The sequence below is a fragment of the Thunnus thynnus genome, chromosome 21 (assembly GCF_963924715.1).
Source record: "Thunnus thynnus chromosome 21, fThuThy2.1, whole genome shotgun sequence".
NCBI classification, from domain to species: Eukaryota; Metazoa; Chordata; class Actinopteri; order Scombriformes; family Scombridae; genus Thunnus; species Thunnus thynnus.
Genome location: NC_089537.1, coordinates 14095843 through 14239533, shown reverse-complemented (window position 1 = coordinate 14239533; position 143691 = coordinate 14095843). Strand labels below are relative to the sequence as shown.

At 40.4% G+C, this 143691-nt stretch overlaps 6 protein-coding genes, 1 long non-coding RNA gene and 3 other non-coding genes across 12 annotated transcripts; 6 read left to right on the top strand and 4 right to left on the bottom strand.

Annotated features, from left to right (window-relative positions):
- Positions 1-1656: 1656 nt before the first annotated feature.
- rdh10a (retinol dehydrogenase 10a) lies at positions 1657-13626 on the bottom strand. Its single transcript, XM_067577569.1, has 6 exons — positions 11985-13626; positions 11283-11518; positions 5033-5131; positions 3771-3916; positions 3039-3170; positions 1657-2909 (listed from the first exon to the last, which is right to left on the bottom strand). The coding sequence occupies exons 1-6, from the start codon at positions 12271-12273 to the stop codon at positions 2786-2788; spliced, it is 1026 nt and encodes a 341-aa protein (XP_067433670.1). The 5' UTR covers positions 12274-13626; the 3' UTR covers positions 1657-2785.
- A 1084-nt stretch (positions 13627-14710) lies between these two features.
- On the top strand, positions 14711-19651 carry rpl7 (ribosomal protein L7). Of its 2 annotated transcripts, none has more exons than XM_067577572.1 (7): positions 14711-14813; positions 15293-15392; positions 15500-15666; positions 16597-16734; positions 18090-18199; positions 18920-19135; positions 19600-19651. In XM_067577572.1, exons 1-6 carry the CDS (start codon positions 14800-14802, stop codon positions 19126-19128), a joined length of 738 nt encoding a protein of 245 aa, XP_067433673.1. In that variant the 5' UTR covers positions 14711-14799; the 3' UTR covers positions 19129-19135; positions 19600-19651. The 2 variants fall into 2 exon arrangements, with proteins under 2 accessions (XP_067433673.1, XP_067433672.1); XM_067577571.1 differs by lacking the exon at positions 14711-14813 and adding an exon at positions 15160-15206.
- On the top strand, positions 16940-17031 carry LOC137173831 (small nucleolar SNORD12/SNORD106). The gene has a single exon (XR_010925247.1). It is a non-coding gene; the product is annotated as a small nucleolar SNORD12/SNORD106 (small nucleolar RNA).
- LOC137173833 (small nucleolar SNORD12/SNORD106) lies at positions 18437-18526 on the top strand. Its single transcript, XR_010925249.1, has one exon. It is a non-coding gene; the product is annotated as a small nucleolar SNORD12/SNORD106 (small nucleolar RNA).
- LOC137173832 (small nucleolar SNORD12/SNORD106) lies at positions 19178-19270 on the top strand. Its single transcript, XR_010925248.1, has one exon. It is a non-coding gene; the product is annotated as a small nucleolar SNORD12/SNORD106 (small nucleolar RNA).
- Positions 19652-19793: 142 nt separating the features above from the next.
- On the top strand, positions 19794-23964 carry si:ch211-171b20.3 (uncharacterized). The gene is made up of 7 exons (XM_067577570.1): positions 19794-20386; positions 20490-20535; positions 20912-21006; positions 21535-21673; positions 22199-22306; positions 22410-22465; positions 23222-23964. The coding sequence occupies exons 1-7, from the start codon at positions 20176-20178 to the stop codon at positions 23359-23361; spliced, it is 795 nt and encodes a 264-aa protein (XP_067433671.1). The 5' UTR covers positions 19794-20175; the 3' UTR covers positions 23362-23964.
- Positions 23965-31143: 7179 nt separating this feature from the next.
- On the top strand, positions 31144-36201 carry LOC137173233 (somatomedin-B and thrombospondin type-1 domain-containing protein). The gene is made up of 5 exons (XM_067577960.1): positions 31144-31830; positions 32646-32840; positions 32933-33011; positions 33563-33739; positions 34126-36201. The coding sequence occupies exons 1-5, from the start codon at positions 31605-31607 to the stop codon at positions 34241-34243; spliced, it is 795 nt and encodes a 264-aa protein (XP_067434061.1). The 5' UTR covers positions 31144-31604; the 3' UTR covers positions 34244-36201.
- Positions 34569-40185, bottom strand: terf1 (telomeric repeat binding factor (NIMA-interacting) 1). Its single transcript, XM_067577959.1, has 10 exons — positions 39959-40185; positions 38648-38743; positions 38105-38232; positions 37751-37837; positions 37501-37650; positions 36198-36310; positions 36082-36108; positions 35804-35901; positions 35536-35615; positions 34569-35422 (listed from the first exon to the last, which is right to left on the bottom strand). Exons 1-10 carry the CDS (start codon positions 40164-40166, stop codon positions 35264-35266), a joined length of 1146 nt encoding a protein of 381 aa, XP_067434060.1. The 5' UTR covers positions 40167-40185; the 3' UTR covers positions 34569-35263.
- Positions 40186-42183: 1998 nt separating this feature from the next.
- On the bottom strand, positions 42184-47368 carry LOC137173141 (uncharacterized). 2 transcript variants are annotated; one of them, XR_010925110.1, is made up of 5 exons: positions 46824-47368; positions 46628-46694; positions 44538-44655; positions 44168-44320; positions 42184-42554 (listed from the first exon to the last, which is right to left on the bottom strand). It is a non-coding gene; the product is annotated as an uncharacterized lncRNA (long non-coding RNA). The 2 variants fall into 2 exon arrangements; XR_010925109.1 differs by having other exon boundaries at positions 44580-44655; positions 46824-47357.
- A 6985-nt stretch (positions 47369-54353) lies between these two features.
- kcnb2b (potassium voltage-gated channel subfamily B member 2b) lies at positions 54354-138707 on the bottom strand. The gene is made up of 3 exons (XM_067578090.1): positions 138324-138707; positions 136504-137218; positions 54354-61179 (listed from the first exon to the last, which is right to left on the bottom strand). Exons 2-3 carry the CDS (start codon positions 137086-137088, stop codon positions 59188-59190), a joined length of 2577 nt encoding a protein of 858 aa, XP_067434191.1. The 5' UTR covers positions 137089-137218; positions 138324-138707; the 3' UTR covers positions 54354-59187.
- Positions 138708-143691: the final 4984 nt, after the last annotated feature.

Sequence of the window (143691 nt, the reverse complement as noted above, 5' to 3'; positions counted from 1 at the left end):
TCTTGTGTCCTGTACTCATTTTTAAAACAAACTAACTAACAAACAAAAAACATAAATCTTTGCATATTCATATATTATGGATTTTTCAATGAAGGATAAGGAGTAAATGTAATTTTAAGAATTTTAAACTAGGTCACTGAACTTTTTGGTGGAAAAAACAAATTATTATCCAAAGCAGAGTATTTTTATATGTCTTAAAGGATACAGAGTCTAAAATGTTCTAAAATGTTTCTTTTAAAAAGGATTACATGCTCCTCTACGGATTGAGAAAACCCACAGAAATGTGTCCAAAAGATTTTTTCCAAAATTGACATTTGCAGTAAATACCCAACAGCAGCCATGTCTAACTTTCAGTTGTACAAAAAACACTTAGGTTACTAAAAATCCCCCAATTTTCTGAAAAATACCAAGGACGTGACCTCAAAAGCAACCACAGCCCTACACAGTGTACAAACAACTCAGCAGTTAGAACATGTGAGTCCAAATCTAGCTCATGACATCTTAATGTGATACTTAGCTGACACCAATTAGGAAATTTTGCTTTTTCCTCACTTTCCTTTAGGGAAGTAAAAGGTCAGGGTGAGCTTCATAACAGCTCCAGCAGGAATGGTGGGAATTCATTCTTCTGCTCCCAGTCACTCGTCTCAGCAAGGAGACAGCTGTCAGAACTGGTTTTAACTGAAGCAGCACCATTAAATGCTAGTAGCCACCCAATAATTTTTATTCTGTATGAAGCTGACTTAGAAAAATATCATTGTGACCCACTGCTAACCTTTCTGTAATTCACGGTATGACTATTTTTTTTGCATCCTCTTTCCCTTTTAATGGTTTTATAGTGTGACTTGTCACTTTTCCTGACTCATGGGTTAAGACCTTTTTAAATGTCACATGTCTGATGCTGAAACTATACTATATTTACTACAGAAGGCAAATGCCTCTTGCCTTCTTTAGCCAACACCCATATCTAAAGGCTGCCTGACTCACAGTGTGGCACAATGTGGGAGGACAGTGTTACTGATACTAGTCAAAAGAGCAGTCCTTAAGAGGAGAAGAGGGCTGGGCGGGTGTCGTGTCAACAATGGAAATAGAGTCCAAAAAGTTCATCAGCACTGCAGAAGATCCTCTTTCCTGTCACTCACTAGTGATTCATAGGATTCTGAATATCAAATACAAAGACAAAATGTTCAGGATACAGTCACAGATGTTTTGTTTGTTCTGTTGAGTAGTTGTTTCATTTCAGTTTGGAGAAGTAATACCAACACACCATTTAATAATCTAAATCACTTTATTAATTTAAGTTAGGTAGAGACACTAAACATTGGAACCACATTTGCTCTGCTATAGAGCAGTCTTCAGAAAATTACAAAAAAAAAAAAAAAAAAAAAAAAGAGGCTTATGTCATACTGTCAAAAAAAAAATGGCAAAAATTAAGAGGTAGAGAATTTAGGCTCATCACTGTGACTGAAGGAATGATGCCTATTGGAATGTAGTTGAAATTCAAAAACTCTTGTCGTCCCAAAGGTATATAAAATATTCATACATCAAATATGGTGGAGACAGTCATTTTGGGATACTGGGGTATTCACAACAGTTACATTTAAACATTTACATTTCACTTTAACTGGACAAGGTGGACAATGGACAGAAGAGTTAGTGTTATTTTGGAAAAAAAAAAAAAAAAAAAAAAAAATACGGAAAGCTAGTGTCTTTAATAGATTTCCCTCAACTATCAGTGTTGGGCCAGCGGTTCGCCTGGACTTACAGCCTATGTTGGATTATTTTTTTTAAACAAAAAAATATTGATAACAAATTTACAATATAAACACCACAGATCTCAAAAATAAAGACAAATGAGAGAAAATAAAAATGTATTTCCTCTCAGTTTCTCCCAGTACATTCTGAATGTGTCACACATGCTAGTTCAACCCAGGACACTGACTCCCTTGTGCACTTTAATTTGAGAGGTTAGTCAATACAGACCTGAAATAACAGGACCATTAAAAAAAAAAAAAAAGGACTCAGTTGAGTCTCATTAAACTGGAGTCAGCCACAGTCTGGCCATTAAATGTCCCATTTGGAATGCATGGACTTGATTTTCAACATATATGCAACATGTCTGTATCTCAACGTATTCACTGAATAAGGTAAACTTAATTGTGAAATATTTGTCTTGGTTTATTTTAAATGGCACAAGCTTTAATCAGTACTGTATGTTGCAAACAGATTGACTGATAAAGAGCCTCTGTGTGGGGAGAGGTTGGGTAGTTTGAAATGCTGTGTTGAATCTTCCTATACAGAGAATGCTGGCAGTGTGGAGAAAAATCAGAAAATTACAGTGCATGTCTACAAAAAAAATAAAAAAAAGTGAAAAAAAAAAGATTTTTACTGTTTGTACAGTAACATACTGTATATTTCCACAATAACACTAGATAAGGCTGGTGACTACATTACGTAAATAGTTAATTATTGGATACCTTTTCTGTATGATTTCAAAAACTAGTGACACAGTATATAGATGTTGGTTTCTTTAAACAAACTTTAAAAAAAAATAAAAAAAAAAGACAAAAAAAAAAAAAAAGTAAAATAAATCCTTTGTGTAGTACACAGCTTTCTTTGTTCCAGAGGAACAATATGGTAAACCTTTGCATTTGCTCAATGCAAGTGCACCAGTCTAGATTCAGTCTTTTCTTCTTTCCTTCCGTCTTCCCCATTTTTCATCCTCAGTGGTTGTTTCCTCATGCTTGCAGGTTTATGTGCCCCCTGTTCGTGTTGCAAACAGCACCCCCTAGATCCCATTCTTGGCCTCATTGTTGTTCATGGCCTCCTTTCTTTGAGCTAGGAAGGGGTACATACATTTGTCTGCACCTAGGAACCGGTACATGCACACAATGGCTTCGAAGGGCAGGATGCTGCGGAGACAGGACAGAGATAAGATTAGTGTCACATGATCCTCCTGTACAGTTTATGGTGAGTTGATGGAGATATGTGGGGTGAGAGGGAAGTAATGAGGATCTGTACAAATGAAGGAGGCAACTCACCTTTTCATGAAGTTGACCATATAGACGATGCGAGGTGTACAGATCATGGGCTGGTCAGTGAGGATGGCCCTCATGGCCTGTTTCACACAAAACTCTGGCTTCAAGGGAGGCAGAAATGGCTCAATCTCCTTCCTAAGTGGACAGAAAAATATCAATTTGTTATTTACAGGCCCAAAATTCAGGGAAACTTAACCAGTTTTAGTAAAATTTTATTTTAAGAATTTCAGTCTGTAGGCAAGGCCAATTATCTTTGATTTAAATAATTCAGAGCTGCAGCAATAAATGGCTTTTTCAACTGGTTATTGATGGTTGACTGTCTTCCATTCTTTATGTATAGTCACACAGTTTGTTCCAAAGCCCTGAGACAGTAAAGAAAAGGAACATTCCATCTGCTGATTGTAACCATCAAACAAAGCGGGGACTATTACTTTGGCTGGGGGGAGAGGGAGGGGGAGGTTAGCCCAGGTGCACCTGTTGGTGAGATTTTCTCCTGGGAAAGCCACCCTCTTTGTTTAAGCACAGAGCAGACCAATGGCATTAAAGTGACTTTATTTTGTCTCTCACACAACACAAACCATCGTCTGCTGCTTTGAAGATCAGATGGTGTTTGTGAGGCAATTTTATATGGTGAAAATTAGAGATGACAAACTCATCCCAGGTGCAAGAAACTCTTTAAAAAGAGAACTGTGCACACAAACATTATTACACTGGCCAGTGTGTATTGAAGCTTACCTTATCCTGCAGCCTTTGAACATTCCCGTGTCGACCAGGTAAGGGCACACCAGAGTCATATTGATGCCATCCTTCTCCGAAGCCTTCAGTTCATGGCTCAGTGACTCGTGGAACCCAATGGCACCAAATTTACTGGCACAGTAATCCTGAGGGAATAAAGAGAGAACAGGTTAGCCCTGTAAAGCTCTGCCCCTGCCCGCACCCAGGGACCACAGAGAACATTATCAAACATGCCCCTTGGGCACAGAGGTCTCTCCTTGCTGTTAATGATACAGCCACAAAAACCAGAGCAAGCCTGTCCGCTGTTCTACGGTTTCATTAGCATTCTTCTCCAGTGCATCAGGAGAATGCTTGGCGGGAAGGTTTTGATGTGGTTCACCGTGGAAATAATCTTTTAAAAAAGGGCTTGGGCAAACACAGATGCATGTCGATGAACATGGGGAGGATAAAGAGATTTGACTGTGCCCACATGATAGACGAGGGCTTTGGTTCCTTGAAATTAATGTGTACGTTTGAAATCACATTGGAGGCATTTCCAGGAAGTATAATAGGTTAACAAAAACTGACTGCACTTCAGCTCCTTTGAAGGGGGACTTAATCATTATGGATGAATGCTTGTACAACAAAAGCAAATGTACAGCTATAAAAACAAAGGCAAATGGTCTAGTAGTCCCTATAGAACATCTGAAAATGACACCATTCTCAGCAGAGGGGATAAATGAGAACGCTGTTCTCTAAAAATATTAAAACAAACCTTCTAGGAGGGCTACCAATTTACTCCCGCTGTGGTTATGGAGATAAATGACCCCACTAAATATTTTAATATGCATTAAAATAACAAAAAGAATCTGGACTGTGGTAGAAAAAAAAAAAAAAAAAAAAAAAAACTATAGGAAGGAAAATCAAAACCTTATCCATGGAAAGCTGCTGTGACCTGAATACTGAGTGAGCACAAAGTTGTTCACAAAGCAGTGATGAAGATGTCTCTGTCCCTTGGGGAGCTGTCAGTTCATTCTGGCCCTGGGGCCAGAGCCCAATAGGGGCCCCACACCCCCACTGCTGCAGATAGAGGAATCTATAAGAGGCTCCCCAATGCTCATCTGTGTCCCTTAATTTAACGGGTGGAGGGACAACTAGAGAAAGGGGGCCTAACCTCCCCCGGCTCAGTGTGCTAGCTGGCACAGTGAGGGATTTTGAGAAAAGCACTGGTTTTGGATGGTGGGAACGATGGATGTGTATGTGTTGTTGTGTATGATACTAACCTCCACTCCAGCTGTGCTGAATAAACCCAGGGAGCTGGCAACCGTCACAATGTGACCATGATTCAGCTCCAGCATCTTGGGGAGAAACGCCTTGGTGGTCTGGGGGAAGGACAGAAGAGACAGAAGGGCAAAGAAAAAAAAAGGAGGAAGGTTAGTTCACTTGTGCAGTTTGTCTGTGCCAAAGCCCTTTGATCCCCTCTGCCTCCCTCTCACTCCCCCTCTCTATCTGTTTCTCCGTCTTCTCCATGGTGATGCAGAGAGAGGCGTCTGAATGAGAATTCATAACAGGCACAAAAACAAAAGTCAGACTGAGCACTGGAGGTGCAGCATTTGAATGTACAAAAATAAAAAAAAGCTATGTTGAAAGTTTTTTTTCTTTGTGGCAGGCGTGAATTGGATGTTGAGGATAGAAGAGGATGAAGGTTTTCCCCATCCTCAGGTATCGCCTGAACAAGCAGGTATGTGGTGTGTGTGCTGCTGTACAATCTGTTCTTTTCCCACACAGATCTAGTGCCCATCGTTGGGCCCGGCTCTAAAGAGGTGGTGACAACACCAATCGCAGGCCTCCGTTCACTCAACACTTCTAACAATACAATTCAGCCTCTGGTCTATCCGCACAGCCTTGCGCCCAGTCTGCAGAACAATTGGTTGCGAGATGAGCACTGAGATTAAAGAGTTTCACCAGAGTGCCACGTGAGAGTCTGAGCGGTTCTATTGACTGATCCAATGGGAGTCAGTGAGGTGGTAAGACGAGCAACACCGGGGAGGAGACTCAGAGAGAGAGAAAATGAGCAGTTACTCTTGATTAACCTATGGATCCTTTCCTCATTCTGTCCGTCTGCTGACTTTGGAGCTGCCCTGGACACAGCATGAGCCAATCAGCAGGTGTGACATGTGAAGGCAATGATAGGAACTGACCAATCACTCTCCCACTAGGAGGTCTACAAACAACCAGCAGGCCTTTTGTTGGAAGCAGTGCTAGATCTATTCAAGTCTGATATGCGCTGCCATAGTGAAGAACAATGAATGTAGCCTACTCTTTTCTTTTAAAATGTCACCAAGGTTACAAACATAACACTGAGGGCACTTGCATCACAAAAACACACAAGATTCCCAATAGTTATAAAATAATTAGTCGATAAGATTTTAGTAAGTAGGCAGAAAGTTAATCAAGGGCAATTTTAACAAGAACACCCAACATTTGTTGGAATATAAAATGTAAAATGTAGTACCTCTGGGTTTTTTGACAGTTTTACAGATAAAGTAAGATGTTTAAAACATCACTTTGGGTCCTGGAGAATTGAGGTGTGCCTTTGTAATTTACTTTTGACATTTTTATTCCTAGCTTCCAATTATTATGTGGTCATATAAATGAAAGGTAAAGTTTCATTGGTTGGTACAGTATGAAAGCCTTGCCAGAGAAATGATTCAGCCTCTTTTGTAAACATTTGCTAGAGGGGAGCAGGGAGCCAGAGAGAGCATGGTACCAGGTAGTACAGCCATGAAACCACTGGCAGGAGAGGAGAAGCCTCATTAAAACTGCACCCAGAGATTAACTGCATCAGACCTTCTAAACTTCTAGTGCAATTTCTGATAGGCTTTGCATCAGTATTTGGACATCTTTCTCCGTGTTATGCCAGGTAAATAAAACTGGAAGCAATAAATCAAATCTAGGCTGAGAAAGGCTGGTGTAAGGAAGATGACTTCACCGTTTTGGAGTCAATTCTATAGGCAGGTATAACTGATCTGAATCAGCTCCAAACATCTGCGCTTTCCCAGGAAATAAATTTTCATGTTGCTGCAATATTCAGTTCATCAAATGATGGGGCTCAAAGAGAGGGAAGAGTGAGAGCATGAGGCTTGGGCAAAAAACTGAGAGAGGCCTCTGTGAGCCAGAATGGCAGTGGATAAGGGAGGGAGCTGAAATGAAGCATTAACTTAAGATATGCCCATACCTGACTTGAGCCAAAGTTTCCCACTCCCACAGCAACTTTCAGAGAGCAGAGAATGACTTGACCTGGCACAACACTCTACGACTAAAGCCAACACTTAGATACAACTGGACAATTTTGCTGAGTGGTTTGAAAATGACTGGAGCTGATGAAGGAAAGGCTGATTCCCTCAGACTGGAGGACGGGGCTAAACGTGACCAAACGTCTCGTCTCTCTCACACCCTCCCATTATGTCCTGCTTCTCATGGCAGCTCTGGCATGTGGGTATGACCCCCACTGACCTCTCAGACACAAAATGTGTGAAGGCAACCAGGGGCTCGTGTCTTACATCAGAGCTGCCGTAATTGGGTCTCAACGCTCCCTTGTTCCACTAAATTACCCGCTGACACAGCCGGGCCTCCTTGGCCTATGTGGGGGTGCCCTGCCCGCTTGCACCCCCTAATTGGTGCGTGCCCCCAGGAGCATTTAAGCCACACAAAGCTTCTTGCAGCTGGGGTGTCAGGCTGCATTAGTGCTAGCGCCTGACCAACAGGAATATGAACAAAATATTGGCCTTTGCGTAGGACCAGATGGCCATTTAATTGGGCTGACTTCTCCCTGGACGAGAGAATGAAGCAGAGAGGGAGAGAAAAACGCCGGAGCTCGAGTCACCACAAAGAGCTCATCTGATCCTACAACAGATCCTGGAATTTGTGTGGGTTGAGTTTAGTGGTCACCAGGGATGGTGGATGCAGATTGGTCATATTGAGGTGGCCATGCTAGTCAATCAGCCTCTGCTAGCCTCTCTGCTGGTTGTACAACAGGAATCCAATTTACCTGAAAAGCAACAGCAATAGAATAGGGAGGACGTGGTGTCAATACACCAAGAGGCGAGGAGCTCAACAAAATGTGTCGCCAGCAATTCTAAACCACCTTAGTTTTACATTTGGTCACCTGCTAGACCAATTTTAATAACAAATTGAGGTTCTCTGGCAATCAGACAGCCATTAGAACTTGTGAATGTTTACCTGAAGACATTATGCTAGCTAAGGTTGGTATTATTTTAAGTCATTTCTTAAGACATTTTTATATAAGTTTTCAATATTGAAGTGTTTTTGTCTGAAAAAATACAAGACTTTTGGTCCTAAATGCTAACTCCTTCCTTTAATCTCATCCCTTAAATCTTGAACAGGTACATGCTTAAGGAGAGAACCAACACAGGAGTAGTCATGGCTGGCTCCACTGAGGGTACAGGTGCACCAGGCTTGAGGAGGGGCCCGTATAAAGCCAGTCAAGTAGGACCCTTCTGCCTGGCTGCCTCCTTTCTCTGACTACAGCAGGAATGCGGCCTGCGGAACTTGGCTCCTGTCGCCTGGCATCTTGTCAAGCTGATCCACAGACAAGAAACCAATTGTCAGATAAAGTGGGTCAGCAGCAGCTTACCATTACCCTCTTGCCTCGCCTGTGGATGGGACGGCACTGCCTTCCTTCCTCTTTTCTTTCCTCTGCTCTTTTCCCGCCATGTCACTCGCGAGTGCTCTGCGCTTTCATGTCAGCGCACAAGAGCGATAGGATTTCCACGCGAAGGCGAATCACTGCTTATTGTTCATAAACCACCTGTTGTATAACCAGCTCAAGATGCTGAAGATGATTTCCTTTCATGTCAGTCCACTAAACACAGTAACTCTGGTGACACTGGGTGGAATACGTGCACAGTCTGTTTCCGGCATGACTAAAAACTGGCTCAAACATCACAAATGGCCAGCTGGACTAATCAAAGCATCATCAGACAAATTGAATGTGATGACCCCCTGCCTCATAAAAAAAAATCCAGAAGGGAACAAGAGACTGAATCATAGCTGTTTGTCCATGTGTGTGTCTGTGTGTGTGGCAGAGCCGGATGAACAGAGCTGGCCTCCATGACTCCCATGCAGCTGCACCCACTGCCTCCAAATCAGGTTGGGAGGAGTCTGAGGGGCCTGTGGAAGGAGGATGGAAGTGTGGGGTCTGAGCTGGGTTGGTCTGGCAGACACCCACACACTACGATTACCATCAGTTTCCTGCTCATGCCTCAATCCCTGCCTTATTCCCACCACACAGTCCAACAAATGAGAATTCACACATAAAATAAAAATCTTTTCTCTTCATGTCTGGACTCTCGCCTTTGCTTTGCTCATTTCTTTTACTCAGTGGTGCATTTCAGATGTAGAGACAGCTATGAACCTGCTGTCATGTTGCTCTGGAGAAAATGGGTGCTGGAAAATATCAATAAATGGCTGGGATTAAGATGGTGAAGAAGTTTTGGTATAGCGTCATTATATATTTGCAGAATAATGACTCTGGACAAGCTGAGTAAGATGAACATACTGCAAGAAGAATGTACTGCGGCTATTTATGTCCACTGCTGACGCATTAAAAGAAACTACAATGGTGGAACGAGCAAACCTCTGTGCTTCTGTAAATTAGAACGACAGGAGCTGAATGACTCTTCAAGTTAATCCCTAATTCCAGTCTTCAAAAGAAAAAAACTCCTCTTTTGAAATATCTCTTTAGTGTCATCATTCTATAAAAAGCCTTGAAATCAAATACCTCAGAGAGGGTTTCAAATACACGTACAACTAATGTGAGTCATAAACTGTAAGTCATTTAAAAAAAAAACCTGTTGTTCAAAAGTGGAAAAAAAAAAAAAAAAAAAAGATCAAAGGTTTGTGTATTGTACCACCTGCATGCAGAGAGCAACTGTATCATGTTTGTGTAAGAGAGGAAAGTGGACAGGTCCCTGTTAGTCTAAGCTCTATTCATCTAGCTTGTGTCTTTAATGAACCACATCCTCCATTCTGGCTGTCGCCATTCATTAAGTCCTTCTTTCATCTGCCCCCCCACCCCACCCCTAAAGAAACCACGCTCTCCACAGAATATGGGAGAACACAAACACAGACCTCTATTAAGAATCCCAAATCTGCCACCCAACCAGTGGATCCTGACTCCAAATCTTGGATGTAAGAGAACATGGAGATAGCCAGCAGAGAGGCACATGAATAGTTGAATGGAGCATCCATTAAGGAGGAAATACACAACCTGTCTGACTGACAACACAAGAGATTTTCATGCTCAATTAGGGAGCTTCAAATCACTGCGGTTTCATGGTATCATTGAGAATGCAGATCTCCGGAAAAAGAAGAGCCTGCGGCCAAAGTCTCAAAATGAACAACGCCCGCTTCACTAGACACATTGCTTAATATATCGTGACAAATACAATCACAGATGAAATGGTCAATTCAGAGCCATGCCACTAGGCAAAGGGCTATTCCAAATTCTTGCAGTTTACTCTACAGCCGGCCTGTAAACCAATTTGTGCACAATCACTGCAATTGTCCCACACAGGTGGCTGTAGCCAAGCTGTGCAATCAATTCCCTTCCAATTACTGGTTTATTGGTGATTGGATAAGCCTGAGAGGGGTTTGAATGCAAAACACCCCAACCACCCAATCAGTAAGGTTGCCCTTCTCAATGGATTTTTTAATTGCTGTGGCAAAGCTGCAAAGATTGTCTTTCCACACTCCCAAAACACACAAGCAAAAGAAGCTGTGATAGCACCTGGCCCTGTTCAACGCTGCAGCTTGTGCTTATCTAGTGTAACATATTCCCTCCATCAGGTCCACCTATTACTTTCAGATAAGCATTCACACTGAAAGGCCAGAGAAACAGAGCCAGAGTAAAATCTAACACACAACAAAATGCTGCCTGCCAACAAAATGTGGCGAGCTGATCTGAGACAGATCCAACCCACGTACAGAACCCCCTGCTTCCATCACGCAAGTCAGATTTGTGCAGATCTGCGCGGCAAAGCAGAGGAGAAGGAAGGGCTGACATAACAGAGATCCTCATTGACTGGTGCTGCCAAAGAGCAGCGAAGGAAAGACATGAAAAACCAAACCCGTGACTTTCCTCTGGCATAATCAAACTAAACGGGGCTGAAATCTGAAGATGCGAGGCATTATATGGTCATACTTTCTCATTCTTGACACAAACACACACTGGGAGGCAGGCAAGCACACGCACTTCCACAAACCCCTGATTCTTGAGTCTGGCACACAGTAGAATAAGATTATGAATAGACATGCATGTCAGAATGGAAACATTCCTGTGAACCTGGCATCACAGTAAACACATTTGATAACATTGTGCTCATGGAAACTGAGGCAGATGTCATGTGGGAATGATACCATCACACTTGAAGTCCTAACACTGTCCACATGCTGCTAAAACTATTCTTTTCTGCCATGATGGCATCCTTAATCGCCTGTGCATCAACTCACCCAAAAGTGTGCGTGGCAGTTGACCACCATGGTGCGCTCAATCAGCTCATCGGGGCACTCTAGAAGGTGATGGCCAGAGACGACACCGGCATTGTTGATCAGTATGTCCACCTCTCCCACCTCCCGACGCACCTTCTCAGCTGTTGAATACACACTCTCCCGCTTTCCCACATCACACACATAGGTGTAGACCTGCGGCTGGAAAGGAGGGACTTCCTCGACCCCTCCAACAGGTCCTAAAGAGGAGGGAAAGATATGATAAAGGGGATCAGTTGAACAAGTTTGGTGTTAAAGTTTGCCAATATTAAAAATTATTAAATGAAACTGCATGACTTTTTTAAAAATACTGCTTGTTATCCACAGCTTGAATCATTCAGCAGTTGTTTTGAGTCAGTTTTAAATATATTTATAGAGTTCACCTTTCAGCCAGTTGTTACACCCTTTTGGAAATAACAATCTGAACAAGTATTCCAAAGTCTGACTGGTTATATTTCAAAATATGTAACTGTGTGCAGCGATACAACCACATGTGAAACATTTCAGTGCATTCATTGTAACACAGCTTACGATACTACGGCAGCTTGTATCCTTGAAATACGCTTTGCCAGACAAGAATACCACCTAAGACGCCAAGCGTTTTGCTGACCGTGCGTAAAAATTAAACTCATGACATCCTAATTGCTGCAAGGAAAGAAGACTTACCGTCTTTAGCTATGGGAGTGTCGAGTTCATGGTATATCTGCCGCACCATCTCTGCTGTTTCTTCGTTGCTTTGGCTATTTATGTCCCATAGCACCAGTATCGCTCGTCTCCGGGCGAACTCCTTGGCGAAGAACCGCCCGAGGCCGCTTCCAGCCCCGGTGATCACGCACACCTGTCCCGCCACGCTCTTCTCCTTGGGCCGCACAACCCACTTAGCCCCGGCCGTTACAAAAGCCCAGAGCACCTTCAAAATGACCATGAAGAACTCCGCAATAATTATCATCATCATCTTGACTCAAGGTTTCAATCAATTCTAGTTGAACAGCGGCAGAAGCGCAGGGAAGGTTTCCCCCTCTTGCAACCTGTTAACAGCGGGTAAGAAGGTAAGGGTGACGCCGAACAAGACTGGATCACAGTGCAGGCAGGAAACGCGAACAACGCTCATACACAAAAAAGTGGCGGAAAAAAGGCGAAAACGAGACCACAACTTGCGTGTGCAATGAGAGTTAAAGATGCTGCTCAGTCAGTCAGGGTCCAGTTGCAGCTACAGCGCGCTGTTGCAGTGAGTTACGAGCAGCTACTATGAACTGTGTGCCTCCCACTTCCTCTGCTGCTCCTCTACTCATCTCATCCTCAACTGCATCTCACTCGCTATTTATTCAGTCCACCCATCAATGCAATTGACTGAGGACCAATAGGACTGAGACTTGAGCGCCTGTCAGGATGAAGCGCCAGGTCTATACAGTACACTCAGCGGTGATGTAACCTCAAATATTTTACTTAACACTAATCTGCTGCGATTTGTTTCCAATTCAATATCCCAAAGGAAGATCAGAGATCCGGCTGTCCTGTTCTTTAAAAGCCACTGCTTCTTTCTGTTTGGGCTTTTAATATCTTTAAAACAAAGCTATTTGTTATGAGAAAAATATGTCTTAGTTACACAACCAGTTACACAAACAGGACTGTCTGACTAAATATCCGATTTGTTTTGATTTATTTAATAAGTGAGCTTGTCTTAATCCTTATTTTGGATTAAGGTTGTGATTGGGATTTTATGAGCACTGGATATAATTAGATATGAACGGATACAGAGGGTTTCCAACACGAAATGCAAATTTAAAACATCAGTCATGCCATAGTCTGCAAGTCCAGGTCAATGTCCGCCCATACATGGAACAAGCAAAATCCTTGTTATTCCTTAAAGAATATCCCGACTTTATGTCATCTGAATTATATTTGAACACAATACTGAATTTAATTCAGAAGCAGTCTAAGACAATACAGCTGTATTGTCTGACAATAATCCATTCAGATCTGCGCATTGCGGAAGGTGAAAGAGAATCGATAAAATACGCACCCAGACAGACTTGGGTAATATACATCCGTATGTTTCAATCTATATGTGATCTATATGTGCATAAATGGTTTTTCTGTCTAACCTGAAGGTGATTATGATAGCCAATAAACTTAATGGCCTAGACACACAGACAAGACTTCCACGGACTCACCTGGGGTGCGTTCAATGTGCAGACCTTTTTCACCGGTTTGCAAGGGGTTTTTTTTTCTTTATTTAACTCACGTTTTCGACGTTGTGCAACGCTCTGCAGGACGCTTGCTGCTGGTTAGTGGGCGTGCCAGGGGGCCAAAGCAGTGGTAGAAGAAATTTCAGATCCTTTACTAATGTAATACCAGAATGTGATTATTGCATTCAGCGAAAGTCACATTTAAAATCTTGCTTCAGCAAAACTGCCTATGTATTAACAGAAACATGTGGTATTAAAAGCCAAAGTGTGCCTGTTTATTCTAAATGTTCCTAACAGACCATTCAATTTTTGAAGGATAAAGTACTGTTAATTGTGTGTATATGTTAATGTTAATGTTGATGTTAATATAGTATATATTCATATTGTTAATATACTGTAGCTCTTCATTCTATTTAGGACTATCAGCTAATATGTTAAATATTTTGCAAAAAGATTTTGCTTCTAAAATATTTGCATTATATTTTTGCTGAGAAGAGAAAGATAAGTCATACAAAAATGGAAATACGCAGAGAGTGTGTCAAATCTATATTTGGACCATAGGAGTAGACTACTTTCATTCATTTGAATCAATTAAATATGCATCTTGAATAGATGTGCATGACCTTTAAAGTCAATCTGGAATATGTGTATTCATTCATAAACCTGCATCACACTACCGGTTTTACATCCTGGAATAGACGAGGTTGTCTTTTTTTCCAAATGGGATCCAGTGGAAAGGTTCAGCAAAGGAAACTTTCCCACCTCCAGACGCGCTTTGATACCGGTCTGCAAAATGAAGTGTTTGCTCCCTCTGCCGGTCAGTACGTGCATAACATCACATGTGGTATTACCAACATCCATGGGTATTGACTTACCCCATGGAAGGTATAGTGTGCCATCCATGGTCTCATCATGAGACCACCTTATTTCATAACAATGACAAAATGTGCCAAAAAATGTTCTTGGGTTACCGAATAAACATTTTAAAATTAGTGTTAGCTTTCCAGAATTCGTTGCTGAACTTTCTAAATGAAACAAAATCAAAATGTAGCTGTAAATTTAGGGGCCATTCAACCAACAGCATTACAAAAGAAAAATTAAACAATTAATGCCATATTTTTTAAAATTAAAAAAAATGCCATCATATTAATGTAGTTTTAGAATATTTTGTTAGGCTTTCGCTTAATAGAGTAAATGACAAAGTCAGGCAGCTAGACGGACAGACCGTAGAGGTCCTCATTCCTTTAACGCGGACATGCGCAAAAGAAAATTTCTCTTTCTCGGTGGGCGCAATGGCGGACGCAGAGTGAGTGTTTACCGCTGTAGTGAAATCTGAACACATCCAGTGTTTAAACAGTTATCTTTGTTCATTTTCCACCCTGGATAGATTGTCTAGTGTCCACACATCATAATCCTACTAGTATTGTTGAGAATAGTGATTATTAATTGTTATGATCACTTTATGGAGACTGTGTGTAGCCTCATAGCCGAGTACATCATGGCTGCCTCTGTAGCGCCCATGCACTCGTCTTATATCATGTTTCTGTGACAAAAAAAGGAAGTAGGGATTAACTGTTAAAGATGTCGACTTTAATGCTGCTTTTAACGCTTCAGAGACACTTGGTGTGGTGTTTTAAAGAGTACTTACTCTGTACGGAAGCCGGCTAATGATAGGATGGGAAGCTAGCAACCACCAGCGGTATATTTCACCTTAACTAGTCAGTTATGTGAGAACAATCGTTATTGTCCACGTGTTTTAAACTGAATTATCTTTTTCTTCATCAGAAAAAAAGTTCCGGCTGTCCCTGAGAGCCTTTTGAAAAGGCGAAAGGCCTTCGCCACCATGAAGGCCATGCGCGTCAAGAAGATGCTGGCTGAGAAGAAGGTACTTAACTTACATACCTGCATGTTGGCCGGTTCAAGGAACTGATTCCTGTTGATTGGTTTTGTCATTCTTGCACAAACTGAACATATGTTCTGATGTGTTTATAGGCCCGCAAAGTGACCAGGAAACTGATCTACAAGAGGGCTGAGAAGTACCACAAGGAGTACAGGCAGATGTACAGGCGTGAAATTCGCTTGGGACGCAGTGCTCGTAAAGTGGGAAACTACTATGTGCCAGCTGAGCCCAAACTGGCCTTTGTCATCAGAATCAGAGGGTGAGTGGTGTCCACTATCTGGCAACAAAACTTTTCTTGTTGGTTACATCCTTGTCAGTAATATTTGCATGGATTGCAAGACCTCAAAGTAGACCTTATATGCTCTACTGTGTCAAGTCAGTTTTAGTAGTATAGCCCAATATCATAAATTTGCCTCAGAGGGCTTTACAGTCAGTACAGCAATACAGCATCCTGTATCCTTTGACCCTTGACTTAATAAGGAAAAACTACTAAAAAAACCCTTTTAATGGGGAGAAAAATGGAAGGAACATCAGGAATAGCAGCAGAGGAGGGATCCCTCTTCCAGGACAGACAGATGTGCAATAGATGTTGTGTGAACAGAATAGAACAAGAAAGCAGAAAGATAGCAGAAATACAGCATGGAACAAGATAACAAAATTTTAATGAATTTATAATGTATGGCTGTGTTGCTGACTGAAGGTGCCCTGTCCACATTTCATTAGGATTCCTTCAGTATTCAGTTTTATTTCTAAATCTGCTATTGTGACTGTACCTTGTGTGCATGATCTGCTTAAACGTTGTAAGCTGTTCTGTATGTAGTGGCTTATGACAGTGCTTTGATCTGTTGTCAAGCAGTGTACTGACTTTAGTAAATCAATGTGATAACAAGTTTGCAGTCAGTAAAGTTAAGTGTTTGGATTCAGAGGCTGCTAAGAACAGTAATTCCTAAATTGGGTTAATACAGCAATCCATGTAAATGTTGCACTTCAACATGTGTAGATTTGCTTGGTCTGTAAATGCTGTCATGTGGTTAATGATGCACGCTCTTTCCCCGACTGATCGACTCTGGTGATACAGATTTGTACAAACATAAGCCAATTATTGTCTGAAACCACAATCAATACTGTAACTTGTATAAGCTGTATCCTTTGATTATGAGGATGCTAATCATAAACATTTGTTTTCCAGTATCAACGGTGTCAGCCCCAAGGTCCGCAAAGTTCTGCAGCTGCTCCGTCTGCGCCAGATCTTCAACGGTGTGTTCGTCAAATTGAACAAGGCTTCAATTAATATGCTCAGGATTGCCGAACCTTACATCGCTTGGGGGTAAGGCTGTTATCATGTTATCATTGTTACTGTAATTAGCTGTGGAGGCAACCCATAAACACTTTAAAAATAAAAAAGTAGAAATATATTCCCTTTGTGAGCCATGCTGAATGTTATCCTAATTTATAAATGGGAAGCTCATTGTATGGCATGGTGTACTGATATCAACACTGTTACTAGTGACTATAGATGTTTTTATATCTGGGATGTGGTTAATGATGCTGAACTTTTTTCCCCATCATATCGACCATGGTGAATACTGACTGAAACTAAGCCAGTTTTGTCTGAAACCACATTCCATGAAAGTTTTAGTAATTTGAGGTTATTGGTCTGGATTAATATAAGAACATCTAATGTGAATTTCTTGATTGAGAGGAAGGCAGTTTTTACAAAAAACTGTTCTCAATGTATCTTTATTTTAAGACAAGCCTCAATGATTAGACTCCACATGTTCTCCTTTATATTGTTGTCCTGCTGTAAAGAAGTCTGATTGAAAACCCCCAGAGAAAATGTTAGCTGGCTATTGTGAGCATAAAAAGTACTCAATGCTTAATTGGTTTTTAAAGAAACAAAGCTCAACAGATGTGCACATTTTGTACAAGAATACCTTACAGTCACAGTAAATGACCAGTGTCCCCTGTCCTTTTGTGTAACCTTAAAGTTCTAAACTCCTCTGATATTTCAGTATATAATAGAAAAATATTTCACTGCATTATGTGGTGAAACAGTTAAGAGTCCGACTGGTTGGACTTGCTCCCCATACCGTTGTTGGAAAGTTGATCAGGTTTGTCTAACTGTCCATAGTACATGGCTGGTCAGTGTCACTTCTATCTACCAGTGAGATGAAAAAACTCAGTAGTCGCTCATCTACTGTAGTTTGAATATGTAGGTTTCAGTGTTAAAATGTTATAGCATGTCACACCTCTGGTCACAACCTAATCAGTGATGTTGGAGCAGGTGTTTTGCCTTTGACTGTTTTGAAACACCTCTGACACTTCTAATTAGGGCATGGCCCAAGTGTCACATGCTTGAGGCTATGAGATGAGCCCCTGCAGAGAGCTGGAAGTTTTGTTTTTTAAACTTAAACTGAATTGGGTTGAAGGACAAACAATTAATGTTGTTTCAACCTTCAGCAACCATCAAATTTTAAGTTTAGGTGACATCTGTTAGGAAGCTATAATGATAAAGTGAAATGAATGTAAAAAATAAGGAAGCAAACAGTTCTAAGAGGCAAACTGCTTGCACTGTGAATGATCTAGTAATGCCTTTTAGGATGTAACCCATATGCAACATCTGCATTGCTCAGAGCTGATTTGAGCTAATTTTATAACTTGAAACCTGGTGTTTCCCCTCAGATACCCCAACCTGAAGTCTGTGCGTGAGCTCATCTACAAACGTGGCCATGGCAGGATGAGGAAACAACGCATTGCCCTCACAGACAACGCTTTGGTGGAGAAGGCCCTTGGTATGCACATGTTGCACTGTCTTAAACTAGAGGTTTCTAAACGGCACACTCCTAAGAGGGAAGAATAATTTGTAAGCTTTCCGTATGAGCCAAAACAGTTTAGATAAGTAAAGGTTATATTTGGTGCTATTAATTGCTGCTGCAAATCAGTGCAGGAACAGCAGAATCTTAACTTTAATATTGTACTGTAAGATGAAGGCAGCGATGAGTATTAAATTATTCTGACAGGGTGACCGCAATGTGGTTAATGATGTACACTTTTTTCCCCGTCTTATCGACTATGGTGAAAAAACGAAAAACTAAGCCAGTTGTGTCTGAAACCACAAGCGAGCAAAACCATGACTATCTCCATTTGGAGATATTATTTTAGTTGTGTGCTAATAACAGATGTGGATCCTTCCTGATAAAACTTTAATTAACCCTTCCTGGAAGTTCTTGTCTCAAGATAAAATGTTGCATGTCTAGCTTTTTGGGAAATTCTTGTGAACTTGCATGATGACTTGGCATTCGCTCAAAAGATGAGACAATAAATTAATTCAGCCTGAGTTCAAATAAAAGATCAATAACTTTTCTAATCAGTGAATCCAAAGTTGTCCAAAGGGACAGTTGGTATTCATTCACATTTGATTTCTCAAATCTTTTATTTTTCTGCAGAAGTAGTCAAGAGTTTACGAGGTCTGGTGTGGTTTAACTTTAAACATATTGCATTTACATCTGCAGGCAAATATGGCATCATCTGTGTTGAGGATCTCATCCATGAGATTTTCACAGTTGGAAAGAACTTCAAGCCGGCCAACAACTTCCTGTGGCCCTTCAAGCTGTCGTCACCCCGCGGTGGTATGAACAAGAAGACCACACACTTTGTGGAGGGAGGAGATGCTGGCAACAGGGAGGACCAGATCAACAGAATGATCAGGAGGATGAACTAAAGTTATGGTGAGCTGTAGGAACACTTTTAGCTTTTAAAATAGCTCATTAGAAGTGGTTGATGATGCATCATCTTTTTTCCCCATCTTATCGACTATGGTGAAAACTAGCTGAAAATAAGCCAACTATTTCTGAAACCACATCTTAGCCATTGATCTAGTATCTTCTGTTGGAGACAGTGGAGAAGTAATGAGGGCATATTTGCTCAAACGATTGGAAAGGCAGATTGGATGTATTTTAAGCAAACGTGGCAATGATTTCATTCCAAAAGTGCAATTGGTACCAATATAAAAGTTGTTGCAAATACAATTTTGGAATATTGGACTGATGCCTGTCTCTAATACCTCCCTATGGGGTGTAAAGGCACATTATAACATGTGTTACTATAGAAGAAAGTTTTGTTTAGTAGTTTATAAATTGTTGTGTATCTATTTTTAAGTGGAAATTTAACAATGTATGTTTTCCTCTTTCAGGTTTTTCAAGGGACTGGATGTAGTCTTCAATAAAAAAAAAATGGAAAAAACCCTTTCTTGGTCTTGTCATTGTTTTGTGCCATTTCATGCATGTAATGCCTTCAGTTTTGTTCTGGTATATGTATTAAATTAGATATTTAGCAGTGGTATCCATTTCCCACCTCAACTTTACCAAAGCTCAGTCTTGAAACCTAAAATTAAAGGGGGACTGTATCCAAATACAAAGCACTGGATTAACCCTACATGTGAATAAGATAAAGGGGCAAATGTATAGAATGTAAACGGTAAGATATAATTTGGGGGTTCACGTAATTAAAAACAGAAAAGAAAGGAAATGATTGTGCATTTGGACAATTTGAAACAAAAAAAAACAATAAATCCAATGCTTTTATGAAGCTTGTTTCCATGGTGACGCAGTGACTCGGTAGCACAGTGAGCAGTGTGTAGCCTGGCTAGCATTACTCCGGTATAACTAGCGTTAGTTTGTACGCTCTCACCGTTATAATGACAAGGTATCTTACTGTAGATTGAAAAGGAGGTGATGTGTAGAATAGCCATCTGTACGGCACCTCCAACATGATGACTTTCCAGGTTAAAGCATCTGTAACGTTACCTACCGCAAAGGCTTTAATATCGGAGGGAGGCTCAAATTACAGCCAGCGCGGCCTTGATGCGACTGGATATCCGACATACAGGAGCTTCAGGATGGGAGCGGGTGGAGGAGACGCAGATGTCAGGCAAAATATTAACCCAAGAAGAAAATTCCCTGTCATTCAACCCCTGAGCAGTGAGTAAGCCTGCTCATGTGATGTGTGTGCTACAAGCTAATGTTTATCCCATGGCAGTTGTGTCGGCTGATGCGTCTGGCTGACTGACTTTCTGTGTTGTAGAGTCGCAGGATGGGAAAACCTTATTGAGCGGCCTTATAGTTGGAGGGTAAGACATGCTAACGTTTTGCAAAGAACCAAGAAATCTACACAATATATATATATATATATATATATATATGTATGTATGGTTTAATTAATAAAGCCAGTGTACTAGAAATGCAATTTTATGGGGTAAAACATCTATTATATCCCGGAAAATCTGCCTGCTACGGTACCAACAGTGAGTCACAACTACTGGACAGTCTTCAAAAAATAGAAGTGGTAATAAAAGTGTTTATACATAAGTGACAGGGATACTCTTGATGAAAGATCCAAGAATAATTACACACAAATGCTACAATTATGTGTCATTATTCTGGGTGGTGTTCACCTCTGTGAAATCTGTGTGTGCTGGTAAATGTATCTCTGTTTCTCTAATCTAGGTCACCTAATTTAGCCAAAGATGACAGACTGGAGGCAGAGAACAATGGCTCAGAGAAGGACATCTGTGGGAGGCATTTTCTTTTTGATGAGAAATGTAAGAATTGCAGAGTAGGACTTGCCCTCTCATTATGAGAGAATGTTCATAAGACTTTATTTTCACAAATTATTGATCCATTGTGGCCTGAGAATTGACACTAATCCAATTTTGTTTCCAAGTATTTGAAGAGTTGCAGGTTTTGTTCACTGCACTTAAGACCACTTAAGACCAGTGCTTTCAATCATGGAGGGAGAGTTTCACTTTCAAAAGCTAATTTTCATGAGTTGTTACAAGTCTTTCAGGGCACATTTGACCTCCAAAAAATAAAAAAATGTGTTCTTCAGTGTTCTTTAAAGTAGATACACATTGAAGGTGAGACACATACTGGCACTGTAACCTATTATAACAACCAGTAGGTGGAGTTGTATCATCTGTAATGATCACTGGTGTCAATCATTTATTCAAACCTGAGATTTTTAAGTAATAATTAAGAGTATTTATAAAATCAAGAGATACAATTAACCTTTTGGTAAAGTGTGTCTTCATACCAGATGTCAGCTTTGAATGGCTAAATATTATTTTCAGGTGGGAGGTTAGAGAGTACCAGAACTGTGATTCCCCCACTGCCAAGAGACTTTCATGTGCACAGACCAGGCAACCTGCATCACTTCAGCCTCTCCAAGGAGTTTTCCCACAGCCATGCGGGACGGCCTTTCACCCTGGGGTAACCAGTGGATTAATGTCACTCAATCCAGTCGTTGTAGCTGGACTGTTCATAGCACATATCTGGAGACAGCTGCACAGATTACAGTAATTATACTGAGTCACTGCCTCATTTATGACAAATTACAAGAATGTAAATGACGAAAACAGCAGCCAGTTATAATTAAAAATTTGACACGCATAATTTGCAGTATCTATCAGAAACAGAAGACTTCAAGCTTGAGTATTGTATTCTGGCAACACGGTGCATGATTATAGCTACAATATAAGCAACATTATTTTGCCCAATAATGTATTTGTCATTTTTAGTCATCCATTGTTGGAAAAGTTCATTTTTATTGCTTTTAAACTTTGTAAAGTGACAGAGAACTATCTTCATTCTCACATAGTAATAAAAGTTGGCCAAACATATAAATCTTAAAGGTAAACATAAATTAAATCGGGCTGCCAATAAAGGATATAAAGCAAATACAAAGGATTTATCCACATGTATGTGCACTTCTACCTTCTCATTTCTGTCCTCCAGCTACCCTGAAAGATACAAACTGAATACAAGTCCAGCCATCCTGTTTCCTTCCACTTTAGTCCTCAATGGCAGGAACACCTTCTCAGTTGAGAGCTGCAAGCTCAGCAGGTATTTTTGCTCTTATAATCTTAATTAGACCAAACCAATCAATAGGTCTCTCAATTATTTCTCAGACTTAATTCCTCTTCTGCTCACCCGCTCTCCTCTGCAGGCCTAAGGTGAATTATCCAACCTACAATCTACTGACTGCTAAAGACAATCAAAAGAGTGAGTTATTTTAATTTTTTCCTGTGAGAACCAAGAGTTAAGTAGACGGTTTGTCCTCATCCTCAGGTATTTAATGTGGTCTAAACACACCAGGCCTGTCTGTGTAGTAGGTGGAAAGGGGAATCCAACCTTCAACTTGTACAGGTGACATTGACTTACAGCCAGCAAATATGTCATTTTTTATGGATTTCCCTTCTTCAAACAAAAGCCCAGATCCCACACCTTATTATAGTCAGGTCTTGAGCACCATAGCAAAGTGGGACAAGGGGTCACAGGTAGAAGGGAGTGTTAGTGTTGTCATGTGGAGTGAGGGGCTCTTGACACTGTGTCATAATGTTTTACTTCAACTGTTTGCTCCAGTTTGAAGCTCAGTCTGATTCATACCTAAAGCTTCTTAGCTGAGTTTAAAACTGGTGCATTCAGTTTTTGCTACCGGTTAATGTATTATTAATATTTGTATATATATTTCACCATTTCATTTTATTACACATTTTTATTATACGCTCAAAATAGCAATCACACTTGTATTTTTTATGAAACACGCTGCAGTGAGGCAGAACGACTTTAACTCTAACTGACATCCCTTGTTAAATCCACACTCACAAATTAAGATGATGGAGATTAAGAGAAGCAGGATAGTTCAAGTATTTTTCAGTGTATAAGTGAGGATATCGTATCATAGATCTTACTCTGATATCTCTTCTTCTCTTCCTTCCATACCCTCTCATTGTGTCTTTGGCTCTCTCTCCCCCTCAGGCCAGTCCTACCCAGACCCGATGGTGGGAGCCTCTCGTTCTTTTATCCACAGGATATCTGAGCTGTCCTCTTTGGAGGGCGAGACAGTGAGGCAAGAAAAGCTCAAGAAACTTAGGAAATCGAGAAAACCCCCATCCTGACAATCACCACTTTCCCAGTCGCACTGGTCAAGGATCAAAACATTAGAGTCTGTGCCAAGGACGTCTGAAGAGAATAAAACATCTTGGGCACCATGTTCGTTTAAGTGGCTCGTTGTAACGGCTTTTTTGTCTTCAGTGACATTAGTTTGCTGCTCAACCTGGCTGGTATTCATATTTTGGGATTCCTGACCTGTGCTCCTCTTGTAATGATTACATGTAGAGTGTTATTCTTACAAACGTGTTCACTGTGGAAAAAAAAGTGCTGATGATAAATATTATTAGCTATATATTTTCATTCCTTCTCACAGGTCTCAGTAGTTTTCCACTCAGCATCTGCATGAAAATATATTTATTTTAGTTTTCTAATGGCTTTTAATGGCTGTTATGTAATACTGCCATATTTCTTGCTGTTTCATCAGTAAGCTTGGATCTCATTACAGTATTTGAAACATTGTCCTAAAACACTAATTATGTTTTATAAAGCTTATTAGCTGAGTAAATTGAAACACCCACATTTGACATATCTAATAGTTTAGCAAAACCAGTATTGTGCCTTGTTAAACGTCTTCCCAAATTTAAATAAATTTATTTTTGTTAGCTTGAGTGCGTTTCTCTTTTCTGTGAATCATCATTTTTCTTCTGGAGCTTCTAGTACAGCGCAGGCTAATAAAGGAGGCTTCACCCTCCCCTTTGGCACATACAGTGCATATCGACCCGCCTGGTAATCAGAATGCCTAAAAGATTGCAATGAAACATAATCTGCATTCCATATCTACAAAACAGACACGAAACTGTGCCCCCAGATCTCAGAATGTGGTACTTTCCCACATAACACATAGTTTTGTTGCTGTATGATGGGCAGCTAATGTCTCTGAATGGTCTTGTTCATTGTAATCGACAAAGACGGCAGTCATAGCAGTTGTCTTTTTGTCTTGAGAGAAATGAGGACTTCATTATTTGAAGATAGATAATGTTGCAGTGTAGCAGAAGAGAGTTATTTGTACTATTTTGCGGTTATTAAATTTGTAGGGAGGTTGACCTTGTTATTTTACCTCTTTCAACTTGAAGATGGATCCCAGAATACCTTTATTGTGCACAAAATACAACTGTGTCCCTGTTATCATAGTGTGAATAACTTTAAGAATTTATGAATATGTAGACTAAATAATTTTCATTTCAAAAGTTTAACTGCTTGACACAATACGTCTCATACTTCACTGTCAAGTCCATTCTCACTGTTTTAGCACTGGAGGCTTTAAGTGTCCACATCACACTTGTGAAAATTGAATATCGGACCAGGGTTGACTTCCAAACTAGTTGTGATGTCACAAATCATGCTCATAGGCCCACCTTTTAAAATCTGGTTTTCAATGAAGACAGAAAATCTTTTTCCCCTCAGCAGATAAATGTGAAAACAGCCTTCAAGTGTCAAACTCTACACATACATCATTCTGCACAGTGAAGCTCAAACTTCCAAGTGTAGGAACAAGAAGAAAAGCACTTTTTTGAGTGTAAGGGGACTTGAAGAGTCATGATTATAGTATATACCAATTAAACAGCCAGCCATGTATAAAACAAACTGCCAGGTGAGTACGAAGTACAGATGATAACTGGCAGATGCCACAGCAGCAAGAACAACCACAGATATGGCCTGAGTCACTTGATAGTAAAACTCAAATACTGCATGAACAGCAGCAGGGGTAAAGCACAATGTTATGAAAAATCATAAAACTACAAAACAAACACATTAAGTATAAAGAAAGAAGTGTTCATGCCTAGGATAAAATGTTGTTTTTTTGATGATTGATGTGTGCTATCTCTCCACTACAGCCATCCTCAGTGGGGAAACAGAGCCAAGATGGCCACTTCACTGTCATTTGAAGGATGTAGGTGCACTGCAATGACTGAGATCATCTAGTATGGAGGCCGATGGGCTCGGAAGTTACAGATCAAGGCCTTTTGATTATCTGAATGACTTTCAAGTGAAAGATCAAGGTTTTTCATTTCTTTTTTGTGACATTTCTATTTCATTAGACAAAGTGGAGACAGAGGAGGCAGGAGAGGGGCGGTCATGTCATCTTGGTTGCTATGGCTCAATGAAAACAACTGCCAACTGTGTTTAATTTCAGGGAGTGTATATCTTCAGCTCCCTGTTAAATACAATTGTGATGTTGTCAAACTGTTTGTGTCCGTTCCTCCCTCCCTCCCTCCCTCCATGTGGACGGTGAGATGTGTATTTCAGGGACACGCAGTGACCTAGAAACACAAGAGCCATCCCCTTATTCATGCTAAGTGAAGGGCTTGTATTCACGCTCAAACGGAGGCTGGGTCTCCCTCTTCTTGCAGGGTTTTTAACCGTCCCTTTCAAGTGTAGTGAAACAAAATGACCTGGAACAAACAGTCAACAATGAGGTCTTTAATAAGAGCCTTACTGGGGCCTGCCCACAAGTGGTTTATCGTTTCACTGTAATTCCACAGAACCAGACCAAGAGTACAGTACTTATTTCAATCAACCGTGGCCAATTTCAACTGTTTTTTTTTTTGTTGTTGAGCCGATTATGCAAAAATGCTGCAACAGAACATTTAAGATTCAGGTGCAGTTCAATTTTTTGTTAATATTAGCTACTAAAATCTTCATGTCCCAGCTTAACCAGTGTTACACTGAAGAATAGCCAGGTTGTGTTACTGTTTCACCTGACTTGATATTGTGCCAGTTGACTCTATCAGCGGGGATCAGAGAATGTAGCCTGTCTGCCAAATTTATAACTTTGCCAACGCTTCAAATCCAAAATGCCCTAAATATGCTTAGCCAGGTTTGGTCTGGGGACAAAGATCAAAACGCGCTTTTTAATATGTCACAGTGCGCGCACACACACATACACACACACACACACACACACACACACACACACACACACGCACAAACTTTCTTTTAAAGTCTCAATGGATCTGATATAATTTACTATTTGTTTAAATATATGTCAGGATTGTAACTGATTGAGGTAGGATTTTTCCATGCCTCTTCTTCATCAGGTGGTCGACCCCTCACAACATATCCTAAGCATCATATCCACTATTTGCGAAGAAATTAACACGAAAGACCTCCAGACAACCGATAAAAATTCCTCTTTTATTAAGGCAATAACTCTTCTATCTCTTCTGTTGTGAAACTAGTTTGGGCTCTTAAAAGATTCTAAAAGATAGTTACACAGTGATCAAAAACAAATGATAAAGCAAACAAGTGGCATGTGTCAACAGCAACTCCTGATCCTATAGTAATCTGTGTGTCTGTGTATTCAAGAGGGGCGCACAGAGGTCAAATCTTTGTCTTTGCCATCATATAAACACAGCTGAGCTGAAAACTTTGTCAAATCTATGGCAACAGTGCTCATTGTGCTGCAAATGTTGACAGGTTTCTTTGATTGCGCTCTTTGTCTGCAACCTCAAGATCATTTTTTATCATTTAAGAATGTTTGCTTACAAGTTTTCACAGCTGCCAGGTGAGGAGGTTTTTTTGTTATATTTGCCTCCCACACATTCCTAACCTCAAAAGTATCAGTTATTGCCTGTTATGAGTGAGATTTGACATTTTTGCCAACAATATGCAAGTCAAAGCACGACTGAGAAAATTCTGTGAATGATTTTCGGTGCCAGTCCTTGATGTATGGCTTTATACACTTTGCCCTTGGCAGAGCAATACACACACACACACATACACAAACCACAAGGGCCTTCCCGTTGCTCTCTGACATTTCACAATATGATTTATGGAAATCCACAGTGATAGATGCACCCTCTCTCCTAGTCATTATCATTACCTGAAGTTTCATTTCTCTCAGAGGCAGAGGTCAGTCCCACTCCCCACCCACATATCTTGCCTCATCTGCCCGCTGTTGCTTCTAATGTCCGCATTGATTTACATACTGGTTGATAGGTGACTGATGAGGGGGCAATTAACGGTGATGATGTCAAGCTTGTGCAGGCGAAAAACTTTCATTAATATCACTGTCTTTGTGGTCATTACACCGGCAACGCTCTAAGGCCGCCAGTCTTATCTATTCCTCTCTACGGCATCGGTCCTGGAGAGGCGTATTATCATCCATAAACGATCAAACAGTAATGACCTGTAATGAAGGGAGCATCATTAGTGGGATGTACTGGATGGCTAATAATAGATGCTGTGTGATGTGAAGTGTCCCTATAAAGAGCATGGACTCACTCAGGGTCATGGTGAAAGTAATCCTCAGGTACAGGGCAAATATCTATATCTCCTCTCTGTATCGCTTAAGGTATTTAAAGAAAATCTCAGTATTTTTTAAATGGATTCACCCACTGAACCTCACTTTTTTTTAATTTCCAAGATCTACATCGGCCTGGAAATTGTGTTCTGATAACACAAGCCAAGTCAAACAACCACCTTCTCAACTCTTTAAATAATGACTCATGTAGCTTACTCTCTGTGTCACCACCGGGTACATCAATCACGAGGAATAAGATAAAAGACTCACCTCCTCAAATGCCATTACATGGACGAACGCACAGCTAAGGTGCACACACTGCAAAAAAAAAGACTGCAGCTCATAAACAGATATTGTATGTACACTCACTTCCTCCTACAGATGTACACGTGGAGGGAGGAAGTTGGAGACAGCTAGCAGACAAAGAGGTCCATTCATGAGACAGAAACTGACTGCACTCATTAGGGAGGAACAAACATGACCTAATTAGACTAACTTCTTTGATTAAATAGTTTGTTAAGGTTAAAATTTTGAGGTCAGAACATCAATCACCAGTAGAAAAGTGAGAAGAATTACAATAAATCCCTCTTCAGTGAGTGTAGAAAAAGATCTGAAAAGGTTGTAAATGACAAGGAGCTCTATGGGGAAGTGGACTCAGCCATGTATACTATATGTTTGCATTGCCATAGTTAATATTTTACACAAAACTTGACAAAGGTGACATCATCATTATATCTTTACAACACTTTAATTGAAATGAAAAAGTTGAATGCATAGCATTTGTCAACAAAGGTTCTGAAACTATAGTAACCCAGGTCAGCCGTTACCATGGGGACAGCCATGGTTTGCATTCCCCATATAAGTGAGATTGAGCGAGGATTCACCCTGCCGTCTCCTTGACGCCCAGTAAAAGAAGTAATGGCACACACACTATTCATTCCTAATTAAACCCAACCAGTCTCTTTTTGTATGTCTTACTATCTCTGCCCTTGTGTTTGTCAAATGGTCGTGTGTGTCTGCATGAGATTGTGATGGACCGAGTTTGACGACTATAAACACACATAGTTACTGTTCATCATCTTGAGATACATTAACACAGGCTTGATCTCCTTTCTCTCTTTACTCATATACACTAAGAAACTCCAAGAAGGGTGTATTACTGCGGGAAGGCTGATTGTCTTTGACAAGTGCACAGTAAGGGCAGGAGGTCCGGGGTTGGGGGCATGTCAGATGTAAAACACACATGCTTTGATGTGCACTTCCAACGTGCTGACGCCATAGCAAACTGATGCAGCTGTAAGTCTTGCATCAGTGGACGGATCAAATCAGCACTGAAATTGTACAGTGTGTGTGTGTGTGTGTGTTAGCCTTAGTGACATTTGAGTGGCATCCCCTTCCTTTTCACAATTTGTAAGCATTACCAGACTTACAAAATGAGATATCCACCATTTGGGAAACAGGCACCTTCTCAAATTAATTAACAATACGTCATGTTTTATTTTTAAGTATGTAACATAAGCCAGGATTATCTATCATATAAAAGTGTCACATTTAATATTTGTATAATAACACAGTGCAGTAGTTTTACATCTGAGGTCAGTCTGAGTTCACCCCCTCAAACTTTAATATACACTGATTCAGACACATGCTCCTCAATCCGCCCAGTGATGCCGCTGTTGATGATTATGGTGAAGATGAAGGCTATTACTGTCGCTTGACCTACCTGCTCCATAGCGAGAAGAAGAATCAAAGGACCCAAAGAGACCCCCCTCTGCTCTCCACAAGCTGTTTTTCAAAGCAGAAGAGGCAAAGTATCCACATTATAACAAATATCTGCTCCTTCTATAGCAGTGGGTAAAGGGAGGCCTCATTCCCAGCTAATGCTCCCTGCAGAGGCCTCATTTGTTTCCCATGAGATGGAGGAGGTACTGCTCAAATAAAAGCTGACCCTATTTGGAGTTCACAACATCCTCAGACATTCAGGCTCCTTGAACAAACATAACTGTGAAAAATGCTTTTTGCCTGGGTACTGCAGAATTACAAATGTCTAACTTAAAATTCACACGTATGGGTGTCACTTTTTATTAGTTATCGGAAAGCTCTAATCTGAATCACATTAAGATACGAGTGGAAAAAGGGCAAAGTAGCATGTAGGTTATCAGCTTTTATACACTGAAAACATCACAGAGGACATGGTAAAAATTCTGTGTCCTTTAAGCATGTCTCAATTTCACTCAGCAAATCTAATACTCCTGTTAATCAATCAGCTGACAGCTATGAGCCCCATCTTGATGAGATAAAACAATTAGCCTTGCTAGACATGCCTCTGCAGAATTATAGTATATGAAATGAGTCTGTCACCTACAGTTTGCCCCCGCTGTGCTCTAAGAGTTATAAATTACAGCCACACCCCTGTCTGCAAATAGTTATATACACTGGTGGTCAAAGACTCATTGTTTTAAAATATTAACCTGAGGTAGGCATGCTATCTCACTGACAATTTTTGAAAGTAGTGAGTCATTTTCGGAAATAGGCTTATGTGCCTTCTTATCTGCCTTCTTATCTGCAGAGAGTTGGATGAGAAGACAGATACCGCTCTTCAATTTGTACACTAAATATAAAGCTACAGCCAAGAGACAGTCAGCTTAGCTTAGCGTAAAAACTAGAAACAGGGGGATAGACCTTGCCTGGCTCTGTCCAAAAGTTAAAAAAAGCTGTTAGCATGTCTACAAGTCACAAATTAACATGTTATATCTTGCTTGTTCACAAAACTAAAAGAAACATCAAGTTGTGGTTTTACAGGGCTTGACAGACTATTTCTGAGCCAGGTGCAGTGACTTCCTGGAGTCCTGACATCATTGTGAGATTGCCAGCCAAAAATTCATTTTTTTTATACTTTGGTTTTTGTATGGATTAAACAAATAAGATATAACATGTCAGTTAACAATAAATGAACTTGCTGGTGCTAGTAGGCTAGTTGTCTTCCTGTGTTTCAAGTCTTTATGCTAAGCAAAGCTAACAGGCTCCTGACTGTAGCTTCATGTTGAATGTACAGATATTCAGAGTAGTATGGATCTTTTCATCCAAGTCTCATTTTAAAAAAAAAGGTATTTCCCAATATGTTAAACTACTATCAGATAAACTGACAAACTAACCAAGCAAATGTCCAAACTATGAAAGTGGAAATCATGTCTGATGTGTTGAGATTTTTGATAGATTCCAGTATGCTGAAGAAAAATATCAAAAAGGCAGTGAGGTGAGAACCAAAGGGTGGCTTTACAACACTCAGCGGGCCCCCTGGCACAATTGTCTGGAGGTCTGCCAACTGCTCACATTCCTCCCTTTCTTTTGGGACTCAGAGGTCTGGGGTGGCAGAGAGCGGTTGAACAAGACTGGCATCAGGGTCACAGCAATTCTGCAGGGAAAGTGGCGAGAAGTGATATGAGAATAAGGCAGGTGAGTAAGAGAAGAGAGAGAACTGAAGCTGGGGGTGGGGGGGTGGGGTGGGGAGTGAGGTGGGGGGGAAACACACACCAAACTCACCAGCTTACCCCTCCCTTGTCCTCATTGTCTCCTCCCGTGTGTGATCGACTGGAGGGAGGTGCTCGGCCGGGAACAGGGAGAGACACACGAGCTCTGAAGGAGAGTATGCACACACAGTATGAGGGACATGGGAGTCTGATTAGAGCTGGAATGGGGTGTTCTGTACTGTAGGTCACTCTGCAGACCTTTTTCTGGAGGGAAACTGAAGGGCTGGACACAGGAGACGGATACAGGAATTCCAGGTCACAAGGGCTCCTGTGGCAGAGCAAAGTCTTGGCTGGGTTGGGCTGGTATTCCAACCTCTCCCTCTCACGATCATGAGCATGACAGAGGTAGAGTAGGAGCAGAACGGGGACAAACACATCGAGAAGAGGAGAACACCTAGAAGTAAGAGTGGTAAAAATCGCATATTGGGGCAACCAAGGGGTCGACTTCTGCTCTGACCACCTTTTTCACTCCTTCATGATGGGATCCTCTGTGGAGTTTACCTGCTTGTTGCTGGTGGTTTCTACCCTGGTGAAGAACCACTTGGTTTCTGGGGGTTGTTTGGGGAGATGCTGCCGTGGCAGAGACATGGGATGTGTGACCACTGACTGGAGGATGGACCGTGTGTATGGGACATGCTACTGCGACGAGGGCTGTGTCAGGACCAAGGATTGCTGCTTCGACTACTTCACAGAGTGCCCAGGTGAAGGATGAGTAGAGAGCAGTGCTCTGAGTGTGCTGTTTATTGTTGTGCATGATACCAGTGTGACATAACCCTTTTAATCTGTCTGTTTATTGGACAGAAGATAAAGAAAATTGCTGTAGTAAGATCATATTCAGTGCCAGGTTGATACTAGGCTGCTTATCACATACTGTATCTCAACTGACACATAGCTGGTAGTGTGGATATGTTCCCCATACATGTGAAATTGTTTGTGCAGGCTGTGCCTAGCCTCATTTCAGTGGACTAGCCCACATAATGGAATTAGTACAAATATTTGAAGAATGTGATTCTGTCAATCAGTTGTAGCAATTACAGTTCCAGTCAAACAAGCAGAGCGTACCTAATATGCGTTATAGGCCGGTAGTCACTAAATCTGCTTGCTTAATACATCAAAGCCTGATCATCAAGCACAAAGCAACCGAAAAGAAAAATCACAGGACTTGGTGATTGAATGGGTTGCTCACTTGGCCGGCTCTCAAACCACTTGTAGTAGAGCAGGAAACACTAATTCTACAAGTCACAATCAATGCTTCATTGATTTAAGTTATTTCCAGGATATTTAGCTCCATTACAGTGTTCCACAGGAAAACGATAATTATGCAATCTGCAACAAAGCTGCAAGCTTTTACTGTTACTGTGTCTCAGAAGTCACCTCTGTGCACACTGTGACCTGTAGAAGTCAGTGTTAGGCCAAATATCTCTGGGTATCTCCTCAGATCAACTTTGCGCTCGCCAACACAGAGGTTATGTTTTAATAACACTCTTTCTCTCCCAATATGGGTGCCAACCTCCAGCTCAGGACTGCGCTGTGAGCGAATGGAGCTTTTGGAGTGGCTGTGCCAAGCCCTGCCAACCTTCAATGCGAGTGCGTGTACGTCACATAGAGCAGCAGCCCAGTAACAACGGAGAGCCCTGTCCCAGCCTGGAGCAAAAAGCCGGCTGCAGGGAGTACAGAGACTACCATGGCGCCCACTGTGGAGTCGAGTCAGGTATACAAAAGCAAAAAAACGTTGTGATTTTGCACTTTAAATAGGTTAAATCTGAAGTGACCTAGAAACACTTAATTGGTTTCTCTTATCAGGTCTTGCATTCATCACAAGCATGGAGTTTGGCAAGGGGAGGCCCAAGCATGACAACTATGGAAACCCCCTGAACCCTGGGTAGGTTTCATATCATGCTCTTATAAAGCCTCCTTGAATACTCTCAAGCTGCACATGACCTCGGATATCTTTAAATTCAAGAGTTGAAAAGTTCATGAGTGTTGTCCGGGGTTAACCTCATTTTAGTGTGAAAAAAAACAAAACAGCCCAATGTTTTCTCCATCTCAATGAGCTACCTGTGGGTGTTTGCTCACCTGGATGTCTGTCCACAGACCATTAAATATAGCAACGTCAAGAGACCGCCCACAACCCTTTGAAATGAAATACTCAGGCTTTAATAAGGGCTGTGACATAAAATGAACACACACAAAGGTCTGTATGACAGTAGGTGAGGTACTGTGAACAATTTATGGTGTATCTTTAGGCAGAGTTATTCCCATTTCATATTGGGTGTGTTCATGCTACATACTATGCCAGTCACAAATTGGGTGATGATGTCCCTCCTATTGTGTACATTCAGTGCGTCCTTTAGTTCTCTGTCTTGATTTATAGTCTTAATATCACATGAATAACTGTTGTGACCTTTATGACCATGCCCCTGCTCCCCTCAGATTCTGTGTGGAATTCACACTGGAGTCGCGGACACCCCACTGCACAGTGCACAACCAGCCACACACACACTGGATGCGCTATGTGACAGAAGGCTTTAAAGTGTGCGTGGCATGTGAACCACCTGCTATGCGAAACAATAGTGGCAGCTGCCAGGGAGACGGTCAGCAATCAGACAAGTATGAAGTTATGAACCTTTTCTATGTGTGTTCTTTAAGCTGTTATAGTTAAGGTGGAATATTTGTACATGCCAAGTTGTTTCTTCAATCCTGGATTGCTTAGAAAGGATTTGATATAAAAACAGCATTTTACATTCCATTTTTTCTAGATTTGCCATTTTATCAGACCAAACATTTAGAAATGAAAAATAAGCAATTCATGAAATGGTCTTGACCAGGACAAATGTGAGCAGGATAAGTTCTCACCTCCTTCTACAGTTACTTAATATATCACTCGAGCAAGGCAGTAAATCAATGAAATGTCAGCATCTTGTACTGCACAGAGATATATGAAATGTGTGAAAGTATGCATATGGTGGTGTGAAAACCATAAACCTGTGTTGCAGAAAAGCTGTGCTCCGCTGGCAGGCAGTGGGGTACCCTCAGTGCAGTGGCACATGGAAGAAGATCCAGAAAACCCAGCGGTGCAACTGTCCACCACAACACAGCTTTGTGTTCATCTGAACCACACAGAGCACCACTGGAACATGTGCTCTGGTGTGGGGTCCACAATGACATTTCACAGTCAAGGTGCCCTCATTGGTGTAACTAAAATATGTTCCAATCAGGTGCCTCAATACAACAAGCTTTCAATACGAAGCGATGCATAGCTTGAGGCTTGACAGTTGTGCATTCCAATCATGTCTCTACTAAATATGCTACACATTTGATATAAAAATATCAAATCACTGCAACCATCATGCATGTTTCCATTGTTCTGTGTAATGTGACTGCACTTTGTTGCACATTGTCTTATATCAACTTTTTCTAGTACACAATCACATCACACTTGATTTTGCATTACTTTATTGTAACAAGCCACATTTTTTAATTTTATTTGTCAATATATTACATAAAGGACCAGTGAGTAGGATTTAGTGGCATCTAGCATCTTGCAACCAACTGAATACCCCTCAACTGAACCTATGGTGGCCGCGAAACTTGTTAAAAACATGAAAGACCCTCTCTAGAGTCAGTGTGTGGTTTGTCTGTTCTGGACTACAGTGGAAATATGGTGGACTCCATGGAAGAGGACCTGCTCTCTATGTACATATAAAAGGCTCATTCTAAGGTAACAAAAAACAACTTATTTTCAGGTGATAAAACAATAATTAAACATACTTATGAATATTATATTCCATTTCTGCCAAGATGCCACTAAATTCTACACACTGCATCTTTAAAAAAAGAAGAAATAACTTAAAATATTATATAAAAATACTTCACATGTAATTTTATTATGCTTTTGTAAGAAAAAAAAAAAAAAAAAAAAAAAAGATTATCACTGTTCACTGTGTTGAGTGCCCTCTAGTGGTATATGTTCCACTGTGCAGACAGGAGCAGAAAAACACCAATAACATAAATGTACATCTTCAATTAAGCTATGGGCTGAATATCAGTTGAATGAGTGGATCAGCTAAATCTATGTTTTTATTTACAGATAAATTGCTACATTGTACAAATTAGAGGCACTCTCCCTCTTCATCAGACTTTGTGTGCCCTCATTAGAATTCTCCAGCGGTCTTTGAGCATGGTACCAGTGCGTCCTTCAAAGTCATAATCCAATAATATGCGAGACCACTTCCCCTGGCCGTGACGTTTAACGCCATCCTTGAGGTTTTTGTCCATCTGGGCGTTCCACTTCTAAACAAAGGAAAACATAATCTCTTAGTTATAGGTTTTGGATTTCTCAGGAACCTTGATTTGGGATTAATTTTATTTGACACAACCTCAGATATGTATTTGGTTCGATTTACCTGAGGTCGTTTTCTTGTTTTTCTTGATTCTTGTTTGATCTTCGAGGTGTCCAATGACCTCTCAGACAGCTGTGATAAGTCTGTTGGTGGAAGGTTTAACATTCATTTTAGCTGCTGTTAGGTTTATTTACACTTTGAAATAAACAAAGTATGAAAGATAACGTATCCCAGGATATTTTTCACGAATGTAGATATTACATTGACTAATACCAAAATACATGTTGCTTTATAAACAGAAATATCAACTGCAAAGGAAAATAAAACTTACCATTGTTGGACATTCTTCTGAGGGAGATGTAAGGCTTCTTGCAAGAATCAGGTTTCCACACATCAGTTATTTTAGTTGAGAGAAGTTTCCGTTTTGTTCTGCAGAGAGGCAAAACAGTGTGTCAAAATGACCTGTTTTACTCCACATAATGCCCTTCATTTGCGTGTTCAGAGCAACTTACTGAATTTGTATATTCACCAAAACATTACAAGAGAAACCAAAATCCATAAATAAGATTACTTACTGAAAACAGACCTTAACACTCAAATTCTACTAACCTCGAACAAACAGCTTTCTCCTTTTTTCTGTTAGGACAAGAATGTACAGTATATTGTTCAGAACAGAACATGAACATTTATGAATACAAATGCTTAGATTAAAGGTTATTTCCTACTTTGCGTCCTTTTTTGTTGATTCATTGGCCTTTTCTAAGAGAGAGATGTGTTGTGTCACCGTGTCCTCAAAACCTTCAATGTCCTGTGACGACTGGGCCATCTTTGTGGCTGCCTGGAGGACGGAGAGGCAGTCATAAAGACCAGAATAAATTATGTTTCAAAATATTAACTGTTCATAATCTTCCACAACAATTAACTTTCAGGTTTAAGTATTGCTATAATGTCAAAACAAAACTAATGAGGCCTGTCATTACAATGCCCTTCTGAATTTAACCTTGGTCAGCGGCCATTATGTAAATCGTTCCTGAAACTTTCATGAATAAGCGAGTCTGATAGACCCTGAGGAGGGCTCTGCTGAATGTAGCAGTTTGCCCTTCCAAACTAATTTGATGACAAATTGTCAATTAACTATGACTGATAATGTCACATCAGCACATTCAGTTGGTCAAGGGGTCATTATTCAGAGGGGTGAAAACAAAGCTGAACAGGGCTGCGCACAAGATTGGGGAAATTTACTGACTGCTAAAATGTGCTCCTAAAACCTTGCTGTTACATAACTGAAGCAAAACATCAGGCACCTTATGCGTTTGCTGATTAAATCCCACGCAACTAAAGAAATCCTTCACCTCACAACATAACAGTTGAGCAGCTTTTGTGCCTCACAATTCTCACCAGATCTTTTTTGATTAAAAGGACAGATGTTATAATCTATGACTTATTTATAACATGTGGCTGTACTTTTTTTTTGCCAAATGAGTTCTCAAGCACCAAATACAGCTCCACTCAAACTATCCTTTCGCATTTGTGAGGAAGGAAATTCTCTTGGTCAATGTTTTGAACCAAGATTTAATAATTTCCTGCAGACTTACTTCTTATTTTTCATCCGTACAAAGCTTGATCCCTAATTTTACATTGGCATTAATCTTTCCGGGCCAGACATACAAAACAGACGTATTTAATTAAATTTTTTATTCTCATCATGAATAGACTGAATAACATCTGGCCAAGTCAGACTACATCAGCAAAGTTAATCCCACCCTGGGAAAATTTCCAAGTATCAGTGTAAAACATGTGCTTTGCCACTCTGTACAGCCACTGTTGTGCAATCCAATGGACTTGAAGTATGATTAAAATAAAATGTATCTTTTGAATTATTTAAAAAATATATTTACATACATGAATGCTGCCAGCCTAATGACTGGTATTAGTGATTAACTATGAATGAGAATTCTGTAATTAAGCCTTTAAATGATGTTTTGACACAACAGTTTAATCAGGCAAAAAAATTGTCACGTCCTGTACCTTGAGAAGGAAGTCAGAGGGGTTCTTCTCCAGGTAGGTGTCCAAGAAGGACTGGATTGTCTCCAGCAGGCGGCTGAAGCTGAAGCTCATGAGGAATGGATGGTAGGTGTCCCTCTGTGTCACTATTGTTGTCAGCTTGACTGTCAAGTTCTGTTGAAAAATCTGTTGTTAAGCATTTAAATCAACCAAATACTCCATTGAATGTCCCTCTGCTTTTAAAAAGAGAAAAGACAATAATATAAATACACACCTGTGGGAATTCATGGTTGTTCTCAAACCACTTGAGAGCAGAAGAAGCAGAAGATCTTTGACCTTTCTCTAAGCACACAGCCACAGACTAAGAAAAGAACATCAGACACTTTACAATCAAAATAAGGGCAAAGCATTACCGTGTGACATCAGGATTTTAATCTTGCTTATTCCTTGAACTAATGATATCTATCCATTATATCCAGCAGACTGTGGTATTCTCCACACTGACTTTTACATCAGTCAGTCACAGCACTACCTCATAGCTGGTCACTCTCATATCTTGTGTTTTGTTACGGTAAAAACATTAGATCAGTGAATAAAAATACACACCCCGAATATTTGATAAAATTACCTGGACAAGCAGAAGAATCGTAATGTTTTCAAACAAACTTTCATCTTCCGCTGTTTCTCTCAGCTGTGACCATATTTTGGCAGCAGACATAAGAGGCATCACGCTGTCATCCTCCTCAAATACGACATCTGGGGGAAAAAGCAACACAGCAACAGTTTGTGGCATGGTGAAAATACCACTAAGGTTTTTGTGAGAGGGTGTACATCAACATTTTGTGCCTATGTATTATTAAAAAGGACCCATTATAGACTATTGCAAGTAGTTTGCAGAGCTCAACAAATGCTTACTGCTCATATAAATAGTTTTACTTAGAAATGTTCAGAGTGGCTTAAGAATTTTGCAGGAGCTGTATAAATGTATTGAGTGAATTATTAAATATGAATGAAAAATGTCTTTGGTTCTGAACTCCCCGGAGGCTTAAATTCCAGTCAAAAGCAGCAATGCAGGCTCATCGCTAAGGTTTTACCGCTAAATTAAAACTTAAGCAGATGTGGAAATGTCAAAGAGGAAGGTCCAATTGAGCTTCTGACCGTGATGTCTTACCCAACTGCTTTCCATGCATGACTCTTGCGAGGAAGGCACATATCACAGTTTTCTCATCACAGAGGTCTCCTTTGAGAGAGACACTCTGACAAATGGCTGCAAAGATAAGACAAAAATATTTACAAAAAGTGTTAACTACTACGTTTTCAAAAACATTACCAAGGCACTAAGATAGAGCCCTGTAGTAGAAGAAGTGTAAATAAATTAACATTTCTCCCTTTCTCAGTGTTATTACATATCTGTATACAAATTAGATGTAGTTAACTCTGTTAATAATCTGATAATGATAATTTGTTCATTATAGCTTTTTAGTTACTAATAACACTATAGTATTATTGTATGGCTGCAACTAAATATTTTTATTGCAGATTATTTTAATGATTAATAGTTTTGTCAAAAAATATATTATATATATAAAAATAATTAGAGCAGCAACAATTAATCGATTAGTTGCCAATTGTTACATTAATTGCCAACTATTTCAATAATCGATTAATTGATTTGAGTCTTTTTTTTTTTTTTTTTTTAAAGAAAATATACAAACTCTCTAATTCCCGCATCTCAAACGTGAATATTTTCTGGTTTATTTAGTCCTCTGTGATAGTAAACTGAATGTCTTTGGGTTGTGGACTGTTGATCGGGACAAAACAAGACATTTGAAGACGTCATCTTGGGCTTTGGGAAACTTATCAACGTTTTCCACAATTTTCACACATTTTGTGTACCTAACAACTAATTGATTCATGGAATTAACGATAGGTCAAATCGATAAAGAAAATAATCGTCAGTTGCAGCCACAGGCTGACAGGCAAGACACAGCTGTATTTTCATTAAACATAGAGGTGTCTTTAAACTGCCTGAATTCATGTCATCATATTTATTGTGTTATCGTAATGCATTCGTTACATTTTACTCGTCCCTGCAGCTTTCTCTCTCTCTCTCATACACTTCTGTTTCTACATTGGATGTTCATCACTCTTTGTTTATATTTAGAAGCTGCTTGTCGTGCAAAGTTACCTGTGAACATTTCCAGCTCAGTGACAAGTTAACAAGGACCATTCAACAGTTTGATTACGTGCTCAGTTACTTTGTACTTCCTTTATTAAGCATTGCGCACTTATAATAGCCCTTAGCGATATACGTTTCATTTACGTCATGAGATTCTTCCTGTTTTGCCAATTTGTGCGCGCTAATTATTTATTCAAGTCCACGAACTTTTAAAACTATACTCTATGGTTACTGTTAACAATTATTCAACGCTAGGTAACTTAGCTAATGATAAATTAGCTAGCCTAGCTGTAAATAACTTACCCTTGAAAGTCGAAAGAGTTTCATTGAATGCATCAAGATTTCCTTCCTTGAAACGCCGACACAGACTTACAAACAAGAAGTCCTGCATCCACCGTGAAGCAACAGCTGTAACGCGGGAGAATTGAACACTTTCATCTGTATTATTTGTTGTGGCTGTTTTGTTGTCGAGCTCAGGATCCATGTTGTCTTTTTTATGAAATTGTTTCATTTCTTCTTCTTCTTTGGAAGTTGTTTGATTTCCGCGCGCTTTATTAGTTTGGCCTCGCTTGACAGTCTGCAGCGCCCCCTGGCGTTAAGGAGTAGTAACTACAAAATAGCGTTTATATACAAATTAATTGGGTTATCATCCATTAACCAAAAATAAAATCCGCTGTAGAGTGCAACGAAATCCAATAAAACAGTCCTGGAATATTAATTTTCATATCTTTTGTTTAGACTCTGTCAGAGCAAGTTGATATGCTGATTTTTGCAAGTAGTGTTGTATTAGATTGCATTGCAGTTAAAGATGTTTCACCATAATGGGACATTAAGTCTGAGCATCAGGGGATACAGTTTCCACATAGGCAGCCAATGAAGTGGCATTACCGGTAAGTGGTTTTTATCCTACTATGCCATTTTCCGAAATGACACATTTTGTACCGCTTTGAATTGAGAGTTTAGAATATAAATTACTCAAGTTTATTAGACTCAGCTTATATAGCTAGATTGGTATGAATTAACTATCAGTTACAACCTTTTACAGTAAATTGATTCAAAAGCAAAGAAAAACAGAACAGCCTGATCTCTTCAATCAACCTACAAATAACATGACTTTACACTTTCAAATTGCATGCAGTGCATATGTCAAAGTCCAATTATGTGTGCATGTGATATGCCAATCCTTCCCAGGGAAGTGATGTCAATATATTGCAACTTTCTTTTAGTTGTGTAGGGTTATGGTGAGTCTGCAAGACCCTTCCCTGACTTTTGGCCTATCAAGAGGAGGCAGGTTGGGCAAATGGCTAGATGATTTGTTGGCAAAAAGTTGCAAAAGCAGCAGGAGAGCACTGTTTGTTTTGGACATCCTTAATGTCATGTTGGGCATTTTAACGGGAGATTTTTAGCATCACATTGAGACATTATGACCGCATTTTACAGTTTTAACCCAAACCATGATCTTTCCCTAGCCCTAACCTAGTCCTTAACCTAACTAACAGTGTTAAATGAGACATGAAAAGGTTAAAAATGCAGCGTTCAATTGGTGTATCACTTACACGTAAAATTGGACTTTAGTGTATGTAGTACACGCAATTTGAAAGCGCAATTTGAAAGTGTAAAGTTGTTATTCATGTGCAGATTGTGAGAATGGGTTGGACAGAAAAAAACCCCAGATACAATTAACATAGAAGGACCGCAAATACAGCAGGGTTTTATGCTAGCTTTGCAATGCACTTAGCACTCTAATGGTAGGCCAATTTCTCTAAAGGTACTAATTTAATTAAAAACTGTGGTTAGCGATCTCAAATATTGACAGGATTTATACTGAATGGAACTGATATTGCATAGAACAAGACACAACCATTAGATTACATTAGTACATCTAATGCATAAAAAAAAATTATCAAGGAGTTTCAGTAGATGCAGCCTACCGCATGTGTGTATGCACACACCTATGTAGCTTAGCTGAACACATACACACACAAACCTCAAATGATCCACAGGTAGGAGATGCAGACCCGGTAGAACAAGAAATAATAAACGGGAATGATTTGATGAAATTTTCTAAGCTATGTCTACATTAATCTGTTACATTTGCCCTGAGCTAACATGTGACACAGCAAACCATAATCAAGATCAGATTTTCATATGTAGTGTTTTCATTGCATAGAAAATAAAGGTTGCAGCTCTGACATTAAAGAGTGCTGTAGTCGCATATAATGATGGTACATAATAAACATGTTAAGCAACTTTGTTCATGAGAGCAACATTCATGAGAGCAACGTTATAACATTACTGCCATGGGCCAGTATCGAATCCACAACCTTGCAATCTAACAGGCAGAGCTGAACATTACTAGGGCTTAACTACAGAGCCAGCAGGGGATCCCTGAAACACAGACACTCGATTTGAATAAGGAAAAACTTCCTAAAAAACCCCTTTCACAGGGTGAAAAATAGAGGAAACCTCGGCAAGAGCAACAGAGGAAGGATCACTCTCTTAGGACGGACAGACATACAATAGATGGATTTATAATATATATGAAGAATGTGATGAAGAGGATGCCAAGCAGCTTTCAGGTGCCACCAGAACAGAATAGGACCTGAGCCACGCGACCTCCATCAACATGGAGACCTGGCAGGAAGACAGACTACACACGCACACAGGAGAGATTCACATCACTCCATATACGGCAGAAGAGACAAGAAAGACATTATTCACAGAGGACAGAGAGAAGGATAAAGACATCATTCAGAGAAAGAGACATGAGGTGAGGCTGAGCTCCTGCAGGATGGGGAACCGGATCCAAAACCTCAGGAAATGGCACCGACAGCCAGGGAAGAGAGGAAGAGGAGAGGCAGAGCAGTTCCAGGATGGATGCAGGTCTAGCAAGAGATGCCTGAGAGACAAGAGAGGACAGGAGGAGAAAATAGGGAGAGAGATGGAGAGAAGAGAGAGGGGCATACCGCTCGGACACTCATGTGCTTGTAGAACAAACAAAGAGAAAGTTAGAGAGATGCAATGGTTATCAGAGCAGTTGCAAGAATTAATAATCTTGTTGGCAGGACAGCACTTAGTAAATTAATTCAGACAGAAACCGAATCACTGTGCAGTATAAGGTCATGAAGCACTCAATTAAAGGCAACTAATTGTAGGTTAAGGCAAAGAGATGAGTTTTAAGTTTACATTTAAAGGACTCAACAGACACAGATTGTCTGACGTCAGCAGGGAGATTATTCCATAAGAATGGGGCCTGATAGGAAACGGCCCTGCTGCCTGCTGACTCAAACAGAAAAGTAATAGCACACATCTGCTGAATGAGCTGCACAGTTTGACATCTGAATGGATTTTCTAGCACAAAGTATGCAGCAGAAAAGGTCCAAAAAATGTACAGAATGTTGAATAAGAAGACTTGTGAAGGACGAAATGTCACACAATGACTAGAATGTGTATTTCCTGATGAAAATGCATGTGATTGCTGCTGGCTGATTAGACTGCCAGCTGCAGCCGCTGCAATCAGGGAATCTGGCCATGAGAACAGAGCTTAAACCACTGAGCCGGCAGACTAGCATTGACATGTTAAAAGAAATTCCCATTTTGTTGAGGAGAAACTGATTTGCCTAAAACTAAAGCTTATAGCCCAGAGGTTTGTATTAGTAGCAGCAGGATTACCTGAGAATGAGGGTATATGATATCTGTACACAGTGTTTGAAGGAAGAGAGAATCTGTAAATTTAAGAAACGGCAGTGACCATCTGCAGTGTGTACTGCAGTCAGTGAGAGCTGGAAAGTGTGCACCCTATCAATTAAGGTTTAGATCTCAAAAACTACTAGAAAATGCAATTTCTTGTCATGCCCTGAATATATTGTATTAAAAATTTAATATTAGAGATACAGCTATGATATCCCTAGAAGCGCATCAAGCCTTTGATAGGATAGAGTGGGGCTGTCTTTTCAATGTCCCAAATCTTGGGATTGGAATACATTTTCTTAAGTGGATCCAACTTTTATACACAGACCCGACTGTTGAGATACTGACTAATAATAATATCTCTCAACCATTTAATCTCCAACACTCCACCGGACAAGGGTGTCCTTTATCTCCATTGTTATTTGCATTAGCCTTTGAGCCTTTAGCTATGGCCAAAAGGGCCCATGAAGGCATCTCAGGTATAACTATCGAGCATGAGCATCACATATCATTGTATGCGGATGACATCATATGTTTTCTAACAAATTTAAAGGATACCATTAAAGGATAAAGGATAGTATTAATTACAATGAGTGAACCTAGCCCATTATACTACTTCCTAAAAGCACAAACTATTTAACTATATTAACCAGAGTATTCCTGGTGGTGGAACATACCTCAGGCTAACCCGGAAGCCCCCACAGCTTCAACCAGGATCTCCTCTATGCTGAACGCTTATCTGCCTGACAGAAGCTAGGCTAAGGAAAGAGGCTAGCCCGTAGGACAAGCTTGAGAAAATCAGAAGGTGACAGTATTGCTTACCCTTCAGACAGTACTCTGTCAGTAAATCTGCAAGGTTCGGAGATCAGTGTAATCCTTGGGATACTCCCTCTGTCTGTTAGTCCCCTCTGTCACGATTATTTTTCCAGTGTCTCTTTTTGTCATGCGATGATTCCTTATTGTAAGGTTGAGATGCTGTTGTTGGAAACAAAGCAAAAAAGAAAATGATGAAAAAAGTAAAAAATAAAAAAGGAGAGATAGAAAAAAAAAAAAAAAACCCCAAAAACATAACACAAAAAACAAAAACAAAAAGAAATATAGAAAAAAGAAAGGAAAAAACAAAAAAGGAAAACCAAAGCAAAAAAAAATAACAAAAACCTACACCAAGGTGATAACCTGGATGTCCACTTACCTGCTCCCACACACAGTCCCTTGGGCTGCCTTTCACACTAACCTGGAATCCTTTCACTGCGCCCAGTGGAGCATGCTGGTGCGAATCTGCTCTCAGGCTCTACTGACGGGGGAAACTGCTACTCAGAGATGGGAGAGAGAAAAAGACATGGTGGGTAATGATGGTGTTAAATGCAGACACAGACGGCAGTATTTGTGTAAAAAAAACAACAACAAACAAACAAAAAAACGTTCGATGATTTTGTTGATCAGAATTTGCTAATATCCACAAGGCTACTAATTATTTCTCATGTTTTGTTTTCTGACAATCATGACTTAACATGTTCATAAATCCTTTGTTTTGTTAAGATTATGAAAAAAAAAATTCAGACATGACCTTTTTCTATGATTTTTAGACGACAAAATATCAATGTGTGGCGGGAAGAAGGGGAGAGAACTATATTTGATGGGTGAATGAGACTGAAGACCAACTACACCACCTGGGGAATTGCACCCCAGTGAATATGTACGACTGGGAAATAGGCTTTACCAAATACCAATAACCTCAAGTTCAAACTTTAAGGCACACAGACTCGTTCACTGAGGGGACAGAGATGATAGAGATAGAGATGATTCATAATTTTCATTTTCATTTCATAATTCATACTTTTATTAAATCAAATAAGGAAACTGGCAATTGTGGCTGAAAAGACAAGAAGTAGTTTGTGGTTAAAAAAACACAATATAAATAATAAAAATATTCTTTTATTACAATAGTATTTTAAAATATAATTAAAATCTTTTACCATTAAAAGTCTTTTTAAAGTGTACTTCTAGTTAGTTTACTTGTTTAGTTTTGCTGAATTCCTGGATGCCTATGGGATCATGATTATGTTATTTGATTCCATAGACACTCAACAATTGAGCCAAGATAGTCTGACATTGCTGTTTCACATACTTAAGACTACACGAAACACATAAAAAAGGTCTTTCTGAGGGCATTTCTTTGTTTCTGACTCTGGGAAATTGGGAAAAACAGTAAAATTCCCCAAAACTGCTGTATCTCTGAATTATCTCTTTAACCAACCCTGGTGTGAAGTAGCTAGTTGTTGCCAGCTGGATACAAGCAGGGGTCTGATCAGCCTCTGCTGCGTTGCCCGGGGGAGGGAGTATGATGTTGAAAGACCCGAAACTCTGATGATCCCACACATATCACTGATGATGTGTCCAGCAGCATCAGAAGATGTTTTTCACTCAACCAAATCACACACATTTAGGCTATTCTATGTGATCTCCTTTTGATAACTAATGTAATACTTTTTCACTTCCATTCACCAAGCCTCCCCTGAAACTGTTTGGAGCCCAAATGGGGAGCCTCACCTCCCACTTTGAAAACCTCAGAATTGACCATTTTCCATATCAAATAGTTACGGTTAAATTTGGTGGCAAAGGCTCTGCTGTTTGAGGGAACTGTCAAAGAATCTGAGCAGCAACAAGCTAATCCAGAAATCTCCTTGCTTAAAGATCTCCTCCAGACATGTCATAAGATATATAAATATAAAAAAAATCTGCCTTGGATAATAATGCATCTAATATGGATTTTCACAAAAAAGTTTACTTACCCCATTCCTTAAAATGACATCTACTCCTTCCTCATTCAAAAACCCAGAATGTATGAATATGTCTGTCTCCCACTTTGTATATGTGAACTGGAGGCTTCAATCATTGACCACACTTGGCTTGTGATGTCACAAATCATGCTCGTAGGTACATGCCTTAAAATCAGATTTAAGGTGAGCACAGAGAAATGTCCCCCTTTCAAGTAAATGTGGAAGCAAATTCTGCACATACATCACTCTGAACAGTGAAGAGAACAAAATCTACCCGAAGAAACAAGAAGAACATATTTTTGAGTGGAGGGGGGCTTTTAAAAATTTGAAGCCTCAGTGCAGATAGCATCAACATTTTGTCCGTGACCCACAAAAGTTAATTCTTTCCAGGACATACGCAGGTTTTTGTTTGTGCCCAAGAACAAGCATTAGTGAGAGCATGTTTTCCTGTATTTATATATGCAGGTATATTATTAATGTTTGCCTTTGTGTGTGTACTCACATGAAGGTGGGGATTCTTCAAGAAAACACAAGGCTCGATCATACACAGGATGCTTCTTGTAATGATTCTACAGCATAGACAAACAAACAAACAAAGAGATTTGATGAATAAATCTCAGGTACATCACACTGAATTATAGTCAGAGAAGGGAAATAATAAGACAATTAATTAATTAATTAATTAAAGGAATAACTACCAAAGAAGACAATTTGAGCAATAAAATCATGAAGGACGGAACAATGGGAATAAAAAGGAGGAAAAGATGAATGAAGGATGTGGAGGTGGGCGTGGTCAGTAGTCAGCTGCAGGAGAGAGAGGTGTGGAGATGGCTTAGGAGAGCAGTGCCAGGTGAGTTGATTTGCACAGCTGGTGCTTGTTAACTAATTGTACTCTCCCTTTCAAATGCAGTAGTGTGCTGGGCCTCAGATGACTGCTGCACACCACAAAGACAGACCGACAGACTGGCTGTCAGGATTGTTTGGCAAGGGCCGAAACTATTATTTGGTGAGACTGAGGGACTCCAGAGACTCAACTGCATGCGCCAGAAGAAGCCGGGCAACAGAAGGCACATGATGGCTTTATGTTTAATGTTTATATTGAAATGTGTGCATGCAGCAGAGAATAAAAGGAGGTCTCTGTAACTGATCTGTCGTGTTGGTGTTATATGCCTAGGGCACCCACGGTAGCAGCAAGACTTGCTACAAAGGAAAACAATGAAAAACAGCAAAGATGTTTATTACATTAATTTCCAGTGCTGCTAACACAAGTTATTGGTTCTCAATGAAATGATGCTGGAGACACTGAACAAATGAATATCTAAACTATGGAGGATTCAGTGTGACACCTGTTGCTTACAGCATATGGATGAGAGCAGGTGTTCTGACTGTGAGACTGGCAGTGCCTGCTGGTGAGCAGATAGGAGGTCACACAGGTCACACAAATCACAGAGGAACCCAAACACAATAACCAGTACTAACACTTCATTAATCTTTATCAGACTACTGAAGGAAACTGAAGGCTTTAAACATTTGCTATCAGGACAGCGCCTCAGATACATCATTTTTGAGGAGAAAATTCCAGCTGAAATTATGTGACTATAAAAAACATAATCAGATCTGTGACAACACCCATAGAGACAATACAAAGCTATGTTTCAACTTGCTGTCATCATTTTCAGTTATTTTCAGGCAAATAAATCTGAGGATGAAGCCACGACAACCACAGCTGACTGATCGACTGAGACCTCTTAATCAGGCCAACATGGACACAGGAATTAAAAAAAAATATTTCAGTTAAACAATACTTTGTTTTAAAGGCATCCCATTTTAAACATAAAATCAGTTGAGTTGTCATGACTAGTACCAGTACAGAGTAGCCTGCTGTATAATGTCTTCTGTGGCCCTGGAGAAACAGTGTTGTCTGAGAAAATAACCCTGATGATGTCATTGTGATGTCATCAGGGTTATCTCAGCTTGGCATGGAGACAACAAATGTTAACCAGAAAGCATGTGTCACGAAGTGGAGGTGTAGAGTTTGAAAGATGTGGCCAAGTAACATGCAGGAAGGGAACAAAGAGGTTGCATTATGGGAAGTGTAGGATCCAGCAGTTGTTAAACTTGATTCATACTAAAAGTCAGGACATTTTAGCTGTTTCAATTCTCACCATTCACAAAAAAATCTGTCTCTTTTGAGTCCCAATTTCATGGAGTGCAATAGTGAGTCACTGGAGAACTTCTTTAAAATCACCACAATGCACAGGACATTGTGGATTAAAGGGGAACTCCATCAATATTCCATATCAAACTGTTTTTCCAGGTGGTGGGGAGTTTTACTGCATGTTAAAAAGTAGTATAAAGTCTTGTGTCTCTAGAGGGAGCTGTGTGAAATCTGATAAATCCACCCCAACTGAATGTCTTACAGCTTGAAATGTGAAGGACATATGAACGTCCTCTCCCGCAGAGTGGTGTTCAATAAAAATCAGCTTGTGAGGACAAAGGGTGGGATGAATAGGTAAAATCGGGTGGGAAAAAAAAAAAACCCAAACAAAAAACAAAGAAAAAAACAAACAATCTTGAACCAAGGTACATTTGCTAGCTTTTTCCAGTGTTTTCAATTGCAATCTTAAAGTCTTACTATGGGGAAACCTGTCCAGAGTGGAAGGTGGTAGGAGGCAGACTCTATCTGAACTGTGCAACCAAAATATATGTGTATCACCACAAAGATGAAAAAAACCCCCTAAAACAAACTTGCTTGCTTATCTGAGGAAAACTTCACACAAATATGTACAGCCTCTGTAAGCTGGTGTAGAGCTCCATATCCACATTCCACATTGTCTGCAGACCGGTTGTCATGGGAAACGTCAACATTGGGTTTATTTTCCCCAAAAATATTCCACACAAACAAATAAATGAAGGCGACTGAATTAACAGAGTTATAGGGCCCTTAAAAAGAGGTCAACAAAATGTAAATACTGAAAAATAAGGCTAACAAAAAACCTAACAGACCTCCAGAATCTTCTTCTTCATTGTATTGGTTTTTATTGGTGGTTAGTGTCCAAAATGTTGTATTACCGCCATCTACTGGACTTAAAATGTGCACTGACTAAATAAAATAGTAATAACCCCTTCCCACTCTGCTCTAAATTCTCTATTTTTCAGGTGTTTGAGAGAGCCTAAAAGCATCTCTCAACATCTGCTGCTCACCTTCTCCAGAAACTTCCACAACACTCAGAAATCTCCTTGCTGAATCTACAATTATGTCAGTTTTCCTAAATTTTCTTTCTACTCCAGCAGTACAGTACCATTGCCAAGAAGGCCAAAAAACTTAACCTGATTTTTACAAAAGCAAATCTCAGCATGCTTCCTGATTGATTTGTCCTCTATCATAACATTTCTTACCTACTTCCTAGTGCTTAAATCTGTTCTTAGATCTGACCCTGATTATTTCTGCCACCCTTACTCTCTTTGGACAGTCACCCTTCCATGCTGCATGATTCCCTTTGCAAAGAGGACACTGGATCTTTCTCACAGTCTCCTTCACAATCATTCTCCCCACATTTACCACATGTGGCAAAACCACTCCTACATACAAACAAACTATGGCCAAACTTCCAACAATTCTTGCACTGCAAAGGTTTGGGAACATGCTGCCTTACTGGGTACAACACGTGATCCAAGAACACTATCGGGCAAGTACTCTAGGCAAAGTGAAGCATAATAGATTTAGTTTCATACTTTTCATTAACTGCTTCGTCAACCCTCTTCATTCTATAGCTGTCTGTCACCCCTTTGTGCTCTTTAAATCTCCTTGCATCCACTCTGTGTGAGACTCAATCAACGACACCTTTTATTGGAGCTGTCTTACTGAGTGGAAAACATGTCACTTGGTACATCCATCCCAGAGTCCAACACCTGGATTTTCAAGGCTTTTTCCATCAGTGACTTACACTTGACATCTATCAAGCCAGACCGTTTAATGTCAATCAGTTTAACTTCACCCAAGTCATTCTTAATCCATCCTGCCACAGTGTGCTTTTCTGACAAAGCTCCACATCCAACATTTTCACTCAAACCCTGAATCTTCATTCCAACCACGTAGCTTTCTTTTTCATGTTTACTCTCACTATGAATCGATAAATCAACTTTTTTTTCTTTCTCTTCCCTGAGGCTCTGCCGCTTTTAACTTCAAAACTCTCGTCTTCCGTTTTCCTTCCACCTTCGAATTGACAGCCAACCTCCAGAATGAGACATGAGGGAAACATATATACTGTATACTGGCTGATCAAACCAATAAACACACGAAGGGGAGGACAACATAGACAATAAGTAAAACTCAACACAAAGAAGCCCTAATCCATCCCCCTGCCATGCCATCAGAGCTCTTGGTATGGTCCTTGGCTTGGGATTCTGCGTAAAACCATCCTTCACCATCAGCTCCATCTTCTGTCAGACCATGAAGGAGAATTCAGCAGCCAGTTAACTCAAAGGAAAAGAGAAATTAAGTAATATGACAAAACAATATAAACTAAATGTGTGTGCTTCATCTAGAAAACAGTGTATTGTCAAAGGTGCTAATATACAAATTCTAAACCAAAGAAACTGGCTGGTTTTATGTAATTTAAGTGACTGCAATGAAAGTAACTTAACATGTGGTACTGATGTTGGTGAGTGTGTGAAACCTTAAGTCTTCAGTTGTGTGGCTGTGGCTACAGCCATCACACCGGTGCAGTTCTCAATGTGTCTGGAAAGGAGAACAGACAAGACACATTTAGTATGTATTTCAAAAGTGTTTTTATACTGCTTAACTTAATGAGTTTAAGATTAGAACTGAGAGTCAGGATTACAGTAAGGAATAGTTTTAGGTGGGGATAAGGTATGGTACATGCTTAAAAACAGATTGTATAACCTCCACCAGACAGGGATTGGAGCTTAGAGTTAGTTGAAAAGTGGTTCACAATTTTTCAAGTCTGCCTTAAAACAACAGTCAGGTGCTCAAATGAACATTGAAACATGTTTTCCTTGCCATAACCAGTCCTTCTGTTCATAGTGACCATTAGAAGATCCCCTCACAATCCAATTACAATGTAAGTGATGAGGGACAAAATCTGCAGTCCTCCTTCTGGGAAAAAAATGTATTTAAAAGTTCATCTGAAGCTAATATGTAGCTTCAGCCACCCAAATGAGTCAAATCAAGTAGATATCTTCTAACGTTACTGTCTTTTTAGTGCTAAAGTTCCTCTTATTGTCACTATACTTCCATCACAGCTCAACAGGGAAACACTATCTGAGAAAACACAAAGACGGAATTTGATGCTAAAGAGACTGCACATGTGGCAGATATCCACTTAATATGACTAACTCAGACTGCTGACGCCTCATATAAGCGTCAGATCAACTTTTAAATGCATGTTTGCACAAAATGACTGTGGACACACTGTGGATTTTGACCCTCATCACTTACATTGAAAGCACATTTGAAGGGAATCTTTTAATAGCCAGTATGAACAGAGGGAATAATTACAGTAATGAAAACCTCTTTCAGTGTTAATTTGGGCACCTGACTGTTGTTTTAAGACAGACTTGAAAAAAGTGAACCTATCCTTTAAGAATTCAGGGAGGTTAAATCTTGTACCTGTTAAGTAAACCAAGTAAATTATTCAGATTTTTTGTGACCTAAATTTACTAAAATATATATTTTATATCCAGTCACAAACCTATGTGGACCCACATGGTCTTTTGGGCCCTGTGTCTGTACAGGCCCCATGTGTGTCTGCCAGTGAAAGTTGCTAAAAGGACCAAGGTGAGCTGGAGCATATTTGAGTATTTATCCTTATGTGGACCCATTCGATCACGTACAGCATGTGGGCTAACAACTTGACCAAAGTGGGATACAAGTGAGGCACTTCTGAATGCTATCTGTGGGTCATGTATAGATTAACGAGTTAATTCATGTATTTTTCTTTTTTTTTTTTTGGATTTTCAACACACCTCTTCCAAGTTTTTCCACATGTTGTCCATTTGGGAAACCTGAAATAGCAGCTCATCACTAACCCATTAAAGGCCCACACATTGTTTTTACTAAATTAAGTTACAACCTTATGTTTATGCTATATGACAAAGTGGTATAGCATCATCATATTGACAGCTTTCTGCAGTACAGCAACAAGAACATAGCGATGGAGGTTTGAGTATTCAGCATACACACACTTCCTCTGAACACACACACTCTCAGAACTTCATGTGGCTCTTCATAGGTTTAATGTTGTGTAGACATGGTCTGAGTTTCCTGGCTGTTGTGGTTTGTTGGACATGAAAGTTTGTCATGTGGCCTTGTGGGAGCCCAGCAGCAGAAACAGGATAGTGGCCTTTTGGATCCAGCAGTGGATGGCAACAAATCAAAACACACAAATCACATTGCACCGAACATCTGTTTGCCCCAGAGAAAACTGCTGTAAAAGCCCTCACTTTGGACTTAAATTGCTCCAAGAGTACAAAAGGTATAACAACACAGAATACAACTTTGAATTTTAAAGTTTTGTGAATGTTTTAAAATTTGAATGAAGTCTGTGGGATAAGGGATGTCCGAGCAATTGAGTTTCAAAGTGACAAAGGCTCCAACTCAGTTGGATTATTTCTCCAATTTACTGCCATTATAAATTTTGATCTTTAAAAATTAATATTAATATTGAATCCAGAACATTGCAGTCTAACAGGGAAAGCTGGCCATTACCAGGGCTTAACCGCAGAGCCAGCGGGGAATCCCTGAAACATGGAGCACAAATGCACATCTTGTTGAGCAAAAAATTAATTAGATTTGTACATTATTAGTGGCAGGAGGACTTGCTGAGCATGAAAAAGTACAATTTGCGCACAAAGCGTTTGAAGGAAGAGAGAATCTGTAAGTTTAAGAAACAGGAGAGTGAGGTGACTGATGGGAGACTGAGCCTGCTGATTCTATTGCAGTCAAGGAGCATCAATTAAGGTTTAGATCTCAAAAACTATAACTCATATGGGAAATACATTTACATTTTTAGAGAGAGGAGGCTTGTGGCAACATTTTGAGGTATGATACATGTTTAGAGATTAAAACTGAGGGAGTGAGACGTGTTTGGAATTTTTTTTCTGGTCTAAAAAAAAATCACCTTTCTGCAATGTGCCTGATCACATGACACACTGATGAGGACTGGAAACTGCTATAAAAGCCCTCACTTTGGACTTAAATTGCTCCAAAAGTACAAAAGATACCAGCAATCACACGATAATAAAGAGTGTGAAGAACAAAGTGTGAATCAGACAATGAGCCATCAATCACACAATGATGGCTGAAATCCATTTTAGCTGCTTTGTTTTCATGGTCCTGGTATATTGTGCATTCTGGCTCACTTTCACACTGTCATGGCTTACTGGGACACTTGAATGGAACAGAGCCATCACTAATGTCATTAGTAACACCTGTGCTTTTCTAACTATCACATTTTAAAAGGTCTGCTTTGAAAAAGGCCCATTGGCACGAGTGGATGAGCGTGTCTGCGCTTATCCACACACAACAAGGAAAAGAAGAGCCATTAAGTATCAGTTAGCACCTTTTGGGACTTGCTTTTGTACTGTGTGACTTTCTGAATCTACACCTGAAATAAGTTTTTGCTGCTAAGAAATGAATGTGCAGATATCCTCACTGTTACGCATTGAAACGTAGGATTTTTGGCCTCTGTCATGCAATATATTCTGTAAATGTAATCCTCTGTGAGACAATAGATGTAATGGATCCTGTCATTATAGTCCTCTGTACTGAAATAAATATTGTGATTACAGTCCCTTGTTATGCAATTGATATTGTCATTATAGACCAATGCATTAGTGTAATGGGTTAATAGCCTCTTTTATTTCCATTATAGTGAATGGGTTCCCTTGGTCTTCTTTTACTAAAGACATACTAGAGCTTCTGGTTTTCAAGTTTTGGAAAACCATTTATCTTACCAGTATGTTAAAACAGGAACTAACTTTTGGATATTATAATAACTGGGCATACCTGGGTGTAGCAAGTGCAATATAAATTCTATTAGCGTTGTGTAGAAATCATGTATAAACTCATATTTGTATCTGACTATGCATTGATCCTTAATATGCAAAATATGCATCCAGAAAATGCAGATGTGGCCTACAAACATCAGCACATTTGTTGAGTAAAGAACACTTGACACACACACGCACTTATGAAAACACGCACACGAGTTATATACACATTTATTTGTTATTCTGCATATGCTAATAGACGTAATGGGGAACAATGCTCTACAGAAATGTTGACATACATGTACCATAACAAAGTGTTCTGTGGTCACATAATTGTTTGGACTACTACATGCATACAAAGATGTTGCTTTGTACAGAAACAGTCTGTAGCTCAGAATGTGTCTAATGATAATATTCTCCAAAGCTGAACAGGAAAAAAGAAAAAAAAAAACAACAAATGTAAGAGGCAGAGTACACAGAGACATAAGAAGAAACAATGTAGCTTTATGCATTTTTAGGGAGCAAGGTTTGGTAAGCACGCATGAGTGACACGGACAATACCCATTCTCTCAGAGAAAATAAAGACACAACCTTTCCACTCTGTACAGTATCACAGATGATAATGTCACTGTGAGACAGTAAGACAGAGCACAGTCCTTTTGCTGTCAGCTCACAGAATTAATTTCAGTATCCACACAAACATCATCCCGAGGGAATATAGCTGATCAGTCCAAATCCCTTGTTTATCTACCCTACCTGTCAAAATGAAGGATTACTCAAGGCTAACACGGAGACATGATTACTACAAACAAGGGATGACGGAAAAAAACGTAAATTGAACATACAGGTACAGAAAAAAAAGAGCTTTAACACGAAGGTTATTTTCTAACCTTCCTTACAAAACATAAAGAAAGAAAGACAAATGAAAACCCCAAACAACAACACCCACCACTGACCACGCACTTTACTTTGGAGAGTACCAAAGAATTTGAAACTGTGTTTCCAATGAGGGATCGATCATTTCACATGAAAGATAATTCCATGAGCTCTCACATGAATCTCTGATTACTGAGTCAAATTATGTTGGTCTGGGCATACAGTATGTATACAGACAAATGGAAATATGGACCACAACTGAGCACTGACGTGATGTAACCATTTGGGAGGACTCCACATCATCTCTTCTCTTAACTCTCATAGCTTTCCCTTATTTTAGCCTTTGTTTTACCCATTGATCACTGTTCCTGAGGGCATGCCATGGGGTTAGAGCCTCTGAAGCCGTAGGGATTGGAGCACCCAGTGGTGTCAGCATGGGAAATAATTAGATGGATCAGTTCAGTGACAGTAGGGATCTCTTCTTGCCTGAGGTCAGTTAGACACACAACTCTCCTCTTCTGTCTAGTTCTCAGCTCTGAAACTCTGACTTTTCAAACTTCAATCCCTTTGTTTGTGCTCCTTCCTGCCTCACTGAAGACTGATGGGGGTGGATACTGAATGTGGTACACAGATTACCCAGGAGGAGGGAGAAATATTGCCGCTCCTTACTCCGGGAGCCAAGACATCAATGTGGATTTGACAACATCACCTTTCAAAAAGTACAGAAGTAACTAGTTAACATTAGCTGTTAAAGAAAAACAGAGAATCTATCCAATCGGAAACATCAGAGAGTTATAGAAAACCTGAGAACTCAATAACATTACTTGTATCTATTACATAAAGACCTGATTTCTCCTATAAAATTAGAATTTTCTGTACAGTGCTATATGAACAAAGCAAAATGACTTGCTACCTTCTCATAAACAGCAGTGTTATGAAAAGGCACGCATCATTTCAACCACCATATGGCAGGAAATTGTGGTCGTGCTCCATTTTGGTTTAGAAAAAATAGAATCATTTTCAACGTTAATTCACAAAAAACATAAAATCCTTTGTGTGTGGCCATTTAAATTAGATTATCTTAATATCTTCCACAGACATTTGTTAGATTTTTATGTAAATCTAACAGCAATATAAAAGGCCCAAGTGGTCAATTTGGATCCCTATTCCCACAGATAATCAAATTTGAGGTCCATTGATATCTGGCATTAAGATGCCTGACAGCATATGCCAGCCATATAATATTAAAAAGTAAAAGTCAAATTCTCATTTGCATTGTTTGTGAGATTCTGGTAGTTGTAATACTGTTTTGCCTCATATTAAAGATATAACATTTGAAAAATACAAGTAATTTCTGCCTGTACACTTACAAATCCCATAGACAGAAAATAAAGTGCCACAATTCTTGGCCTGCATAGATTGCAGTATGCGGTATTGCACATTCCACACCTCTCTGTGAGAAGACAAAACATGATAATAACAATAATAATAATAATAATAAGAAAAAAGAAAGAAAACAATATAACAAACTGACAAACGACAAATAACTCACCCATATACTTCCTGTCAGTACCATTCTAGTTTGTGTGGCTTTCACAAACACACCTCTAGTACACTCAGCCAAGTGTCATGCTGAAACAATAGACAAATATTCCAGCAATAAATTGGAATCAAAGGCAACATACAACAGATATTTTCAGTCAGTGTAAAACAAAAGTGAGAAAGAAGACAAGAAAAAAAAAAATCCTTTGGGTTTAAGTTTGACTGAAAATAGTTTTGTTCACAAGAAAACACAATAAATTACAGTCCAAGACACTACGGATATACAAAAAATGATGCATTAAATTTATCAGCAGGATCGGATAAACTTGCAGTAGTATGGAACAAATTTCAACAACGACATCAGGGCGCTGAGGATAGGACAATGAACACAATGCAGGTAAACAAACCATAAGGAAAACAAAACCAAAAAAACATAACTACTGTCATAATACATGTTATTATCGTATATGATATTATGCAGCTGAGATAGATGAAAGCTCGTCAGTGTGCTTGATTTGGTCCATTGATATCACAAAGATTACTGTCATTTTCTTGTGGTAGACTCACTTTTGAATTGCCAAAATAGATAATTACAGAGCATATATGTGTATTGATGACCAGATCTACTGTGTTTAATTAATAAATAGTCTTAATTCTGTTTTATGGAATCTCACTTACCTACTGTCGAATTTTTCTACAACCAATCTAGTCCTACTTATTTCATATTTTAATCTTAAAACTACTTTTAGATGTATATATTTGATGTCAGAGAGTAAATAAGATTTATTTCTGTGATTTGTATGGAATCAAAAAGTTGAACAAGGAGCAAAACAATCTTAAACCTTGTCCTAGCTTCTGAAACCAGATGATAAATATTTTCAGTAGTTGTAGCATCTGATAGTTCCTGTCCTTACTTGTTACATACAGTACGTATTTGGCAACTACATGCGCTTTAGAAGAATCCAGGGGTCAGATGCATAAACAATGTGTACACACAAAAACCATACACACGCCATTTCCTGCACATAAATGGGTATTGATAGATGCAGAATGTACGGTGAGAATGTGCAAACCTCACACATTCTTTAGACCAGGCGTACACATGGTTTTCTAAAGCGATCTGAGGGTGATGTGATGAGGTGGAGATGAAATATAATGTGAATCTTTTAGTAAACATTGTTTAAGTTGATAACCAGCTGCACTGATTGTGTGATTTTTTTTCTGCATTTACACAGAGATTTGTAAAATGCCGATCAAAACCACACTTATAAACGTAACATTTATTACTTTTGTGTGATTAATTTGATCATTCTTTTAATTTACATAAGAGTCAACATTTTATTTACTGTTAATATTCTTTTTATTTTATCCTTAGTTGTATCACATCTTTTAAAGTTGGTTTAGATATGAGTGCTACAAACTAATCATTGATTACATTTCTGAGATATCACTGCCGACAATGGTTTACAGGTCCATGTGATGAATTAATGATATGGACAGTATAAAGAGCTGCACAGTTATGTAATGAAAGCTGTTCTGCTGTTGGAGAGCCTTGCTGGTGCAACACAGTCGGTGAAACGGCATTTCTTCTTCCCTCTTTGTTTCACTGACGTGTACAGACTGGTGGAGCAGGCGGCGAACTCATATGAAAACAGCTGGTTAAGGGTGTGTCTTCATCCATTTACAGCTAATTGTGGGAGTGCAAATGAGGCTAGTGCATGTGTGCCCAGTTACTCAGTGACTGAGATTCATAAAACAGAACCATGCATACGCACGGCTTTATAAATCTGATGAAAAGAATGTATATGCATATTTCTGACTTTGTGCGTACACACAGTTTTAGTCATGAATCTACACAGAGTTTTACGCATCTGGCCCCGGGTGCTTTTGTCCTTCTTACCCACGGTCATTAATTCATTTGAATATCAGATTCTCAACTGAAAGTTCAACAGTCGTTATGAAAACCAAAAGCAATAATGTCAACGTTACAGTTTCATACACAATTTTTCACACAAAAAACATTACAGGGTCGTCATGGGAACACTTTGCATTTCCACAAAAGGTAATGATATGTTTTTTTTATAGGTCGCTACGATGCAACACCCAGTCTGAGGGCTCTCAATTCAACTCCCACCCCACCCCTCCCTTTTCACATTGCAAATATTTGTACCTTCAGTGACAGTTTTCCTTTGCCATCCTGTGCATTGTCATTGCCTTAGATGTCCTAGTATTTACAGTGGAGCACTTTCAGCAAACTAAGCACCGTAAAATATCTGTCTTTTTTAAATGCATGCTTTTTACAGATAAGTCCCTCTGTGCATTTCCTTCTTTTGCTAGAAAAAGGAGACTGTCATTATGTACATTGAGAGGACCAAAATGTCTACATTAGTTGATGAATTCCCTCTGTTTTTCCTCTTTGAGCCCACTGTTTGTCCCAAAGTCATTCTAAATTCTGCACGAAGCACTGCAGTTTCTTTTTCAGCAATACACAACAACACAAGTAAAAGGGACTTGTCATGCCATGCAAAAATATCTTTCACTACAACTGCACTCTTGTCTTTTCTTCCTGCTCTCCCACACTCCAGGCTGAGGTTGCAGTGGGTCTATTGTCCCTCAAAGCTCCTCTTACAGTCACATGCTGGTTTCACAGGTTGGAGAGAGGCTGCCATCCCCGGGTCTCAGGTGGATATCGGATGTAAACATGTGGTTCTCTACTTTGTGTCCACTTTGGTTACTGTCAGCCTTGACCTCTTCGCCTGCCCCAACCACATCTTGGGTGCAATTTTGTGCTGCTGTCTTGGGTGACAAGGGTGCGACTGCAGCGCCTGCCACCTCCATAAGATGCTTCTCCTCGTGGTTCTCTGTGGATTGATCTTCATCGCCGGGTGGTGTGTCTACCACCAACCGCTTAGGGGACAAGGGGCAGGTCTCCTCCTCTGTGACTGGGAGTAGCGCCTCTGAATTGCGGATGAGTGGTGAGGTCTCTCCCTCTGGAGACTCGTCTTCCAGGATGCTGGAGCTGATGTCTCCAGGAGAGGTAGTGCTGGGTGGTGTTAGTGGGCCTTCAGCAGAGGTTTTGGTGAAGTTGACCTTTAACCCCTTTATTTTAAGAGGGTTATTCCCTCTGATAGAGCTCTGGATTTTCTCTACAGAATTGTTAAAGCTGTCCCCTACCCCTATATGGAGCTCTGATCCATCACGTGGGTTGACGGATTCATAGAGGCCATCTTTGAGCATGGTGTCAGGAGAGCTCTGGTCATCAATTGCCCTCAGTTGGCTAAGATCAAGAGGTGGTGGGGCTTTGGGGTGTCTGATCTGATCTGGCCCAGCTTCTTCCTCACCTGAGTTGGGGCCCTGCTTTGTATAGTCCGTTGAGCAGCTGGCAAAGTCATCTGCAGAGGAGGGTTGGACCTCCCTCATCTCCAACTCCACCTCTTCTTTTAATGTGTATTCAGGGCTGTAAGATTTCTTAGGTGAGACCGGGGCGGTCACAGTTGTGCTCAGAGTGCTCATGGAACTTGTAGTGTTGAGATTGGTGAAGGACTGTGACTTGGTCATCTGGTTGTACATCTCCTCCAGTTTCTGAACATTAAGGTGCTGTGGGGTCCTGTTTACCCACTGGGTACCTCCAGTGGTGGTGGTAGATATACGATTAGGGGAGCCTTGTGGCAGAGTATCTGGGTTTCTTTTGTCTGGCGACTTTAGGTTGGTTTCAGAGGTGGCATGCCTGGTTGAGCCACCCCAGCGGCTAGGCGACAGGTGGTTGTCCAGGGAAGTTTTGTCCTCTCCTTTCTCCACTACCACATCCATCAGTTCCATACTGCGGGCAAAGGCATCTTTTAGGTTCATTGACACAATACTGCCATTCCTCTTGGCTCTCTCAAGTGCCTCCCTCCTCTTGATGGCCTTCTCCTGCCTCTTTTGCTCTTTATAGAACTCAGAGAAGTTGTTAACAATAATGGGGATGGGTAGGGCAATTACCAGCACTCCTGCAATGCAGCAGAGCCCACCCACAATCTTTCCAAGTAAAGTCTGTGGGTAAATGTCACCATAGCCCACTGTAGTCATCGTAATGGTGGCCCACCAGAATGAGGCAGGGATACTGGTGAATTTTGTGGCATCTTCATCTTTCTCAGCAAAGAAGACCAAGCTGGAAAATATCATGATGCCCATGGCAAGAAATAAAATAAGCAGCCCCAATTCATTGTAGCTCCTTCTCAAAGTAAATCCTAGAGACTGGAGCCCTGTTGAGTGCCTGGCCAACTTCAGGATCCTCAATATTCTCATGATCCTGAATATCTGCACCACACGGCGCACATTTTGGAACTGCAGCACGCTCTTGTTGGACTCAGTTAGGAAGATGGTGACATAGTAGGGCAGGATGGCCAGCAAGTCAATGACATTCAGTGGGCCTTTGAAGAACTTCCACTTGTTAGGAGAGGAGAGGAAGCGAAGGAGGTACTCCATGGTGAACCAGGCAATGCACACAGCCTCCACGTGGGCCAGTTGGGGATTGTCATTGGCCTGGCCGAATTCGTCTATGACCTGAAGCTCTGGTAAGGTGTTGAGAGACAGAGCGATGGTGGAGAGGACGATGAACAGGATTGATATGATGGCCAGAATCTAGAGAAGAGAAGCACAGAGGAAAACAATATTAGAGGGATACAATAACAAATCCATGTTCATATGAAAAATGACTTTTATAGCTCTAACCCTAATAAACTGAAAAAGAGACTCGATATTCAGTGTCAAAATATAACACACCATAACTCAAGATACTTTGTCTCTCTTAATCAGCATGTTATGGCTCAGTTGTTTGTGACAGATATGGGATACATCTTGAATAACAGTGTGGAGGTGTGTGGTTTGCATTAGGGACAGGAGGAGATGCACAAATAAATGCTGAAAGGTGTGAAGTATAAATGATATGAATACAATGAATTAGTGTCTTAGCTTAAAAGGAACTGTGAGGTGTGTTCCTGAATGAAAACACATTATGCATATAGAATATAGAATATGCCTCAGCGTTGTACATTCAGACAGACTGATGAATTGTAAAGTAAAATGACAAAAGAAGGTACCAAACAAGTACTTAAGTCTTTGAATGAATGCAGCATTGCAGGAGAGTTATTAAATAAGGAAGACATTAAAATCAGGGGAAATAACTAGGCCAGAATCCTATTTTGGAAATTGTATGTGTGTGTGTGTGTGTGTGTGTGTGTGTGTGTGTGTGTGATCCCATCTACAATAGATAAAAGGGTAAAAGGATTTCAGCTCCACCTGTTGGCAACAGTTTAAAACTCACTCATTCTTAAAATATAATTTATTGCTTTCAATAATCAAAGAAAGGTGACTGGGTTTTTAAAATGCACAAAATATAGTGTGCTTATGTCATTTCCGATGCCTTCTGCTTATTAAGGGGATGGGTAAAGAACATCCTGCATTATCCTAGGAGGTCAGCACACCATGAGGCTGTGTTCCAACTGCAGCTCTTTACCTTGACCAGGCGTTATTGACCTCTATATATTAAATCTGGCTTTAGATGTTCCAGCTGAGGTTTGATATTTATTAAATGAAAGCGTGTGCGCAATGTATGGCGTGTGGAAGAGTATTCTTGAATGTCACAGTAAGTTTAAATATGAGATGAGTTGAGTCTGGCTCTTTCATCATCCCTTCACTGTTCTTCTGCAGTGCCACTCCATATTTTATCTCTGCTTCTGCCTTGCACCAGAACCAAAGATAAAACTCCTTATAATGCTGCTGGGATTATTCCAGGTCCTTTTTCCACAGCTCAACAGTGTCTTAACCCACAGGTGAAAAGTCTCTTTCCTACACTCTCTATGGTACTGCAGTATAACCTATCAACCGAAATCCAGTGCATGGAAAAATAAGGATTCTTTTGTGAGGAGTCCTCTATGACCCGAGCAATATAAAACCCATTAAAATCTAATAAACAAAGATTGAAGCGTCTCAGTCAAGATAGGAAAACAAGGCACCCTGAATACTAATCACAAACCACATTAAGTTGCAGAACACACTGATTATCTTACATGAATTTACGCATTGCTGCCTGGAGATACTCACTGTATTGCTTTTAAGACTTCCCTAATTGAGCAAATACCATGCATGAATGGAGCTCAAGGATTTTGCAGAATTGTTCAGAGGTCAGTCATTACCGTAGCCCGTCCATTAGCCTTTGGCACGCATTGGCATACTGGAAAACATTGGCTAAAGGCTAGTGACATTGCAACATTTTCAACTCTTAAGTGACACACAATTATGATATATAAAAAAATGTTTTCAAAGGAAGAAAATCCCCTCTGATAAATGAGAAAGACTGAAAAATGAATAGAGACAGAGAGCGAAATAGAGTCAAATAAGTGTCATGGCTGAGCAGAGGAAGTGTTATCACTAAATGAATGCTGGTGCTGATTAGGTTAAATCTATTAGCAGCTAAGTGAGGCAACCTGGGCCTGGCCCAGCACCAAGCTGAAAGACTGTGGAGTCACAGTAAGGACGCACATTGCTTCCATACTCATGAACTTTTTGGCAAGCTCATTTGAAGCTCACCCCCTGGTGCCAAGACACTCTATCAGAGGATCTTTGCTTGTGTTCCTGTTGCTGAACATCTTGGCACCAAGTCAGCTTCAAAGGTAGAAGAGTAGATTAGACCATGAGATAATGATTTTTCTTAGTTTATAGGCTTACTGGCGGTAAATTGTATGGCTTAGGCAGATGATTTTTCAGATATAGTATAAGAGTAAATATGATTTGTGGTAATACAAGCAAAAGGTAACTCATTCTTTAGAGGTCAACTATTCTGTATTTAGATTCACATTAACCGTATCAGAGGAGACAGTTAATCTTCAACTGTTCCACACGTTGCAGCAAGAGAGCCCTTTAAAGTCACACTATGAACAGCTGAATGAATGGACTTGCGGGAATGCACGCAAACACACACTCACACACACACACACACACACAGAAAGAGAGAGAGTGATTAATGTTTTCACTGACCCATACCCAATCTCACCTTCCTACACACCCCATGCTTCCCTTGCTCATGGACACCAGCAAATGGCATTTGAGTGTGCGAATGAGCAATCCTGAGGGGGCTTGCATTAACCTACTGTAATTGAGTGGGAGTAGTTAAGAAGATCAATTACTTGGACTCAGTCTTCTTTGCCCCTGATTTGCATGTGCGGTGGCATTAAGTATAGCATCAAATGCCGGGAGTGGTGGATTAAAAAACGGAAATAAGTGCAGCCATGCCACTTGACCTAGAAGTGACCTGGTGACGGAAAGCTAACGGAGACAGGAAATGAGACAAGATGTCTTACTCCACCGGACACGTTTAAATCTGTGGATGTGTTCTTTGAAAAGGAGTTCAAGAGTTAGACAACATGGGATTAAAATGTCACTAGTACCCTGATTATTTTACTAAACTAATCAATGCTACCTGCCGACTAAGCTACATACCTATCTACTGTCAGAGACAAGAAGCTAGAGAGCGGTGTTTTGCTGTGATTTCACTGGAATATTTGTCTTTGATAGCTAAAATGCAAAGCAATTTTAAAGAAATCTGTGTCACTTACAACAGAAATAGGCTAGCTAATTTTAAGGATAAAGAGCAAAATTAAATGTCAAATGATCAATGCTCCAAGTTTTACTATATTCAATCCCTTTCTCTTACATTTTTCTCTGCCTCTTTCTATATTAATCTTTCTCTGCCCCTGTTCCTGTGAAGGTTTTGACCCCAGGATGTCATGGTCAGGTCATGGCCAGGCAGTTCATGAGACATTATTGGCTTAGACGGGATGGTAATGTCTTCCGATGATCAGGTGATGTGTACCATGCTTAATTGTCTGTGGCTATTCTGGCTCCTTGACTCTCCCTCCACCAACTCTATTGCAATGATTGCTTAGCATGACTGTGCTGTGACCACCAGTGAACCTGCTTCATTTTGAGATTTACAATGAGATGAAAGACAGATGGCGGGAGAGAATTAGTAAATGTCATCTGACTTTTATTTTTCATACAATACTCTGAGGATTTCCCTTGATGCTTTTGCTCTTAACTCCTGAGCACATTATAAAACACATCATGAAAAAAAATAAATAAATCACTTGATGAATGTCCTCACAAAAGCAAAAACACAGCTGGCTCAATTCTTTTTGGGACAGCTTAAAAAAAATAGTCCAAATAGTGAAAGTGTAAGCAGCAATTTAGGTGGATATCTGGAGAGTGAATGTGCTTCAGCCACCAACACCCACTCTCGCAATTTCATTCCACCGCTTCTCCATGATAGTATTTGATCCTCTGGGAGACCTGAGCAGGAAGTGTGAAGTTGATCCAGAGGAGAAAACACGTAGCAGCCACTGACTTGAGAGCTCTCTTGAGCCTCTCCTCTGAGCCTCTCTTGATTTCCATCTTAAGCTGCCTGTCATCTCAACAACTACTCTTGAAATTGCGAGAATCACCTTATCCCATCTTCTTTTGGTTCTCTTCCCACAAAAGGCAGTTAATAGGGACACTAACTCCACTCTTATCAGTGACAGCCCTGTGGTCACTAACACTTACACCCCACTTTTTGCATCACCTCTTATGCCCACATCCTCCCCCTCACGACATCCCCACCACCATTCCTTCGTTTGAGGGAGGACAGCTGCTGCGAGGAAGAGAAATAACCAGCGCCACACCAGTGGCCCATCTGCCAGCTAGGGGGAGGCTATCGATTGTGTACACATCAAATTATGGCCACTGAACCAGGCCCACTGAGCTTGTATTGATCTCCCTGCTCAGAGCTCTTATGGACCATGATCCACCTCTGAGATCCTGACTGACCACCCTCCACCCCCTCTTCCTCACTTGTGTCATCAATTTGTGCTGGACAAATTGTGTCATTCCTCAGATATGATAATTTTTTTGCTGCAGAATCAATCCAGCCGATTATGGCTATGGTAATGTGGATTGATCCCAGGACTTCTGTGGTATTTTATCTTCTGAGACTGTATCTCTTCCAGTGTGATGACCCTGTCAAAGAATGCACTTGTGCATGCTTTGACACTTTGTTTTTGTACACAATTTTAATGGTTTAATTATTGTACTAAGCTTACATATGGGCAATTTCCTTTTATTATTCAGACAAATGGCTTTATATGCTTGAAGTAGGTTTAGGACTACCCAAATGACAAAGTTTGACTCCTAAATGTGCACAAATTCTGTTAGTGAGCCATTACCAGCAATTAATGAAGGCACAGAGCAAATATGGCATTATATAGGAAACTGGCACAGATACTTTAAGAGAGATTTATAAGCCATGGATAGTTAGGGTTTGACTCTAATACAAGCGCCCTTAGAGAGACTCAACATTAATCAACAAAGGAGGAGAGACATCTTCCCTCCCACTCTCTCAAGATTCTGCTGGTTGAGTGCCTTTTCTGTGGCCAGTTTCCAAAGACTTCACAGAGCGAGAGAGGGAGACAGAGAAAAGCAGAGAAGGATTGTGATATTTGGTGGCCGTCCACTGTGTTTTCCCACAGCTCCAAGGTTCAGAGAGGTTTGGAGGAATGCCACAGTCATTACGATTTGGGCCTCAATTCTAAAGCCGTAGTCTGCGGACAAGATAATTGAGTTCACAAAGCACTGGAGAAAAATAAATGATGTAAAACTGATCCAACAGAATTCTTGAAACTGGGACAATATATGCAATTGAAATATGTCCCAAGCCTTTTTTGTGTTTTACAACTTTGCAGCAAAATCAGATAAAAGAAACTACTCCGGTGTCCATCTGGCTAACTATGTTTGGCAACTACAGTGGGAGTTTAGAACATATTAACGACGGTTTATTATTCCAAGAAAAACTATTGAGCTGTACATAAATCTTTGACAGCTCACAGTGTAGTCAATAATTACAGTGGATATAACCGATTTGTCTTGGCATAACACAGCATCACCATACTGTGTCCCTTACAATTTAATTTGTCATCAGTCAGCTAGACTATATTATGCGTCCCTCTGTGTTTGGCAACCTTTGTCAAGAGTATTGGCATGATATGATTGAAGTCACAATTTCACGGTCAATCTCAGTGAGGTGCCTTAAAATCAGTATGAGAGACAAACTCTGCATATAAATGATTTTTCTTGTAGTGTTTTTCTTTAAAGCATAAGGTCTTCGGTGTGACATCCATAAAAGATGCTGAACTCTCTCTCTCACTTGTGAATTGACTCTTATATTATCATTGCTGGAGGCATGCAACAGTGGGGGTCCTGGGGATTCAGGCCATACCATACACTTAGGTGCACAAAAACTAGTTGTAGTGGGTTGACAGCATATGGGAGGAACCTTAATCAGTAACCACTTCTCATAATCTTGCAGACCACCTGCACTTTTTGCTATATGGAGATTGTTTTCAGCCATAATATTACAAGACAGAAAAAAGAGGAACAACCAATAAATAAATAAGTAAAACAGAAATTTAAATGACCCTTCTGCATTATTGACAAACATCTCCTGCTGCTAGAGTGTATTCCCTGCCTGGTTACTGTAGTGTTTATTTTGATCTCTTCACCGAACTTCATTGTGTCCCCTTTTCTTTCCATTCTTGTAAACACATTGTTCATACCCTTCTCCTCAAAGCCCTTTTTGTAGAACCAGGGAGGAAAGTGGGCTAGTATAAAATATTTATAGAGTGCCTTCATCCGTCGGGCCAGTTGCACAAACACGCCTGCACACAACAAGCAACACAGCCGTGTGTCAGCATGTGGCGCTCCATTACAGCTCACAGGAGTTTGGGTTGAGTGACACGTCCATGATTAGTAGATTGAACTATCACACATAAAATGACGCATTAGATGACACATTGTACCGACAATTCCTCCTTTGGTGTTTATTTAAATGACACATTACTGGAATCCCATTAATACACATGCTAATTAATTTTAACAATAACATTGCAAGGGAAATGTGCCAGTGTAGGAATCCCTATGAGTCCTGAGAATTGGCAAACAGCATAGAGAAGAGAAGAGTCTGACTTTATTTGATGCTACATTCACATTGTGGTGGTATGGAGGAGACAGCAAATCAGATGTTTGTTGTTTTTCAGTATAGTGCAGCCTGCTACCTAAGACTAACAGTCTCATTTCTTCAAACTTCTGCCTAAAGGCCATAACACACTGAAAGCGATAATTGACGTGCCTCATTTGATGCGCCTCATTTGATGCTCCTATTGCGCACTCCAGGCATCAGATTTGAAATGCCAACAACACAAAACCAACACAGATTTGTTCTGTTGTTCTGTGTATTTACTGCTGCATGAATTGGATGTAATGAATGAATGAAAAGGAGAAAAGGCAGAGGAAGAAAACAAAACTAAGAGCATCTGTTTCCACAGTAAATCATCTGTTGAGTGTTTGATGGTTATTTATTTGTGCTTTAGAATGTAACCGCCATGAAATAATCAGAAAACAAAGTTTTATATCTCTCATTCACTCTACCACAGCTCCTTCTCCTCGCTCGACCACTGCCGCACTCTCTCTATGTCTTGCTTGTGCTCTCAGCCCGCTTGGGCGAAACGTGTGTCAGGCGCTTTCAGTGCGTTTGGGCCTTAACTCTGTAGACAACCAAATACAAATGGGAAGTTGAAAGTTCAGAAAAATCAGAGGCAATGATTGTCAACCATTTTCTACCTCTTCTTTCACTGTCCTCTTCCAGTGATGATAGAATAGATTATACAAATCTGCATGTGCATCATTTGCATGTGAGACCCTGCACTGTAGAGCCACTTAGCCCTATAGTGCGGTATTTCAAATAAACATGTAATTAATATGTTATTTGTTGAAACATAACCCTGTTTGGATGAATTTTTTGAGAAGCAACACAGACATTAGATTTATGCTTTACTGCTCATATTTTCAAACTGTATGTTTCACTTTAACAAGAGAAAAGGCTTTGATAATGAGGACTAAACCGAGGTGTTCGGCAAACAGAACAAGTCGGCTGCTGGAGTGGAGAGCTGCTAACACCTACACTCTGCTGTAGTAGCATCTTGGTTCCCACACAATAGATGTCCTAGTCCTGAAAGATAGTTTTTCTAATGTAACCTGCTGTCCCAAAAGTAATGTAGTTGTAGCTAACGTTCCTTGGCTTTGAAAGTAATGCTCGGTTACTACTAGTTGCAGTAAAGTTTTGCAGCTTAGATACGTTAGAGCAGATAAACACACTGTTTATCCATTCCTGCTAATTTTCCTCTTGTGTTTTTTAATTTTGGTAAGACTAAAAACAAAAGATACAACCCTAACAGAAATATGCAGAGTATTTCTCTTACTCCTTTATTAGTTTTATAGAAAAAATACAGTGGGTCTATGTCATATTTTTTTTAACAAAAATTATGAATAATTCTAAAAAATATAGAAAATATCCTGTTGAATGCTACTGATTGGATAAAAAAAAAATCTATATGACATCCAGTAATGCTGACCAGTGTAGCTTTTTTTAGGCCATTTATGAGTGTGCTGCCACACAACAAATTCACAATCATACACACAATGGCAATGCTTCAAATGCTAAACTTCATACCAGGAGCCACAGCAGCTCGGCCATTCCTGGACTCAACCTTGAGAGAAAATCAGCCAACTCCTCTTTTCAATCAAATGTATTGATGAATTTATTTAAAGCTCTGATAGGATCCTTGAGCCATCCACTGACTGAAATAGATACCTAATGCTTGGTCCATCCTCCTGTATATCCTGTAACATAGCCCTCTGTGTCTGTGATCAGATTTCTACACCCAGTAACTATAGTCTTCAGGACAGATCTGATTGCGGCTGAACAATACTTCATAACTCCATTAAAAAAAGATATCCCACAGCGTGTTGATGCTATTTCCGTGGACAACTCAGCAGTTTTCTGAATTAAGTGTTGGATGTAAAAGTGGTTCCCACAGGGACCCAGCCTCATAGGAAGGGCAGTGATGAAAGTCATACACACTGCGTCACAAAGCATTTAATACAAAAGCACACTAAATTTTAGGACAATGACTTCATTAGTCTTAGTGAGATTCTTCTCGTTCAGTTCTTTTCACTTTTGGCAGCCCAAACTAACTCTAATCGCGCCAATCTTTATCTGGATCTCACTGTCCTTTCCCTGTAATCTGTCCATCATTATTGCCCTCTTAGCTGCCTTGCAACCAATCAGTGCTTGTGACTTTCACACCACAAATGTCAGGGAAAAACAGAGAGAGAGAGAGAGAGAGAGAGAGAGAGAGAGAGAGAGAGAGAGCAGGCTGCGCTAACTCTATGGGAAAAACATAAGAGCTGTATTTCCTTTTACAGTCAAAATTACAAAGATATGGGAGCAAAAATCATTTATGAAATAAAACTAATTTATAACAAGATTAAAACCTGCAGTAATAAACAAAAGATATACTCCCAATGGGAGAAAATCCAATAAAATTCATTTCTCTTGCAGTAAAATAAATAAGAACCTGCCATAAGCTATAGTTTGTTGCCTGCAAAGCATTGTCTTCTGTTTCAATGTACTTTCTTTGGAAATGTCTTAGCATAATAAAAAATCTTTCTGAATAGGGATTTGAAAGATCTAGATATACATATTTACATTAGAAACCAATTTTAACAATGTTCTTCCTCCATGTCCTTTCTCCGCCTGGAGTGATGACATGAAAAAAGTATGTGTGCATGTGCATATGTTTCTGTGCATGCGCTTGTGTGTGCATGCGTTCCTTTATGTGTACACGTGTGTGTATTTCTGAGGAGAACAAGCCTTCGGCCCTTATGGCGTGACAACATTATTAACCTATATGCCTCCGACATCCCCCCCCCTGAGAGAAAAGAGCAGCAGGCCGACCAGAGATACAGCCAGTACCCCCTACAACATGTAAATGCACAAGGTCTTTTACAATATATGCATATACTGTGTATTTGCAAATCTATACACATGCTTCTTACACTAAAGAACTGCATGTGCTAAAGAGGAATCTTTTAAAAAGGAGGCCATATTATCAAGTGAAAACAACATAATTACAATAGATAACCTTCTTATGTTTTGAGTAATTTTCAGCTGAGCAGCTCTGTGTTCCCGCAGGGGTATGTGTCTTCATGTGTGACCGAGAGCGAGAGAGAGACACCCTGAGTGAGCAGTCAACAGGGCTAAGTGTAATTACCGCTAAGTGTGCTAGCCCCTGCGCCTGAGTAGCGATCACTGTGTTAATCACTCGGCCAGGACACCATAATCAACACTTCCTAAAGCCACAGACCAGTGGACGGAAGGAGAAACAAACACGTAGCTCGGACCGTGTAACAGTTAATATTCACGATGAGCTGAGTGCTGCAAATAACTCGCCAGGCTCTTAGCTGCTCCAGAGCGCGCCTGTACATGTGCAGATAACAACAAGGGAAGGATCTCTTACAAGCTCCCTGCTCCTCTCTACCCCTCAGTCTCCTAATATCATCATCCATCTGAGCTCGGAGGCTGAGGGAAGATAGGAAGGTGGGGTAGTGGTGGTGAAGAGGTATATATGTGTGTGTGTGGTGCTTTCCAGAAATTTACTTAGAATAAGAATTACTCTCCTGTCACCTCTCCTGTGTGCTTGTCTTTCACAGATAAGACCAGGAAAACCTCACAGGAGAAACCTCTCTCTTACCTACACCTCCCCCACACACGCTCACATACAAACATACAGTACAAATGCTTGTAAAATGCCCTCCCTCGCCTCTTGCTTTTCCTCTTTTTTTTCTCTCTTTCCAAAACACACACTGTCACATTCAGCTGCACTCAGCAGGCTCTTACAGTTCTCGGCACTACACCCTCACATTAAAGAAGAGAATTCCAACCTCTCTCCTCTCTCCCCTCTCCTGTCGTACCTCTATCTGTTATCCTCAATAACTACGCCTCACCTTGCTGTCTGAGTCAAACTGTGTAACCATGGAGATGTCTCCCAGCACTACTAGCGCAAGTTGAGCAGAAAGCAGCTTTGTGTCTTAAACACTGTTTTTTTTTTCCTGTGATGCAGAGTCTTTACCATTCAGCCGAGCGATCCGCAGAAGCCCTTTGAGCTGTGGGATGATGGAGACAGATTTCAGGGTGAAGAGAGGTTACTAAGTGCATTGGAATTCAAAGCAACAGTCAGAACAGTCGGAACAGTCAGCCCCAGTGAATGCCATAATGAATTCCAACAATATGAGATAACATATGCCATTTAGGGGAAACTTTTGTTTAAAGTGGCTTACAGTGCTACGAGGAGGAACATTTTAGGACGTCACACCATAGAGTGTATATAAAGATGGACAACGTGTCTCCACTTCCTGCTGCTATTCAAAAGTGAAGCCAAAATATCTTGTTTGCGGGCGCTGCCATCTTGCTTGTGTGACATCATTTACAACCAGAGTCTGCGCAGTAGAGTTGGTAGACCCGCCCCCTCAACTTGACTGATAGCCAAGAAAAGCCACCATTGAGAGGTAAACCAGCCAAAACCAGCCTGTAACTAGCATCTACAGCTAGTAGTGAATCACAAATGAAAACATACATTAGTATCTTCCATCAGAAACTGCTGCGGTCACTTGGCTCGTCTGACGGAAGTTTGAGGGTGGCTGTCAAACATGACACCACACCCCTGTTTTAGGAGATATACTGAAACCAGCCACCAGGGGGCGATTGAGATATTTTGGCTTTACTTTTGGAGAGCTGTCTTGTCATCTATCTTTATATGCAGTCTATGTGACACACACTGAAGAAAACAGTGTGAATGACCTCAGAGACATTAGAGAGGCCAGTAGTGTGGTGCTGTTGGACTGTAATTTAGTGAGAGCTGTGCCCACAAGAGGGAGCTCCTCTTTAAATTACAGCTGAATTCAACTAGTGAGAATGCCTTTTTATGACTTGTTTTCCCAAGGAGGTCGTTTAGAGGTGGGGAGAAAAGTGGCTACTGAGTTTTTATGTGCATAGGAGTTGTGATAATCCTTTGGTTATTCCATCTATCCTTCACGCAGAGCATGAAAAACACTCTTTCTCTTTCTTTCTCCTTCTCCATCTCTCAGTTGGGACTGCAGGAACACAAGTGGTCACCGAAGAGTCAGCTAATCCTAATCAAGTATGAAGCATTAAGAATAAAGCACAACCTTGAGCCCTGGGTGGCACTCCCCTTCATTTATATTCCCTACGACACCCGCATCCACTACCCACTCCAACACCATTGCTCCAAAATGTGGACTGTTGCAGTGTGTGGCTGTTTGACTATTGGCTTTGGATGTGCACATTGTGTCAATCTCAATTGTCCCTCTCACAAAGTCTCTTTCAAATTATGTGCTGGCTGTGCAAAACTCTCAATCGTGGTTTGGCTGATTTATTGTTATTCACCTTCACTTTCAAGGACAGACCTGTGCCTCCATCACTGTCTGTCTTTACACTTCACTCATACTCACTCATACTTACTTACTTACTGTACCATAGAAAAGAGGAATTCACACACATGCACACTCACATATACTTTCCGCCTTCCCTGACTTTTTAAAATATATATTTCTGTCTCTCTGGGGAAGTGAGGTGAGTAGGAGGAATATGAACCAAACTCTGCATGCGAAACACACCCAATTGACAGCATGGTTTCCTCTCTACTGAGATTCACCTGGATGATGTTTGCATTATTATTATTTTTTATGACTGAGACCGACACGGGAGGAGAAACAAGACAGGCACAACAGCAGCCAACTAAGTGAATAAGTAAATGAATAGTCAAACATCATACAGCAAGACCAACAAACAGATAGCAAACCAAATAATGATAAATTAAGAAATATGACCTCTTTTGAAAATGCATTTTCTATCTTATGAGGAAACTATATTGTCATGCTAGAGCCTCCACATGACTATGCATGTCTCTGACTCTGCACCAGCTTGCCACCTTAGTCCTGTTTTATACCAATATCCGTTTTGTCCTCTTCATCCCAATTACCAAACAACACCTTGACATTGCCGTCTGCTCCCGGGAAAAGAGAGAAGCTTAGCGACCATGGTGTCAACAACATATTGACGCTTGCCTCCGTAACCATAGAAACTTGTGAACTTGATCTGAAAGGTGGCCATCATCACAGGAAAACTGTAAGAGATTCTGTGCCCATCATGGCTTTAGATGTCCTATTTTGCCACTGAAAGTTGATAAAACACTTATACATGTACACACTGCATCTAAAGGTTTTAGTAAAGCCACAGATCAGCTGAGTGATTTCAGCAATTATCTTCGCCGGGGCAACCCCTTACTTACAACAACACATGCTGCTCTCTCTCTCGCAATGTGCCATGATGTTTACTTTAGTAATGACTCATGCTGGATAATACTCCGTGGTTGTCGGCAACAAAAGAACAGCCAACATACCACAATGGAAAGTGACTTTGAAAAAAAAAAAAAAAAAAAGTGGTAAGAATGACTGAGCAATTGAGCTGAGTGCTGCTTCATGGCAGAGGCAAGCAGGGAGCGCTGATAAGGGAGCTGTAATAATGGACAGAATTTCACAGCCTTTGTTCCACAGCAAATGAGAGTGATGATCATCAGGCTTGGGAGCGGCACTAGGAGACTGTTTCCATGGCGTTAGAACGAGGTACGCCCGTGTATGTGTGTGTGTGTGTGTGTAGATCTGAGTGGGTGGCAGTATTGTGTGTAGGTTGGGGTGGAGGTTGGGGTATTGATAGGTTGCCTGTCCTTGAGAAGGCCAGATTGGGACGCCCCCACTCTTCACGGGAGATTTCCTTTAATTAATCCAAATGAGGACACACTTGCAACGCAGGCGTACACACACGCACATGCACACAGATGCCTGCATGCAATGATTACTACAACCACAGTAGCAAGGGAGAGGATGACAGTATAGCAGTTGTATGTCTGAATTTTAGATTTTATTGTAAAGGTTACATGCTGAAATTCATGTTTAATATGTTAATAAATAAATGTCTTCAGAGGAGGAATATCTTTTACATTTCCGCCTAAATGCTTCACTTAAATGGGTTTTTTTTTTTTAAATTCCTTTCTTTTCCCTTTTTTCTTTTTATCTTTGTGTCCGTTTTGTATTGGCAAATGTTCAAGTTTGATGTGAGCCACTGAGGCCATCCGGCTTATGGCCCAGTCAAATCAGGTAATCAGCGCAGCTGTGTCGGAGCAGGTATAGGATTAACAAATCTGTGTCTATAAGACGATAAGCTCCCATAACATTTCCACAAACACCAAGAGTATTTCCATGCAGGTGGGGGGAGAGCTGAAAATGAAAAGCTAGGTTTGCTATCAGATTATTTGCTTATTACCCCTTATGTGAAGGAAAGAGTGAGTAACTGCTTACACACTCTTATCCTTACTAAAGATAGACTTCAAATCCTATTACAATTATCCTGAATCATCCTCAGATTGAATGGTATGAGTGCCCCTGCAGATTCAACAACCAAAACTGAAGGTCCCTGCAGGAGGGCAAGGAGGAACGAAAGGAGAGTCTCTGCTGTTGCACCAACACACTGAACAACAACATTCGAGATGTTTTCCTCACACAACATGGGTTAAGTGCACTGTTGCACAGTTATTACACCCTAGTGTGTGGGCTGACGGTGGGAGATAAGAAAATTGGGGGGTTGAACGTACATGAGCAGACGCAGCAAGAGACACAAATCACAGCTGAACATTTGCTGATAATAATCTAGTCATCATGCCCCCAGGGGCTGATTCATTTGCAGATACATGGATCAGGACATATGAGAAGTTCATATGTGGCGGCATGAAGTGTTTTAGTGATAATACATGCTGCCCTTTAAGCAGAAGAGCCATTTTAAGCCCACATGTTGGCAATCGTCTGTCCTGCTGAGTGTGCACGACACCAAATTACGATCAGCTCTGTGGCTGACCATGACCTTAGAACTCCCTGTGGAGAGAAATACTGGCAATATTAGTATTCATAGTACTTCTTGTGTCTCATGAACAATAATGATTAGCTGCAATGCCACACCACTCTATAATATCTATAAACCGAGCAGTACGGAGCGATAATGTATACATGCGTGCTGACATTCTGAAACAAATGAATTAACAGAATAGACAGAAAAATGTGAGAAAGGAACAGTAGCTGTAGCAACACTTTGTATTGACCCCACACTTTTGACGATAGGTCGAATAATTGATTGTTAATTGATTGATTATTTGTTTGAATCATTTTTCATGAAAAAATGGCTAACATTTGTAGACTTAATAATAAATCAATCAATCAGAAAAATAATGTAGTCAAAATTATTGTTACTTGCAGGCCTACTACAGTTATGAATTACCTTGTTACTGCAATACTACTTTACATAAAATACAACTTACAAGACACTACAAACAGTTCTTACTTAGGAGGATCAGAATACAGGATTTGTGGAAATAACTCCACATAGTACATAAACAGAATAGAAAGTAAATAATAATGAGGACTCATGCATCTGGGATGGCAGATTAGTTGAATAGGTGGTGTATTGTGCTCATACTAAAAGCCAGTGAAGAGTGAAAACAAACAATTAAACCTTTACACTGACATTCTTGGATGTGTAATCCTATTACTGAAAGAACTCCAGTGCTTGTGTCTTGTGAAGAGGATCAGCTGTGTTAACAAAGATAATAACTTCAAAATCAAACATCACATTCATTATACAGTTCTGTCAATAACACACACTATAAGGGATAGAAGGAGACAAAAAGATACAATGCTGCCTGTAGCCAATGCTGAGAAAATCAGAAGCACACAAGCTCTTCTAAAGCAACTTCTAATGTTGCCAGTCAGCTCCTGAGAACCTAATGCAATCAGGATTCAGCATGACCCTGGCACTGCCCCAAAATACGTCAGGCCAAGGTGTCTTCTACTTTTAGATCATCAGGTTTGCAGAGGTGATCTTCTTCGTTGACACGATGCTGTAAAAATTCTTTAAAAATTCTAAATTCTGTGAATCAACAATTCTTTCACATCTGTATCTCTGCTTTTAGTTTAGACATTTTGTTGATCAAAAGCTGACGTCATACAATACTCCAATTTGCCCACATGTTTTTTGTTCCCTCAAGTTTAAAGGCCTGTGATGCCATGATAAGCAAGCACAAACCTTTTATCACTGTCAGACGACAATATATTTTGTTGATGTTAACAAGGCTCTGCCAGGGTTTTAAGTGTCTATTAATCATTCTTATTACATAGACTAATAAACAGTGCCACCATGTAGGGGGCTATTACATTGTTAAAAGCCTAGTAATTCCTATGCACTACACAGAGAAAACACCATAAAACATGCTAATGTAGAATTGAGTGTAAATTATATCTTGATTAAGAGGGAGATAGGAGAATTCTTCTTTGGCATGCAAAAAGATTGCAAAATAGAGACTTTATCCAGTGACCTAATCTTCCCTTTTAAGTCTGTAAGCATCTTTGAAAACAGTCCATCTCTAACAGCCATATAAGTTATTACTAGATGAGAGAAGTCGGCTGTATAAACCAATGATGTGTTTAGTTTGTTTCTGGATAACAAACAGCCTAGATATTTAAATAAAATATTAGATAAATATATTTGCCATATTATTATTTAAAGGAGGTGAGAGCACTGCAAATCCAAAATTAGTCATTCTTTTGAAAGGCAGAAATCTCATGAAAAGTTTAATGGTTTAGTTTAGTGAACTCTGGTATGTATAATTTATAACTGTGGTCTCAGTTCTGACTGCGTGTGTGAAAAAGCTGCAAATTATTATGTAGTAAGAGTTCCCAAACTTTCAGGCTTGCAGTAATTGGCCTGCTTTTTGAACTTTTATTTTTTTCACTTGCTTACCCCAGCTCTGCAAATCTGAGTAAGAAAACAGTTGCACAACACTTTATACAGTGACGCTGATCTGCTGCCTTAGCTAAAGAAACTCAAGGCCAAAATAATTGGCCTTGTCTCTTTTGGTGTCACTGATCCTATTCTTTTTCACGCTATGTTGCCTCGGCTATGTAATAGCAGGTAAACAATTTATTATAGTTACCCCCGTAACAGCAGGGGAACTCTTCCTCTTCATAATTTAAGCCAGGATACAGGAACATAAGTCCCCTCTGTCTCGCCCCGCTAGTGATACACATCAAGCTAACACCTCACAAAGTGTTTCTTCGCTGAGCAAACAAACATAACCACTCTCCACAACACTGAGCTTAACGTGAGTGATACGCTTGGGGCAAGTCTTAGGAAACAGCAGGCAACTCTCTCTCTCTCAGACACATACACACACACACACACACACACACACACACTGAATAATGTACAATATAATGAGTGTAAACCTGTGCCCCTGGCTTACAAGGTTGAATACACTCACATTTTATGAGAAATAGCATGACAAAATAACTCTCAAATTACTAGAGTCATTATACTATAACAAACATTGTTACAGGATGTTTGTCATCGGATCGGATATTCTTTTAATCTGACTTTATTGTATGGACCAGGAACAGGATCATCATCGTCTATGTGAGAAAAATAAGTACAATATCAGACACATTTTCTCATTCAAGAAAATGGGAAGGTGTGTCCAAACTTTTGACTGGTACTATATCTGTGTGTATTGTGTTAGGGTATGTGTGTAAGTGACAGTGAGAAACCTGCTGTAAATCACCCAGCTCTTAGCTACTGGCACATTAACAACCAGTATTAATGAGCAGCATTTGAAGCCTCTTATTTCCTGTGTTGACCTCCCCTCACTGTTCGGTTTCATGCTCCGGTTAAAATACAAAATTTATGCCGCTTGGATGTCCCATTGAGGCACACCATACTCTTAGAAAATCCCACAATCAATGTCAAATATTGATTCTTTTTCATTAAGTCCAGTCACAGGCCCTCCTAGCATGCAGCTTTTTGCTCTGAAATCCCATTCGAAATTTTCATCAGAATTAATGGGGATTGGTTGGTGGAGAAATGGGGTTGCGTAAACTGGGGGTGTGTGTGTTTGTAATAATGGATTTAGGAGAGCGGAACCAAAGCTCAGATATACTATGGTGATAAACGGCTCATTCCTTTGTTTCCTACTTTGCTTCTGCTCACCTTTCTGTCCGGTGAAGAATAAAAAAAAAGTGTGGCTGGACTGTGACACGACACCACTGTAACACAAATAACATCGACTACATTTGTAGCAAGTAAAGATGATATTCCTGTAGGGATACTGAATGCCTGTGTACTGGTGTATATGTGTGTGTATGTGTATGTATGTGTGGGTGTGTGCATGTCTTTGGTTTAAAAGCTTTCCTGTGCATCTGAAAGATGATGTCATTGCTGGCATCAGTGTTTCCTGCTTGACAAACAGGAACAGTGGATCCCATGGCTGCCAGTGCATGCGGCTAAATTAGGCTTGGGGACAGCACACCACACTCTGATGTCATTGGGGACCTAAGAACAGTTGCCACATGAACAACGGTGGCTTTAACCTTGGCACCCATCTTACATTGCATTCCACTGCTGCATCCCCCTCGAACTATCCCCACTTTCTCATTCAACTCTCTTGCCCCGTGATCAATGAGACAACACCTCATTTGCCCTCTTCTCCTTCCTCTCCCACACTGTTTCTTCTTCACCCCCTCAATTCCCGTGGTTGAAGTAATAAGCCTCTCTCAATACAGCATACCCAGAGTTCTAAGTTGAGAGTTCAGACACGCAATAACAGGAAGATGCAGCAAACCCCTTTTCAACTGGGATCACAGTGTTCTTGCTGACATCACCAGCTCTGCTAAGGTCAGGTTATCTTCAATATAATAAATACAATGTTAGATAAGGATAGATAAGATAGATAAGGTTGTTCTCAGTGAGGATAACAGTTCTAATATGAACATAATCTTACAATTGTGGGTTTGGCTGTCTTTCGCCATCACTGCTAGTTGATGTGAAATGTACAGTATACTGGGATATCCCAAAGAAATCCCGAAGAAAAATGGGAAGAGCAAGAACAATCCATTTAGACCATTCTAGGCTAAATAGAGACTTTGATTTGGGGCGGTGCAGCATGTACTTCAGCCAGGACTGATGACGTTGAACAAGTCCACAAGTACAGACAAGAACAGAGACTGAGAAAGGCCTAAGTCTACTTTAACCCTGTCTTCTAAAAATTACATTTATATATGACTAAATTGCAACAGCAAATATGTTTTGCCAGAAATATAATGCTGGCTGATTTACATTTCTCTCAACATAATGAGAAAATGTTTATTACCATATTTGGCAAATTGTAAAACTGTTGATACCGTCCATAATGAGTGAAATGTTCAGTGACAACATAGTTCTTTTTTTTCTCCACGAAAATATATAATCTTGCTGTACATTAACCGCTAGAAGTAACTACAGCAGTATTAAACTTTTTATGGTTATGTTTAGGCACTGGCAGCACTTGCTTAAAGTTAGAGTGAGAGGTCTTGGTTTGATACAGAAAGAAAACTCTGCAATGACTTGAAGCACAACATATTTATTATCATTCAAGCAAAACCACAATCTTTCACTAACCTTAACCAAAGTGCTTTTGTTGCCTAAACCTAACCACATGCAGGACACCTGCCATTCACCCGACTTCCTCCCTCTGACTTCAGTGTGATATATAAATGTAGCAAAAAAAAACCCCTCCTTCCCTTCTGTCTCTCCTCCTCCCCCTTTCCCTCTCTATTCATCTCCTCGTTTCACTCAAACCCCTATAAGAGAACAGCAGTGTCTTAGACGAGCATCTAACTAACATTTCATCACTTGTGACTGACTGACTGGATGAAGAACCAAAACTGTGTGACAAGGTCTTTTGTTTTTTCTCTGACGTCTCCGTTCAGGACAAGAAGAGAGACAAGTTGCTTAATCTGTCTGTAGGAGGATCGAGAGTAATCCCTCCTGACAGGCAAACCCCTAATGACTCTGTGTGGCAGACTCAGGTTTATTAACACCAACAAGGCAGATATTGATGATAGTAAGTGGCACCGCTCATATGCTGCATTGCGCTGGAGCATGTGGCTTCACTGTGGGCTGCTGGATAAACAAGCAATATTCTTTTCCCTCATGTCTTTGAGATGATGTGTGAGGCCAGGCTGTGAAATGAGGCAAGCCAGAGAACATAGAACATGTGGATGCCTTTGGGGCAATGGGGGTTGCAGCATTTTAGGCACTCGAATGACTATATACTGCATGTGGGTGTGAAAATACACAAATAATCACCCAAGCATGCACACATGCAAGACACACTAATGCCATAAATATGCTGGAACATTCATTTCTTCAGCTCTATTTTTTTTAATTAGCTAAATTGCTCCTTTCCTTCTTCTATATAATGATCTCGGAGTTAACCTGCACAGACCTTTAAAGGACCAGACAGTGATTATAAGAGATAAATGACCCATTTAAATAGAATATATGACACTGATTAGTGAAGCATTCCTTGCTCAGTAAATCAATCTCTCTCAATTATTAATTTAAGAAGAAACAGATGCAACTTTCTGTCTTTTCTCCCAAGTGTGCCATTACTTTGGCCTTAATGGATACACAGACATATAATGCTGATCCCTCTGTAAGTTACAAATATCCCAGACTGGCTTTATCTTTATTTGGAGCTGGCTGTTCTGGGTCAGCACTTTCGGCAGGTAGGCTATTTACGGGAGTTCAAATTTTCAAAGACTCTCACAGGTCCCAAAGGGAAGCTGTGGAGGGTAGATGGCGGATCAGGTGGATGCTGGCTGGTAGTGACTGGTGGACTTCTATAGCACACTGACTGACCATTGGTCATTTGTTTACTGTGAAACACATTTGAAAAGGACTATGTATTTAATGCGACACTCACACATCCTTGTGACTTGTGAGCATGCCTTATGCAAAAGATTATATTCCATTTATTTATTTCATTTTTGTGGATGGAGTGTGTCTTTATCAGTGACAGTGCATATATTAATGAATGAAGTAAAATAAGGAAGTAAATCATCTCTAACTTGAATGCCTCTGTGAACAAGATATAAAGATGAATGAACGACAGAGAAGGGAGGGAAAATGCAGAAAGTATCAAGAGGGTGAATCAGAGAAGAGTAGAATAAAAGAGAAGAAAAGAGGTCACGTGCATGACTATCTGAGGTAATGAGTATAAATATCTCTGGCCACTCCCTCTTTCATGACTAATGAGCTGCACACACACACACACACTGACAAAAATAGGTGCTACTTTTCAGCAAACGTCTTCAGTCTCTCATTTCAATTTCTCTGTAAATTCCAGGGAGTGCAGCAACATGACCAAATACTTGCATATGAGAAATCTGCAGCAGGCATGAAAGATTAGATGCCTTACTTACATGTGCACACACTCACGTACACAAGCATGTGTGTGTGTTTGTTGGGAGGAGTGGGGAGTCACACATTACCACAAAATACTGCAGATGGGAGTACATGTGGGAGGACCACGGAATCTCCCCAAGAGTCCGTGCTGCATCCACGCCATATTTGGTGCTTCAGAGTTTCGCTGTCAGTCAAGCCAAGTTTCAAGTACAGTGTGTACATCCAGTGGACCTTGGATAAAAAGCTTTTCCAAATAATTTCTAGTGTTTGTTTAACCCTGCTTGGACTACCCGAAGGTTGGCATTTACGGTATCAGGACTATTCAGATGTGCCAGATGTTGTCGCTCACAGAAAATGTATAATAAATTGACTTCAAAATACTTTCCAGGGATCGACTAAACTTTCTGCAACTCAGGCTGGTGCTAGGTGCCTATGTGACAAATCCAACCCATTTGGCACCTAAAATACAACAAAGTCAGCTCAAACAAACCATACCAACCCTTGTGTGACATTAAACTACACTCGGCTGTAAATAATAGGCCAGCCCAAGCTTGTTGGCCCTACTGAAAGGGCCACTGTCCTCCCAGCTGTTTAAAGTATGCTCCAGGCATTCCTGAAGCCTGGCTTATGATCCCTGACCAGGAACAAGCACAATCCCTGGTATCTGCTTTATGATCTACACTCCCCAAACACACACGCTTACACATATACACACTCTCATCTCTTTGTCTCTCACTGTTTTTCTCTACAGAGCAATACCTGAGTGTAGGAAAACAAGTTAGTATCTGTATTTGTGCATATGTATGTGTGTGTGTGTGTGTGTGTGTGTGTGTGTGTGTGTGTGTGTGTGTGTGTGCATACTGCAGCTCCTCCTGCCTGCTGCTCTCTCTTCTGATCTGCAGCAGCGTTGGTGGGGCCGCCTACACACCTTCCTCATCATCAGTTGCATCCTGACTCCTCTAAAGTAGTAAGTCCTATGAGTGAGCCCATTACTGATGCCAACATTTTGCCACCGTAAGCCCCCACTGTGGATCTTTGGAGGGTTGAGAGTAACTTGACATCAGGGAACTGTTCCACTTTTAGATACTTGCATAGTTGCAGGCCATCACTGCTCCTCGGGATGTACTGAGTGAACTCATTTCACATGGGGATACATAGAGAGTGGAACTGAAACCTTTAACAGGAAATGCAGACTTGTCTCACTCAACAGAAATGGAAAACATCCTAAGATGGTGTCCACTAGCTGAGCTCCTATTGCAATGGATTATAAAAGCCTGTTAGATGGAAAACATGAAATAAAAGTGGGAACCTAGAGTGCTGCAGCAGGAGGAGGACAGATCCCGACAGAGACATATCACCTCTCCAATGATGCATGGAGCACTAAGGCTCAGGGAACCTCCCCTTAACTTCCCTTAACCCTAAAAAAAGACAAAAAGAAATCCCCTCTGGATAACCTTGCCACTGTTACCCTCCTATCCTCTCTACTCCTCCTTCTCCTTCCTTTGAAGAGGCCACCTTTAACCCAGCAATGAGAAGAGGATCCATTGTTTTCCTCCCTCTTCCCCCACACCTGTCACTGTTCGTGCTTACAAAAAGGCCTCGGTGATGGGGAGATTGCTGCCTTTCATTTGTCTAGCCCACTGCACTGCTTACTGTGAAGCTGTAATTAGTGTCAAGAACAAATTTGTTGGTGCTAATAAGGCATGGCTACACACAGAGCAGAGGGACCAGATGTACTAGCTACTGCTGGCTGATAGATAGGCCGTTTGGGAAACTAGAATTTGAGAAAGTGCCATGCATTAGGTTTCAAGCCACGTTAGCAGAGTGGCTCTAGGGATGGCAATGTGGGTTTGTCGGACACTTTGGTCCTGGCAACAACTATTAAATTGATTGCCATGACATTTTGTACAAACATTCATGGGCCCCAAAGGATGAATCCTACTGACTTTGCTGATCCAGACTTTGCCATAGAACCAAAATGAGGTTGACATTTTTGGCTTTTAATGATATACTTTGTCTCAACAAGTATTGTAGGGGGTGCCATTAAATTTGGTACAGACTTTGAAAGGATGACTCCTAATGACTTTGGTGCACCCCTGCCGTTTCCTTTAGCGCCATCAGCACATCAATGTTTTCATTTATTCTGTAAAATATTTCAACATCTATTGGATGGACATTCATGGCTCTCAGATGATGTATCCTAATGACGTTGGTGATCTCCTGACATCCACTGGTTCAAACACAAAGATGACATTTGTTGTTTTGAGTGAAATGTCTTGACAACTATTGGATGGATTTTCATGGAATTTGGCATTGGCAGCACCAAGACATCATGTGTGGAGAGGCTAAAAGTCAGAAATGCTTTTTCTAATGTTGTAAATTGTCACATCATATTGCAAAATGTGATGCAACAGTATTAACATTGTAAGGCTTTTCAACAATAAAACATGAACCACTGAAAATCTGCAAAGTTGGAAAGAAGTTTCATGACGCACAGGATTAAAGAGCTCGGGTAATCCGATGTCTCCTGCATAACAGGCAGAATGCCGAGTTCTAACTGACCAGTTTGAAGTGTATAGAGGCTGCAGTTTAATTAACATATGTGTACTGCTTCCTTCAGATGGCTGCAGGGGATTGTAATGACCTGAAGCTTTTCATATAGTATAAAGCAGCTGTGGACAACAGATGCTGTCAGAATCAATTGTACCAATTTATAAATCAATGCAGATTACTTTACTGCTTTAACCACATTATACTTTATATTTTTATGCCAATTTAAATGCATCTATTGGCTATGAAGTGTTTGATTATTTATTATTATTTATTATTTATATTTTAAGCATTATTCTGTTATTTCTGTGCATTTACTGAAATAACTTAGTTTGCTCTTGTTGATAAAATCACTGAAGTGACAGTGGAGAGACATTGCTTCAGAAACAGACCTGGCACTGATACATCTATTCTCAGCACAGCAACACCAACAACTTGCTTTGCACTGCTTCATCTGAATAAACCCCCCCACCTATTTGTTCCTCTCCTCCCACCTGTGCAGTGTGCGTGCTGTACTCGGTACTGAAATACACAGACAGGCAAAACAAATTCAGGAAACGGTTGGAGCACTGCTTGCTTTGGTTGTTATAATCAGTAACTAGAGGCTTCGATCTCTCCCACTTTGTCTTTCAGCTGTCTCTCTTGCTTGCTCGCTCTCTCTCTCACCAAAATAACCTGTTGGCTATTGCATCCAAATAACAATCAGCAAGCTAAGTAATTCACAAAAAGATTCAGCATAATATTTCTATGATCATTTTGGAGAAGCCTAGCCTCCCTTAGCCTCTTATTAGCGCTGCCTATGGAATTTGGTAAAGACATTCCTGTTCCCCTTCAGATGAAATGTAAGAACTTTGATGTTTTGTACAATATTTTGGCTTATGACCAAATACTTGCAAAACTAATGACATTTCCACCAGCCTCAGCTGTAGTTGCTAACATGCTAAAATAAAATTGTGAACATGGTTAACGTTATATCAGCTATACACCAGCATGTTAGCATTGCTGAGTACAGTCATACGGGGCCACAAGCATAGCTGTAGTCTCTTATTCTTGTTTTAGTAATACCTTCTTTCTCACATCACAAGACACTAAATCTGCAGCAGCCTCTACTAGTCACAGAGGGTTTACAAAGGTCTTATCATAACAAGGATGTGGTGCTGATGTAGCCAGACTGGAATCAGTGATGAAAGATGAGTCTTTCATTTGGAAGGAACAAAAAAACTATACGACATGACAAAACTGACCTGTGTGATATATTGGCTATCCTACCCCCCAGAGATTTCACATAAAAAGCAGGTGAGAATAAGTAATATTAATGTAACAATCCCATGGGATGATGTACGTATATGGTTGACTTACTTGATTTAAGATTACATTGTGACGTAGAAAGGAAAGCCTTAATGAAAAGATTTATGTACGCTGAGATTTTCTCTAATCCACACGATGATCCCCAGTGAGAATGTTGCATACAGGCTGGCTGAAACCAGACAATGTTAATGGAAACCTTAACAGGAGAATTGTCCACAGTCTGGGGTAGAAAAATATAATTTTATTTCCTTTAAGATATAATAGCCAAATCAATCATTTCCATTTGCAACGAGAAGAAAAATACAGGCTTAATCTGTCTCTCTTTAGAGCTATAAGATCTTTCTACTCAAGGCACTCTTTTCACGCCCTGAATATAGTTTGTTCAGCTTGAAAATAGATCTTCGAATATTTCCAGCAGAAGCAATACCAATGTTACACCTAGGCTGTCTCACAGAGGCACGTTATCAAAGAAGGTATTACTCCAGCATATTCAGAAAGAGATAATCCATATATGGGGAGCTCTCAGCAGATATATGCCTTAGGAAAAGCCATTTCATACACCTATCACAGTTTTATTGCTTATGAAAGAAGAACTAAAATCCCTTACTGTAGACTGAGGTATTAGGCCAGCTCCCGTGTGCTCGATTGAGCAAAAGCAACAGTGTTTGTGCAGCTCACTTCACCTTGTTATTTGGGAGATGAACATAATTTACACATGGGAATATCAACTGCGCTGTGCAGAGCGATTCTTTAAAACAAAACACAGCTTATTGGTTGAAATAACTCAATTACTATAATTCACAAGCCCCATTACAGTAAATAACAGGGTATTTATGCAGTTCCTCAATGCGCTCAGTCTATATGCTCACAGAGTATTAGGGTTGATTGTCTATTCTTTTTGCCTCCCACCCACCTCTCCCTCCTGTCTTCTCTCCCTCCCTATCTGATGTCCCTTTCAGCACTGTCCACCTGAATAAAGTTAGCCTGTTTATCAGATAGTGGAAAGCGTGTCAGTGCTGATTAAAACCTTGCTGAACAATCTCAATTCCTTGGAAACACAAATTGAACCATATAGTAGATTGCCGTCAGACCCCCTGCCTGAGAAGAAGGGGGTTCCTAAAAATATGAGAGACCACTGCTGTTTGCTAAATTACACTGTGCATAGGAAAATAATGAGGATAGGAGTTTCCCACTTTGACACACAGTGTGGCTAATCATCTGGTATTCATCATTACATGTGCAATTTTTAGTTTCCTCTCACTGATTAAAGTCTGATATGATCTCTGCTAGGTGAGGAAATGGACTCTGCTTCTTTGTCTGTGATATGTAGTTAATTGGAAGGCTGAGTGCGGCTCAGTATCACTTGGATACAGAGATAAAGAGGAAGAAGGAAAGAAAAGGTCTTATTCTTTTTTATTGGCTTCATGTACTGTAAAATTCAAGAGTTTAACTTATCCCTCAGGCTGCACTCTCTGTCTTCACCTATTGTCATTCCGATGTTCAAAAAATATGACCTTCCCATCTTGGCACAAAGCAAACTGCACCATTATTTTGCAGCGAGACATTGCTGTAATGTCCCTTATTGCAAATTTCTCTTTCATAAACTAGAAAAAAAAACAACAACTACAAAGTGGTGGGAGGAGGCAGAGATGAAAAGCAGAGTGTCAAATATAGATACAACTTGGGCAATATGACACACATGAAACTTGTTTACCACCAAAGATTGTGTTATACTGATTATACTTAAGTGACTATCCCTTTAATATCTCTGGTTGTAACCCGCTGCAGATGAGCAGGAAAGGTTAATGGCAATATTGGATTTATAGGATTTTTGCATCAGTGTGTGAATGAAGTACCTTGATTAGTAAGTTATTAAATTCACTAGATAATATACATTCCAATATGGATATTTTATCTAGAAATGGTTTCACAGCAACATTTCCACAAACATTTTTATATCACAATAAAGAAATATTGCAATATAAAATAAAAAAGATACAAGATAAAGCCTTTTTTCATCTCAAAGGAAATTATTGGACTCAAAAGACTTGATTTGCATAGTGAAATAAATAAATACACAGTATAAATACACTACCTATACATACATATCAAAATACAATATACATACAGACTATAATAACAATAAAATTAAAGTAAAAGAAAGAGTGAAATAAAAGGGATATTCATATTACAAATGATTGTGCATTGCATTAATATACATTGCTTACAACATTCAAAATTACAAGCAATATTCATTGCAATAATTGTAAATTGTTAATTGTAAATATCATGTTAAATCTTAAGCGTAAATCTATGTTTCTATAAAATAAAACTACAGAAAGGTGTATCTGCTTTGCTATTGCACAAATATTACAAATAACAAGCATTTTAATACACAGTATAGGAACTTACATCAAAGAATATTATAACCATATTGCCTACTCTTACCAAATAAGAGCCCTTATACAGTGTATGTTGCTATCATGCCATAATTATCATATTAGACAATTATTTGACAAATCTCATGATACACATTAGGTTGTCTCAGTGGTCAACAGACTGTAAGTAGTCAAGGATGAGTAATTTTCTAGGGCATAAAGACAGACTCTGAGCATTACTGGCATCACTGGTGATGAGTTATTTGTACCCCCAGAACCCAGATGGTTGGTGTGGATAGAAATATAAAAAAAAGAAACGGAAGAAAAGATTTAGACAAGGTGGCTGGAAGGGCAGAAAAGATTATGTAGAAGTCTGTTAGTGGTATATAACAACTCTGGGACGGCGACGAAGTTCTGATTTCTTTTTTTCACTCTTTATTCCCCTTGTCTATTTATTTTTCTGACCTGTGCCCTGCTGCAGTCTCTCCAACATCTGCCCACAGGGGAGCTAAGGAGATTAATTGAAAGATTTGGATTTCTCTTCATTCTCTTCAGCTGACTCCGAGACTTTCTCCTCCTTTCCCTCCCCCCCTCCCCTCTTCTTCCTCTTCCTCTCCTGCTCACAATAGCTCGACCTTTTCCCACACAGCCATCCTCCACCTCCTCCAGCTACACGTATTACTACTCAGAGTGAGATGAAGAAACCCAAAACTACTGTCACAGGATTGTTTATAGCAACATATCCCGCTGCTGATTTGGAAGTCCTCCTCTGCCTCGCGCTAGGAGTGGAGAATTATGTTTATCGTTTATAGAGGAGATAAAAACAAGCTGGCAGGAGAAATTACAGGCCTGTGTGGCTGGGTGTATGAGATGAGGACACAATGAGCTAAATAAAAAATATCAGTCATCAGGGACATAAACTGATGATCAATCCTTATGTCCCTACAATACAATGAACATCTAGTTTTCCACATTCCAATGTGCTAATGAGATATTTTGCAGTAGTAGTACTGACTCTAAAACAGACTAAAGATATGCATGTTGCAAAACAATAACACTATTCATATCTGTATGGCTATCGAGACTGGCATCTCACACATACACAGCGTCCAATGAGACCGAAGGACACAATTCTTGGGAGCATTTTCTGATTTCTGTGATATTCCAAGACAGCGGGGTGATGGGTTTCGACGACATGCATGAATTACAGCAAAGGCAAATGGAAAAACTTGGGGAGCAGGGGAATAAAGAGAACTGAGGAAAGAGGTAAGTGCAACTTGTAATCTGGAGTTTTGAAGGTGAACCTCCAAGGTAGCTATTACTGGCTCTGGGCACTTGGCTGAACTCTATTCTTCCAGCTCACATGTGATCCTGTGTGCACACACACACACACACACACACACACATACACAAAATCTCACTTACGCACAAACTTTCCACTTTCCACGAAAAGGTCAAGTTGCTTGCTACTGTTTCCAAGTCAGTGGATTGTCATTCATTTAACATTAGAGGGCTTACACAAACCAAAATTTGCTGATGAACTGGAGAACGATTTCAAAGAATGTCAAATGCTATGGCTTATAAAAATGACATTTTACCTTAAAATCCTAATTTCATACCATATTAAGAGAAGTGAATGTCTTGAAATGTCAGCGAAGACAGGGTTAGGGTTAGCTCAGCAACCTTAAATTGCCTTAATTTGATATGTTCTCTGTGAGCTACTGACTGGGTAAATAATCGCATTACTAATGTGAGATATTAGCATTCACGAGACATTCGAAAATGCACAAACCTTGAGTAATATTATGCAAAATGCCCATATGTACACACTCGATAAACTACACCCTGTGCAAAATAAAATCCTGGCACACACATACAGACTCACACAGAAACACACACACATGCCCATGGGTGCCATAATGAGACTGTCTGATTTAGTGTATTGATCAGCCGTTGTAAGCTACAGAGGGTCCTTGGAGAGCGTGGCATCACATAAAAGACAACATTACAGCTTATCAGCTGGGGCCAAACACAAGGTGACCTTCACTTTACTGCCTCATGGTCCAGCCTGTTACAATTAGTCGCATGGGTGGAGAGATAAGTGTGTGCTCTAGTACTTCCCTGTGTGGGTGGGAAATTAACACCAGCCACTAAATGCTGGTAAAATATAAAAGTGGCTGGTAGATTTCAGACACAAAATAATGATTTACTATTGAGTGGCTGCTGAATGTCAAAATTTAGTGGTTGGTAGATGTTCACATTTTAAAAAGTTAATTAAGGAAATATAAAGGAACAGTACAAATTATGTCCGTTTTTTGGCTTTGATTCAGGATTTTTTTTTATGGCAATAACAAGCATATTCTTCAACAAATGACAGGGTTTTTTTTTTGTTTTTGTTTTTTTCTCATATAATCACATGTGACATCATGAAAACTAAACATTATCTGAAGTTTGGCCCATGATGCCCATATACATACGTACGGATGATGACACAAAGCAGCAGACATACCTGCAGAGACACAACAGCCATCTACAGTGAGTATGCATTTACAAACAGACACATTTTGTTTCTTTTATTTATGCTCTTATATTTAACAAAATGATACAGGAAACAGAACATAAATACTAGATGATGATGATTTCTCTTTGGATATTGTTTTGTTATGTTACACAACTCTTTGGATATTGTTTTGTTATGTTACACAACTACACCTACCGAAGTGAAGTGTAAAAATGATAAGTCTCTTATGCCCCCTACAACTTCTTGTTTTCACACTTTGCTTTTTGTATGGATTAAAAAACATAATTTAACATATTAGTAAGTTTTAGAGGTGCTGGTGGGTGAATCTTTGGACAGAGCCAGATTATCTGTTTCTCCCTGCTTCCTGTCTAAGCTAAACTAATCACTATAAGAGTGGAATCAATCTGCTCTTGTCAGGAAAGCGAATAAGTAACTCTGGCAGTTACAGCAGGTATATGCATGGTAGATCATAAAATATTCTTGAGTGTGATATAGAAATTAAGTACAGGATTAAAAATACATGCTGCAAGCAATCAACAGGCATGACACACAAATAATGTATACATGCAGTCTCAACATAAAGCACAGCACCATGCCCGCCTTGACATCATGCACAGACTGGGCTGAACAGCTTGTCCACACAGCATACTTGTACAACAAACAGCATAAAGTAGCATCATTAGCTGCTGCAGGAGGGCTGAACATCTTTGCTTTGCGCCCTCCTCTCTTGTATTCCCGAATGACCATATGGCTAAAGCATAATTATGTACACATTTTGAATTTATCTCTCCTGCAATGTAATCTTGTTTTTTTCTCTCACACTGTGAGGTGCGGAGTCTGTGTAGAACAAGATGTTTCTATTTATTCAAACAGCAACTTTCCATTGAAAATGTTATTGTATATGCCACTACAAATAAATTTAATGTCAGGCATCAGAGAAGCCAGAAAAAAACAGAATCACAGATAGAAATAAATATAATCCTCCTTGTGTTGTTTATCCATGTATCTCTGGTGACTGACGCAGCCCATTTCCAGATGAAAGGAAATATGGGGAGGAGAAGTATATCTATCTCCTTGACCTGTGCCCTGAGGGAGATTTAGATCTGCATCACTTTGTAATCCTTTCCAGGGAAATGACAGATCTAAGGGGTCATCAGGAGCCAACATTTTGTCAGGGGACTGCAGTGATAAAATACCTGTGCTGCTTGGGGGGACTTTATACATTGTACTGTGCTGCTATACACATATACTGTCTTTTGTGTTTGACAGGAACTTCTATTTTCCTTATCCTTTTGTTTTCAGCCTAAGTATAAAAAATGGTTAAATTGTCTTTGGCACTGAATACTACATTCAATAAAATCACAAAAACATCAATGTTTCCTACTTGTCTTTGTTTGCTTTTGCTTATTCTCTCTGTAGAACTGTGATTCTTGTACAGTTCAATTATCACATCATCATATGTGAGCAGTAAAGTTGTGGCCCCTGTCCAGTGAAAACTCTTTATCTCTAAATTTCAACACCTCTCTGCTTGCTGCCAAGCTGCTTGCTTTTATTAATATTATTTAAAGGCTTAAGTGAGCTGAACAGGTAGTAGAAATGTCTCAACATATAAAAGAAATCTTTATCATAAAACATAAAAATGAAACTTTATTATTGGGAAATGACAAAACACATAGTAGACACAGAAGAACTCTGTCACAGACTAATTGTGTTATTGAAGTGTATTAAATTATGGTATTACATGGAAATCTGAAATGCTCATTTCAAAGCTGTTCATCTGGAATTTCAAAATTATTATGCTGAGAAGTTACGTATTTCCTCATTTCCCTGGAGGGGTTGATTAAACTTTCATCTAATCTAACAGTGGTGGCCAATATAGACATTTCATCCTGCTTGATTTTCCAAACCCATTCAATTATTTATTGGTTGTTGAGTAGCTGTAAAGCAGCTGACTAATAAAATGTTGGATTCCTAAAAGGCTTCACATTTATATACAGCAATGGCCTCACTTTGTAAGATATGATATGATATGATGTACATTTCAAACTCTCAGATGATGAAAGTACAAAATCTAACCCATCATGTCAAAGTGTACATTAATCCAAACAACACATTGCTGAGACGATTCAGATAATGAGATTCATATCCATTACTAATATCAAAACCCCCAAAATGGACTGATGTAATTATTTGACAGCAGGCTTCTTTTAGCCGGTCCAATTGAGAGGGTGAGGGCTGAAGGATGGTGTATTTTGGGGGAACACTTTTTTTGAGTGCTCTGTCCTCCAGAGGGAGAGACTGGTACTCCTTGCCAAAAACCGAAGAATACCATGATCGATACTGCCACAGCTATTCCAGGCACAATGACAAAGTGGGTGTATAAAGTGGGTGTATTGAGTTTTCCACATTTTGGTCCAAGAGAGATGATACGATCGGAGAAAAATCCAAAGTGTTTCCCAGGAACATTTCAACAAGCTTTTCTTTTGATGTGCTTTTAAAATAGCAATGCTACGTTGGAACACGACTGCTCCTTTCTAATGATGTCAAAATAGCACCTGTTTTATAAATCGAATATATTTGTTCGAAGGCATTCAATTAAAAAGCAGAAATATCCCTGACCTGAAGTCTCGCAACGTGACACAGAGCTGACATCACCACTTACACTACCTGTAACTACTTACTTAACGTAACTCACATTTAATACTGTGGTAGTCCTTTATGAACTCACAGTGCTTGTGAATGTGTGGGTGTATGTGTGAGTATGTGTGAGTGTGTGTGGTATTTTGTAGAGCTATACGGCTGTCTCTTCTGCTATGATTTTCCTTTCTCTTCCTCTCGCTCCTTTAATGAAGTGGTCATGGTTACGGTTTTCTCCAGCCCCCAGTGCAAGAGGATGGATAAGGTGTCCATGGTAGAGCAGTATAATCAATCGTACCTTATGAACTGGTGGCTATTGTCAAGCATTACAGCCTGTAAGGATGACCAAGTATCTACAGTATGGGCTATGACAGTCATATTTCTTTATATGGTCAAATTTCTATTGCCTTTTCCTATATCATGCTGCTGGCAGGGTATCCATGAGGTAATTTGCTCTACTATGGGCTGTAAGGTTCACCTCATATTCTTCCTTCTTTTTTTTCAACAGAATAGAATAAAAGTAAAATATGTCATCCCTAGTTTGAGGTGTCTTTTGGCCAAGCAGTGTGATCCGTTTGCTGAGCCACTGGAGTGTTTGGTCATTGCTCAGGGTGTGGCAGCCCTCCATTTCCCCTGGCCCATTGAGCTTTATTTCCTACACATATCAAATCTTACTGTTAGACTTCCAAAAAGATCCTTTGTTTCACAGACTACTGTTGAAAGGAAATGGCATAATATGTACAGTAGTATGCAACATAGCTGTATCCTTAAAGTCAGGCACCAGAACCTGCCAGTCAGATTACAGTTTGATGAAAACATGCCAACAACAACAACAACAACAACAACAACAATAATAATAATAGCTAAGTCCGCAACAGGATGCTCCACATCCAGTACAATCCCGTGTATAAAAGTCTGTGTCTGTCCGTTAGCATTTGGTGGCTCGGCACCTTGTACCGTAGCTACTACAGAGTCAATGAATTGCTTCTTTTAAAGCTGTGTTATCCTCTCAATCAGTTGCTCACACTCCGTGCAGCTTACAGATTTTGCTGGGTTGAGGCATAGCTGTTATGTTTGTTGTTGATTTAACATTTGTCACAGTTTTGTCCATATTGACTTTTGATATGACTATTCTCCACTTCTGACTCTAAAATGATTTGATACTGGTGCCAGTTTGTTGGGGGTGCTGGGTGATATGGTTAAAATCAATATCACAATATTAAAACAATTATTTTTCTCATATCAATATATTTCATTGTATGGAACCTTTATGCTGAATTACATATCAGTGAACGTGCAAGTTCTTTCTTGAACTTAGAAATAGTAGATGAAAAGAATCTTCTAGCCTTTTGCAGATTAGATGTGGTTGAATGCTCTGGAAAAATTAAATAGTAAATGGACCTTGAATTAAGATTTTTCTTGGGTTAATAATTCAAATTGATGCTCTGTGCAATTATGCATTACGTCAGACAAAATCAAAAATGTCAATGTCTCATTTTGTTTGTATTAAATTGCATTTTGCTTGGTGCCATTTGGAGAACAGAATGTAATGTAATGTAAAGTGGTAACACTATATGATCATATCATCTTGATACAATTCAACTGCAATACACTTCATCAGTCCAATTAGTGTTGTTTTTGTAAAAGCCAAATAGACAGAAAATAATACCTCACAATCACAGTTTCTGAAATACTATTATAGTAAGATTCGAAACGTTTTAATTCAAATTTCAGGGTACTTTTAAAAAACTACACGTAGCACATTTTTCACAACTATAGTCAGAGAGACTCTGAAACAAACTGACAATTACACTGCATCAGCTTAGGTAGCACTCAACCCGTTTTTGTGAGCTGGACAGCTGGACAGTGGCTGCCCATGGTGTTATAGGAACTGGCATTGACTTGGTTCATTGATTTTTACAGGGAGTCATTTGATTGAATGTTGATTCGGAAATATAGTTTAATGCTGCTTTATATATTATAGTGCGATGCCAAGACACACCATCTTCCTAGGTTTTGTTAATATCAGAGCAGTGGACAGATGGATGGACAGACAAACACAGCTCAACTCTCAAACCCCAGCCCCAGGCGATCATAATAATAAACTGTAGTGATAACAGCCATAAATACAGATTTGTAGCGTCACTGTTAGTTACTCCCCAGATAGTACTTTTATCACCTGCATATATATGAATCGGTATTTAACTTATAAGGCACCATAAGGCAAATCAAAGCACACGAAGTGGTTTCATTGTTAAAACTGAGAGGTTTTTATGTTTTGCATAACAATGTATTTCCATTTGGCGTTGGGTTGTTTCAGTTTAAATCAAAAGTGTTAGGATATAAATATTACACACTCAACCAGCGGTATAAATAGAATGGAGACACAGCTATGACTCTTCATGCCAGCTTGATTTGCATAAAATGCTGCTTAAAACTGTCTTGTTTTATGACGATAAGCTTGTCAAAAGCAGCTTGAAACATGAAAAGAAGATTAACATTAGTTCTTACTGCTGAAAACACAATTCCAGCTCAAAACATAACTTTGAAGTTGGGTGGAAATAAGCAGCAGAGGCATTTCTTCTTGCAAGGTTGTGGGTGTGAAATACAAAGAAAAAGACTCCTGGTGGCTTGTTTGTCTTTAGGAACACATTGCAGGCTGCAGCTCTCTGATACGATCCTGTAGAGAAGTGTGTGTGTGTAGTGTGAATAGTCACAGTTAGTGTTTACTCAAAAGCATAATTGTAAGATGTATCCATTTCCTGTGGAAGCCCAGTCAGTGATAGTAACATACAGATGAGGAGAATGCAAAATGACAGATGGTAGTAGAGGTGAAATCTATTCTCAGGCCAAAGAGTACATGACAAGGTAGGAGGTCGAGGTGGGTTGTGGATTGTCAGGGACATGACTGGAGGGTAGTGATTAGGAAGAGAAGGAAGAGAGTCAGCAATATGGAAATGGGAAAAGGATTATGCAAAGTTGAACTGTGGTGGTCGGTTGTCTTCAGGTGAGGCAAGAACAGAATAGAGGTGAAGAAAAAGGGAGAATATCTGCGAACCGAGAGGAAAGAGGTATGGTTAAGGAAACATGATGGTAGATAATGCACCAAAGGTAAAATTCCAAGAGGAAATGAAGGGTTGGATCACATAAGGATTTAGACTTAAGTGAAAAAGATGGAATAGATGCAGCCTGTTTCTGCTCATAAAATACATTTCTGATTACAGTCTGGTCACAAGTGGCACTGTGAAATTCATCTGCACTTACATCTCACAAAATATTTGGTTCTAAAAGCTTGATGTAAGGACTACTTGCAGGGCTAGTTACTACTCTAACTGCTAACAAGCTAGCCAGCCTGGCCTCCCTGAGCTTCTGTCTATTTTCTCTACTGGGCCATGTACTCCCCCCTGGCATTTTGTTCTTGGGATTGTACATCATTTTATACAATATAGAGTTATTGAAGAGGGAAGGAAAAACACTCTGAGCTCACTAGTTTGCTCACTAACCATCAGTTAGCCAGTTAGTAATGGGACAATAAGGTCACTTAGTTTACTGAAAAGATGTATTTGTACTATCAACTAAAACTATTTGCAAATTGCATCTTTTGTGGAGCAATTACTCCAATGGAGGAGGTTAAAAATGGATGGTGGCACTCAGCTAATAAGCTACAGTAGCTTTCTCCATTTTGGGCTCTCAAGCTCTCTGACCCTAAAGATCAGTACTGTCAAGATGGGTCAAGATGGCTTGCTATTGCTATGGTCCAAATTTGTGGGTCACAGTTGACCAATGTTGCAACCAATGTTGCCCACATGGGCAAATCTACTAATTGCAGCAATTCCATTACAACGATGCTGTTGATGATGATGAAGCATTAAAATGCTTCAAGATTTTTCTGTTTTAAATTCTGTGTCACCAGGCCGAAAGTTTGAACCCTCCGTTGACAGCTCTCTATTTTAGGTCAGAGTGAAAATGTATCATCTGCCGCTCTCTTTGACTAAAAACGCATTAAACTGTAAAATGCACAATCTGAGAGCACCTGACACAAACAAACCATAATCTGCTGTGACACCCAGCACATTCCCTCTGCCATAACACAGCTTTTAAGTGGTTAGATTACAGCCTCTCATGTATGTGATTAAATTAAGAGGCAAATGCAGCTACTGTCACTCCGGCTTTGTGCTTGCTGAACTTCCGCGGAGCATCCCATGAGACTTTGATCAGCCGGCGTATGATTAGCTGTAGATGGTTCTCTTTGTAAGAAGGGACAATGATTCTCTTAGTGCATACAGAAATAAAGTAAAAACAAACAAATTCATCTGCCTTAGAATGACAGCAGGGTTGTGATGATTATACTCACTTACTTTTGAAATCTGAAAATAATGTCACAACACGAGTTTAATTTATCTTTCAGTACAGGCACTAGGGAAGTCAAATTACGCTTTTTCATCCTCCTCCCAACTTCCTCATGCAGAGAGAACTCCTTGCCTCCTTTCAGCTCATACTCCATGAAATTGAAAGATAAATAATTACATTGATCAGGAGCCAATCAGTGAGTTAAAAAGTTGGCAGAGGCAAGTTCCCTTAGCTTCCCACACAGCCACCTTCTATCAGTCGCTGCACCTGTGCTTTGACGCATCAAAGCTTTGGGAACGTCATGTTGTCAGCAAGTGCTCATACACACTCACACACACACACACATAAATGCACACACACTTCAAGTACAGAATTAATGAGGTAAGAATGCCAGCTTAAGGCTCACTTGAGATAAATCCATGTATGGATGAAGCAGAGCTGAGGAAATTCAATCTGTTGTCCTAACCTTTGCCGCCAAGGCTAACACACAGGCTTTCCTTGCCTCCCCCTTTCATTTGTGATCACTGGACATCTGACATTGGAAGGTTCAGCCAATACAGCTTCCATCCATCAAGTCCACTCTCTTTAATGAGGGAGAGCAATCAACCAAAAAAGTACCTAAAACCTAATAAGAATGTCTTTCAACTAGCTTCCTGAGGCTTACAGTGGAAACACCCACCTACCCCATCTCTCTGATAGTAATAATAGTGTTATAGTTTCAAGAGTGTGAGTTGTTAATGAAACTGAGCAAGAAGAAGTACAAGAAGAAAAGGAAGTAAATGAAAAAAAATATAATTTGCCTGCCTTTTATTTTCAAGACAGCAGTTCAAGCACACTTCAGGTCAGTTGCATAGCAAGGTCTTATGTAAGCTCTATGTTGTCAGAAGTCAGCAAGTCCAACATTGAGGGAGAGTGAAAGCAGTTAATTGAGTTTACGAGTACTGGAGTTACTCTGGACATGACCAAAGTAGCTGTCAGCAGTCAGTCACAAAATAAAAATCCTAAAGCCCCCCACCCCCACCCCCACCCCCACCCAAAATATATTAATCTGGGCTCCTGAAATTTGATGACAAGAATGATGTGAAACAGAATAGCAACGGCATGAGATTAATGACATGTCCTGTTAAGTGTTAAATTTCAGAGTTAGGTTTCAGATCGAAAAGGATGCACATTAAGTAATCTAACCGCATTCTATTACAGGAAACGTAAATGTGACGAGGTGCTCATTACACACTGCATCTGTCACATTCTCTCTATCACAAATTTCACCTTCAGACTGCAGTTACAATTGCTGCATTCATTTCCTCATTATTGGAATGTGTAAGCTATTGACATGACAGAGCTCTGAATAGCAGATGAAGAAAAGTAAATTAAAGCCATGCGGGTCAAACACGGCTATGACATATAAGTCTATAAGAAGCTTAAGATATTGTTGAAATGTTTACATGAGAGAGCTTTCTTTTCTGGGAAGCTTTCCACAAACATCTGCCCACACCAGGCCAGGAGGAACAACTAAGCCATAGTGCACACATCAACACACAAACACACACACACACACACACACACACAGACAGATGAGCACAAACACAAGTGCAGGTACATGCTCATGCACAACCAAACCGCTCGTACTACCAACCACCACTCCCATAAATTTTTCGCCTCACATTTTTATTTCCGACTTTATTTCTTGCTTTTGCACACCACCAGGGACCCTCTCCATCGACCCGGAGGCAATTCAAGCATTACCGTTAAACAATGGACATTTCATGGTTCCATAGCCTACTGTGGAAACAAACTGCTATATCTTCCACTCTTCGGAAATCAATGGTCCCTTGGGTTCATTTCACCAATCACCTTCTTTTTGCCCTCCTTACCACTGCGCCTCCCCACTGCTGAAAAAAAAAAAAAAAGCCTGCGCCACCAAGCGTATCTATGGATATGTATGCATGGCAACAGTTGCCTGGAGCTACAAAAGCTAAGAATAACTCGATTTTGGAACAAGGGCTAGAGAGAAATCATTCACAAGAAACCTTTGCGGTTCCAGTTAATGAGTCTTTCCTCTCATGTTGACAGTTAATTTTAATGAAATGCAGTCCTTTCAATTTACATAATGATCCCTTCACAACAAAATTAATAACAATGATAGAGGGAATCAATCATGCCTAATTACGATATCAGAAAGTAATTTGACTCCTTATCTTTATGTAAATATTACATATTTATGAAGGATGTGGCCCTATTGGGAACAGTTTATGGCACAGAGCATAAAGAGCACAGAGGGACAGATTCATTTAAGGATAAAAAAATTTAAATACACAAAAAAATTGATTTAATGCGCCTAAAATTGTGTGTGAGGGGTTAAATATTGTTTATGAGGGACACCTAAGCACACAAGCCCACCCCTGAACTTACATGCACACACACACACACACACACACACACAGCTGTCAAGAACTCACGGTGGCCTGCAGTCGGTAAATACGGTACACGACCATGGCAACGGCTAAATGCCACAGCACAAGTGGAGCACATTTTACCCACTGGGAACTCACACCACAAATCCAACTAAATGTCAAAAGAATATTCAAATAAACTATGTCATAACTCGGGGGAAATAAAAACAAACACCGGTGTCCTGTTTAGTTCTATTTAACATATCTGCATCGCCACTTGATTGTGAGAAATTCGATCTGAGAGGTCTCAGCATGTGAGAAAAACAGATGCTGAAACTACAAGATTGATGTTTTTGGAGAAAAGACCATTGCAGATTATTCAAGATGTATTATAGTGACACAAGAGCAACCTTTATTGTAAACTGATGTGTTGTGAAAACCATAAATACATGTAAGTGTTGATGCTGTTGACCTATCACTTCCTACGTCTTTCTTTGTTGTGCTGACTCTCCATATGGCTGGTTGGTGTCTGCCCAGAATGGCAGTGAAGGTCCATGAGACCATGGCTGGAGCCTTTGAACCCTCATCATTGTCCCTCATCCACCAGTCTGAGAAGACAAGGTGGACACACATACCTGGCTCTCCTTGGCCATCCGTGCTTTTATCATTAGCCTGTGCCTTTGTGAGAGAACTGACCCTCGCATCCCTCTGTCTCCCCCCTTCTTACCTCTCCCTCCTCTCTTCTTCCCTATCATTCGCTCACCCACACTCACCCACCTGGGAGCGACAATTAGGGAGGCATTAGACTGGTGCGCCAAACCGCCTCTCTCCATGCCCTCCCCCATGGGGAAGGCAAGCGAGCCTGGAGACAACTTAGAGAGGAGAGCTGAAAAAGCATCAGCACACAGCTGCACCCCTCCCTCAAAGGCTGTAACCTCTAAAAAGCACTCCCAGATGAACAGAGGGAGAAGCTAGTTGAGAAAAGGGAAAAAGATACATGGAACTGTAGCAGCCCAATAGTCAAGACGTACCCACGGTGGAAGGAGAGAAAGGGAAGTCAAGGGGGCGACATAATTTACAGCAGCCTTTGTCTATCTGACCTTACTTGTCAGTGAGCTGCAGCAAACCTGACCACAACCTAACCTGTCTGGCTTATATATATTGTTTTTTGTCCACAACTCACATTGTTTATGTCTTTCCTCTCAGGCATTCTGTTTTTTGTTAAGCAATAAATTGACAGAAAAACAAAACAAAAACAGGAGACTTGAAGAGCTTCCTGCGAGACGTTCCTATTATTAAGTTTATGACCATGTGAGCAGAAAAAAACGTTATCCTTGACTCAACTTTAAAAAATGAGGTAAATAACCACACAATCAACAGAATTCCATTCATTTCATTTTTAGTCATGGCAAACCATTTCACCAGAATTGGGCTATTTTTAATAAAAATTGCAGTAGGCAATTTCCTCTTTTAGGTATGACTGCATATAAGAGTGTAGTCTTGTATTTTCACATTACCATGCCTTGCAAAATCTGGCCCACTCATCAAGAACAACAGGTCAATAGGATGTTGCTACAAACTCTGAGATTGATGGCCAAACTAGTCTTCAACCTGATTCACTCCACCATATGAACTAACATTAGAGACCACCTCACCAATCATGCATACACACTCTAAAAAGTAATTCAGGGGACATTTTTCCACAACTTAATTAAATGCATACTTCCAAGATAAAAATTTGAATTTAATGATTTAGATGAGCTTTTTAAACCGCAAACATTATTTTAATGAGTTGTGTTGACATAATAATGTTGGTAATTACATCAACCTTATATTGTGTGTAAATGTCCACATTCATTGATTTAAAACAAAATTTAAATTGTAGTGACTTATTGAAATTGGCTTGATTACTTAATTTCTCTCCACCTTGAGAGCAGGATTTCAAGTACCGTCCGCCACCCACCTAATATGCCTGGATATAATCAGACAGTTCAGACTGTGTATTAGAAGAGCTGTAGGCTGAACAAATATCACACGGGGATACAGAGGGCATTTTAAAGGTGGGTATTATTTCATTTACAAACAAATCTTACTAAACAAATGTCTTTGAGCATGTTCTCAATTGTGATATGACCAATAGTGGACTTGCACACAGAAATTAGGCTACACAGTGCCAACACACAACTTGATGGAATCTGTTACTACTACACATAGCTAAGGCGAGTCATATTTACACCCTTTACCATTTAATACCCTTTAGTTTAGCATAGCAGTGGATTAGAATGATAAAGCTTTTCATTTGTGCAGTGGGGAGGAAAAAACATGTTTCAGTTTTTGCTTATTCATGTAACTGTTAACTATGTTGTGTAATCTCAATTCAGCCACAAACACATTTTCCCCCCACTTTTTTCCCCACCAAAATGTCTTTTAAATATTGTGGAAGAGCTTAATTTTCCTGAGTAATCAACTTAAAAACTTGTGTTTACACTGTCAATTATTAAGTATGTAGTAATTAAAAATGTCTTTGATTATAGAGTAAACACTAATTCCCCTTACTCAATGTAGTTTGTTGGTTCAACATAATTTTTATCAGAGGTTGTCATAACTCAAAAAGCTTGATGCCAACTGTTGTGTTAATTTTTTTTGTTGAGCCAAAACATTTGTTTTTAGAGTGCAACATCACTGTCTAACCATGTTCAATCTTACAGTAATAACTAGTTATATAACACAAATTAAAAAGAAACAGTGGAAATCCATCAGTCAAAAACCCCAAATTTAAAAAACTGAGAGAAGAAGCATATCCTCAGATTTAGGAAGCTGAAAATAGGGAATGCTTTTTAATTTCTGCTGGATAAATAACTATTAACGATCATGTTTGCTTATTGGTTATGAAATTTCCTTAGCTGGCTGATTAATTGTTTAAGCATTACGACCATAATAATGCAGCTGCAGCTTGATTCACTGGAAAAATATAGTTGGGTATATGAAAGTGCAAGGCATTCTGAGAGCAGCACTTGCTATTCCACACCTGAATGTGGCCCTGAGGCTCATTTTCTTTCTCTGCATGGCTCATCCCACTATTATTTGGGCAGGATTTGAATAACATCAAAAGATAATTACAGGAGAAAACTTTCCTGTGTCACCCCTTTGCCGTTATTTCCTCAGAAGAGAATGTGACCTGCAGGGATTTCCCTCCACCTCCTCTCTTGAATCTCTTTAGTATTATTAGTTTAGCATTGATTGATTGCTGATATTAGCTCCAGCTGCACATGCTGTTAGGTTATTCAGGTTTACATAACCCTTCACATTTACATATTATTGTAATCAGCCTTCATCTTACTAACCGACAACCTTAAATGAAAATGAAAATGTAAACCCTCATACATGTGACTGAACTCCCTCATGTCTTTCCTGAGCTGTGATGCGCATGTAGTCGTATACATAAACATGAGCACTTGCCTAGCCATGTGCATACACGCATCCCATTCCCACCATACTGATTTCACCCCCTCTCCAGGCAAGGCAGTCACATTTTTTCAATGTTTTTGAAAACACCCAAATGCTCCCTGACTCTGTGGTGACTACACTGGAGCAGGTAATGAAGATGCTAATCAGCAATAAAGAGAAATCTAAGGGCAAAGTAGAGTGAAAACTGACAGCTAAAGTGCAAAAAAAGATGACGTCCGAGAAATGAAGGAGGAGAGGAGAGGAGAAGAGAGGAGAGGACAGGAGAGGAGAGGAGAGGAGAGGAGAGGAGAGGAGAGGAGGAGAAAAGTGGAAAAGAACATTGGAGAGTAGAGAGAAGAGTAGAAGAGTGGGTACAGTAAAAGCTCTCCTCTGTGTTGGCATACTGCCAGCCCCTGGACAGAGATGCAGCTCGCTGCTCTCCGCCTACTGACCGCCTCCTCATCTGAACGCTCACTCTGCATTAAGGGTCCCAATCAAATATTCATTCTCCAAAACCAGCACTTATATAACCAATACAACAAGTGTGTCTCCATGCTGACCTGACTGAATAGAACAATGTGTTACACCAAGCGAGGAGCAAACAATCATCTGTGCAACAAGCAAAGGGTCAGCAGTACAGTCCCACTCAGAATAGATGATATTCTGCACAGCGGCTAACAAGCGCTGCCTCTGGAGTGCTCTGTTGCAGCTAATTAATGAATAAATCACTTCAGAGGAAAAGTAGGAGGCTCAGTTCATGAAATCGAGAAATGGGCACGGAAATGCCCAGGTTGCTTCTATTTGCTTTAATAATGAGAGTGAAACAGCTCTAAATAAATGAAAAGGAGAGACAGATGAGAGAGTTGTTTTTCTTCTTACGGGTAAGGAGAGTGAGTTCTCTGGTACCAATTCTTGAATTACTCAAAACTAAATTGTAGTGTTTCTCACCATAATGCATAGTGTGTATCCTTGAAGTCTAACAAATATGTTGAGTGCACTTGCTTACTCCTAAAACATAAATATTGTTAACCACAGATTGTCAATGAGAGGAATAGTTTGAAACTGTTGGCAGAAAAGTGTATTGTATCGTCATGCTCTCGTGTACAGGCATGTGCATACTCGTGCATATGCACAAATCTGGGAACCACTCTCAAAAACATTGCTCCATAGCACTACTAGTGGGCACAGTGTTGCTTTAAAATGAGGCTAAACTTAGTTGAAATGATGACTACATCTGAGAGTAAAGCAACTAATCGCTGAAATCAATCACTTTTCAAACTTCAAACTGTAGTTTGTTTTCAACATAGAGGTCTATATTTCCATTCTGGACCTTCAAATCATCAATGCTTACTAAGTACTGCGATCTATGCAGCCTTGTCCCTTGAATAATGTAATGTAGACCTGTAACTGATTTAATCTCATCACATCCCAATCGCTACAACAATGGCAGAATCATCAAAGCCCTTTACAACTCATTACATTTTATCACCATGGTAACTAGCCTTATCAGCGGACACCATTGAACGTCCTTCTTACTTGTCAATTGGCATCCATTCTTCTAAAGGATTCGACCTGTGCGGCAATGTCATCTAAATGTAGGGCAATAATCCCAGACAAGAGCCCCGGCTGGACACGACAGCATGTAATCTGCAAAATTATACTAGACACCTCTCTCTGCAGATCATTCATGCTGATGAGAAATCACTTGCTCATAGAGAAGGGTATTATGTTTAGTCTTGACAGAGTAAATTAGCACATATCAGCAGTCGCCAGAGGAGAAAAAAAGACAGTATAACAAGTAAGTTGTCTGTCATCAGTGTCAGGGTGGTTAACATGAAAACCAACTGTAAGAATTCATTCTGCTCATGCTCTTGAGGTTGTGATGATTTGGGGTTTATAACAAAGACATTAAGGCTGAATTGACAGACAGATGCAACATAATGGAACCCACCACTATCCTTCAATCAACCACAAGCCATGGCTCTGATGCTTCTTCAGGAGCAATTAAGTCAGAGTATGTATCAAACATCAACATTTTTCCTGCAATGTTTCCTGCAGTTCTGACTTTTATGATACATTAGAGAGTTTCAAGTCCCAACAGTAGACTTTGGCAGCTTGATGTGTATTTCTTAGTTTTCTGTCTCCAACCTCTGTCTCCGGGAAGTGGAAGAAATAGAGTGCCTATCATCTAGACTTTCATAAGCTAGATGCAGCTGTGTGTATGGGGGGGGTGGGGGGGTAAAGTCTCCACTGTTAAGTGGTCAGTAATGGCAAAGTAATTCAATCCGAGTGGGTCTTTCTCTATCCACTCAAAACTTCCTGTACAATCCCTCCTTGTTATGCGGGTGGGCAGCTTTCCGGAAAACACACCGAGACATCTTAGTGACTCTGCCAACAAGCCAGTGATGCAATGGCAATTAGAATGCAATTAGGGTTGCAATTGTTCTTTAATTGAATTGTGTTTCAGGCTTAGAGGGCTGTAAGAATAAAGCATACAGGCCACATCTTAATCTTGAGACATAATGTGCGTGATGCTGCCTGCTGAGGCAAGACGGTGATGCCAGGGTTTAAGAACAGTCTGAATTTTGGGCTAATCCCCATTGGAACACAAGATTAGGGCTGTGTAGGATGAGCTCTAAGGCATGGGAAGAGAAAGAAAGAGACAGACAGAGAGTCAGTGGGAAAAAGCTCAACATTTGAGCAGAAACAGAAGCATTTTTTGTTCCTGCACTCATAAAAGCTCATAATGATCCTCCTCTCACTTTCTTTCTTGTTCCTGCATACCAATTACATATTGCACACACCACCTCAGCCTCTCAAACACAAGCAGATTGTATCTTTATATCTGTTGCTTCAGTCTTTAACAATGTCTTGCTGCCCATTTTACCGTCTAGTGAAGATTGTTTCACCAATGTTTTATCTTTAAGTAACTGAAATCAATGTTGATCAAATTAGACTTCATTTAGAGATATAGCTATACAGCATATTCCATATTAAAATGCTAAATAAAAACCCAAAGCATAAAAATACACTGATTTATGGTACCATCCATAGCGCCCTCCACTTGCAATTTCCCCTTGATAATTAGTTATAATGTAATTTAAATGCACGTTGACCAGAGTGGAATGAAACCCACCTCCAAGTCCCCATAAAACCTCAAAAAGGTTAATGAAACACCACTTGTCAATACTGATATGCATATAAATTAGCTTCTCATTCAGGTGTTTGTAAGAGAATTGCAACGTGACTAAGTGAGAAGTATGAAACAGATGTGATTGTTGCAAAGGTCGTGCTTGTTTGCATGTTGTAATTCATAGTTCACAGGTCATACCTTGGTTGTCATAAGAGAAGGTTTATTAGGTGGCAAAATGTCACAGCAACACTGACACTTTCAGCTACAAACACTGCTGGTGAGGTTCAGAAGACACCTGAGCTCGGTCTCCTCTGTGGTGTTTGGCTTCTATAATTGGAGACAGTCTCGTCTGAGGTGTTTTTCCTCAGACGGAAGGAGACACAAACATTTTAATGGATGAAGTCGCTGCTCGTACCTGAGAGGTTCCTTTATTGTGCGTTACAAAGCACGAAAGCACCTAATTACACACTTCACAGGACACTTGTAAGCTGTAAATGGCCTCTGAAACAAACCAAAATCGGTGTTTAAACCTATGAAACGGATTCAGTGTTAGCAATTCCCACTTAAGTTTATTTTTTAAAAATCCATACTTTTGCATCACAAGCACATCATGTTTTAAGCTCCTTTTTGTGCAGTTACATTTATAAATGAGGCCCGGGCTTGTCTCCTGTAAACCTGTCAAAACACATTTACACACACTTTCCCTCCTATCCCCTTATCTCTTTGAGAACTTTTATGCCAAACAGTGGTGCAACAAACACTGACACACACGCACGTGTACACACTGTGTGGTGCAATCCCATTTAACTAGATTAACCCCAAACGCTTAGTGAACATGCAACTATGACTCAGGCAGGTTGTACAGCAACTCTGACCATGTGGCTTGTTAAACATGACCCAACACTCTCTGTCTCACACACACACATGTGCAAGGAGAAATCAAAGTGAGTATCCCTCTGTACATGTGTAATGATGTTATGAATTATGGATGTCCTGCACCATTGTCTGTAGTGAAGGTGGAAAAGGCAATGCAGTGCCAACTGATTAATATGTGTCATATCTTAGAGAGAGGGAGCAAATGGTTCTACAGTATGTCTATATATTTATTTAGTTTTACCCTTTTGCACACATGTGTACAGTATGCACAGTATGTGTGCATGCTATTTGTCCATGAATTTGTACATGTGGGTGAGTTAAATACAGGTTGTGGTAGGGTGACTGTCACTTTTTCATGCTGTGTGCATACATTGTGTACCGCTTTGTGTCAAGCCTCAGTAAAGTGACAGGTAGGCCAGATGCCAGCATCCATCCTCTTAATACGGTGACTGTCACTGTTGTCTTTTCCGGGAGGGCACTCTGACAGTACACATAAAAGATATGATGAACTTGGAGACAGCACGCTTCACAGCCTCTGCCTCAACTCTTGAGACTGTGGGTCTGGTGCTCATGCAAAAAGTACGCTGTGACATTTTTATCTATAAATGGCTGAAAGCATCACTGAAAGATGAACAATGTGGAAGATTGTTTCAGCAACACAGGAGAGATCCTGTGTTGCTGAAACAATCTTCCAATTAACAGAGCTCATAGACAAAAGAGTTAGGTTGTACTTTATATTACAGCCCAGAAATAACAGGATAATGGGTAGCAATATCTTGAGAATATGACAATATCTTGTTACTATAAGAGTTTAATGTTTGTAAAACGGTAACAATGGGGGAGCAGTCTCAAGTTCACTTCCATCTTGCCGTGTAAGACACCGCAGCATTCTATTTCTGGAATCGCCATATGTGCGCGTCTCTAAATGAATTCCTTCTGACCCATTATGCTCTTCTCCTTTGTGTGTATCTTCCAACAAGTGTATTTAGCTTTCGAAGGAGGAACACACTGTACAGTTGTACTGGCAAGTGAAGATGGCTACGTGCGGTGAGAAAGCATTCCCTTGTGATGGAAGAGCTTTTACCATCTCTATTTCCCAGAACAGACTTTAGGGAGGCTCCAATATCTGACAATTAGCAGTTATATCACAAGGATGCCAGAGTGTATCATTAATGTCCACAAAGACATTTTGGCCAGGCACTAAGCTGATGGTAATGCATATTTGTATGTGTTGCACATATAATGTGGCATTGTGTCCTGATATGACTCCATAAGGACAACTGCTTTTATATTTCATTTGCTAGCTTTTCAAAGAAAATGTAAATGATTGCCTCAATGAATGAGTAAAATATGCTAGGCCACATAAAATCAACATAGCTCCCACTAAATAGTGTAGCACATAAGGGGAGGGGTTACCCAAAATTGGAAGATGTATAAACAATATGAAGTCCAACCATAAAAGTAAATCGATACATACTCAGAACATGATTTATGAAAGCAGAGAGGTAAAGGGAATGTGCCACACTCCATGCACGCCGTATAGGCTTGGATAAAGTAGAGCAATGAATCATTTTCACATGGCAAAAGCCATGGATAAATCACAATTGGCTCGCACTGAGTCATGAGCTGGTGCTAGCTACTAGACTGGATCTGCAAATTGCTGCGGAGATGGACAATGGTGCGGCGTTATGATGATGGCTTGCTTCTCTAACTTCCTGAAATAGGCCCCATCATAGAACACAGACAAACTCTCTGTCTCAGTTAACAGATCCTTTCATGCAGTGTCACACCTGCTGCGCTGCGTGTTGAATGGGCTGGCACATCCTATATTTCAGGCCATGACAACACCACACACACATACACACACACATACACAAAAACACATTAGACACCTTGGATCTAAATATGATGAGGAAAGTCATCAAGTCCTTGACAGTTGCAAAAATAATTTTCCCCATAGACCTTCACACGCACATTCATGCTCAGTGTCCATCCCATCTTGATAAGCATCGTCAGTGATAATGGCCTTGTTAATGAAGTGAAACGTGCTTGAGACCAGCGGCTGATGCAGCTGATGGTTATCAGTGGGTGGAGCCATCATTGGTGCAGTAATAAAGTCAATATATCCTGGGACACGCTGCTAGGGCATAGATGAGCCTCACTATGCACTCACACATTATCTTTGCAATCTGTGTTTTTGTACATGTGGTTTTGATTATGTGTCTGCCTGTGTAATGTGATAATCCTGCATGATAATATCCTAATGAACACATTGTGAATGTGGTCTATGCTTCTGCATGTGAATCTATGAAACGTCGTCAAACTGAGGAATGATACAAGAGATCCAGCACTGCTTTCTGCAATCAGCAACAAAGCATCATTCAACTGCTCATGTTAATGAGGGCTTTCATGTAGAGTACAGCAAATTACAACATTCAATAGTAATAGGAGATCGCAGCAGGCCTCTCGGCCATTAGTAAGCCTGCCAAACACACATCACATGCATTTAACTCCCATCATTGAAAAAAATCCACATAGATGATGTTACCTCTTAACAGCCAGCAATTTGATGGGATGGAGGTTTGGGGAATGTTCTACAATGTGTTGGTTATATAGCACGCTCTATATTGAACCTCCTTACATCTCTCAACCTCTCATTCACAGAGAAGATTGCTAATAGCACTGGACCTCAGAAATTGTTTACGGGCATTCATCATAAAAGAGTCAATCAATGTTTTCATTGGAACCAGGCTAAGGGCAGATCCACAGAAATTCTGCGCACGTCCTTTTATGCAGCAATGAAACCCTTCAGGTATGTCAGGGTGTCATATAATCAGCTTGCATCAAATTAGACCGAGGCTAATGTCACCCCAATCTTAACAGGGTTGCTAATTATTGTCACCCATCCATTCATCCCCTGGAGATGTGAGGTCGCAGAGAAGGCCACGACAACCACGACAACAAAGTCGAAGGCTAAAGAATTTGAAAGAGGAATAGAAATTGGGGGACGGACTATGGATCAACCCTGACAACTTTGATATATTGTATTTAGATTTTGCCAGATCTATCTATCTATCTATCTATCTATCTATCTATCTATCTATCTATCTATCTATCTATCTATCTATCTCTAGCTAAAGTGTCTATCTACGATAGCCGTCTCTAACTTCCTGGTTCCTATCAATCACAAATTCCTCAAGCATTACAACTACTGTGGGTTGTCCAAAAAAGAGGGAAAGAGATGTGGAAACGAGGGAGAGAACAGGCATGAAATGAAGACAGGGATGTAAGGAGGGAAAGAAGGAGACATGCACACCTACGTAAAACCCCCATTAATCACAGGGCTGTCCTGCATGCCTCATGTGACAAATGAAACAGATTAATGGTTCCTGTGAGGAGGAAAATATGGGATAGTATGGCCTTCATACTGTAAAGATTCCCCCCACCCCTTCCTCCATACCCGGATATCAAACTAATACCAGCTATAGGAGCCTACTTACAGTCTGCTCTTCCCTTTGTCACAGAGGCTGTTCTCATGTAATAGATTGGACAACTGCATCACATGTGAGGCAGAATTTATATGAACTCATTTGCCAATTTTCAGCCTTCACTGATGACTGCATTTGCTCCCTGAACACAAGTAAATTGTTGCACGTAATGATAACAACAAATCACTTATCACATGCACCTGGCTTTTCCAGAGAGGACTCTGACATGAGACCATTACAGCAAAGAGACAGGTTGTACTTCATTTCATTGCAATTCAGTGAGTTGTGAGAGTTCTCTGGAGATACACAGTGACCCAGCAAGGCATAATAGGACCTGAAGACCAGCCAGTTTATAAATTGCACTACCTTTGAACCTTACTTTTGAAGGTAAAAGTAAAAAAAAAAAAAAACGAAAAGGACAAAACATTGATTTATCTAGTTGAATTGTATTTTTTAAAAAGATGTTTTTATGGAATTTAGCATCCTTAGTCTTTGTTGCTAAGTTTGGTCCACAGGTTGTTCACGTTGTCCACTCGCCTATTTTGGGCTCGAACATGTATGGATGTATTTGAGAATTTTATATTTGGTGTAAAGAAAAAGAAGTGAAATCTTACTACTACTGTTTTATTACTACTACTGAGTTTTTTGAACTGTTAATCATGCAAAGATGTTCCAGAAGAGCCCCAGAATAGAAATATAGACCTGAAAATGTGCCTCATATGTCCCCTTTAAAACAATTCAAACCACATTTGAGGCCAAGCTGCATGTGACCACCACGTGATTGGCATTACTTAAAAACACAATATTATAATGTGATTACTTTTTTCAGTAATGACTCGAGTAGTTTAAGGGATTACAATTTGAAATTCAGTAATTACATTACTTTTACTGAGCCCAGTAATGCAAATATTTACTTTTGCTATTGAGTAATTAGTAATGTGTAATGAGTAATTGAATAAATTTGCCCAACACTGACTATAAATATATGTATGTAGTATTGATTTTGAGTAGATGCATTCCCACAGACTAATTCTAATATTTGGCGGGGGGGCATTCATTCGCACCACATAAAGAATAACTAATTTGCCAACTCTCCTCTCCATGTATTGTATCCAGCTGTTCAGCCCTACATCAAACCTCTGCATTTGTTCATAATTGATGGTCTGCAGTAACGTGAGACTGGAAGATGAGGATGCAACGCTGTCTCATTGTTTGGTTAAAACATGAGGATGGCACATTCACTGTGTTTAGAGCGGCGCATTACAGGTGCCAACACCATGTAGAGGTGGAAGGAGAGACAGAAACTGTAGACAGATTGGACTTTGTATTGGATGAGAAAGTGAGACTTTAGCTTCACACACGCCTCACAGCTCCTGTTCTGCTCTTCCTCTGGGTTTTAGATGAAATGTCAGGATATTATGAGGTTTGATGAGGTGAGGGGACACATGTGTGTGCACAGGTTTGGCTTGGTGTGTGCACATGAAAGAGAAAGACCAAAGGTATTAGGGGCATGTGCATTTATGCATAGGGTACGGTTATATGATTTGCTTAAATATATCACTATGGTGCTCGGTGGAGCATATTGTGGGAGCTTTCATTTTTTTCATTCTTCCTTTCTACATGGAGGTGTGGGTGTAGTTCTGTGCAGATCTCTGTGTAGGTCTGTGTGTGTGTGTGTGCCCCAGCTCTGGTCAGGTCATGTAATATAGAGTTATTGTTCTCTGTGAAGTAAATACAAGAGAAAGGAATAATCTAGGAGAGATTGCTTTTCAAACCGCCAACACCATCACACTGAAAACAGGTTAATACTCTTTGTCAGTTAAAGATGAAAAATATTTCTCTTTCTCTCTCACTGCTCCTCTGTTATTTGGACAGGCCCGCTGATCCACATGCATAAAAAAAGAGAGAAAAACAACAACAACAGGAAAACAAGCCAATAATGAGCAGTGATGATGTTGCAAAAGTCACTAAGTAAACAGTGTGCACATCCCCATAGTTTCCCTCATAGTGCATAGTGCTCGTACTCCCACAGACGTCCATTAGCTTGTCATTCGTTTTCTTCACAGTCATTCAGCTTTTGCACATGGCCCATGGCAGTGTGGAGCAGCTTGCTCCACATGAATAACAATATCTGATTATTCAGACAGAAGCCAAGTGACTCAGCTGTCTCTACTGTATTCTATCATCTCATCTCATCTTTTCTTTTTCCTGCATCTCTTTTCATCCTTTTTTCTCTTTCTTTGTTTATTCCTTTCCTTCTTTCTTTCTTTGTTTCTTTCTTTCTTTCCTCGTTATTAATCTCGCAGGTTATGGTTCATGTCGTTCATTTCTCGACATCGTCTCACTCTCTTTTCTCTCTCCACTATTTTTTCCTGGGTGTACATTCTCTCATGGATGCGGAAAAGCTAACTTTGCCAACGGCCATGTCGGCTTGCTGTTGTGTGGGAGGGATCACAGAAGGATGAGGGGGAGTCTGCCACATTCATAGGACAGGTAGAGCACAATAAAGTCAGTCCTGCTGTCGAGACATAAAAATAAAGCCTGGGACAGAGCGCCCACAGGGACAGACTTGTCTGTTTCCACCTTAGAATACACTTAACCTCCAACTGGATATATTTAGACCAAACAGGCTTGTTCGTTTTTCTCCTTGTATTTCTGCTTTAAACTATGAATGGCTGACTAAACAAACAGAAGCCAAAATGCTCTGAAAAGACACACACCTGTATGTAGCTAAATATAGTATTCATCCAAGCTGGGATAGACCTCATTAAGGCTTTTTCAAAAAATCCATATTTTATAGTAAATTCATAATCCTTCAGAGTTCAGTCCTGATTGATTTGGCAACACCCTCGGTTACTGTAATAAGCGCGGTTTAATACTAATCAGTCCCAGAGTTCTGGCAAATATTTGCTACTTTGCTACAGCTACCTTATCAAAAATATAACAGAAGAGACAGCGATATTTAAAACTGATCAAAAAGTGAAAATGAACCACTGTTTTGTTTTGTAGGCACATTTTTGATGGAACAGCACTATCAGCACTAACCAAATACATTACATTTCCCCCTGTTTCGCCAGTTAAATCCTTTTAATGTGAACCAGCAACAGCAGGAAATGTTCAGATGGTATTAGCAGTTATTTCATAACATTGTGATACAGCCTTAGGATAGTGAACAGTAAACAATGTGGCTAATATCAATTAGATAAAATTAAAACTGTGTTCGGCTGTGTAAGTGAATATTTTGAATTCAAAATGCAAAAAAGAAAAAAAAAAGTGGTTACTGCCGGGCATATCAACAAATCACTTAGGAGTGAAGTCCTCCATTGCAAAGACAGAAATGGAAATGTATGCAACGCCTGCCCCGTTCTCCTGACTAGCTTGCATAAAAGGTGGATTCATTTAAATAAACTGACACGGGAGACAGTAAGCCAGCCCTGCAGTCATGATTTCTAAGAGGTAGCAGTCTTTGATAAGGAAATAAGCCTCAGAGACTCCAAAGAGCCATCCGAGTCAGCCCGTTTCAGATATGGGCAAGGTGCACCTGAACAATAAAGGTGGACCTCTCACCAGAGCCAAAGCAACTCTAAATCAAAAGACCTTTGTCCTGTCCTCTGCCTTTCATGGCCACTCTTTCTCCTTTCTTCCCAGCTCCCTCACTTTGTCTGAGAGGTAACTTCTTCTCTCTTTTCCCTTTTCCCTTCATCAGCCAGTTTTTTCTTTCCTTGCTGATGAAATATAACAACCCTCCCCTCCCTGTGAAATACTGTGAAGTAGGAAACTTCGTTATTAGCATAAATGCAAGGGCAGATAATCCCCCTACCCTTTCAAACACACCCGCCTTCCTTTCCCATGAGTACCCTTTAACATGAAGTGCCTTTCATTTCACCTCCTCTGGAGTGGGAGACCTAGTGACCTGAAACATAAAGCTTTAATTGTGGTGATGGAGTGTCGCTATGGGCAGAAATATGTGTCACTAGAAACTGAATCTCGTAATTCAAATTCAGTTCCAAGAAACTGGACGAGCAATCGAGTGCAGATTCACAGAAGTGCTGTTACGACGGATGCTTTTCATTTAGCTAACATGTCTCCTCGCTTCCCTCAACTGCATCTCAGCTCCTCCCAGTGAGGATGCGAGAGAGAGATGCGAGGAGGAGGTGCAGGGACGGAGGAATTTAATTCATCAAACGGGACGTCCTGGTTCACTCCATCGTCATTTTGAGGAGACGGCAACTACTCATGACGTGCATCATCTCACTGTCAAATATGAACGAGTCAGCTATCAATATGTAGAAATGATTAAGTAAAAGTTTAAACTTAAAATTCATGTACATTAACAAGTGTTAGTTAATAATTTCTAGGCTACATAGTGATAGCTGGAAGGAAAACACCTGATAACTGCTCTAATGTTTTATCATTTGATTATAGATCTATTGCAGCATCTGGCTGTCAAGACACAAGAATAAGACACAAATAGACAATCTACATCTGTTTTACTGAAAGAACAGAACAGATGAAAAGGGGCAATACAAACAGCTGTAGCCTGCACAATATGTTTAAATAAATCTTATAAAATCTTAAAAGCTTGTTTAGTCTGTGAAAGTCTGGCGTCCTTTCAGGCTCAGGATGATATTATAAGAGACACGCAACTGTGCAGTAACATATTTTCCTGAAGGAGCTGAAATGTACTTGAAATGGAAAAGAAGAAAGGAGACGCCTGCTGGCTTATGAATAAAAACAATAAAGTTACAAGGGTGTCTTTTTATGATTGATTCATGATTCAGTAATGTTTATTTTATGAATAAACATGAAAAGCTGCTGTTTGTGCTTTCAGTCCTGTTCCACAGGTAGTTTTCCTGATCTGCTGTATTACAACAACAGCCCGACTGTTCACTGTCCCGTCAGATCAGCTGACCAATCAGTAAACACATTTGATCAAAGGTGTGTTGCTGTCCGGTAAAAAACTTTAGCAGAGAAGCTCTAAACTCCCTCAGGAACCTCCTCTCCCCTCTCTCCTCGTCTCCTTAAGGTGCATTTAAGGGATTGGAAAATCCTCCATGATGGCAGAAGAATATTGGTTTCCAGGTCACGACCGGAGGACGGAGGAGAGAGGATGCGAGGAAGCATAAATTAGCTAAATGAAAAGCACCCAGTGGATCAATGGAAGTGGAGGTAGTGCTCAAAAATAGATGCTGGTGCAGAAGGAATAGGTGCTGTTTGGCCGAAAAGGAGTTCTGTGAATTTGCATTTGATTGCTCTTCCCCAACAACCAGATGTGTGTCCCAGTGAGCTGAAATTGAATTACAAGAACTGAATGTGAAAGTATATACAGAGTTGAATTTTCACTCAGGATCAAATACAGTTTCAGAGCAACTTCAATTTCATAATATTACATCCAGTTTCAAGTTTATTGGAATTCAGTTCCAAACTAGTAAATTAAATTTCAAATCATGCTATTCAGATTCAGTTTTTCAACGCAATTATTCAAGTTAAACAATACAAATTCAAATTATGTGATTCAAATTCAGTTTTTTAATGCAATTATTCAGGTCGAGCAATTCAAATTCAAATATAAATGATTCAAATTCAATTTCTAGTTATATTTCTTCCCAAATGTCACACTGTGATGACAGGGGCAACAGGTACACCAGAAACAGAGGCGCGGTGATGCAGGTGTGAGAAGAGTGAGAGTGTTATCGTACCCCGCTCACTCAGAGAACATCAGAGCAGTTAAAAAATGCTGAGTCAGGATGTGCCTAATTAATAGAGTTATGATAACAGAGCTATCCTGCTCCACCAAATGTTGTGCTCCAGTTCTGTGTCTTGGGGCTCTGTTTGATAATTACACTTCTAATGAGAGTAAGGGGGAGACTAGATCAAATCAGTGCAGATAATAGGGGTTAAGTGAATTGTAAAGACCAGATTGTCCCTCCGTATTCTTCTGATGCACTAATTACTATTAGCAATGACAAACTCAATTCCATATTATAATCTCCATTGTTGTTGCTCTTCCCAACACAAAAGATGACAGTGTGAGACAAATACAAGGCTTAAGCTTTAGTTAGAGGTATCAAATGTCATTCAGGAACAAGAGATTCAAGGAAATATTTCACTATAGGCTGCATTAATTTTGAAATATAATATACAGGACATGCACTTCCTTTTGCTATGAAGGATAGTTGGACCTTTCTGTGCAAAGGTTTCCCTCTGAAGGAGACCTATGATCTATGACTGTCACTCATGGATCAAAACCAGCTGGCTGGAATCAGTAGCCGTGCAATTCTTTTGGAAAAAGCCATCAATAATGTAATGGGCCAGAGAGATGAGACGAGTAGACAACGTGGTTCTCTTGCATTAACCATGAGAGGGTGTCCCTCCTTTGTCTTCCCCTAGCTTATTCAAAAAAGACCAGATGGAAATCAATCCGGGTAGGAACAGACAGCAGGTGCTCTGGCTTTGTGGAATGACCAGGGATTGATCGGGGAAATGGAGGAGAGGCCATGGGCACAAACCGAGGCCTGGGCCAGTGGCCAGAGAGAACGCAGCTGCACAATTCCCACTGTCCTGGCCAGGGCCATGGCGAAGGCGCCTCCATCTTGTGCTCTGTGTGTCTAACACGCTTGATCTGCCAATTGCTCCTTTTAATTAACTACTCTATACAGCTACATAATTACTCCTCTAACCTCCTCTAATCAGTCGCTCACTGGTGCATACCATATTTTTCTGCCCTTGTTCATTGTTCATTACCTGACTGTTGCATATCCCTAAAGCCAAGAGACTACTCAGTGCTGCCTCTTTTGAACAATAGGGGGTGCAGTCTAAGCCAATGGCAGCGCTGTTTCAGATAAGTTTGGCACCAAGTCGATCCATGAGCACGATACAAAGACAAACGCCAGTGGAATTACTTTATGAGATGTTATTGTCTAAAAGCTGTTTACATGCTGCACAGTCTGTTCTGCAGTTGCTTCTGTTTGGATGTATTCACCAGCTTGTGCATGTTCTGTCTCTATAATCAGGCAGCTGTATCGCGGTAAGGGAAGAGACATAATTGTATGCTTTCTTTTCCATTCAGCCCAATCCAGTGTGAAGCGTGAAAGTATCCACTGTTGTCTTGGTTACATCTTCCTTCTTGTCTTTTCTGCCTCTATAAATAACGCTGAGGGGTCTGAACTCAGAGGAAGCCCCCAATGGTATGAGTCAACAGTTGGAACAGAGTGTGAAGAAGACAAAATGAATGGCAGAATGTAAAAAAAAAAATTACATTTGAAACCAGGTACGTTGTCATATAAACTGAATTGATCCAGATTAGGAGGCAAGGTCGGACACAAGAGATTAATTTGAACCTTACAATCTGTCACCGTATCATTAACGAGGCTTAATTAATGAGCATATAACCATATTGTTTATTAGAGAACAAATACACAAAGCAACATGACACAATGGCATGTGATTCGCATACTTGTGGTTGCATGACCTTCTCTTAAGCCTGTGCATGAGCAATCCGACACTGGAAAAGAGACGATATGGATTCCATTGTGCGTTGCTGTTGATCCATTCTGGCAGGTAGGATTTAGCACAGAATTTTAACTACATCTTGTATTCAGTTGCTCTGCTTTTAGTGCAGGTGTTGATGGTTGAATGTGTTGTTCAAAAACTGCACCTGTTTTCTGTGAAACACGGGCAACATGCAGACAGACTCCAGCTAGTCCAGATAAGGTGGTAAGGTGACACGAAGACACCATTGCATGCATGAGGTGGCCTGCCATACAAAATAACCATGTTAATATGTTTCCAATATTGATACATACTGTAACTTGCTGTGGGAGATGTATGTTTTTTTTCACTTTTTCACTGAAAGTTGATAAATCATTTTGAATTATTGAAATATGAAATTGTCTCCAAGCCTGATAGCAGATGTTGCCTTCCATTTTGAACTTGGACTAACTGAATTTGAATATATGGAAATATCTGTGACCCAGCATGTAATATTTCTTCTGATGCATAATGTTTTGCAGCATTTTTAATCTTTCAAACACACAAAAATGCATGTACATGAAGGCTAATGAGGCGTAGAGCTGAAATGATTAATCGATCACCAGAAAAACAACAGGCAGCTATTTTGATCATCTATGAATCTTTTAAGTCATTTTCGGAGAAAAAAATCAGCTGGTTAGAACTTCTCAATTAGGAAAATGTACTGTCATCTATGATGTATAGCTAAATAGCTTTAGATGTTGGTCTCGCAAAACCAAACACTTGAATAATGCCAACCTGGGCTTTGGGAAATTGTTGGTTTTACAATTTTGCGACATTTTTTAGACCAAACAATTAACTAATTAATTGAAATAATCAACAGATTAATCTATAATGCAAATAATTATTAGTTGCAGCCCTTATAGTGCAGTACACACACCCTACATGCATTTAAATAGTCAATATCAACATTTGCCTGCATGTTTCACTCCAACTACACCAGTGAAGAAATGTTTGTGGTTGCACTTTTTGTGTTGGAACCTATGCTATTCACATGTTTACTGTGTCTGCTGTTTCACAAGCATGTAGGAAAACATCTGACATGCTGTTCTCCCCCCAGTGTCACGTGTAAAACATTCAAAGCAGCAGTAAACATGCCTAAACCACAGCGGTTCCTGCATCCTGCAGATAGGCTGCTCCCTTCATTCCCTCTGAGAGTTGTAACTGCATGTCTGGGATGGGTGGGTGATGTCACTGATGCTTTCCGGTGCGCTGCTTCTGTAATGGAGTCAATTTAGCTCCACGCTGAGCCATTTCTGTCCAGCCTCACCCCATGAAGGACACATTAGTCCCCCCGCCCTTCATCCAACCATCTCTCGTTTCTTTCTCCCTCATCTCTCTCTTTCACTTCCTGCTGGTCCCTCTGATCTTCCTCTCTATGCTTCTCTCACTCCCCTATCTTACATCCCCACATTTACATTTTGTTTACTGCGCCACAGTTCATCAGTTGTTCCAGTACAGTAAATCCCACCTCACCTATCCCGTCCCGCAATAAGTATGTTCCACCCGTCAGTGATACAGCCCTGCATGAGGATGTAAGCATAATTGTAGTGAAAAGTGCAACAGAAGTCTTGATTAAATGTTAATCAGTGGCACTGTGAGTAGTGATAGAGCTTAGAAAAATGCGTACACGCATAGACACACTCACACATAGACACAAACTTATACACACATCCCCCATAGCCAGAGAGTTTATTTTGGAATAAAGTAAACATCACTTTCACCGGGTAGTTCAGTTTCTTGGAAGCAGTTGTGTGGGAGTACTTTGTGTTTAAACACCCCACTATCTGAGGCGAACACTCCCTCTGCCTCTTTTGAAGCTGCTTCAACTTCAACCTCAGACAAGTTTCCCATTCTCTCTGAACAGTTTCAAAAAATCTGTTTTAACCAGAAGCATAAACACAAGTTGCCATCCATCAAAGCCCATCATGGACATTCCCTCTCCATCACCTTCCAGTATCTCCAGAAATATGCGGTATTTTCCTTTTGCTCTGCTCCAGCCAGAGTTCCAAGAGCTTATTAATACACACTCACACCCATCCAACCTCCAACTCCATCCCCTCCATCTCTGTCTCTAGCATGACTACACAAAGAAGGGATTAAGTTATCAGGATGATGAAGTGATATCCATACACTTCTGTAGCTACGCTAAATTTGACTTGTCGCAGTGGAAACTGAACTTTAAATAGCTCACTCTATGTTTATGCCAGATTAGTACCGGCGCACGCACGGCTCACTCGCTAATTTGCCTAAATTGTCTTACGCGATGGCTTCAGATTAGGTGGCGTGCAATGGGTTTGTCATTCAGAGTTCACTCTGTGGTAGACGATGCACACACAATCACACGAGGTCACATTCAGGACAAAACAAATTCAGGTGCCAGGTGTTGTTGAGAAAAATGGTCACATGAAAAATTAACTAGCTCGCTAGTACAAATGTAACATAAAATTTGGGATGATAAAGGTTCTAAATAGTGTCCTCCATGGGGGAAAGGTAAAATGCAGGGCAGTTTTCTCTGCTGGATAGAGGAGTGGATGATAGTGGGTGGGTGTGTGGGTGGAAGCAAATAGAGGCCAGAAAAAGGGATTGGCATCAGGGCAGGAAGAAAGATAAAGCAGCAGGTTGGAAGGAGATGAAGAAAGGGAATGAGAGGAATAAAAAAAGGAATTTAAGGAATTTATGCGTTTCACAGCACCAATAAGGTGCAGGTACAGCGGGTCACTGCTCCACATCGCAGAATATTTATTCTCTGATGTGACGACAGCTCGGTTTCAAAGTCCTAAACCGAATCTGACACCTTGATTTGGCTCTGTGGCTGTGTTTGTTACTACAGTACATTATGCCCTGTCAAACACAAATAGGTGTCATATATATATAAACAGAAAGATATAAGGTACAACTGAAGCTTTGAACTTCAAACACAGAGGACTGGTCAGGTGAAAAAGAGTTCATGTGGAGAAGGGGGGGGGGATGCATAAGCTGGGAGATTACTGTACATCCACTCATAGCTGTGGAAAAGCATTCTGTGCCGCAATACATTTCATTTCAAGAGCGGAAAATACACTTTGCAAAGAGTGGTACAGTTGAAGGCAAAGGCTGAACATACACGTGGTCATTAAAGATTTATCTCAATCTGCAGTTACCAAGAAAGAGGGGGCGTTGCCAGCTTACATAGACAAAAACATTATTTCATTTGACAGCAATGTTGCTTAAAGTCTTGGATCGAACCAAAAATCAAATAAATTGAGTTAGGAAATATTTAGGAGCTATTGATTGTATTGTTTGTGTGTTTTTCAATGTTCAGTCTTCTGTGTGACATAGCAGCAAACAGTCTGGCTGTAGTTGCAAGCAGGAAGAGAGGAGAGGATCGAGCCCTGAAGCTATCAGTAAAGTCTTGACAATTGGTGCCACCTCCCTGTTATGGTCACAGAGTCACAGCCTTAACCAAAGCGCCATCCCTGTGTAGCTGTGTCTATCACACTTTTTCATAATAGGCTTTTATCCCTCTGACTGCTACAGTCTGTTACTCTGACACACTGTAGCTCACCCCTCTCTCCATGGAATTTCCCTGTCCTTGCCCTATCTTTCTTTTCTTTTTTTCTTTTGGCTTTCTTTTGCCAAAACTCCCCATTTGTGTCTGAAAGCACTTTGTTGCAATTCAAGCAAATGTCCAAGCTATCAATATTTCATATCTCACTTACTAACTCTCCTTTAGAATAGAGCTTCACTGGTGCTACTAGATACAAATGAGTTTGTCAGAACGCAGAGCAGATATCTACGGCTGATAGGATTTTATTATCATATTATCCAAGATCATAGAAAAAAAAAACTGTCTCAGCAAAACGTTAGCTCACATGTTTAATCTAGAGGGCAAAGAACTAAAGAGAAATTTGTCTGACATTTTCTATTGAGACTGTATTTAATGTATTCTTGTGAACGGAGCTCCACGTTTGCTGCAGAGCGCTTGACCTGCAACGTGCTTTGCATGATGCTGTCCATGCAATGTTCTACATGGCTGGCTGCTGCGTGCTGCATTTGCACTCCTACACAGTCATGCACGCACACACACATGCATGCTGTGCACACTAATGTAATCTGCATGCTGCGTATTCTGCATCTTTCAGTACAGGGCCCTGTGGGGACCAATGAGAAGGCGAGTCTGTTTCTGCAGGGATGCAGGCTTCCCTACCTGAAAACGAGGAAAAAATGGGGGCACACATGCATGAAGACACTCTCGTTATCACAAACAAACACATACCCAAAGAGAAATGGAAGGCTTGTATGTCCACAAACTCAATATGTGTCTGGTGTCTGAAGAACTACATCTCAAGACCGACTGCAAAATCCTGAATTATTCTGACAATGTTTTTAAATGATTAATAATTTCTACAATATCTTCAGATGGTAAATACAGTATGGTTAGGTCCACGTCATCTACTTAGGTTATTCATCTGTGCCACTCTTATGTTTAAAAATGTAGCACATCGGTAAACAAACTTTGGCCATAGCGTTGGCACTTTTGTGCGTTGAAAAACCTCAAAAGAGAAGAATGAGGTGACTTTGAAGTCTGTTGCTGCCAGACTAAAAAAGGCAACATGAAATGCTGACTTTGCAAAGTGAATTTGAGGTAAATGTTTTTATCAATAGCATTACGCTAGCTTGGCAGTATACTCAAATTCAGACTCAGGCTTTTTTTCATCGCCAGAGTTCTAAATCGGCATTGGCAGCTTTTTCTCACAATATGATCTAGGACCATCATTTTCATCACGTTTCTCTCATAATTCCCAACTTTCGTCTGGGACAGGCCAAAATCACACAGCGTAAAAGACTTTAGTTTCCTGAGTGAATGATTATCTAAACTAATATGTTGACTGAAATGTAGATTTCAATGAAATTATGAAAAAAACACTTATTTTCCACTTTTTTGTTAAGGTCAAGCAAAAAAACTACTCATTTATGTCCACCTCCACCTGTTCCTCCTCCCCTTCTCTGATTTTATTTATTCAGCCTGGAGACAGAGAGAAGCCAATCGCTCCAGATTAGGCTGTGAATCCTGGCAATCCACAGTGTCCCTCAGCAACTCTAACCCTCCCCATTTAAGCCTCTGCTTGGCCCTCTATTCGACAAGCCAAACAGACAATCGTTTTAATGAGCCCGCCTTTGGCCCTGTTTAGCCTTAATCTGATATATGGCAGCAATGCTAATTGAGTCGTCGCCGTCATGAGCGCGTGTCTGTCGTGATGACTGGCAGGCGGAGCGTTGCGGCTGACACTACGTAACAGGAAGGTTAATTTCTGTCCTTAGACTCTGTGGTGTCCTCAGAGAGGATTAGGGTAGCAGGCAGCACATCAGGTTGGGGGTGTGTCTGCCTGTCAGTCAGACAGACAGGAGGCTGGATTTATACTTCTCTACACCAGAGTTAATCCTTTCAAGAAGGCAGACTTGGGCTTTCAATTAGAAAAGAGTAATTTGTGGAAATTTTTTTTTGCGTTCAGTAAGACACATTACATTGCCGTGATTAAATCTGCGCACCTCTTAAACATGCTGAAATGGTAAACATCTTTAAATTAATATTTATTAAACTTTTAAACTATTAAACATAAACAGCATTCCCCAGTCACAACTTTCCACTGCCAAAGTGTGTGCTGTTTCTCCAGACACATTCCTCCAACTCTGAGGAGATCCATCAGCTGTATAAACCTGTAAATCTGGTGGTAAACTCAGAGATATAAATGAAAAGGCGAATCTCAACTGGAGGAATGAGACAAAAACAAAAAAAAATTATGCTTTTTAACGTTAAATAAACGGACACATCAGAGAAAACACAGATAAATGTTAATCTTTTGATTAATGCATCCCTGTCTTCCTCTTCAGCTGCCTCCTCATCTTTCAAGAGAATTTGTGAAATTGTCGTGTAAGAAATGGAAATGAAACTGACACCATGCTATCTTCTTTGGCTTTGATTTGTCTTGCTTGAATATAACATTCCTCAGTCAATGGTGTCTGTGCATATGCAGGCTTGTGTGCTTGAGACCGCTTCAACATTAAATTAGTATGTCTTCTGAAACATACATACACAGGCACAAACAACCAAAATATTGCCCTGGAAGCGTGTTTATAAAATTCCACATTTTCCCGGCTGAATTTAACAAAGATTAAAGGCCAGGGTTTCATCAGCTGTGACATGTGAAGAAAGGGAATAAATACATATTGAAGTAATAACAGAGGGGGATGAATCATGCATCCAAGGGTGGATGAATCACTGCCTTACCCGATTTAATGCTTCACATTATAATCCGCATTAGCCTTTACCCATTCACAATGCAGCTATATGTTTAAATGAGACCTTCTAATCTCTTCCAGTATTCTCTGAGACTAGCCAGAGAAGAGAAAATCTAGCTTTTCAGGTTATATTCTCCACATGATTACACATTGTTGTTTACTCTCGCTCGGTGTGTTATAATGTGGTGGGACTGGCCGCTGTGTTGGTATTTTTAGAGGTGAGCTTTGCATCTGCCTCTAAGTACAGCAAGTGTTAAGCATTTTTAATACTAAGCTTTATGATGTCTATCTGTTGCGTTAGATGACTTTTTATAGCAACATTAATGCAGTTTTAAAGTGGTATTAGTGTGATTCAAATAGAGCAAGACTACTTACTGTATAGCGGGGGAAAGCAACCACTCAAAAGGCGAGAATAGCAACACTGGAAATGTGACAGAGTCTGGTGCTACTTTGCCTTGTATCAACAGTCATCCATCAACATTAGTATTGTTATTCGCTTTCAGACACCTTATTCATTATCTTGGAACAGGGGGCGAAAACTAGGGATGCTTAAGAATGCTAGGTGGCCTTTAGATACTGTCGCTACTTAAGGGGGATTTATTGCGAAGCAAGTATACTTCAAAAATCTTTAGCTGGGCTAGGGCCAGAAACTTTGGCCGGCACTGGTAAGTACGGTTGCTGGGAAGAACTCAGATGCACTATGGGTTAGGCTAATTTTAAAGTAGCACATGGCAAATTAAAGAAAAATAGGTAGAGAAGCTCCATAAAGGTTTGTATGAAAGATTGTCTGGAAAGGAGGAAGAGCAGACTGAAGAGGAAAGGAGTGATTTGGGAGCAAGGGTGTATGATTGGAGCATACTAGGGTAAGATGAAGGGTAAAGAAGAGGAGGAGAGGAAGCAGATTTCACAAAAGAGATGAGGATAATCATAGAAGGACATAAAAAGAACCAGTGAGAGTGAATCACAGCAGGTGTAAAGAAGAAGAGGTGTGCTGCTGTAAAAGTAGCACATTCAGAAAAATATTCCAGACATAAATGCATGATATCATCTGCAGCCGAGGGAGTGAAACAGCAAATATAAGAAATTGGTACGACTATAGCAGGCTTCTCCTGTTTCTCAGATGACACTTGCACTGTACATAGTACACAGCCCTGTGCTGTGAAATAAAATGAGACAGGTGGGCCTTTCAGCGCACCGGTCAATACCTATCGATTGGCAAGGCTTCTACAAAATGTCAACACCCAGCAGACAAAAATCTTCCCTGATCCTGCAGTGATGGAAGACGGACCCTTTTTTTTTTTTTTTTTTTTTTTACCTGGCAGTACCCCATACGAACACCGAGGAAATTTGCGCTGTGACGTGTCTGACAACTCTTCTCAAGAGGTTCAGAGAGTCTCTTTTAACTTTCAAGACACACACACATTTCAAATGTTCACCTACAGTACAGACGGTGGACAAAACCCACATCTGTATATACACCAGCGAAAACCACTAAGCCGGTGTGACCTTTCAGGTGTGTCAGACGCTGATCCTTTGACCTACTGCTTGGTTCCCTGACATTGACACGGGTCACATGGTATGAGTGTGCGTCTTCGTCCCTGCACGCCCTCTGGCTAGCCGGGTTCTTGTCTCCAGTGGCAGTAAGCTGATTACAATCACACTGGAGTGCTAAACGGTTGTATCAATGCCTCTTGTCACCTCGCCTGACTAGACACACAGATGGACAGTTCCAGTTGACAGCCTGTTTAGTGATGTGTATGACAGATTTACTGATTTTATGAGTGGCTTGGGTGAAAACTAAATGACATAGGAAGAGCGGGATGAATAGAGTTTATAAAGCCATTCATTTTTGGCTCGCATTTCACACATTGGCTTTTGCCGGGGTTAAACCTATGACCTCTGGGTTGTAGAAAGGTTTGAGTAATAGGAACCCTGCTGCCAGAGGAACTGTTCAATTTAGTGATTGAAACAGATTTTCTCTTTTTTTCCTAAAATGAGCAAAACCTGACCAGGTGAAATCCAATATGGTGATTTTAGTTTTAAATCCATATAACAATTTTCTTGAAATAAATGTTATTTTGTCTATACTAGTGAAATTAGTTCATTTAGCTTTGGTTTGATTTTCTTGGCACATATTTTAAAACTGTGGAAACAAGTAAAAAATACCTTGGGCCACACACAGAAATAGTTAAATATTGTAATTAAACTGTAACTGCAACTTTTTGTTTAACTTTTTTCAGCATGGATAGCAAATGTAGACAAGCAAGTGAATTTTAAGGAGCATCACAGCATTTCAAGCAAGGCAGAGTTACTGTGGTCAGCAATGAAGCGCCGCTGTGGCTCAGCAGACGACATGGGAGGCCCACATGCACAACAAAGAGCAGGCGATATAATAATTTCTTCTGTCACTTCCTGGGGTGCGGGGAGACAGTAAACAGCTGGCAGCACAGCCCACAGTGACGCCAACAGTGATGATGACATGAGAGAAAAGCGAAGTGAGAAAGAGGGGAAGACAGTTTATGAAAATGGAGGCTGTCCAACACAGGAGCTAAAATAGGAAAAAAGACAGGAAAAGCGTGGTGGTGGTGGTGATGAAACACCCAATCACAATAGCTTCTGCTTCGTCACCCAGTATCCGCTAGGCATTGGCTAACAAGTGGCTTCAACTCTTTTCAACCTCCCACTGATCTGCACTATCTGTCTCTTCTCTCTTGTATGTCCTCAGAGGCTCCTTCATAGAGCAGAAGTTCTTAATTAATCATCTTCTATCTAACAAAACCAAGTCCCTGTTCTGTTCTGATGCTCTGGAGACATTATGATTGGTCTGGAGAGCCAGGCCGCCAGAAAGGCAGACACCATTTTTTTTCTTTCTTTCACATAAACACAAACTCAACTTGCCTGCTTCTCACTTCTCTTCAGACAATCTCAAACAGAGGAGAACAGATTATTACATCTTGGTGCAATTAAAATCGAAGGTATTTTACGCTCGTCATATCACAGCAGCTGTGCGAGTGCTGAACTCATTCAAACACTACGCTGCACAAAAAGAGGTAATTTCAGTGTCAGAACTATTTAAGCATTTTGTTCAAACAGACAAATTTTTAAAGACACTTCATCCAACTGAAAAAATGTGTAATCTGAGGGAAACTTTAAGTCAGTGAGACCTAAAACGTGCTCATGAGGTAGAGCAAAAGCATTTCCTGTAGATTTGCATTATGGGTTGGTTGTGGGGGCTGATGTACCAGCTGCTCTGCCTCTCACACAGCCTGTATAGAGATGAATTGCTCCCTGGGTGTCGATAAGTCACCATAGCACACCACGGTCACCATGGAAACTATACAAACACAGCATTTCCGAGGAAACAAGTAAAATGAAGTTGATTACACATTCCTTTTTTTTCCCTTCTCAAGAGCTTCTTTGAGGGTTTTTCTTTGGTTGGAGGAGACTGCCATGCCTTTAAAGGATATCCCTTTTGTTTTCTGAGGATTCTCAATGTGCATCACTTGGTTTAGTTTCTCCACTAGTCATTTTTCAAGGTGCCTGAATGGTTTACGCATTTATTGGCCATGCATGTAAAGCCATTCAGTTTCTCTATCAAGAAGCAGCAGAGCACCACTGTGCTGCTTGCAGCTCTGGTAGCTAACACGAAGTGGAGACACCTGAGGAAGTACTTCTCTGACGAGTGGTGCTGAATCATAAACATGACTGATACAGAGCCAAATGTAGAAATACCCCACAATGAATACCAATGCACTTTCTATCACTGCTTCCAACATGGAGCAGTGAGCAGGATCACAATTCAGCGTACACCCTGTGAGGAAAATGAAGACAGAAATGTGGAGGGGACGGGAAAAAAGAACATAGAGATGAAAGGGCACAGGAAGTTATAAGAGGAAATGGAGCGTTGTTGGCGATGGTGAGAAAAAAAGTAATGTAAAGGGAGGCTATGAAAGGAGCTGGGGTGGTGAACAGGGAAAGGAGACGAGGTGTAGGATATTGAAAAAGAGATGGCATGGAGAGAGTGATGGAGACAACGATGTGGCACTGACTGTGTTGTGGCACCCAAGGAAAGCTGGCTCAGCAGTATAAGAATATTTTCAGATAAAGAGATGTAAGTGTGTGTGTGTGTGTGTGTGTGTGTGTGTGTGTGGGACCGCCTGCTTGTGTGCCATGCTTACCAAGGGCATAATATGTGTTTTATTGTATGCATGTGTAGTGATGTGGAAGACTGGCTGTGAGCTGTGAGCTGTGTGTGTGTGTGTGTCTGTGTGAAAGGGGGGATCACTGAAGGACGTAATAGATACCCAGTATTCATAGCGTTTATAAAGATCACTCTCCTTTAGCCCCTGTCCTCTCTCCACCGCCCCCGATTTCTGATACCCTCTGGGACTAGGAAAACAACTGAAGACAGGGTGAGCAAAAGCTCAAAAGAGGCAACGCTGGTGGAGGCAATGAGCAGGAGGACAGGGAAGAGATTAAGGCGGGAGGAGGAAGGGACACATTAGCCTCTTACCCAGAGTGTCACTCAAGCTGGCAGTGCCAGCCAGCGCTGCTGCTCGCTGCTGGTCCGCAGCCACTCCCAGCCTTCAGTGGGATTTATGTCTCGCTTTGATGGTGCTCAGACCTGAGGCTTTTTGTAATTTTACATTTCTTGGACTTTTTGCAGACTGAACAGGCATTATGTGTGCAACTTATAAAAAGTGTGTAACAAGAATTGGTAGGCCAAGGAAAGATAATAATGCTGATGATAGAGCAACAAATGCTTTCACACATGTGCTGTATGTGGTGGGCATGTGGCATTGTTTTTTATTTACTGATTGGTTGAGTAACAGAAATCAATCATTTCAGTCATTCATAAAGACAAAAAGCCAAACATTTGCCAGTTCCAGCTTCTAAAATGTGCAGATGTGCAGTTTTTCTCTGATTCAAATCAATGTAAACTGAACATCTTTGAGTTTTGTGTTGTTGGTCGGACAAAACAAGCGATTCAAAGACTTGCCTTGGGGTCTGGGAGATTAAGAGCAGCTGACCTTTCTGACCTTTTATAGGTGATGATAATTCACAGCTCAATTGATAATGAAAATAATCATTGCAGCCCCTATGTCATATGAGTATTGTTCAGTTAGAAAATATATAACAGTAGAATTACTAATGAGACTTCAGCCATCAGGCTTCTCATACCATCTGGCCACTCATTAGCCTTGGCTTGTATTGGCCATGTTGTTTATACTAGACTTGCGCTAAAGAGAGTTTTGCTTGTTCTACTGAAGTTCCACTAAACCCAATTCTGCCTGTTGTTCTCTCCCTTCTCTAGTCCTCAAACTGTGCGGATAGCATAGTGTGCATTTGTCATGCCTCATGAGTTTCCCTTAATTATGTCATCATATGTGCATGGTCAAGCGCAATAAGCCCTAAGACAGACCAGCAGGCTCTTTTGGGACACCATTGCCACTGAGCTGCATCAAGAGTGTAATTCCTCCGCATGAATGTTCCCACTGGTAATCATGAAAATTGAAGAAAGCAGCAGTGGGTTATTTGTGCAAAGCAAAGCAAAAAGAGAGAAGAGGATGGATGTGTGTTTTGCAATTACCTCACACACTGATCAGCGAGTACTGAAATGATAAAAAAAAAAAGTACAACAGCGTGATTTCAACACTGAGGTGGATGAATTTTCGGGGTCAGCAGCATCAATAGCTTTCTCTCAACAATTTCCTCTCCACTTCAAATGTTCCCTTTCAACCATGCAGGTGAAACTCTACAGATACAAAGCTTTATTTAGATCAATAAAGGGCTGCAGTGTCCTAATCTCCTCTTCATTTTAAATATGACCTTAGAATACCTCTGCTGTAATAACCCAAATGAGATCTAGTCGGCCTCTTAAGAGTGGGAGATAATCTGACACCAGCACAGTTTTTAGAGCATTTAAATTTAAAAATGCTTTTGTGTGATTAACGGTTGATTTAATGCTCCCCTTGAGTATCATTTGTCACATACAGCACATTTCTATTTTTATTCACAGAGTGGTCCATCAACACTATCAGCAGAAATCAAATGCACCCACAGCTTGGGTGTAAATTCACTGAATGTAAACAGATCTGATCCTACATCTTCAGCTAAAAGGCATCATTTCATAGCTTTTAAAGTGATTTTACTATCTTACAGTCAGGTAACATTGCCCTATCAGCAAATGCCCCAGTTCTAATGAACACACAGAATGCTATTGTTATGAAAGTTGATATTTGCTGCTTGGTAACATAACTATAAATTCAAACAACACTAACAAAACTGTGGAGAGTGGAAAGTGCTCTATCCACTGCTTACAACACTAGTGCAGTTTGTTGTCCATATGAGGAAATTCATGTTTAGAGTGAGTAAATGGCGAGTATTCACTGTATATACAACAAATGAGACACTTTTCATGAAAACAATAGAGGGCGCATCTTAACAGCAAATTGGAGCTATTCTTTGTAGATGAAACTGACACAAGAGTACAATTTGAAGAACAGAAATGAACACAGGAGAAGCTTGTTAGTTAGCAGTAGCCATCTAAAGAGCCTGTGAAGATTTCATTTTTCTTTTACCCCTAATATCTTCTAATATTTCTGAACTGAACATTATAACATCAATTTCAACGTAAGGTAATCTTAATGTTGCAGGTGACTTATGAAGACAAGGGGGCTGGGTTAAAGTGTGACCTGGAACATCCAGATGATACATGCTGCTGCCTCTGCCCATGCAGAGACTATAAGAACTCATGCCACCTGTAATCTAGGAGGTTCTCTCTTATCTGATTATGATTGCGGGGTAAAGAGGATTTAGGTGCTGGTGCCTAAATGCTAGGCTGTACTGATTAGAGGCCTAGTGGAAGGCTTATGTAACCGGGAGACTGCAGGAAGGGAGAAGGTGTACTCTACCTAAATGACAATCTCCACTCCTGCACTCTTGTAATGCATCCTGATAACTTGTTAAAGGCCAAATAAGATAATGTAGTATAATAATAACTCATACAGATCAGAGTTTATTATCAACTTGCACAGCAGCATCACCTTGAAATAAATAACTGACTTGGGAAACAATAAAATATGCTTCTGAATTATGACTGGAAACCAAAATCTACTTTCAAAGGGCTACTACAGCCAAGGTCAACATCCAGCGGGCAGGCTTTTCACAAAATAAGGGAAAAAAAGTAACTAAAATCCATTTACCCAACAAGCTGAGAACATTTGATCCATAAAATGTCAATGCCTATTGATTTAACCTTCTGAAGACCCACCGCAATTCATGCAGAGATAAAAGGATAATAATGAAACACAAGGAAGCGGACCTGCTGCTTGAATTTGACCCAGGGGCGAATGGAGAACATTGGACTTAATGCTGACTAGAGGCCTCTCCCTCACTTTCCCCGACCCCCACCACCCTTCATCTTTGACTCACCCACTATCAGAAACTACATCGATATACACACAAGGCCAAACACTTTCTTTAGTGATGTAAAAGCCTGGAAGGAAGCAGATGGATGGAGAGTAAGAGGCTGTCTGCAGTGATCTGAAACAACAGCTCCAAGTGCTGTGAGGTTACAGTACAGCAGCGTCCTAATTGAATTTTCACCTGTCTCACTTTAAGCTGTGCATTAATGTTGTCACTTCTGCTGTGTCACATAACCGGGATTCTATGAAGAACTTGATGAGTCAACAAACAAAAATGAACACTGTGTATTGTGCATTCGCTGGTGCACTGCTTCTAGACAGATGACAGCACTGACATTCACAAAGATTGGCATTTGAGGTGTCTGTTACAGTACCTTATTATGCCACAGTTTCCTCACATTGTGTCATCTTCATCAACAACAGTGTCTGTGGTGGACTGACTTTGGCTGTGTCTAAGCGTGGGAGGACCAAACAGCACTAGACTATGCCCATGCAGGCCTTGCTTAGCATTCCCACTAGCTAGACTGGCTTATTAGATAAAGGAAAGAGTAATGGTGCACATCTACATTAGGAGCAAAGACAGAGCTGAACATGGCTGATTTAGGGAGGGGGGGAGATAAAAAAAACCCCAACTTGAAATGTCTGGCAAGTGGGAACATTGATCTCTTTAAAATGCTCTGAATCCTCAGCCATTATTTTCCAGGGCTGTCCAGATTGAATGGACTCTAAAGTGAAGAAAACCTAAACAGTGAAATGTTTCTTCTCTTAGAGCGATCAGTGTATTACAGCTTTAATATTTTATATTGTTAATATTCAGAAAAGCCTATCCTGAAGCTTTGCATGGACGCAAATCAAAATAAAAAGATGCTGCTCTTGTAAATCACAAACTATAGACTGAGTACTGTAAGCATCCATGTAAACTAATAGCATTCATCTATGAACCCAGGAACACAGCCTGAGTCATATGTTAATGCTGAAGCTCTCACTAAATCACTAGTGGGGTAGCAAACACTTGGTGAAGCGTGGATATTTATTACACAATTTTCTGTGTACCGCTCTGTTTTTCTGAACACAGAAAAAAATTCGTCTGAGGCATCTAATCACATTTCCCACCACGCTGACAAAATATACCTCCAGTGGAAAAATATAGGCAGGTTAGAAACTACATCTGCAAGTTTTACACACCGAGATCTGTCATTTCAGGAATGATTATTGGCAATGGTAATAAATTTACACAGGGAAATATAAAAGCAAATTTCACAGTGATTCTGTATGCTGTAACAAACTCCTTAAAGCAGTTCAACAATTTGGATAGGGCTTCCTTGCATGAGCTTGTGCTAAGTGTATTTGCTGTACAACTACACCCGTGACTCATTGTAAACAAAAGAGGGTCAGGACAGCACAAATCCTTCTGGCTCAATATCAAAGATGACGCATTCTACTGGATTAATAGAAATTATAGCCTACGGCAAGGAAACAATGGAAACATACATCTGATTTATTTTTTCAAAACATGATTGCCACTCTAATCTTACATAATTTAGTAGCACATGACAGTCTTTTACCAGTGGCTATGAACTGTGGAGATACTACTAGCTGAACCACTCAACCCCTTAAGAAAGAGGCTCCCAGCTGTTGCTGTTGATGCGACTTTAATCTTTTTTTGGTGAGTAATGTCTGCAGTTTCATTTTTAAACATTTATGTTCAGTTACATTTCCCAAACTGAGGATATTGCAGGTGTACAAGAGCTTGTGGTGGGGCTTAATGCGATGTGAACTTCTCACTTTTCCCTCTGGACCCTCCCCTGTACCAAGCCAAGCCAAGCGCTAGATAGAACTGGACATAAAATAACTCCCCCTCACATGACAAGGCACTCAACCAAAAATCACGCAGTAACACAGAGAAGCCACTGCATTAGCAGTGTCCTCTTTGTTTTGACCATTTCATTCATTATTCATTGGGAAAGGTTTGCAAACATCCAGCTCAGCACCCAGAGGCGTAACTTACATGACTGCACATGTTACATCACTCTCTCTCAGGGCTTTCCTCTACCACTATCTCTTTCACTACCTTGCCTCCTTCACTAGTTGTGGAGGACGGTTTTCCTGGCACAATGTCTACTTGGTCTCTATCTCTTCCCATTGTGTGAGAGTTTGCCCATTCTCCCAAAGCATGTGCTACTGTTACCGCTGATGAATGTAATCCTAGCTTAAATTGACCCTGCTGAAAAGGTCAGTCCTCTCATGCTTAACCTTTACTTAAGGGCAGAGAGAGCCATAGGTGCCATGCATCAGCGGACTGGGCTCTAATATCTGATTAAGGTTGAGTAAGGGAGGAAGAAAAAGGATGAGAGAAAAAAAGAGGAAGGAGAGAATGTGTGTAAGGGCTCAGGTTGCTTTGTATAGCACATGGCTGTGTACCAGCCTAATAATGGCATTTTCTTGGTCAAGGGCTTTCAAGGGTTCTCACTGCATGGCTCGTGCCCTATAAAAGGCTTCCCTGACCTCGGGGAGCAGTCATCTGACAGTGGAGCAGCCCTGGCAGCCTATTTCCAAAGGTACTTTCAGCTGTGAATAACCTTAGCACGATCACAGGGCTGAACCATTAAAGTCACGTTCAAGATCTCCTCGAAAAGCACTCAGCAGAATGTCAATGCAATTTGAATTAGGGTGGGATTTCCCTTTAAGGTCTCACAGGCTTCCCCCCACATGAAAGTGAACAGGTCAGCAATACTGAGATATGTCTGGAGAACAGGGGGACTGCACTGAGGAGGTAAATCACTTTAAAAATCGCACAGCGGATCAAATTACCCCACCACTGTCACCTGAGTTTGCCTTAAATTAGATATTGGCAGCCTCCTTATAATTGATTCATGTGATATACAGCTTCCTTGCCGAGACTGAATACAATTATTAAGCTGAGGCGGGATCCTTGTCAATTACAAATCACTAGTTGATTCAGGGAAAACAAGCCGTCCTGATATAATAAATGAAGTAGGGGTAAACAGAATCAGTACTCCTTTTTAGAAGTCATATAGTAGATCCTGAACCTTATATATTCAGTGTCATTACCATATTTTTTGACATTTTAAAAGCACAAGGCACAATGGGCTGAAAACATCCTTTCCATCAGGGCACACAGCACGTACAGCACATCAGGTTATGATGTTGGTCACACACAGGACCTTGTGTTTATGATCCTCTGACATGGAATATAATCCTGGCCAGCCCTGGCCTGCACCGCCCAATGATGAGATCAGGATACTGGAGACCTAACGTAAATTACCAGTGATTGGATTTCATCAAGGTTGACCTACCTAATTGAGGACTGAGTCAGAGCGGGGATGCAATGAGATGGAGGAGGAGGGGGAGTTGAAAGAGATGTCATCATTTCACCAGGGACAGCCTTGACATTGCGACACAATTATCTAATTTCTGTAAGATTTATCATGTTGATTCAGGGAGCGAACGCGAACTGTATGTGACTGATGCAGCAGTTTTTCTAAGCATGTGGTACGTGGGAAGAAGAGAGAAGCACTTATGACTACCTCAGTTCTCGGATAAATGAGCTCAAATTAAATATAGTAAACGGCTTCATCGATACACCTGCAACAAACTTTTGACATCATCCTGTCACTTCGCCAACTCACAGTTGGATCCAGATCCGGTGCACGCAATCAGTGAGTAAGACTGACACATAATAGCACTAGACGAGAGAAGAGACTTGCACAGTTCCCTCCCAGAGATGTGCCCTGTCACAAGTCATTGACGGATCTGGTCTACACTGACATACTTCATCCGACTAGGAAAGCAACACTAGATGCTGACACACGTACCAATTATTTTGTCAAAGCAAATGGAGTCTAAATCTGGCTCCTGCAGTGATTCCATGACTAATTTATCAGTGCCATAACTGTGAATTTCACTTTACCCTGATATGAGCGTTATTTGTCTTGAGATATATACACCACACGTCAACCTACAATCCGCATATTTTCTTTTTTTTTCTATTACATCCAAACAAATAATTCCACAAACACTGCAGCTCTCTCTGTAACCAATTCACCCCTGAATACTGTTGTCGCTTACAAAGATGGAAAACAGGCAGATGGCACAAGAAAATATCTAATAAGAGTACAATACACGCGTGTTTAAGATTCAAATTGATGAACTCATGATTATTTTTACAGGTGGGAGTAGGCCTTTAATAAGTGTGCCTGTAATGTGTTATGATCCGGGCAGGGTGCTCGGCTTTGACAGTGAACAGGAAATGTGAGATGGGGGCGGTGCGATCACACTTCCAGTTTCAGTTCCCTACCTTGGCAGCAACTGAAGAGCTGGGCTTCTCCAGGAGATCCCACAGCTTCTTCCTCTTGTCTGGGCAGCAGGTGTTATCAAACTCTCCCTCTCCCTCCCTTTCCCTCATTGTCTCTGCCTCCCTCCGCAGCTCCTCATTCATCTGCTCCTTTTTCTGGTGATAACGGGCCTGGCAGCAGGACTCCAGGTAGATCTCATCGATCCCCCAGTAGTCTAACTCCTGGCCAAAAGAAAGGGCGCACATCTCCTCCATCATGTGTAACTTGCCGGTTCGGTAAAAGTTCAGAATGGAGGTGAAGGCCCCCGGGTGCCGGTCAAAGAAGTATTCGTTTTCATTCAGGCTGTAGTCGTCGCACACTTCCATCAGGGACTCATGGGTGTTGCAGTCTCGGAGCTTGCCGAGTCGGGTCCTAGGTAGCCGGTCCAGAGTCCGCCACAAGACCTCATGGTTCAGACCCCCAACGTTAAGGCGAACTCGGCGGGAGCGGGCTTTGGTGCGGATGATGTCGATAGGTTCTGGGGGAAGGGAGTTAGGGGTTCGGATGTTGGTGGGCTTGAGCCCTGCTGGTCCAAGCTTCTCAGCCATGGTGATGGAAAAGGCCAGAGGGAGGGAGACTTGACTGGGAAGATGTTAAGAAAGAAAAGAAGAAAATAGAAAAAAAAAAGTCTAAAAATCTGAGTTATGTTGGATCCTCTTTAGGCAAGTCCCTCCATGGCTGAGGAAAGAGAAGAAACAGTTTGTTAGAATGACTGATGACTGATGATTAGTTAAATCAATAACAGTACCAAGCAGATACATATTACATTTTTACACAACTACATGTTTAAAAGATTGAAAAATAAATCATCTCTTTTCAGGGCAAGCACACAGTCACCTGTTACTTCATATTGTCTGTCAAAAATAGTAGCAGCTGCTACAGTGTTATCGATCCCTTTCATCACATTTCTAAGAAGGTGTTGGGCTGAATCAATGATTTTGTTTTAACAGTCAACATGGCTGCTTTGCTTTGCACTCCACTCCAGCGTGGTTATGGCTGTAGTGAGGCAATGAACTCCTGCTGAGGCACTACTTTCTATGCAGCCCATCGTCAAAATGGGACTCAGTGGTAGGTTGAGAAAACAAATGAACTGAGAGGAGCCTTGAAATTCATTCATGTTGTTACTGCTTGAATGGAAGAGCCCTGCATGTCAGCAATTACTTGTCTTATTTAACTTAATTTTTAAATATATTTTCCCCTGCCACATCTGATGATTACAGTCACATTTTTTGCAACTCACTGCATTCTCTGTACATAAATGTTTATTTAACACACTGATTGAAATTGCCTTTACACTTAATAAGTCCTCAAAAATATTCTAAAAAGTTGTTCATTCTTGTCTTTAATCATTAATTGAAGCAAGCAACCATTTCTAATTATAAATAGGGCTAAACTATATTGTTCCTGAATGCAACAGTTTTTATTTACATTTGGCTCTGTCTGATTATTCTTAAAAAAAATTGAGCCACAAAGCAGCATTTTCTTATCCAAATGCAAGAATATGAATAGCTGTGTGTAGGGAGGGATGTAAAGCAGCATCACATTAATAATCCGTAGGTAACGACTTGTTCTGCAGTCCTATAAATTCTAAAACATTGCTGCAAACCTGTTACATTACGTATTTTGTGATCGGAGGAGGTTTTGATACCTTCATAACCCGACACCTTCAATGTAAATTTGTCTAAACAATCTATACTGACAACTCACAAATTCTGTTTTCGACTGTGTTCAAAGTGGTATCCAGTTTTTTTTTTTAATAGCAGGGAATAATAGTCAGCCTCACCTTGCCGAGATAAACCACCTTTTGCATGCAAACTCCTCTTTTTCCTAAGGGAGTAGAGGATGAAAAGGGAGCCGGGATCCCCCCTTTAGTCAAGCGGCCACGACCGAGAGCACTCCGCGGACGCCGCGCAGAGAACGCGCGTCCCACATTTTGTTAAAAATGAGTCGAGAAGAAAAAGAAAAAGAAAAAAGCCGTGAATTTTTTCCTCTAAAAATGATCACCAGGACTGAACCGACGCTGCTTCGCCATCGGGAACACTGAGAAAGAGTCCTGCCTTCATCCAAAAGCTTGGTGCGTGCAGAGATGACGGGCTCTAACTGGATCACTGTATCTGCAGACGTCGTGCGCGTAAAAGGCAACGGGAAGGAACGGGATAAGCGAACTGCGGAGTGTCCCGCTGTATACTACACGAGGAGGAGCGGAGGGGCGCATTTCCACTCACACATACACACACACACACACACACACAACAAAATGAAAGCAGCTCGTTCTGTTCCGTACACCGAGATTTCTCAACTCAGGCTGCAGGAACATTAAGTATGGACGTAAAGAGTGTTGTTTTGAGATTTTTTTTCCTTATTGTTTCAGTTATTATAAGATATTATAACAGTAAAAACACAAACAAAAACACAAACACACAGGTCATAACTGTTATTTCATATCTTAGAAATCATATCAGTCCCCATAAAGGTTGATTTTGAGGTGCACACTTTGCTGACTTTAAGTGAAATGACCAAGCTTTATAATGCATCTGTCTGTAAATGCACAAAAAAGATTGAACATTGTATTTAATTTAACTAATTTTAAGACTGTAAGCACAGCAGATTACTACACCCACCCCCACCCCTCTACTCACTCTCACCCATGCAAGCAGGGATGTCACCCATTACAAGTGAAACAGCTAAAACCTCAAAGGTAACAACTAACCGACCATTTGAGATGCTCCGTTTGACCCACAGTCGGTAAACTGATCCGCAGAAGACAAGGAGATGGCCTGACCCTTTCTCTTGACCACTTGAGAGAGCAGTAAGCAGTAAGTCAGTGATAAACCAAACACACCTTAAGCCTCCAAGTAATCAAAACCCATCTTATCTATTAGCTATCAATATATAATGATCTCCACTCCCTGGTCTTAAATGAATAAATAGAGATATTAAATTATGTATCCCTTATTATCCCTCAGATCATTACCTACACTGCTGGACTGCTCTCTCCCTCTCTCCTCTCTCTCTCACTCCCTCTATGCCTCAGTTCATATGAATAGTGTTCAATACAGCAATGATATTTCCCTGTAGAGCTTATGTGTCCGTTGAACATTTCCCCTTAGCCAAGCGGTTTTCAGAAATTTGATTATACCCTGCATATGTGTAATTGATTTCCTTGCCATGTTCCTTCCTTCCAGTGACAAGTGATCAATAATGCTGCATTGACTAAACGGGGCCTTTGTGTGCACGTATAGTGTATCTTAACTGTACGTGCACTGTTGTTTGAAGGTCAAAGGCTTTGGCACTGTGCAGATGTCACATATGAATCTGTAGCTATGCAGATACACAGATTCTGTACAGTCCCACAGTACTTTTATGGCAATCACATATGGATTAATTATTTGAATGTGACTTCAGCACTCTGGCTGTCTAGCACATGGGCTGCCTTCATCACTTTGCCATGCAAATTTGATGTGAATATGGCAAGATGGTTATAGGGGAGAATATATACATTTAATATTTAACAATTCAGTTAACATAGTTTTTTTTTCCCCAACAATGTTTTCCACTTAGATACAGACATGGTTTGCAGATAGAAGCTTTTATTTCTTGACATCATGAAATTTGACAGTATTCATGTCCAGAGTAGTGAAGCATTTCCTTGACCCCTGATTGAATGAAGTAAATTATTCTCCTGATGACAGCAAAACTGCAGATGACACTGTTGTTAATTACTTATGGAACAGAGAAATTATTAAGGGTGGTTGTCTGTGTCCCCTTACATTAATTATTACCAAACTGGCAGCCAATCAGCTATGATTCATGATGTGTGAGGTAGCAGTGATGTTGATAGAAAATAACCAGCAGAACTGAATGTGTTGTGTGGAATAATGTAATACCTTGTGAAATAGAGGCTTCCAGCTCTATACTAACACTATCTGCATGCATATACTCCGGGGAGTGGAAGCCAGCCCCCATCCCACCACATGGGCGGAATAATTTGTTAGCAGCTTGATATCTGTAATTACTAACTTTCCATATAGAAATCTGTTGATGCACTGCAGGTTACAAAGACTACAAAACGTTGTGGTTTTTTTTTTTTCCTGGATGGTGTTTGGAAAAATTAGGTTGTGCAGGTTTTTTTTTTCTTTTAAATTCCTGTGTACTATGTGGGCATGTGTGCTTGTGTGGGCTGTTGCCATAGCAACCCAAATTGTAGCATCATGCTGAAGAAACACTTTGGACCATGGAGCCAGATAGACTTGAACACTACCATTGTTGCTCTTTATGACAGCGATTGTATCAACTGTTTGGTCAATTAACCATTGGTGTCTGTTTTTATCAGAATATACTATGGACCTTGACAATAGTGATATGTGAGTGGAGACGAAATGCTACGCGGAAGTTTTATTCATTCTGTGCAAGACGGCAGAGGAAAGAAAGTTATGAAGAAGAAAGTCCTGAACTCAAAGGTTAGGAGCTCACCTTTATAACAGCCACCTCTAGTTTCTCTCTTTGTGAGTACACTCTCATCAATCCCAGACCAAAAAGAGTTGACTGAATACACCTGCTGCCTCATCCCTGAGCCATCACAGCCTGCTGTATTTTCCCTGCAATTTGTCATAAAATGTGTCCACTCCATCATCCAAAGAACACTGTGGACACACTTTCACCCCACAGCTCCTGCTTCTGATGCTGTCAGCACATAAGAGAGACACATCATCATCTGTTCATAATGTACTCATTAGAGAGACACACTAGAAGGTTTGCTATTAAGAGAGCAATAACATGTTCCCATTAAGCATCAGGATACCTAAATGTATTTGCTTATAGATAAATTATTGGGGTTGTAAATTATTAGATATTATGCATGGAAAAAGCCCTACGCATGACTTTTCTTTAGCAAAGGCTGAGCAGAATTAAGCTTACAAGTCATGTTGCCTTGAATGTAAAATGGGCCTGTGTTCGATGTAAGACACACACACACACGTATGCACACACGCACACACACAGAAACATAAATGTGGATGGCTCTAATTTATTGTGAGCTTCTGCAGGAGGCAGAGAGCAAAAGTCACATTCAGTCAAATTACAATAATTCAATCAATGTGGGACACTTTTCTATTAATAGAAAGCTTCAATAGATGTGAATACTTGTAAGGAAAAAAGAAAAAAAAAATCTCATGGGTGGGCAAGGTTAAAAAATGCAGGCATTCTTTCTCTCCCACTCTATTTCTCTCCTGCCAGCTTCCAGCGCATGATATTTTGAGGACTTGGCATAATGCAATTTTTAAAGGTGTCCTTTATTATTCTATGAAAATCAAAGTTGGGGAAGGTCCCTGACTGGCTCACTGTGAGACCACCAACCGTGAGCTTGAACACATTGTAAGTACGCCATGCTACAGTGCTGTATGTACAAAAGTGTGTGTGTGTGTGTGTGTGTGTGTGTGTGTGTGTGCCTGCGTCTGAGCGCCCTTGTGTGTGTTGTCAATAAGAGGGAGGAAACACACCATAGCAGCAGCCTGTTTATTCTCTTTGGCTATTTTTAGCTGCTGGCCATGTCAAGGTCCACACAACCACCCACCCACAGTGGGCAGCAGTGGCCTTCTATATAATGGTCTGCCATAAACCACAGTCATTAATCTCTGTCATCTCTTCATTCATCCCGCCAAACACACCTGTTCACCTCTGATACTACCGACAACACTTAACGTGTCAAAAATATACACAACACATTGAACATGAACATACTTTGGTATTTGGTTACTGCAACTATAGTATGTGGGGTGTCCCCGGGGGCTTAGCAGTCTATGTCTATACCGTGTATCCATGCAATAAAATCTTGCAACTTGGTTCGAATCCAACCAAAGAACTTTGTGATATGTCATCTCTCTTTGCATCTCCCAGTGTTTATTGTCACTACTGCCATCAATCAAATACTGCCATAAAAACAATCTTTTAATAAAATACACCCTGTTTTTTTTAGATATGTACATGTCCATGGCGCTTTGGCCACAGCATTCTGTCTGGTGCAGCAGAGGACAAACAAACATGATTGATTACTACTCCATCCTGCTGGTTATGTTTGCATATTACATCCAGGCCCTAATTGAATGGGTGTTGTTTTGTTTTGATATTTTTATTGTGATCGCAGATGGTCAACTGCTCATTCAATCACATCATCCGGCAAGGCAAAGCATGCACACTGCCACAGGCATACAGAAAGAAACACACAGAGGTGCTACAGTATACTCTGCTTCGATTCCTACACGTCAGCATCATTGTTTACCAAATCCAGAGTGCCACATCCTTTGCAGCACAGTGACAGTGTAACCTCCAAAATTTCAGGAGTTTGCACCACACTCATTAGCATTCATCAGTGTGAATAATGCTGCCTTGCAGGGTAGACAGCATGCTCAGTGCTGCACCTTAACCCAAAGTGCTTGTGGCAGCATGATAATGTGAATATAATGCACTTCGTCTAATTGCTGCAAAAACACCCAGGCTGGCAATTTGACCTGCTACTATACTGTCAAGAGTCGTCCTATGAGAATAAGCATTTGTGTAATTATGGCAGATGTGGCATGTTTCACTGATCACTGTGTTGTACGTTGTACTGACAGACAAGGTGGAGACCAGGGAGGAGAGTGTAGCTGACATTCTAGCTGGACTTGGGGTGAGCCCTTTAGCATATTCAGTCTGCACCTGGGTTGTTCCTTCAATACATAAAACTCTGCCACAGTTTACTACAGTATATTGCAGCACATATGGTGTGAGTTTTTATATTACAGGATCTGGTGAAACTTTTTTTTATCATCATTATAAGCTTTCCAACTGTTTTGCATCTTTAACAAGAGATGCTCGTACATCCTTATGCATTGATGCTGGGTGCTAATCAATGCAGATAATTTCTGTAAATCGCTTAAGCTGATGTAACGCAAAGGTTGCCGGTTGCCGTGTTTGTGCTGCCATAAGTCAGAGAGTTGCATTGATACTGTTGTCAGTCGTGCAATTGGGTCCACAGGTTGTGTTATGGTGTTATGAGTCCCTGTGTGAAATAATGTGAAAGATTAATCATTTGGACAGGAAACCAAAACTTGCCGACTCCTGAGGGGGAATATTGTGATGGGGAAATTTTTTCATCCTCTCACAAATGAACACAG

Coding starts and splice junctions, on each gene's coding strand:
- rdh10a (XM_067577569.1), bottom strand. CDS start 12,273: ATGATGATGATAATTATTGCGGAGTTCTTCATGGTCATTTTGAAGGTG. Junction 11,519..11,984: donor CACTCCCATAGCTAAAGACG/GTAAGTCTTCTT, acceptor CCTCCTCTTTAG/GACCTGTTGGAGGGGTCGAG. Junction 5,132..11,282: donor ACTGCCACGCACACTTTTGG/GTGAGTTGATGC, acceptor TCCTTCCCCCAG/ACCACCAAGGCGTTTCTCCC.
- rpl7 (XM_067577571.1), top strand. CDS start 15,175: ATGATAGGATGGGAAGCTAGCAACCACCAGCG. Junction 15,393..15,499: donor AGATGCTGGCTGAGAAGAAG/GTACTTAACTTA, acceptor ATGTGTTTATAG/GCCCGCAAAGTGACCAGGAA. Junction 16,735..18,089: donor GAACCTTACATCGCTTGGGG/GTAAGGCTGTTA, acceptor GTTTCCCCTCAG/ATACCCCAACCTGAAGTCTG.
- si:ch211-171b20.3 (XM_067577570.1), top strand. CDS start 20,176: ATGATGACTTTCCAGGTTAAAGCATCTGTAACGTTACCTACCGCAAAG. Junction 20,387..20,489: donor TGTCATTCAACCCCTGAGCA/GTGAGTAAGCCT, acceptor TCTGTGTTGTAG/AGTCGCAGGATGGGAAAACC. Junction 21,007..21,534: donor TTTTCTTTTTGATGAGAAAT/GTAAGAATTGCA, acceptor TATTATTTTCAG/GTGGGAGGTTAGAGAGTACC.
- LOC137173233 (XM_067577960.1), top strand. CDS start 31,605: ATGATGGGATCCTCTGTGGAGTTTACCTGCTTGTTGCTGGTGGTTTCT. Junction 31,831..32,645: donor CTACTTCACAGAGTGCCCAG/GTGAAGGATGAG, acceptor GCCAACCTCCAG/CTCAGGACTGCGCTGTGAGC. Junction 33,740..34,125: donor GACGGTCAGCAATCAGACAA/GTATGAAGTTAT, acceptor CCTGTGTTGCAG/AAAAGCTGTGCTCCGCTGGC.
- terf1 (XM_067577959.1), bottom strand. CDS start 40,166: ATGAAACAATTTCATAAAAAAGACAACATGGATCCTGAGCTCGACAAC. Junction 38,233..38,647: donor CATGCATGGAAAGCAGTTGG/GTAAGACATCAC, acceptor TTTTTCCCCCAG/ATGTCGTATTTGAGGAGGAT. Junction 36,311..37,500: donor CCTCTGACTTCCTTCTCAAG/GTACAGGACGTG, acceptor TCCGTCCTCCAG/GCAGCCACAAAGATGGCCCA.
- kcnb2b (XM_067578090.1), bottom strand. CDS start 137,088: ATGGCTGAGAAGCTTGGACCAGCAGGGCTCAAGCCCACCAACATCCGA. Junction 61,180..136,503: donor GCTCTTCAGTTGCTGCCAAG/GTAGGGAACTGA, acceptor TCTCTTCTCTAG/ATTCTGGCCATCATATCAAT.